Here is a 112,510-nt window from a genome sequence, read left to right on the forward strand (position 1 = left end):
AAATAACTAACCAGTTCCACGATTTCGTAGAATTACACCTTTGACCTAATAATGTGCTTAGGAATTGATCTCCGGATTACCCCTTTTGTTCCACATACTTGCTTTCGGCTATGATTATGATGATATTCAAAAAATTCGTGACGTTTCTCCACGCTATTGACTGAATATATTGTATAATGACCTCCGAGAACAGAATTGAAAATGCGCGGCGTGGCGTTGTGGAGAATGTTTGATAAAATTCGAGGCGTTTATAGACATGATAAAACACTGTCTCGAGTATCTGACACTGGTATCTTCTCAATCAAAACTAAAGTTCGGACCTAAACAGGAAAGCAAAAAAATTAACTACTGCAAATCTTTCTTCGGCTACAGGTCATTACAAAGAATATGAATTGAGAATTTACAATTGGCTTTCAAGTTTCACGCATCCAGAGTGCAAACGGCTTTTATTTTCCGTGTTTATGTATCGTTTTCCATATAATTAACGTGTATTTCGCCGATATTTTAAAACTATCTTTTCCTCTGTGAGCGCTTGATACGAGGGGCTTAAAATAAAGGATAAGAACATGCACTATTACACGAATTGCCTAATGGACAACTAAATGTCATTTCCAGGATATTAATAATTCATTGATGCAAACAAGAATATTAGATGTTACAATGATAATGATAACTTCTGAAACCTTTAGTCACTACTAGAAAATGTTAGAACTAAAACAACCTTAATCACTAAAATGACAGCAAACACGCTAGCCATAATTGTCCCTAATAACAACTTTATCGGCTTCAGATATCCAATCCAATTCACAACTAAGGAATCAGGTCTTTCGGTGTCTCCTGAGCTCATCGCTACTGACCTAGCTGACCAAATAAACCGTGTTTAAGCAGGGCAAAACCTTTTTTCAAAGAGCACACCGTTACTATCATGGTCAAGCGCTTTCTACAGATTCTGCTTAATTTCCTCGAGCTTCGCCAGATTGGCGAGTTTCCTTACGAAATCAACGGCCGACATGACAACCAAGGCAATCTTTGCTATCAGCGCCGCTCCCTCTGTAGCAAGAGCTGCAATGATAATGGCCGTCACCTTAGCTGCTGTCTCAAGCCAGTCGTACCATTTCATCTCTCTGCACAAGCTCTTGATGATGGTCCACACGATTCCAGCTGCGTAACTTTCCTTCAGAAGGATGAAGATGGCTTTAGCTCTTTTCAATGCATTGCCCCCAGCCGCGTGCCAAGAAGAAATGAACTTTGCAATCGCCCTCTGCAACGCCGAAGAATTCTCAATTGCCTTCGCGGTGTCTTCAATTGTGGCTTTCATCGTACTCTGGCTCACAGATGGCTCTAGGCCTACTGCGCTCATGACGAGAAGTATGGCCTCAACTAGAATACTGGCTTCCTGTAGGATGCTTGCCCAATCGATGTCTGCAACTGTTGTGAGCTCTTTCCCAGGTAGGAATTCCTTGCCTTCCCTTGTCATCTGCACCAAATATTTGCCACCTCTCTTCTGGGTTATTTCCATGCGAAATGTTGGGATGCTGAGTGCCTCTTCTATCAGCTTGATCCGGTCTTCAGGCAAGTACTTGGCAAGCCTTTCGCGGATGTCTTGGTCAGGTCGAGAAGCGAACTCATGGGCGAGTTTTACTTCTTCGGTGGCTGCCGCTCTGGCTGCTTCAGTAACAGCGTCTCTCACTTTGGGATCTGCATTCATCTTTGAAAACTCCTCGGGAGCATTTTTTTGGATTTGCTCCAAGGCTCCTTTTACTGCTTGTGAAACAGTTTCGCTTTCAGCCGCCATGTCGAAGATTACCTGTAAACAAGGAAGCAGAAAAACTTTAGTAACCGCGGGTCAACTGTTTGCATTTCGCTACCAATAATTTCACTCTTTTCACGTACCGCTTCTTGTAGTTTGTATTTTTTGATTGATACGCTATATGTAATCAAACTAAATTAATTACCTGGCGGAATAAAGCTGGGAAGAGAATTTATGCTTAGGTAAATTCGAGAAGCTATATTTACATGACACTCTTGTCCTAAATTTTTTGCGCACAACTTAGCTAAGCCTAGGCCTGTTTCATTTAACTAGAGAAATTCGGCGAATTTTCCTAGTTTATATTGATCTATACATTTCAATTTTTCGGCTTGTTTTTGCTTTTCCTGAGAGAAAGAGATTTGAAGTCTCTCGCTTCTCTTGGAGTTGAATAGCGGTATAAAAAGTAGACATCAAGCCGATCAAATGTATTCATGTCTTTGCAATTGTTATTTTGCCCTGTTGGAAAGTATCAGTGTGAACAGACAAGCCTAAGTTTCTATTGTAGTAGGAAAGACTACTTACGAAATTCTGTTCAGCTTGGCACTTAACACTTTGGAGCGAAAGAACCTAATGGAGTATGTTTCTGTTCTGCTAAACCTTCATATGATATCGCGAGGACGTCTCGTCACGCCCAAACTTGATTCCCATTATTTATTTTGGTACGTAGGTGTGCAAATCACCTGATTTTCCTAGAACTGAAAAGATAACTTTGCCAAAAGACTTCCGCAGTAAGTTAATACCCATTGTTGATTTGGTACGTGCACAAGTCACCCGATTTTCTTAGAAGTGGACAGATAAATTTGCACAAAAGAATTGAGTCAATAACCTTGGTTGATTTTGCTATATTTTCAGATCACCGGATTGATATATTTGGAACTGGAAAGATAGAGTCGCCAAATCTCTCAGACACGAAAAGAAGTCTTTTGCCCAATTTTTGATGACGTTGGGGAATATTTAAGAAAGTTTTGGGGGTTGCGAAGAGGCAAAATCGGCGACCTCCCGGGCTTCAACTTCAATTTTAGGATGGCATCTCGTCCATTCGGTTTAGTTTTGTACTTCTTACGTCACACGATTTTCTTGTGACTAAAAATGCATTAAACTTGCCAAAATGGTTCCACAGCTTTTCAAATTACCACGCATTTTTGATTTTGGTAATTGTCAGATCAACTAACTGAATTTCTTGGAACTAAAAAGATAATTCGCCACAGTGTTGCACTGTCAGTTTATATCCATTGTTAACTTTAGTAAATCGCCAGATCACCTGATTTTCTTGGACCTGGAAAGATAACTTCCGCATTCAGTCAATAACTATTGTTTTGATTTTGTTTTTTGTGTCGTCAAATCACCTGATGTTTTTGGAATCCAACTGGAGACAAATATAGAGTAACCAAATCCCCAGTAGGGACGTAGGAACGTAGACGTACGGACTTTGGGCAATGTTGGGGGAATGTTTGGAGCGTTTTTGCGGTTGGGTCGGCAGAGCTCAATTATATGCACTATACGTTTAGTTTAGGGGTGGGGGCGGGGGGGGGGGGGTGAGGTTTCAACTTTAAGTTAAGTTGCCATCTCTTCCATTGTTGATATTTGCCACGTCTTTAGATCACAGATTTTCTTGGAAGTAAAAAGATATTAAACTTGCCAAAAGAGTTCCTAAGCCAGTCGTCAAATAACCATTCATTGATGATTTCTGTGCGTCTTTTAATAGATCAATTGATTTCACTGGAACTGGAAAGATAACTTGACAAAGAGTTCCAGACCAGTTTTTTTTTTTTTTTTTTTTTTTAGGACATCATCAAATCACCTGATTTTATTGGAACTGGAAAGGTACTATAGTCGAAAAAAATCCCCTACTCAGCTGGAAGGAACATTGACTGAGATTTGTTTCTCATCTCCTGTACACCTACTTATGCATCTTCCATCGCTAGGCAATCCGTGGATACTCCTTGTTGCCATTGTTGATAGGCATGTTTAAATAAATTGCCGAGTCACCTGGTTTTTAGATTTCACAACTGCGAGGAACATTTATCAGATATGCTTCTGGCCTCCTGAACTTGTTATTGTTATTACTGAACACATCACCAGATAATCGGCACGTAAAATATATACGCGTTGAGACTTGCACGTATTTGCCATATCACCTGATTCTCTTGTGGCAAGCAAATAATTCAGTGAGCACTTAGATGACCTGACAAACGGATTAGAATACCTCATAACTTGCTGAGTAACACACACACGAACGTTTGGACACTTCATATCATGCCCTTCTCTTACTATTCTGTAGACGGAGTTCTAAGTCGGTGGATCAGCAAGTTGACTGAGACGTCACCAGATGTGCGCCTTTATGAAACGGCCATACCAGGACATGAACGCTCGTAAGAAAATTTGAATAAAACCCTCACCGCAAACCAATCTGGGCTTTGTTCATGGTTAATATGACGTGTAAAAGATACCACTGTACAGCTGACAGCAAAATACCCTCCCCCCTCAAAAAAAAAAAACACACAAAAATAAAACAATTGTAATCAGTATGTTCAGAGACTTTTGAAGATCATTTCACGACTGTAGGACTCGCTGTTTGCTTTGTATCATGATGCTTCATGTAGCCGGTTACACGACATGTGCTATTCTTTATGCACTTTGAACTTTCCTCGTGTGTTTCCCTTCCACTTACATTTACAGAGTGTATGTTCCATCATTGTAAAATTTCTTTCAATAAAACCCCTCACAAATGCACTACCAACAAGCTCAAAGGCCTAGTTTTGAAAAAAAAAAAAAAAAGAAAAGAAAAAAGAAAAAAAAAAAAAGCTGCACAAACCGCAGACAAAGAGTTCTACTTGTAGTCCTGTTCCCGGGGCTTTACTCAAAAGCCCTGTTCACTAGTTTGCTGTACTTGTACCAAGATAGAAAAACATTGAAATTAACTGCAGTCAGCAAAAAAAAAAAAAAAAAGAAAAAAAAAAGAAAATCTTAATATGTAACTTTACCACCACAAACTAAATTTTGTTTGATATTTTATTGCATGTATAACTAAATTCAGATACATGTATGTTGTTATACCAAACCAAAATTTGACATCCAAGAAAGTCATTTATACTGCATGGTTACATGCTTGGAAAACATTGATAAGTTATAAATTTGGTGCAGCCAGTTTGAAGAGGAAATTCTGAACTAACATTCTTCCTCGGGGTGGCGAGATCATCTCTTCCCAACTGCAGGAAGAGCGATATTGTGAAATACATTTTGTTATGCGTAAAAGCAATTGTGAATCCATTTTCTCAGTAAACTGACTTACATTAAGCTGCTTTAAATATCTGCATGATTGGACAACTGTGTTAATGGAAGTCTCGCTAATATTTGAGCAGCCTATCAAATCCAAATAAACCAAATTAGGACAATTCATGGCAATAGCAAGCATTGAGGTGCTGGTGATCTGGGCACAGGACTGTGACCCTCTGAATGAAGCATCAAGATACTGCAACTCGCGGCAGTTCTGTGCAAGACTGCTAACACCTGTGTCAGTGATTCTATGGCAGCCAGCAATGCTAAGATAGGTTAACCTCGGACAGCTCTTGCTTATTACTTTCAAAGTTCTATCTGTGATTTTGGTGCAGTAAGACAGATCAACATGGCAAAGACCAAGGAGTGTGTTTTCATCTGAATTAAAATCCAAGTCATTTACATAAGAGCAAACTTGCATGTCTAGGTGTTCAAGCTTGATGCAGTTTTGCACAATGTCATTGATACTGTCTCTTGTTATACGCAGGCATTCTGACATCTCTAAGCTCTTCAGATCGTTGCAAAATGTTGCTACTAGTTTAACAGACACATCCGAAATTCCCAGGCAACCACAGATGTTTAAATGTGTCAATTTAACACAGTTTGTTGCAATAGCAGAAATCCCTAAATCTGTGACTCCCTGGCAAGATTTAACATTTAACTGGCATAAATCAAAACAATTTTCAGCAATTCTTTGCACTGCGACGTCAGTTATGTTCCCTGCAGGTCTAGGCAACTCACAGCCACATACATTCAAGCACTGAAGCATGTTGCAGTGTTCTGCAATGGCTTCTATTGACACATCGGTAATACAAGGGCAGCCTTTTGCAATAAGCTGCACTAGGTTTGGACAAACCTGGGCAACAACTGAAATGCCTGCATCGTCTATACCAGGACAATAAGAGACGTCTAAAACTTGCAGCTTAGGAGAAGTGTAACACAAATGGCATAACACATCATTGTTCAGTTCCATACAACCAGGCAGTCCTAAGCCGAGTAAATTAACTGTGCAGGGTCTAGACAAGTCTATTTCTTCTCCAATGATTCCTGCATTGATTAAATGCACCCTTTTCAAGCTTTTGCTCGTCTGTATGGAGTCCAAAAAATTGTTGGTTAAGTAGAAGTATGTATCATTGACTTCTTCGTCACATTCACGAGATACACAAACAACGATCAGTTCTTGAAGTGCTTTGCAAGTTCTGATTAAATCCTCTAAAGCCTTGGAAGATACGCTCGCTTTGTACGCCGTGATGCTTAAGTACATGAGCAGGCTGCAATTCCTTGAGATGACTTCCAACCCACAATCGCTCAACAAGTTACAGCCTGATAATTCAAGGACTTCCAAATTGGGGCACTTTTTGGCAACAACCTTCACACATTCATCATTCACCCGAGCACAGTTCGAGAGATTGACATCCTTCACGTTACTACACCAGGACAACATGCGCCTCAGCACGTCCAGAGACAACTCGTCACAGTTCGGAAAGTGTATCTTCCTCCACAAGCTGCAATCTTCTGATAGACGACACCATCTCTTGCAAACAAGACGTATTCTAAACAAGTTAAAAATACGCTGCCCGGCTACAAAGGAAAATATCTTAAGGACAATAGTCTCCGGCAAGTCTTGGACATGAATGTCAGTTTCCATCACGCCGAAATAGTCGTTTTATACGGTTGCTGTACTTGGCATATTAAATATCCGCCATTTTGTTTCGCAAAAACAAGAAAGGCCTGGAACTGAACCCAGTTCTCCACTAAATATTACGAACGTGTGGTTTGTAGAACACTGGGTGAAAGCTTACTCCCTAGCCAAGACAAATAGTAAATATTGCGAGTTACTATTGGTTCAGCCATGAGACAAGAAACGCCAAACAATAGTTTTACCTTTGATCGAACCAGTTTTGCTGAGCTTCAGTCGCGAAGAAAATTAAAAAAAAAAAAAATTTCTTCTCTCTGAGCTTTCCTAAAAAAGCCAGGCGATTGAGAGGGCTTATTTTAAAATAAAAATATGGTAAACTGAACCAAGATCAAAAGGGGAATTTTCATTGGCTGTCTAAGCGGTCCGAATTTCGCAAAACGGACCGCAAAGATGGACCTCTAGCGAATTGGTATCGACCAACTGCTTTTTCAAAACATCGCACTAAAATGAAAATAGTCCAGTTGTTAGGTGTAGAAACCTTTTTCCCGTTCAAATTTGTTGCAAAATATGGATTTAACTTGCACGAAAGTGACCTAAAAAAACGTCGATAATGCTTAATTTTAACAAAACAACAGCAACAACAACAATAACAACCGTGAACATTGCCAAAAACAAAATCGGCTTGCAGTTACAACTAGTGTCAGACAAGCCGAAAAATCGGAGACTTTCTGAAACCCAGGGAACAAGAAACGAAAAATCGCCAGCGAACAATGCGTTGTGTACCATTTTAAATGTGGTCTCAGTGTGATATGGACTGTATGTTGGATACACGAACTGAAACTTACATCAACGTATCGCTGAACACAGAACCCTGAATTTGTCAATTGGAAAGCACATGTTTAACACGCACAGGATCTCAAAAGTGGTTTTAATTAACAAATTTTCAGTATTGAAAAAATGCCGCAACTAATTCGATTGTCTTATCTGCGAAATGTTAGTTAGTCAAGACCTCAAACCAACTCTAAACGTGCAAACTGACTCTATCCGCACGAAACTATATATATACGTGAGATAACAAGCAAATGTCTAGTATTCTAGTTCCACTAATTTATATTCACACCGTGATGAAACTGTCATTTTTACCTTGATAAAAACGTCCGACAACGTACCATAATTTTATTATTTCTGTTGAAGCTTTTCAGTAAACTACTAATCAAACAATTATCTACTGAACAATTTCTGCGGGCCATGCAAACAGTCTGAAATATATCAGTTTGCAAAAGTGACACGAGATCGATTCACGCAGCCATAATTCCAGTGAGTTTCTCCGGCATACAAATTAATCTGAAGAATCTACTACTACTAGAATCTAAAGTTTTGTCTTGAAAAAGTGAATAGCGTGTTTTGTACAGACCACATGTCGAATTCTCATGCAAATGTTTCGTTTCCAGTTATATTCGCCCTTCTTTCAAAATCACGGAAAAGAACTTTCACAAATTATTTAAGTTGGCTACCGTCGCGAGGAGATTTTTATTTTCTCGCGCGGGGACACGTGGAGTAGCGCGTGCGCGTTTTTATCGCGCGTTGATCAACGTTTTGTGATTCCCGTAGCCAGCTGTCAATTCGAAAGCATCTAAGGTGTTTGCTAAAAAAATAATGTTCTCTTTTGTGCAAACAAGTACAATACAAGATTTAGACAATAGAATTTTGTAATGTCTTCATCACACATGCTTTGTGTTTTCTCAAATTTATTCATCGTTTAGTCAGGATTTAAGAGAATTTAATCCAAACAAAAGTAGAAACAATCAAAAACCTTTAAACGCAGCGGCTGGCGGAAAAATATTTCGTTTAAAGGAGTATATGAAGATAAACGAGTTTTTAATGTTGTATACTCCACAGTGACATATCACGAATTTTACAAGCGATTAACAAAACAAACAACTGGTGAACTATTATAATTATGTGGTCACCTATAGATGTGGAAGGTATAATTAACTCTAACAGAATTAGAACGCTATGGCGGTTGTTTTAATTACATCTTTAGTGACGTAGATTTCTTAAGTAAACCAATTTGCATCACAACGAATTAGTTGCCGGTTTTTTGACAATTCGCTTGACAGCGTTTTTCGACAAACTGTTCACTTGGCTTAAGATGCTTGTTGCATTTCTGCGAAGTTAAATCGGCGAACATGTAGGTTCGTACAGGTTTGGGATGGGTTGTAGCGGGTCCGCCCCTATTCAAAAATTCAACGCTGAAGAAAATGAAGCGGGAAACCTCTCAAAAGAAAACAGCGTGAAAGAAATCGCAGATCAACCGTGGCAGGAAAAACCCGATGGGATCGAAACGACAGCAAATTCACTGCAGGACACGAATCCAACAGAAGGAAATCAACTAGGGCCAGACAAGGAAATAAACAACCTCAAGCGATCGAGACCGCAACGGGACGGGCAACAAATTATCGATAACGCCTGGAGTATATCGAAAGTTAAAAACAATGTGAAAAACCTTGAAAGTTCGCAATCAAGACCTAAGCCAGAAGGACTGGTTGATTTGGAGAGCGAATATGGAAAAGACGGTGTTGACTTGGCTTCAAGTCACGTCTACGGAGACCATCAAGATAAAGAGAAATTGATAAACCACTCGTTGGGCGCCCGTATGTCCCCCGATGGAACTTATTCTGTTGATAACAGTGAACGAATGAGCAAGCGACGGAGTATTCACAAGGTAAACACCATGCTGATAAACTAACAGCGATTCTTGTAACACTGTCGGTAGGTAAATAACAGGCTTATTTAACCTGTATGTAGATGCATATGATATATGGTTTTCCAGAGATCGCCTTGGGGCAGGCAAAATAATTTTAATTACATTTAAAATTCACATGAGGTTTTGTTTAAAATTTTATTATTTTTGTTTTGTTTTGCAGGAAGATACGGACGAGGTGTTCGACCCATCTGCTTTAATAGACATTGAGAAATTCAGAGCTGTAAATGCCCCTACAAAACAGGTGGGTTATTATAGAAATGTATTTACCTTAGTTGCTTTCTCTTAAGAAATTCACTGAACTGAACTTTTTCGGATTTTGTGAGCTCAAATGGGCGTAACTTGAATCTATATAACCTATATTTGTTTATCCCATTTTAACAATAATATTTTTTCTTGTATGAAAATTTGCGAGGCATATGGCGCTAGTAGCCTCGACATAACTAAATGATTAGCACAAACTGTAACTTCGTGAATATTATACATGTATTTGTTCAACAGTTGAACAGCGGTTTACTGAGAAACTTCAATAGAAATGATAAAACTACAGTTGTCCGACGTTTCGATGTTGCTAGCATCTTTATCAAGGTAAAAATGACAGTTTTATCGCGGTGTGAATATAAATTAGTGGAACTAGTATAATAGCCGAGATATTGTTACCTTAGTAATGATGTAAGCAACATCGAAACGTCGGACAACAACAGTTGAACAGTTGATGGTATGCGTACAACTAAGATAACAGCGAAAAAACCCTGTTCTTCTGCATAGTTGGATTTGCTGTGGCATGGATAGCTTTAAAGAATGTTAAATCAATCTGCAACAATTCTTTAATTTCTTTCAGATATCAACTTCAAACAGCGATTCAGGTAAGAGTTTTCTCTATCGTTTGTACGTGCCGGCTATGAAATACCACCTGGCATGATCTTAAGCGAAATTTGCAACAACAAAAAAAAAACAACAAAAAAAAAATGGCTGCGATGGGCATCACTGATACATCGGAAAACGTTAATTTGCAAATTCATGTTATCCTTCGTATACACAATGAATAAATTTAATCTCCGTTCATCAGCATTTGAAGCTATTACTATTTTGAAAAGTTTGCCTAAATGATTTCAGATATAAACAAACATGCAATATTATATCGCCACATCAGTTTAGGCTAAGATCATACATTAATTTAAAAGAACACTGTGATACTGAAAAAAAAAAAAAAAAACAGATCGAGATTTTAATAAAAGAAAAAGAAACAATTTTTCGTGTGTTACTTAAAATTCAATTATGAAGTAGGAACCATAGTCGATAGGAACTTAATGGAAATATAAATTAAAATATGTTTTTGAGTATACATTTCAACTGTGACGCATGCAACTTGATAAAGCTTTACTTTTCAATAGTTACTCTCAGTAGTATGCAGTAAAAGTTTTTTCATTTTTTCCCCTTTTTCAGGCCAAAAATAACACGCTAGCTTGAATCGATAGTAAATGAACACAATGATTAAATATTGCTGCACAAAACAATCAAACAACCAAGAATAAACAACAAAAAAATCTAATCAGGCACACTTTAAAAGAGGAAAGCAATGAAGTAACAGGTGGTACCTACACAGAACATGATTCGGATAAAACTTTTCATCGGGTTGATATAAATTCGTTTGTCATTGTGTATCGATAATATTAGTGGCGGTGTGTCTTAGTGCAAAAGAAAATCCCCCTGCGAAAACGACATTTGGGAAAATGAAAGCTCTATCTGTAAAACAATGATGACAGTAAAGACATATATTCTAGGAGACAAATATTCTAGCAGAATTCAATCATGGTCCGCGTCACGGATGCCTTGCTTATGGGATAATCTGAAGCTGGCATGCAGCCACACTCTATTTGACGCTTGGCCGTGGGAGATCTGGGCTTGAGATTAGCTAACATGTATATATGTGTACGTAGAAGTGAGGTGTCGTGCGCAGAGACTTAGAAATAACCACTTGTGATATATAGTAAAAATTATAGAGGTAAAGAATGACATTTACAGGCACATGGTAAAAATTGCCTCCACTGTGAATTGTCATAGTGAGAGCAAGAAATATCCACCTCAAACGTTTGAGCCGGCTCTATGCTGCAAATGAAATGTACCCTAGAAAATACACGAAATTTTTGTGTCATGAAATTTCTTACTTTTTTTGTTGTCTCAAGAAGAGAAAGCGGCTCTGGTTTAGAAAAAGGGAAACGATATACCGATGAGGTTTTATTTTGGGTTTTCGGAATTCGATATTTATTTCGGTAAAAACTTAAAGAGATAGAGGAGTTTTGGGGTTAAACACTAATGGAATATGGGATATTTTGATCAGATAAAACGGGATATCACGCAGTATGAAAATAGTTAACTTTTGCAAATGAAAAAGACACAGGAAATCTAGGCCAAAACCTAACATCGGATGTGGGTTCTCACCCCTGATGGGGTCCTCACAAATCACCGTTCCGAATTCGCGAAGATCGAGAGTGGCGATATTAAAGATCTTTATTCCACAACCACGAAATTAAGTTGCCGTCGACGAAAATTTCGTTTGATAATTTTAATGGTAAACTACTTTGCAAATGGTCTCATAGTAAGTTACAGTACATGCAAGGATTACGTGTGATGTTGTTTCGATAAATTATGACATAAGGTGGTTTCATTTTCAGGAAAACCAAACGTCGGAACAGACAAAAACGACAATGAGCGAGAGGTCACAGCGGATACTATCGAGTAAGAAAAGAAAAACTGTGTAACTAAGTGTAGTGTTTTTCCACGTATGTAAACTTAGTTTAGGATTGAGTGAAAAATTATATTGCAGCTCCATATAATTTCAAAGCCGTAGCCAGCCGAGGTACCTGCCTCAGTCACTTGTTTGTTTTTCTCGCATTCGATTGGCTGAAACACGTCACGTGATGCAAGCATATCTGCAACAGTATAGGCACCTTAGAGTTTTTATACCGGATGTGTCCATATTATACATACAGAACGCTTCGAGCTCTTGTAAATCATCTGAATCTCAAAATAATTGAAACATTGAGTCAAGTGGATGTCTGAAATCTACATGTGTAACATTGGAGGGAATTGCTTACACGGCCCCCAAGAGTTCGAACTGAAATTAAAGGAACGTAAGCAAATAATCAATTGAGGGCCCGATATGTCGCATCTCTGACAAAGAATTTGGTTGATCAGCTTTTATTACTTCGATATCAATTTTCCCGATGTTTCTAAAACATGCGTAGCTTTCCGCTCAGTTTGTGTCATCTACGACGGATATCTTCACATCATTCCTTAGGCCCCGGCCGTCCACTCTAGGCCGAAGAAAGTTGAAAACGCAGCTTTATTTCCACGGCTTGGCCTACCGTCCACACTAATCCGTCACGAAAACGGAGCTTTTCGAAAACGCTCTTCAAACCGGAGGAATTTGAAAACGCCGGCTTTGCGTTTTAATGTGAACGGAAAACGTGCTGAAAACGGAGCTTTTCAAAAACGATTACGTCACCCTAACAATGTGATTTAGCTTGATTTCACTGCCCGAGTTTTCTCAAACACATATCGATATGATCCAAAATGACCGGTGATTGTTGCGTTTTCAGATTTCTCCAGCGTAGTGTGGATGGAAAACATTAAATGCCGTTTCAGAATGAAAACATTGTTTTCAAATATCTCCTGCCTAGTGTAAACGGGGCCTATTGAGTAAGAAACTCATTTCTGCTTTAGTCTTTTCAGTCTGAGTTTCTCCAATGCTCTTTTTTTTTAATTACTTACCTTTCACACAGACATAAAGAGGCCGAGATCGTCGTGATAAAGCCACCAAACTACAGCGAAATGTATGATGATGATGAAAAGCAATTAATTGCAAGCATCGAGAACGATTTCAAAAACATTTCACCTATCGCGCTTCCGGGATCTGTGATGTGACGTAACGCTATGTGCCAGACATACGGAGCCAGGTAATAACATACTTTTCAGAGAGGGCCTTGGAGCATCAGTTCTTCGATCACTCTCAGCCCGAAGTTTCTTCAGCTCCTCCAACCCTTGTTGCGAAGCCGAAGAAATTGTGGGCTCAAGATTGTGTCATGTTGTCTTTCATCTCTTCATGTAAATCGAAGACCTTTGGAAGGATCTGGCGTCGGGGGTGGGGCGCTTGGGGTGGGGCCTAAGTGGAGGGAATCTCATGTTGATTGGGCGTCCCGTTATAGGGTGAAAATCGCGAACTTTGGTCTCACTTGATCTCGAGTCCGTGTTCAGGATAGAACGTTAAAATGTATTTTTTTGTTTTGTTTTGTTTTCACCTATTAAGGTGTCTTTAGGAGTTGAAGGCGAGTTTCAGGTCTTAATTGAGCGTCAGTCACACCCAGTTGGGTCTCCTTTTACATGCTAGATTTATTGATGTAAAGTAAGTGTAAAGTAACGCTTTTACACTTTTTCTCACCTTTCTTCAACCCATGGGTTTCTTCTAATCATTTCAAGCGGGAATTGTCTGCTTTCGTTACCACTTCTAAGTAAATCCTTTAACTCGTATAAGTGTGCATTGGACGTATTAGCCCAATGAACATCTTTATATTTTTCAGCAGTGAAATCTACTGAGAGAAGCAGAGACAGAACCACTCGATGGGACTCGAAGATGCCACCATTGTCACAGACTAAATTTTAAGTTTGTTAATGAACAATCTTAATTTCAAGTTCTCGTATCAAGTCGTCAAGACAATACAATTCCATTTAACAGGTTGAAAACGAGTTATTCTTCACTAAATGCTCATTCTACAGTCGCAAAATATACAGCATTTGGAAGAATGTTTGATTAAACACATAAAGGGATGGAACATCAAGTGGAAAATTTAGGTGGGGGAGGGAATTACCACTTATACATGTAAGTGAAAACATAGAGGGACCATCCAGAAAGTTTTGAATACATCCAGCTCCCAGCCCAGTTGGGACGTGTGTAGTGATTCTGTATTACATTCAACTGAAAATGTACTATACTGGAATTTTATCTTTCTTAACATTGTTGCAACTATCATTGAACATTTGAGCCTCTGAGAATGTGTAAGCAGAACTTGTTAAGTGTGCAATGGTGAGCATATTGAGAGGAAGTAAAAAAGTAAAAAGATAATTTTAAAGATGTTAAGGCGAGATTTCAATAAACAGAAACTGAAAATGCCAGGCTTCTGTCTTGATCACTAATGACCATATTAAAAATGCATATTGTTATATATTTACGATGTAGGTAGAGAGTTTCATGAAAGAATGAAGGCTTTCAAAATCAACAAACATTAAGTTGCATGCGGGACTGAAAACAGGTCATATAATGGACCTTAGCCAGCTCTGAATAATTTGTCATTGTAAATTATTAAAGATTGAAATAAGATTCGAATGCTCTAAGTATCAAGAAATCTTTAGCAACTTTAATGCGTTCTTCAAAATCTGTTTTTCTTGGATTCTTAATTGTAAAGCTAACTCCATATTCAAGGACAGTTGACCATGAAATGGCAAACAGGCATTATCACTCAAGTTGTCAGCTTCCTTGTACAATTCTAAAACTCTTCGAATCAATTGCTGCCTCCATCGTAAAACTGTTCGTTCGATTCCTTCATGTAGATGTTCTCCAGTGAGTGTTCTCTGCCAGTGTTTCCTAAATTCTTCTTCATTCATTGCAAGAATTCTAAGCAAGGTGAACACACTCCATGACAGGCCATTCTCCTCGGAACAACACAAGTCTTTTTCCAGTTGATTAGCTGCAATTATTTCCCTCTTCTTTCTGGAAACACCACTTATCTCTGGCATGACAACTGAGTAAACTAGATCCTGAGAGAAGGTAACAGCATTGTGCAAGTTCTTCGGTAAAATGAAACCATATTCTATCAGCAGTTTTCTGTTGTCATGAGGGCCATAGCTGATGAAAACTTGTTTGCCTTTCTTGTATTCTGTTAAAGTGTGTATTTCATACCTATTGTTTCTTTGGTTGAATCCAGCTCTGACCTACATTATAGAAAATGAGAGAAAAAAAAAAAAAAAAGAAATACAAAATATATATTAATAAATGAAATTGTGAATTCCATTTTTATTGTATCACATGAAGGTGTAGTGGCCTCATAGTTAGTATGCTTGCCACTGGATCAAGGAGTCTGGGTTCAAGACCTGGCTGGGGACATTGTGTTGGGTTCTTGGGCAAGACACTTTACTCTCACAGTCCCTCTCTCCACCCAGGTGTATAAATGGGTACCGGCTAATTTAATGATGGGCGATAACCCTGTGATGGACTAGCATCCCATCAAAGGGGGAGTAGAGCTAATACTACTAGTCACATAAGCTACTGAAACTGGAAATAAGAGCCAGCGTGATGGGCCATTTGGCAAATGACCAAAGGAAAATATAAGGCTCAACTGTTCTTCAACTTAGTCAACTCGAGGAATCCCTATTCTTTTATATACCTCGAGACTATAAAAAAAGAGAGAGTTCTTTCTTACTGGGGTCTCCCTGTCTGTCATAGGGAATACCAATCCAATAACACATCTCACGTTTTGCCCTTGCAGATCAACAAAACCAATTTGCCTTAATAATTCTCACTTAATAAACTATCATGCTCTACCTCTTAAAATATCAAAAGTTCTCCTGATATATACCTCTGCTGTGTCAGTATGATTCAGCAAATCAAGCACTGGGGCAAGTGCATAAGCATTCTCTGTCTCTAATGTTCCCATGGCAACTGTTGATGTCACTACATGTACATGTACCTGGCCAGCTTTATACACGGACCTTGTGTTCACAACAAACCAAGCCCATCTGAACTCATCAAATGTCAGGTTGTCTAGAAATGTTTTCTCCAGTATACCGGTGGAGCTTTCAAGCAATCTTTTAAGCTCTTCATAAGATTCATGTACAGTATTGATCTGGGTTATGCACTGTTCGTGTAAACTTGAAGGCAAAGCGTTAAGTTCTTCCTCATTGAAAAAAGCTGGAGTATTAAAAGACCTAGGCAGTGCACTGATATAAGGATGCCAAAATGAGCTTTTTCCTCGATGCTTTTCATATAAAATAAAAACGCATAGCATCAGCAAAGGTTTGAGTGATAGTTTTGCCAACTGCTTTCCAATGTCACTCTGTCTTACTGTTTTTGCAGTGATCAACATTTCTTCTGGTACAGAAATCACTAAATCACCACTGCTAAGCTTCCTGCAAGTCATCAAGCCTCTTCCTGTTGCTGGAAAATAGGCTGGCCGAAGTTTACCAAGAGAAATTCCGTTTCTTTTTGCCCATTTCAGAAGCGTGATACACTCGGCTTCATTGACTGTTCTACCATGTTCGCTGCAACAGATGCCGTTTCTCTTACGCTTACGTCTCCTACCCGTTCTACCTGATTTTGCCATCGATGAAATTGATGAAGAAGACTTCAAATATCTTACATAAATCGCAAAATTAACTTTTGAAGTGGAACTCACCATTTGTCCACCATGTTGAAATTTTCAGTCCGGAGTCTGGGTACCAAAAAATATCTTCCACGATGCATTGCAAGCCTCATGTTCAAACCAAAATAAATCATGGCGGCTAGTTTCCGCCTCTGTTCTGTTTAGATCTTTTAAAGTTTAATACCAACGAGGGTTTGTAAAGCCAAGTATGTCCATCGATATTCAGAAGTGGAAGGCAGAGGCTCATGAAAATGCTGCAAAGACTGTGGCGAATATGCTTCAGGTAAGTGAAAAGATTCTACAGAGCTGTGACAGTCGATCTTCTACATGCTACAGTACATGCCTTTTTGGCTGCAGTCAGTCATAATTACAATGACAACCAAGAACTTCGAAAAAGAAGAAACATACAAATTGGATCAAATCTACCAATTACAACTCACGTAGGTGAACTTTTTGAACCCACAATTTCCTGAGAGGTCGACTAATTAGTGTATGAAACTGATTGCAGCGAAACACGAAAACACTGATTGAGCAGAGTTTACATGTTATTGAAAGGTGCAGCTGATGGATTGTGGCAGTCACAGCCAGCATGTGTAGCTGGAAATAAGAATGACCATCCTTTGTCATCAATACATGTACAGCTGTACCGTATGGTCAGGATGTACACTGTATAGTTCTTACCGAAGAATAACTTGACACAATGAAAATTCTTGGATTCTCATTCATTTTGTTTGTACTAAAACTATCAGCTGGTAGGTATACTGGGTTTTGTACACTGTAAATCCGTTTAATGGGCTCCTGCAAACAGCTCCACCCCGCTTAAGTTTACAGCTCACTGAAATGATAGGAAAGATAATGCTGAGGAGTGGTGTCATCATGGCTAAATAAATGTACTGTTGACTTTCTCAGCATCCTGACAGTCTGGATAAAGTGGAGCAATGGAGACGAAGATACATGAGGAATAAAGTTAGTTCTAAGTCTGCCTCAATTTCTATGAGTACTTAATCAAATGTAGAGGTGTGGCGGCTTATTGGTTAGCTCGCTGGACTCCATGTCCAGGGCCATTGCACTGTGTCCTGTCCTTCCCCTGCCCTCTCTCCCCCTCGCCCATTTTTTAACCTTACGGCTACTCCCTTGGCAAATTTTCTCTTGTTCCAACCCTCCACTGGTACCAAATCCAAGATGGCGGCTTAATACGAAGATGTGCACTTGCATGGCCAAAATGCACCTGAGTTGCAGGCTAGAGTGTTACTGGAACAGGCTGGTGTAGTATGGATGGGAACTAACTTAGGCATTCTCTCTGTTGTGTTTCCTGTTGGCTATGCTGTAGTAGTACATGTACTTTTGAGCAATACTGTGTTATTGATATTACTTTTAAGTCTAAACTAAAAAGCTAAATCCACTTTGCGCTATTGATAGAAAGAAGTAAATAATGAACAGCAGACAGTGATACTGTATTGTTGATTACAGGCATCAGCTGAAGCAAGGCTAAAGACTGCTGTTCAGTCCCAACTAGATGGTGTGAGGACAGGACTTCATCAGCTCGTTAGGTGAGACACGTGAACTGTACTAACTGTCAACTAAAGATATACAGTATATCTATTTAGTATAAACCTACTAGCGCTCGATCATGAATGCCGTTTTCTGATTGGCTACGTAACTCACTTTCTATTCTGTTGTAGATAGTAAGTAGCCTAGCTAGCAGTGTGCAGTTGTTATCAAAGTGATGGTGGATTCTTTGGGTTTTTGAAGTGTCTATGAAGAGGATTAAGTTTTGAACGACTAGTAGATTTATATGAAAACAATTAGATTATTCGCTCTCGATTTCTATGTGTGATAGTTGTAGTCTTTGGATAATTTTGCAACTAGTGCTTGTTTATTCCAAGTTGCATAAGAATAATCATATTGAAAATTAGTCTCTAAGGCCGGAATCTAAGTGTGTATTCCTTTGGGGTGATCTGGATCAGGATCAGTGATCCAAGATCTGTCTGGATCATGGTGCATCAAAGGAACCGATGAATCCACTTGGGTCATGGATTCATCAGTTCCTTCGATGCACCATGATCCAGACAGATCTTGGATCGCTGATCCTGATCCAGATCACCCCAAAGGAATGCACCCTAAATTGTAAATGCTAAATTGTATTGGTTAAAACATGCTAGACTGCATTTTGTATTATTCATATCTTAGTGTAGATATTTTAGTCTTCTCAATTTGTTGAGTTATTTTTTTGTAAAAAAAATACCTCTTAGTCGGCGCGTCGGGTATGTTATGGACGGGTCAATGGGTGAGTGAGTGAGTGAGTGAGTGAGTGAGTGAGTGAGTGAGTGAGTGAGTGAGAGATGTATGTATGTCACACCAATCAGATTGGATCTACTATGAACAGCCAATCAAATTTCTTGTTGTAAAGGTAAATGGTACGTGAGAAACACAAGGTAAGTATAAACACAAGGACTTTGGTAATTGAAAAATAAAGAGTGACGTGTATGTTGTCGGTTTGTGATTTTTAGTCCGGTTTGGAGGAGAGTGTGACGGTTACATACGTACATTGGGCTGTTTTAGAGTGCATAATTTTCAGTGAAATGGTGGCTAGTTATGAACGAGATGAGTCTTGAGTTTTGAAGCAGTTCATGAGTAGTAGGCAAATGGCACGAGATATTTTTATTTTTAATTACAAAGGGAACTTGATACTTTTGTTTTTCACAAGGAGTTAATTCAATTAGAGGTCACGAATCGTCGCTTTTAGTTCTTAGGACATGTTTTAGAGGGGACGAGACTATTTAGATTTGAAGCAGCTCTAACGTTTACAATAGTAAGTGCAGGTAACGATTGTTTTGTTCTTATTGCATGCAAATATGACGAGATATTTTTATTTTTTAGTTACAATGGGTAATTTGACACTCTTGTTTTTCACAAGGTAGTAAATTCAATTAGAGCTGATGAATCGTCGCCACTTGTTCCCACGAGATGTTTGCTATTTTTAGTTACAAATGGTAACTCGACACTTTTGTTTTTCATATGGGAGTAAATTCAATTAGAGCTTACAAGTTATCGGCTATTGTTCCCAGGATATTAAACAAAAAAGAAGCTTTCCTTTCTAGAGTGTTTTTACGTCTCTGCAGTAGCAGTTTAATATTTTTATTTGATGAGCATTTTATGACATTCTTTTCAGTCCGATATTTTTAAAGGTAAAAAGTATGAAAACTGTTCAAATGTTCTTTGAAGACTGTGTGGCACCAAGTTAAAGTGCAATTTAATTAAATCAGACTTTCAACGTGTCAGAGAGGTCTTTTTCTCTTTCTTTAAATTTTCGGTGAAGTAGTGTTGCGTTGTGTTGTGTAAAAAGAGTAAACTTACTACTCGTATAAAATGCGAAAAGTTCTCTTAACTTGAGTATTTTTGAGCAAAAATTCCTCTTGGGGGCTGGAAGGGCTCCCGAGGGGGTACTCCCAGAAAAATTGGTCGGGGGTGTGCGGCCCGCTTCCCAAAACCCTTACCCTATTTATGACCAAAATCTGCGATATTCCTTACCCTATTTATGACCTGACCAAAAATTCGAAACCCTATTTACGACCTGACCCTCAAATCAAAACCCTGTTTCAGAACTGCGTTATAATTAGCTCCCTAGTTCAAACCAATGTTAAATTACCGTAAACGTATAAATTTGTGAAGGGCTTTTGTTGATTTTCTTTTCGATAATGATGAAAAAGTGGCTTCTTCTTAAAGCATACCCATATCAAGGCTAGAGTGCAAAAACCGTACCCTATTTATGACCAAAATGGCCAAAATCAGCTAAAATCGATACCCTATTTATGACCAAAACGGCTGAAAAACCATACCCTTCGGGGCCGCACAGACCTATATAGCCCATATAAGGGAGTTCCCCCCCCCCCGGGGGGGAAGGGCTACGTGATCGGTGAGTGAGGGAGTTATGCATGTGCGCGTGTCAGACCAATCACAGTGTGGGTTGTATCAAAGAACGAATAAAATTGCCTGTTAGAAAATAAGATGGTCTCTACATTAATCTGGAGACGTGTCAGATTACTGTAGTTTGTTCAGTCAAACATTTTATGGCTTACTATTTAGTTATCTTACCATTATCGATGTAACACCTTATGTACATCATAAACTCCCAGTTTCTTTCTTGCTGTACATTGCAACCAAAAAAACTTGTCAAATCAACCAAATCATTACTGTAAACAGTTCCATGAATGTGCCTATCTCCGAGACTTATAGTTCACAAAAAAAATAACTCTTGCACGCCTTGCGTGCCTATGTTTATTTTGTGTTAGTCTGTGCCCCCTTATTAGTATTGCTTTCTCCCAGGCTACATGGTTCGACACTTAAGTAAAGTTTTAGAATAAAATAATTATAAATTATTATTATTACTATTGTTATTGTTGTTGTTGTTGTTGCTGTTGTTTTTGTTATTGTTATTATTATTATAAAATTATGTGATATCCTGACAATGCTGCAAAAGTCTTCACCAATCTTCGGGTGATCTCCAACAGTTGTCAGATGATCTTCGTGACTCAGTAGGAAATCTTTGAAAAGGTTCATGACTGTCAGAGGTGCTCGACGGGTAACATTTGTGAGCCTTTGGAAGGGTTCAGGCAATTTTCGAAAGTGTTTGGAAACCTTCTGAGGTATCTTCAGCTGTCAGGTGAACTTGGATCACCTTTGAAACATCTTGGATGAGTGGTAGTACTCTTTGTTGTAATTTGCCATGGTGTTACACTTTTTTGCTTGTATTATGTATACTTGAACTGCAAGTTGCTCTTAGCCAATCACAACTGAGTAATTTTGAGTAAAGGGTATTATCAGAATGTAACCTTGGTCAGTTACTTATTCAGTTGGATACTCACTGTCAACTTATTGCGTGAATCATTATATTAAATTTAAAAGCTTTTTCTGTACATCATGATATCATTTATATCTTTTTTATCTATTTATTAGAATTAATATTTATTTAATATTTATTTGTTTGTTTTCATTTTTCTCTTCTAGTGGCCTTCAGGAAATCAAAGAGATTAAACAAAGGTAACAAATTAGCAGTCATTATTATTTGATGTGTACATTAGCCAGACATACATGCATTGTGGTTCAGTTTTACCCTTGGTGTACACATGCAACTTGGTATTTTCTTTTGTTTTGATGTGTGGTACATATAACATATCATAATGTATATGAAACAAAAGAAAATGCTAAATTGTATTGGGTAATATGAAACCTTATAATCCATCAAACATTTTCGCTCACACGTGTTTCGTCGAAACGTGTCATGTGACTGAATATTCCCCAACCAAAACTGGGGAATATGCAAGGATTTAAATTTTCACAATTTTCAAAACTGCCTATGTTGTGAAAAAATGTTTGAAGGATAATAAACACAATAGCCTCCATTTAGCATGAGAATATGCTCCGATAATTGTCCTTGGACATTATCTGTTCCTTAAAGCTCACAGTTTTCCTCAAGCAACACTCTTGCAGGGCTCGAAATTAACTTTTTCGTGCGAGAGCCAGCTGGCGACTAACAGAAAAATTTTGGTCGCCAGATCGTAAATTTTGGTCGCCAACTTATTTTATAAATAACTTACACAAGAACACAATTTTATACGTTACTTTGCATGCAAGAAAAGGCACAATTGAAGAGTGAAAACAATTAGAAACAACATCAGTAACACTTAGTTATAAAGCTACCGTTGTTCTCAGGTGATATATCTCTGGTCTGAAGGTGACGGTTGTCTCCATAGTCATTTTATTTTTAAATGAAGCGAAGCATAAAACGTTTTAAGTCCCTGGTTTTCATTGTGAGACAAACACGGGTCCTTGCGTATTTTCCCTTTGCTACTTCTTCGAAATGCCGTTACGTGTTTTTTTTGGACTTGCTTTCCTCGAAGGATTCAAAGTTTGGATTAACCTTTCAGCTGAATCTTCATTCCCCGCACGTAAAAACTCACGTAATTCCTTCAACTGATTGGTGTCTGCCGCCATTTTCGCGGCAAATGAAAAGCACATGGTGTTGAAGTGCACCTGCGATCGCAGTTTCGGAAGACGCCGCTGAAACAATATGGCGTGCCGTGAACGCAGTGTCGACGTGTCGAAATACATTCAATTTTTTCGATTATCTTGTAATATTCAGACATTATTTTACTGGGAACGGAAAGGTGAGTTGTATACTAGCTACCATATCCAATTGACTTCCTAATATAAAGATTTAAAAACAAAAGTTGTGTCGTGGTTTTCTTTAGTTATCGGACAAAACGCGAGTCGCCAGCTGGCGACCAGTTCTGAAAATTTAGTCGCCAATGCTCAATTTCTGGTCGCAAATTTGGCGACCAGTGAGTCGCAATTTCGAGCCCTGTCTTGGAAAACTGTGCGCTTCTTAGAACAGATAATGTCCGCCGACAAATATCCAAGCATAATCGTTCTCGTGCCAAATGGAGGCTATTGCTTTTATAACATCATATGTAGAACTTACGCTTTGTACTTGTATAATAATATACAAGTTTATCACCCTTCTGGGACTCTCTAATTCTGTTGGTGCCGTGTAACCACATTGAACCAAGCCACTGGATAATAACTGACCAGTCCAAAGGTTTAAGAACAAAGAATACCTGGAAAATTCATTACAACCTTCAAGTGTAAATTTGATGTTAAAATAAATAAATTTCATTCCGTCTTGAAATATTAAAAATAACATAAAAATCACAGGAGGATGTTTTTTTAAATACATTATTCTTAAACCATCAAGATTAGCTGTACAAGTTTTGACTATATTCATTGGTGAAAACATATATTTAGTTTAAAAGGAGGGTTTCATGATTGGGTGCATGTCTCTACATCAGAATACTCTTGTTCGCTTCTTATCAATGTTATCGCTTAATTTTTTTAAGATCAAAATTCTCAGAAGATTTCAGTGGATTTTACCAATGCTGTTGACCGCTGAATTTAGTGTTGACTCATACAATTTGTTTTCTATGGTTGGTGATATTATGGCTATTTGCCTGGGAAATTAGGTAACTACCGGTAGCTTATGATTGGTTCATACTTGTAATGAAAAACTGGGCCTGTGCCAAAAACCATGCCCTGGCTAACAATAATACAAACATGTGCCAAACTGCAAAACCCTCCCTTTAAAATAGAACTATATAAAGTTAAGTTAATTTGAAAGCTTTTTTTTTGTATGCCCCACTGAACCATTTTAATGTTTACTTCTTATTAATTACTTGTACTGAAGAGAATGCCGTGCTTAGTTTTCTTAGTTATTTATCAGTCACTGCATGCTACATGTACTAATAGTGATCACAATTTTTTCTGCTATTAAATTGGTTTTTGACGACCATGATTGTATTACATTGTTTTAAGCATGTACGAGGTTGACTCAATGTGCAAGAATGTGAAATATTTGGCAGACAAATTACAAGAGGTCAGAGCTTGTCAAGGTAACCAAAGCCAGGTATGTTACATGGCCACAATGAGAATAATAATAATTATTGTAATATTTATTTATAATTAAAGAATTAAAAACAAAAATTAAATACTAATGGGGCCAAGCATTAAAAATTGAGAGTCAAATAATTACTGTATAATGAAATGTACAGTTGTAACATAACAAGATTAAACATCCAAACTGGCTGGAGGTGAACCAGTTCTGATCAGTGGTTACAAACATACAGTTGCGGCATAGGAAGTGAACTTAAGTTTACCATAAAAAGAACTCTAGCTACAGTTAGTGGTGGTTAGAACGGGACTTGAACCCTCCAATTCTGGCACCCTGACCACTCGGCAAGGCTGCCTTTTCCAAATCAGGACCATAATTTACCTAATATTATGTTCACCATTATATAGATGATAAAATTTGTTTTCAAGTAACATTAGCACTATGCACTGCACTAGTTGTTATACAATGTATCTTGGAAAGTTGGATAGATAGATGGATAGATAGATGGCTTTACAGATTATTTGAACGCCAGCAGTAATTTTGAGCTATTTGAAAATCAGAAATTATACCAGTGTTACTATACTGACTTTTATGTGACTTACTTGTATATGAGCATCTTTCTAATTGAAATTTTATAAATGTGAGTTGAAAAGAACAAGTAAACAGAAATTTGAATTGATTTACATGTAATTTTTATATTGATAAATTTATAATTATATTATGCTCCCTCATCATAGGCCTGCAATGCGTGCAGAGAGCCTTATTGTCCCTCATCATAGGCCTGCAATGTGTGCAGAGAGCTTTATTATGCTCCCTCATCATTGGCCTGCAATGCGTGCAGAGAGCCTTATGGTCCCTCATCATAGGCCTGCAATGTGTGCAGAGAGCTTTATTATGCTCCCTCATTATAGGCCTGCAATGTGTGCAGAGAGCCTTATGGTCCCTCATCATAGGCCTGCAATGCATGCAGAGAGCTTTATTATGCTCCCTCATCATAGGCCTGCAATGCGTGCAGAGAGCCTTATGGTCCCTCATTATAGGCCTGCAATGCATGCAGAGAGCTTTATTGAAGGGGTGAGTGCAAAACCATGCTAAGTGATGATTTGGGTGAAAAAAAAAAATTTCGCGAAAGGGCTTGAATTTTTGCATGTGGTCTTCAATGTAATAGAAAAACGCGGCCCTGTATTTTTGTCGCTGGTTTTTGCTTCGTTTTTGAGTTATAACATATGCAAAAATACTTGGCTTTTCCTAGCCATGTCTTTAGGAGTTTATTTGTTGAACAGCAAACAGGCAGACTGTTTATAGTGTATGAAGTCAAAATCAAATCTCACAGCATATATAGAACGGAAATCTGGGAACAGATTGTTTATGTCGGGTATTGTGATGTGAGCACAACATGTGAATCGATCGAGAGTCAAACGAAATTCATCGAACAAAAAAGAGATGTGCCGCATTAGAGCTCTGTCAACTAATATCTTAAGCATTGTTTTAAAGTACCTTGTATGTCTGCCTGGTGGTTGAGAGGCATCATAAAGTCTCGATAAACCCGTAAGTCATCAGCACGTTTTAAAGAATCAAAATGTGTTCTGAAACTTCGAAGGCAGCTGATATACCGTAATCGTGTTATCGGCGTTTGAGCCAGGCAGCAAAGTCCAAGAGCAGTTCTTGCCCAAGAAAAATACCCTCTGATGAGTTGTGGCCCATTTGCCAAGCGTTGCTAGCGTCAAAGTTTGGAAAGCGAGAACTGGTTTTAGACTTATAAAATTTGTCTTGTATTGACCGCCATGTTTTCCTGTGCACGGGGTGTAAAGACCCTTCCCGGCATGCATTACGATCGCATTCTGTGGACGTTTCTCGAACTGGTAACTAGATTGTTTAAACATAAGAATGGCCAACAAGTAGCGATCGATTGTAACATAGATCTGCGATCCAGGTTGCGTTGATTTTATTTCAAATTGGCATGATTTGTAGTGTTTTGAGCTTCTGGGATCAGCGGACATGCAGATGTATGGAGACTCGTATGTTGCGGAGAAGGGTTGATCTGTTAATCTGTCAGCCCTATTTATAGCGTGTTTTCACGTGAAATCAACATCATTGAGCTTATAAGTTGCGTGAAATTACCATTTTGCTGTTTTCTAAGTGAAACTAGCATCCTTGCCGTCAAGCGTTAACATGAAATCAACATTTTAACCTATTTAGACCTGAAATTAACATCATTGAGCTTATGCGCTGCATGAAATTGACATTTTGTTGGTTTCTACGTGAAATCAACCTCCTTGCTGTCACGCGTTAACGTCAAATCAACATTTTAACCTATTTAGACCTGAAATCAGCATCATCGAGCTTATGTGCTGCGTGAAATTGACATTTCGTTGGTTTCTAAGAGAAATCAACCTCCTTGCTGTCACGCGTTAACGTCAAATCAACATTTTAACCTATTTAGACCTGAAATCAACATCATTGAGCTTATGCGTTGCGTGAAATTGACATTTTGCTCATTTCTTAGAGAAATCAACCTCCTTGCTGTCATGCGTTAACGTGAAATCAACATTTAAACCTTTTTTGACCTAAAATCAACATTTTTGAGCTTATACGTTGCGTGAAATTGACATTTTGCTGCTTTCTAAGCGAAATCAAAGTCCTTGTGGACGCGGCGGGCCGATCCTTTGTTATGATAAACCGAGGCGAGACTTCGACTTATAACAAAGGCTGGGCTTGGCTATTATAACAAAGGATCGGCTCTGTTTATCATAACAAAGGCCCGGCTTCGTTTATTTGAAGACCTCGGCAGGAAAAGGGCGCTAGGTATTTTAATCAAAAGTGAACTTTGTCGAAAACGCTTCAAATTTCGCATGCAGTTTTGTTTAAGTATGTTTAACAATGTCCCGTAGTTTTTCCGCTAAGCTTTGCTTCGTTTTCGAGATGTTGCGTATGCAGAAAAACCACTCGGTTTTCCTAGCGGCGTCTTTATAAACGAAGCAAAAACCAGCGACAAAAATACAGGACCATGTTTTTCTATTACATTGAAGACCACATGCAAGAATTCAAGCCCTTTTGCGAAAAATTTTTTTTTCACCCAAATCGTCACTTAGCATGGTTTTGCACTCACCCCTTCAATTATTTATTATTATTTTGTGCATATATTTTATGTTGCAGTTATCAAAAGCTTTTGAACATCTAAACCTCATCTTCACGGTTCCTGAAAGTGTGAAGAAAACAGAAGCATTGATCAATGAAGGGAAACTTCTCCTTGCTCACAAATGGTAAGGAAAACCTTGCCCTAAAATAATTTATAGTATGGGGAAAGTAGGATGTTGTCACTTAAAGATATACATGAGTACAGTTGTGTAGGGTAAAGGGAACAAAATGGTTACTGAGTCATACATTGGATTTTTAAGTTATTATTAAAACTTGTCTCAGTGCAAGGAGAGATGTCTTTTGTTTCTCTCTTGCCAGCAGTACCTTGTACTAACTGACTTTTATCAACTGAGATTTAATAAGTTCCTCTTCGAGTTATGGTCCAGGTCACGAAGTGTGCAAACTACATGTAAAATACTTCAAATGGAAAAGTGAGGCCAAGAAGAGAAGAAAAAATATTTTTGGCACTGATATGGTCTGCTAAATTTGACCATTCACAGAGTGCTTTTAAAAAAAATAAGTAATAGCAAACAGCGTTAAGAGCAGAGCTCAGTCTAATGAGAAAGAGTCGAATAACAAATTAAAGTGGCAAATAACAAAATGTCTAAGAACAAAGTGGAGTCTTACACCATGTAACTGATTCTGTTGGTTAGTGTGTCACTTAAAGTCGCTGAAAACTCCTTCCTTAAGCTTGGAATATTATAACATATTTGTACTTCTGAGTTGCCACAATATTACAAATTACTTGTCGTATTACTTAAGTCCAAAGTAAAGCTCAAGGTAATAATTTTACATGATATAACGTACATGCTGATCACTTTCATCCAACAAAGTGGAGAGTTTCTTCAACATACCCCAGTATGTCCTTTCAAGAAAAACATGATAATTTATTATTTTCAGCCAGGCTGAACTAGTTAAAACTATTAATCTTGAGCTTTGTGAAAATATAGTTTATCAGACTTGGAGGCTACTAGAGATGAACTACTGTTTGAAGTTCACAAGATGGCACGGGAAGAGGAAGGCCCCAAACTGGACAAAACAGTTACGTAGTTTATCATTTGTCTCATCACAGATCTATCAAGTTCAAATTATTATTGAGCTTTGTCTCTGGTTGTCTGATGGCTGGATAACATTATCCACTGGATGAATTGCTATCCAGCAGATAAGTATTACACAAACTGCACTAACCACTGGATAGTGATTTATCCAGTGGATAGTGTTATCCGCCTGTTGAAAAACCGAGGCATGATCTACATTCAAAATACTTACTAAATAAATAAAAAAATTTGTTTATTAATAGAACTGTTTTTCTCTTTTCTAGCCATTGTACCAATACTTCGAGCCAGTCAAGAAATTATCAGTGAGTTACTGACATCTCAATAAATAATAATCATTATGATAAAATTAATGTTAATTACTCAGTTTATTGTAATTAACAAACTACTTGGCGGGAATTTTTTTTTCAAGTATAACTATAATTTTTTATACAAGTACATGATTATGTTACTTTGTACTCTTACTTCTTTGTATTTGTTTTGGCTGGGACATTAAATTTTAATTTGTGACCAGGTATGTTACAATCTTTGATATTTAAAATATTGACATGTAGCTTGAACTGCAGACGAGTGTACTCTGTGCAGTGTATTAAAAACAAATGTTTCAATTTATATACGTGATCATTGTAGAGTGGTCACTTCTCTGCCTTAACAGATTCTTTGTCCTACAGGACTCCCTTGGTAAACAGTGTTGGGTGGTGTTAGGGCGAGTGCTCAGTACAGTGCGTAGCGACCCCGCCCAGCTGGTGACGGCTCTCAGAATAGTTGAAAGGGAGACCAGGTGTGTTTGGAAAGATGTTTACTTTAGTTAATTTCTTGTTTTAAGCTATTATTTACAACCATATTTATTTACTATTTTGTTTCTGTAGGTTATTTTAAAACTAGTAAGGTATTTAAAGGTACCAGTTGTACAAATTGTATTATACACAGCGACATTGCGCCATATTGGATCACAATTGAAAATTTGAAATATCAGTTGCCAGTAACTGTCAGTTTTATATAAACATTTTACTTGCAAATGGTTACATGTACTGTACACTGTGGGAGTTCAAACAATAACCTGAAGGTTAATGCACTGATAAATTATGAAACACAGATGAGTACATATAAAATAAATACCACTACCGGTCAGCTGTTAAGGGATAAGAATTCCAGGAAGCACAAGTCATGTAAACTGCAATTACTGGACTAGTGTCCCATGGAGTCGTGGAGTAGATAAGGTCGGATGTAGCAGTATTTCAAATCACGTCAATTTATGTGGCAACCAGGATGGGCTCCACAGTTTCCATGGTTTACGAAAGTGTGACTTAAACTCTATATAATATGTAGTCATGTGATTATTAAGGGTGTCTTGCTCAAGTGTCTCATGATCAAACTGTACAATACACTGACTATTAGTCCATGAACACCCTTATTGTAAGCGGCTCCTTTTGCCAATTTGGATTATACTTTTCTTGTCTATATATTTCCTTGCTAACAAAAAAGGACACGATGGTTAAGTGAAATTGTTAGGTGTAACATTTACGCATGATAGTGAAGGCAAGTTCGTTTTGGCACACCTTTTAAACTGTCTCCTGATTGTGCTGTTGCAGAGCTGACAAAAGGGCACAGGAAAAAGAGGAAAGCATGGGATTTTCTGTTCCAGGGCGACCCAAGAAGTGGAAAGAAAGGACATTCAAAGTTCTTGAGGAGTCAGTCAGTAACAGGTAATATGAAGTTCATGAAAGTTCTTCAAACTTCCTAGACCCTAATACTGTAACGGTATTTGGACAACTCAGTTAACATAAATATTTTCTGATTTTGTTTCTTCTTTTTTCTCTTGAGTTGTAGTTTCGATTGAGATCTATCAGACAATCAAGACAGTGTCTGACTATAATTTTCCAAACATCTCAAAGTTTTTAACCACTCGATAGAAACAGGGTACATGTTTTCTATTTCTTAAGGAATTGTTATATTTTGTGCGTTGATTTTCAGGTTTGAGAGTCTTGACATGGAACTACAGAACAGACTCGATGACAAAATGTGGCTGGTGAAACATCTTGAACGTACAAGACTGTTGGTTCTCGATGACTTGATTGTTGTCAAGGTATCACTAAATAATAATATTATTTGCATGGTGACTATCTTTGGGATCATGAAAAGCTAAACATTGACAGCTACATACAGATCACTGTGTTTTAAATCCTTTTGTCATTCTAGAACCTGTGCCAGGCTTGTTTTCCTCCAAATTACGACATATTTGATCGCTACGTCAAGATGTACCACAAGGCTTTATCAGTTATGGTAAGAAGTACTGTTTTTGTTTGTACGTCTTGTTAACCGAGTTCTCGGTCCGTAACTGTAATCAAGTTACGCACCGAGAAAAAACGAGGATCTGTAACTTACAGTACGGACCAAGAAGACGAGGTTAGTAAGATATTTATTATAATTATCTCTTCTGTGCACATGTCTGTCGATTTCTATTCAGGCGGAACGGCTTCAAATTTCTGACACACATCGAAAGCAAAAGGAGTCAATTTGAAATTGTTGTTAAGTCGTTAGCACATTTTAATGCATACTTACAATAAAAGTTAAGAACACTTGGCTATAAATTACGAAACATTTTGGCAACAAAAACAGCTTTACATTTTAGTGGGCCGTACAGTAGAATACGGCTCGCTAAATTGACCAATCACAGCTGGTGTAGTGCATTTTGTAACTGAGAGATAACTGAAGTATTGAAGAATCGATGGTCAAGTTCTTTTATGCAAGTTATGGACAGAGTTTCCGGCAGGGTCCACAAACTTTTGAAAAAGAAGGAGAGCAATATTTATTATGATAATTAATGATAGCCCTTCAAAACTGAGCTGGCTCCATTCTTGGTAAACACATGCTTAAAAGTTGAGTACCATATAAATTACTAGGTATGTTTACTCTTTTTGCGCACATACAAGCTTTTTGTGTTTTGTTCTAAATTGTAGCTGGAGAAATTTGTTCTTGAAGAGAGACTTGATTCCAATGAGTGTATCAGTCTGTTGACGTGGATCAGGGAGTACAAGTGAGTGGCAACTGACCAGTGCAACACAAACTGATGAAAGAAACTTTTATTAGATTGAATAGTATGGTTACTAGATTTGCCGCATCTCTTTCAATATGATTATGTATATCGATTGTGAGCAGTGTTCTCTTGATTTACATGAACCATTCATTTCAACTCAGTCACGGTATTTTGAGTTATTTTGTCCAGGTACAAACTTGCCTTTAAATTGAAGGAAAACTGAAAATAATTGTTTACTAAGATAGAAAAACATCAAAGAGGTAATAATAAACCGTAAAGGAACAAGAATGGTTGAGGATGGAGAAGATTAACACGGATTACAAACGACGAACTTGAGAAATTTAGGCTAAGCTTTTGAAGATGCAAAAACCACGACGAAGCTCCAGTTCTGAAAGTAGTCTGAAAGCAGTCGGATGATCTCTGCTGATGTCATTGAACTCACATTGTGTCTCATTAGCATACAACCCAAGCAGAAGCTGCTTCCCCATTAAACTGCCTTTGCTTTGTTTTGTCCATCAGGGGTACAGATCTTATGATGCATCCCGACCTTCAGATCGATGTGGGATTCCTGGGTCCTCTACTGTCAACCAAAGTTGAACAGGAGTTACTAGACACGTAATCATACCTTTTGATGTAGTTACTTCTTTAGCTTAATACATAGATCACCTGACTTAACTGGTGAGCTTAGCTGATAGGGTGCCAGTTTACAAACAAGGAGGTCAGAAGTTGCAACACTAGTCAAGTTATGATAATCATGTTTGGAGCTTTTTCATGTGATGTGGATGGTAGTTCTTAAGTAACTATATAAACAATAGCCTCCAGGTGGCGAGAAAATATGCTCGGATATTTGTCCGTGGACATTGTCTGCTCCCAGAAGCGAACAGTTTTCCGAGAGCGTAGCTCGAGGAAATTTGTGAGCTTCGAGGAACAGGTAATGTCCAAGGACAAATATCCGCGCATATTTTCGCCCCAAATGGAGGCCATTGCGTTTATTATTCTTCAAATCTTTTTCGCAACGCGCACAGTTTTGAAAATTGGGGAATATTCTCGGATATTCCCCAGTTTCAGCTGGGGAATATTCAGTCACGTGACGCGTTTAGACCAATCGCGCGCGAGCGAAAATATTTGATGGATTATAAGACACGATATACTACAGTGCAGCCAGTTTGACCCCCCTCTCCTAAAATAAATAATAACAACAACAGCAATAAAAACACACAAACAAACAGATTGAAACAAAATAAGTTGTAAATAGATTGCGTGGATTCTTCAATGGCATTCGTCTGTTTGCAAAAAGGTAACCATTGAGTGTTCTTTAAAATGCTACTTAATGTTTTGGGTAGTTTTGTCAGTATTCTATGTTATTTGCTTTTGTGATGTACAGAATTAATCAAATAATAATCAAAGTAGTTTGTTGAACCAGCCCAAGGTTGAAAAACGAATATGGTTTTGTGATACACCATTCCAAACTGGAGACCGGCTCTTATCACTGAGAAATCCTCTGGCATTGAGTTAGCGAGAAGTCTACATGTACTTTAACCAACTGACATAAGAGACATAAGGTGCATTTTTAAAGGAATAGAACTTAGTACAGTTTGGTTCTGATCCCTGTATGACGCCGTCCTCAAGGAATACTCCTTTGTTTTGTTGGCAGTTACCTAACAACCACTAAAAACAACATGATGGAGTGGATGAGTAAGATAGCAGAAACAGATTTAAAGGTGAGAGTACGTGCAAACCCTTACGCGATCTTCTCTTAGCATCACGGCCAAGACGGCGGTTAGTAAAGAGCCCAGTAGGCCATCCACAGGTGGTAGAGTTGTCCTAGAAAAGTCCTCAAATAGTCCATGGATGAAACAGAACTGATGTCTTTTTGAACTGTGGTTTAACTTTTGGTTTCAAAGTAGAGGATTTCACAAAATGCATCCGGCGACAACAGTTTTAGCAGAAACTCGCCATTTCTGTCATGCGGTTTATTTGCTATTAACAATTACATTTATTTGGAAACTCGAAATTTCTATCGCAAGAAGTCGACAAAGGTGTAGCTCTAGTCAACTATCACGCATAGGAATCGAGAGCGCAATAATCTAATTGTTCTTAACTAGTATAAATCTACAAGTCATTTAAAACTTAAAACAACAATTCTCCCCATGGCTGCTTCGAAAAGAAAACGAAGTGGCCGCCATTTTGTTAACAATCGCACACTGCTAGGTTACTCACTACGTGGAACAGAATAGATAGCTAGTAGCCAATCAGAGAACGGCATTTGTGTTAGAACGACAGTAGATTTATGCCTACTGGAGATAGACTCTGCCCTGATGAAGTGACGGCTTGGCAGCTGATTTGCTAATTCTGTATTGTTTGTGTTTCCTTTACTCAAGCACCTGCTTCGTTTTATTCATTCCATCTCTCATACTCACTATACAATGTCAAAGTGTCTCTCTAACTATCCATAATTATGTAGTTTGTAACCCATTGCGTTGTTTTTGTTATTTTATTTTTCTCAGGACTGGAACAGCGAAGCTCCGCCGGAAACAGACATGGAAGGCTTCTACAATACCTCACTTCCTGTCTTCCTCTTTAAAATGACCGATCAGAATGTAAGATATGATGTTCCGTACGTTTCTCTTGACAAACAAAGATATACTGTGTTAAAAGCTTAATCTTGAAATGATATTCTGCCTATGAGATGGTTGCAGATATACCAGATTGCGCAGTAAGATTGCATTTAGCGAGAACCATGTAATACATTGTACATTCATCTAAAGCTCACATGATAGTGCGTGTCTTGAAATGCAAGCTTGCCTGAACTATCATTTTTGATACAACCAGCTTGTCTTCGTAGTCTTGAGTCATTAGTAGATCAAACACACGTGTAGAATCATTGAAAACGAGTAAATTATAGATGTTAATGCCTCCTCGCTTGTTTGAACGTTTTCTGTTTTCTTCATCGATGTCAAATGACTTTGTTGTTTTCATTTCTCTCAGCTTCAAGTTGCTGCCAAGGCTGGAGAAGAAATCAAACTACAGGTAAGCTTTAAAGCTTAGCTTGAAGCTCAAGTACATCTTGCTTCTGCCTACCTTTGTCGTAAATCTGATATAGAGAAGTCTTCAATGATTTTACTTACTTTGTGACTGAAGCACAATTTATTCGTTTCTCAAGGCCGTCATTCTTAACGTAATTCATCCTAAACTACCCTCATTCAATTATTCCATCCAAGTACACGAGTAGTGCGAGCTTTCGAAATTTTAAAAGGAAGTTTTCAACGTCGCTAAAAAAATGATACAAAATATCTTGTAACCTGTTACCTGCTGTTATGTTGTTTGCAAGTAGACTTCGACATGAATGATATGATCCTTTACTTTTAATGCTATTTCCACACACATAAATGTTAGCATTAATTTTAAGTTGTGTTTAGAAGTAGCCGAAGGGCAAACGCACTGTATAGGTAATCAAACTCACAGTATTGTGCGCTTTTCTCCGTCTCACGATAATCTCACCGTTTGTGTTTGCCTGCTAAACAGATTCTGGATATTTGCCTTGAATCCATGCAGGGATTCCAAAGAGAGTATAGAAGTAAGTTTATGAACAGTAACAACGGACAAATTTGTCGCAAAATTTATGCTGTGGTGCTATTGCGCTATTCCAAAATTAGCGTCTTTCCTCTGCATTGTTGTTGTTGTTGTTGTTGTTGTTGTTTTTTTTTTTGGGGGGGGGAGGGGAGGGGTAAAGTCATCTCTTCATTTAGCGAATAGTAGATACTTCAAATCGTAGTTCATGAATTAAAAGACAAAGGTACTTAAAGGTGGTTTCCACAATTTTTTAACACTCTCCTCGCGGCCTCGTGACTTTCATTAGCGGTTCCACCCTGAAACAAACAGAACAAAGCACTCGCGTGCCTAATCCTGCTAGCTACTTACACAAGCAATTGCTGAGCTCGTGTTATTTTTGTCGTGGAACTTGTTGCACTCACTGTGAATCTCGTTCAGAGGGATATCTTGTGCTAGGTGACAGTGTATCGAATAACAGAGGCGTAAACGGGGAAGGGGGAACGCAACAAAGAAGGGGAGGGAGGTTTTCTCTCTCCCAGTATCCCTCTTTTCATCCGTGCTGTTCTCAGTCTCTACGCAGGTTAGTACTCTTTCGACAGCGATGACAACAAAGAGAAACAATTTTCCAAGTAACTTAATGTTATTCAAGGCTGTGTTGGGCGCTTACCTGTGAAGACAATACGTTGTCTCTACTGATTAAGTTGACAATTCAAAACCAGATAAGTTACAAGATGATTATTTTATTTGTTTAGGTGCCATCAGAGGTTATAAAAGCAAACACTTCGAGGACAGAATGCAGCCGTTCAGATTTGTGGAATACATGGTAGGTTTTGCTAGGCTCAATCCCTCTTCTCTGTCATACAATCGGTAAAGTGGGTCATGGGACTTTGCACTCCGCTCGTACTTCTTACCCGCGGTAGATTACAGCTGGTAATTTCTATCAAGCAGCTAGGGAGATGGTGCAAGTTGCATCTGGTGCGCCTGTCGGAGTGATTGTGCCGTTTGCGATTGAACAATAAGAATCAGCGATTCTTTAGTGAAGTGTCTTGAAATTCCTACAAAAAAAACCCAGGTTTTGAGCCCATTTAATGCTCACTTCTCGTCCTCTTTGTTAGGTGGCAATTGTTAACAACTGCAAGGCATGTATGGACTTTACAGAGCAACTCAAGGTACATGTATCGCACAAGTGATTGCATTTTTTTTTTTTTTTTTTTACAATGAAAAGAGGTTTACTTAAAGCGGTTTTCTGATCACTAACGCGGCAGCCTAATAGTAAGCCTGGTAGTCAAGCTTTTGTCGGGGTCAATATGTTGTGTTTTTGGGCCAGGTCAGTTACCTCTCGCCTTCGACTCAAGCCCCTTCGCGCCTCCCTCCTCTCCCACCCTTCGGGGTGGGGGGGGGGGGCTTCTTGTGGGGAGGGAGGAGCCTCCAATAGACTCCGCGTGTCACGCGTGGAAGACGTCATCACTTCTCTTAAGTTGACTGAATGAGCCAGGTAAATTTGAAGACAGTCCCTTACCAACTTGACATTGGTGTTTGTATTCTGTAGGAGAGACTGTTGGCTGAACTGGGTCGAGCTGCTTTTGGTGAAGATAAACAGCGGTCATTTAAGAGTGTTGTCGACTGCTTTGAAAAGATAGGACAAGAGAGGTTGGTCGAAATTTGCATTTTGATGTACTGAAAGATTTATCGTGTGGCAGTGCTTTATTCTTAGCGATGAGGCTAGGCTAAGCAGGATATATTTTAAGTTTGATCTCAGCCAAACTCTATGATAAATTGATAGGTCAGAGAACTCTGAAAGATATCGCTCATGACACAATCAGTATCTTAGTAACCTCGGGACGAAAGCTGCGGGCTCACGCCTGACTCGTAGACCAGAATTTGCCATGGGTGGTGTTTGTTCCGTCGACTTCTCATCAGCAAAGCTGCTTTTGCCTTTTAGTGCTGGATACCTCTTGGAAGAAGTTTTTATGGATCTGGAGCCATACTTTAGCCAAATCATGACTCCCGCTTGGTAAGCTGTTTTTCTAGACAGTGTATTTTATTTTAAAATAATTTCTAGTGTTTGTTCGTTTTATTTCAACGCCTGTGATAAGCTATCTCTAGGGCTGGTCATGCAATCTGGTCACTTAATAGGTCACACAATCTGGTCACGCAATATTTACTCTGTTACGAACGTTGTCTTAACTGCGTAGCCACTTCCGTTCACCGGCCGTAAGCCTTGTCGGAGAGGATTGCGTGACGAGCCCAAGATTGTGGTTGAAGAACTAGAGGCTAGTCACAAATATGAGCCGAGTGGCTTTGTAGTTGGGCAGAAAATCTACCTATATACAAGCATGTTGTTTAAACGGGACAGCAAATCTCAGAACGAAATTTCGTAACAGGCAGCATGAAACCGTTTTGGCTGTGGCACTAGACAATGCAGTCTTTGTGCAACATGTCACGCAATGAATTTACACCTTTGCAACACAAGTTGCTTGACACATTTCTCAGTGTAACACCGCCTAGGCCAATCCTGATATAGTTTTGCTGTACAGACATTTTCATTTCAGAGTGCTTTATCCTGATACTACTCACGTTTTGGTGCAACTTGCAATGTAGTCAAATTACTATGAAGGTAGCACGAAAAATAATGCTCAGTACATCTGCGCTTTAGCGCTCAAAAAGTCAGCCTTCCTTATCCAGCATCCTTTTAAAATTACCTCCCCATCTTCAAGTTTGTTGTTATAACCTATGTACATATTCTTGCACCGGTTTTCGTACAAGTAACACAACCTCACAAAACTCTTCATTTCGTTGTTAGGGTTCCAAGTCCCGAGGCAGTGGACACAATCATTGTGACGGTAGAGGATTATTACAGTGATTTTCTGCACATGAAAGACAGGTAGAACTATATATGTGTTGTTTTGTTTGTGAAGATCATTTTACGCAGTACCGAGTAAACTACGATTATTATATTCCACCGTTCTTTCCGGTATTTCATCGAGTGAGAAGTGAAAAAGAAATCGCAAGGGAGCAATATATGTGCTGACACTGGAGGATGAGACTTGCTACCATTTTCCTTTCTTTTATTGTTTGTCTTTGTTTGGCACTTCTCGCTTGACGAAGGAAAAGAGCTACTTCTCGTTCTCTACAATGTGGACTGGGGGCAAATTATCTTGGATAGGATCGCTTGCTCGTAGGCTTTCTACAATGCAGATGGTTTGAGAATTTGTGGGTTGGATAATAGATCGAGAAGTCCCAACCCAATTTTCGTTTGGTTTCATTGTTTTCTGGCTTTGTCTAAGGCACTTCTCTCACACAACGCCTTTCTCCACTACCATCCCATCCAGCGAGAGTCTATAATAAATCTCGTTCCCAGACCTCACTCTGCTTGACACTTGGGCGTGGGTGATCTCCGCTCAAGATAAGGGGAAGCTGTTAGTAATGCTCTTTGCTACAAAAACCTGTTTTTAGCACCGTTGCTCGTGAGCAGTCAGGCTGCTTTTATCTACAGGATTTGAACTAACTTTTACCTGTTTATTTTCGAAACGAGAACAAATCCCTCGTTTTCAAAGCCGGTTCTGTTTGTAATTTGGTTTAAGTTGCGAAGGGAGCTAACAAGAAAATCAACTGGCTAATTTAGCCCTCCAGCTCAAACCTTAATTTCAGTATAGGTAGAAACTGATTTGTGTGCCTTTTCAAGAGCTCACCAAAGAATTGTAATAATTGTTAAGTCAACTAGTACAAAGTTTTCATTTTGTTCGTTGTTGTCTTTCAGGTTTTTTGATTTCCTCATGGAACAAGCTTTAAAGAAAGTACTTTTGGAATATGTCCGGGCTATGTTGAACAAGTATGTTCTCAATTTTCAATGATGTTTTTCTTCATGTGATTTTTGATAGACCTTATTTAACGATTAGATTATGAGCTCGAGATTTCTATGAGGTGATAGTTGATGAGGCGGAAGGCCGAATCAACTGTCGCCTCGTAGAAATCGAGAGCGAATAATCTAATTGTTTTCGCAGAATTGTAACTGAAATTTACTTCAAATAACGATTACAATTATTTCTGATCTTAGTATTTAACTTCACACTTTTGAGAATTCGCGCGGACTGAATTGTGAATTTGACAGTTGCAGTTGTGTACGTGAGCTTATCAGTTTCTTTCAAAAAATTTCGAGCATTTTTAATTTAAGAAACCGTTGATGCCCTCCTTTTATTATTTGCAGGAATTTGATTATCCATTTGTTTCTAATGTTCTTTCAAAACTTCGGAGAAACGAGAAAACGTTGCAATTTTGTGGACCACACCAAGCTACTGCACACTAATGGCTGATAGTGTGCAGTAGCTCAGGCAATCAGATTACAACATTTGCATTTAGTACACTAGTAGAATTCTACTAATTGCGGTTATTTTTCATTGTTCGTGAGAACTATACGGGCCTATAGTTATTGCTTGAACAGAGCTTTTTTGGTCGCTGGGATAATCTTTCGAGACTGTGAAGCAAATAAAAAGAGAAAAAAGACAACAACAAGAACATCAACACAGCGAAAACTAGAATGTTCAAAATATCATACACATGCACACACGGAAGAAGTTGATTTGGACGTTTTCTCTTACAATTATTGATGCCACATGTAAGCCGTTTGTCAATGAGTAATTTTACATATTTGTAGCTGAACACAAACGGTCTTTATAGAGCGTTTTCACGGCGGCCTTGTGTGAAATGTTTTCATAAGAAAAGAACTCATTTCCCAAATGAATGAAATTTTATTTTCTGGAAACATTAGCATGGCTTGCCTGGACGTTCCATAGCTGGTTAACTTATATGATTTTTTTTTTTTCTGTTTTCCTTGCCAGACGAATAGCGTTCAAGGATTACGAGGGAAGAAGAGATGCTGCCAAGAAGATCACGGAGGAATCCAAAAAGATCGAGAAACTCTTTAAAAAATTAGCAAAAGCGAGCTTAGAACCTGAAACTCAATGTTCAGTGTTGCCCACACTTGCAGAGGTCATCAAACTCCGTGACACATCCATGATGGCGCTTGAAGTCTCTGTAAGTAGCGAAACTTGTCACAGATTAGCTTCCTTGGCAGACGCTTTTTGGGCTCATCCCGCAATCTTTCTCCCGTATGAACGTAGTTCATGGCCAGGGAGATTGTGTTACGGGCCCAAAGAGCGTTTGCGTGGGAGGTTAGTCACAGATGAGCTTCTGCGAAATGAGAAATGAACTAACCGTGACCAAAAAAATGTTCTCTTTCCGCCTTTTGTTTTGCATGTTGAGCGCCCTTGAATGTTATGTATGTTTTTGTTTCCGGTTTTGTTTGCTTTTTCGTTTTAATTCATTTCAGCTTTCAAAACTTCACTTGCCTTCGCGTGAGCTTGTTTAGAAGACGTGACAGTTTATTTTAGAAATAGTGAGGTGGCGTATTTTCTTAGTAACACACGTACATGACGGTACATTATTTTAAAGTGTATGTATGACCGTGCCTATGATTGTGCCTGTCTGAAAAGTTTGAAGGAGGCTTCGTGTAAGTAATGCCCGAATTGTCACATATCCTCAGGGAATTGCTAACAAGTACCCAGACTTCAAATCGGATCACGCTCTGGCTTTGCTGTTGATGCGGGGAGATATGACAAGGGCGGAAGCCAGACAGGTAATTATCTTTACCTTTACTTAAAGAATTCAGTGATGCAAGGGACCGCAAACGAAAATGCTGCTGGTAGACGTAGGATCTGTGAAAGATCTAATCAGCCAAAAATAGAAACATAATAATGAAGCAAGGCTGATTACTACGGAGAAAGGTTAACGGGACAACGACATGATAGAGTCCAAATTGAAGGCCAAAAATTGCAACCGTGGTACAGCTTTTTCGACCTGGTTGGGTTTCATCGGCACAGTGTAGCAGCAAAAAATAGAACAACAGGCTTGTGATGTGTACTGATTGCCTATCAAATGCACGTGGTAATGACCTCAGATGAAACTCAAATCTAAATGTTTGCGGATTGGTCAATGTCACATGCAAAACGTGTGACCCCGAACAAAAAGCAAAATCCAAAATATAATGTCGTTGTCGTGATAAGGAGACTGCAGACAAACAAAAACTGTCCCGCAGAAAATACATAGCTAAACCATGTTAAACATGAACAGCATATCACCGAATACCACGTTATTTCCTTGAGTCTTTTGTTCTCATTCTCACTTCTTGCAATGCTGGAAGGGTAGTCGTGGTGGTGGGAGTATTGAAAGCACTGAGTTCATCATTGTTACGGCTATGGTTTCCTTTCTTCTACATTATAAATCATTATGAATTATTTCCAAACTAATAATAATGATTTAATTAATGGATTAGCATAATTTTTTGTAACATATCATTAGTGAATAATTATTAATAAATAAGTTATAATTATTAATCTATTAATAACAATAGATAATTACATCAAAACGACGTGTATTGTTTACCCACAATTATGCTTATTATGTACGTTACTGTCAATATTTCCTTATTTTGTTTTCCTGTTAGTTAATCATGGAGACTCCCCTGGAAGGAAGACAAGATCCCCCGGCTGATGAGCCCAGTGCATTTTTCAGTCAGATTATTGTGCCACCATCTCTGCTGGACAAACTGGAGACAGTGATGAAGAAGAAATAATTAAAATTAACTGCAGGAATGTCTTTGTTAGTCCTCTGGTAATTTCCAAAACAACTTCAAGTTGAATAGTCCACTTTTTATGGTTTTGTCATTGAAGTATATTTAGCCTTGTGCCTAAATCTCTTTTCTGTCTGTCTGTCATGTACAGGAAAAACCCACTTTGTTTTAGTTTTAGGTAGTTGTAGTAGTTTAGCTTAGCTTTGTGTCTAAATCTCTCTTGTCTGTCTGTCTGTCTGTCCATCGTCATTAAGAAAGAGCCCAATAATCTAATAAGAATGTTTTAAAATATGTAAACTGTCAATGAAAATAAAATCAAGTAATACTATATTCATGGTAATAGTAAACTGTTATGCTTGCGTGGGTAAGCCGAGAGATGCTCTTCAACAAAAAAAAATAAACAAGCCAAAAAAAAAAAAAATTATAATAACTGAGAGAGCTTTCTATCAAATCTTACAGACTGAAAGTCCAGTCAAGGCATACTGAACTCTGTCATCACACATAAAGCGATTTCTCGTTGTAAAATACTCACAACGCGAAACGACATGCCATCTTTGCCTTCGCGTCTTTTAACCTCGTCTCTACATTTAATGGCCCGAAGACAGGCACTAATTTCTATTGTCCGTCTCCCTCATTTTCTTTCTCGGCCCTTCCTCCTTTGCCTTAGAGATCTTGGTTGCTACTAGTAACTACAGTCGAACCTCCACTAAAGGCCACCTTTCTACAGCCCGTCACTAGTCTATGTTGCTGTTGATAGATGTATTTTGTTTGTTTACGTATTTACATGCTAAAAATAAGCATTTTCTTTCCGGAAAAAATTGTTGCACCGCCGTAGAAAAATAGGTGCCATATTACACCCATACTTCCCCATAACGGCCACCTCTCTGCAACAGTCACTTTCCTCTGTCCCCAAGGTGACCGTTGTGGGGAGGGTCGACTGTATATCACAAGATTCGTGGAGTTAGCATTCTGTAGAGTTAAGGAAACAGAAGTGACTTCACAAAAATAAATAAATAAATAAATAAATAAAAATAAAAATCGTTAAAATCTGTTAAATGCATAGAATTAATTCACAGAGCCTTTGTCCTGTACAAGGTTCTTGTGGTTGACGTCGTTTGTTTTGAGGGTACGACTTCCCCGTTTTGATGCCCCATTAGGGGTGTGGTGGGTGGGCTGAGTATCCCACTTCTTGCCACTTGGTCAACCTGGATGGGCGTGGCTCAAGTGGAAATTTAAAAGCTTGAATTCAGGGTAAAAGCGTGTAGAAGAATAATGGTTCTAATATCTTTGCTTTATACTGATGCTGAAAATGACAAAGCAAATAGGCTATACAGACACTTTAAATTCAACATCATAACATCATATCAAAAGTCTCCAAACATATGACATATGACACTAACACAAAACAAGTGTCAGTAAGTTAGAGTTCACGTACTTTAAATGGTGGTGAATCTTGGGTCTAAGAAACTTTTAATCCAATCTGGAAAAATGACAGACTGACTGATTGTCTGTCTGACTGACTGTATGTCTTTCTGTCTGTCTGTCTGACTGTCTCTCTGACTGTCTGTCTTGCCAGATAGATTGATAATGAAATTATATTGACTAAAAATTAATTACATTTTGTAGTACTCCAAAGAGCCAAAAAAAGTTACGTATACAGGTTGTTGTACATGTAATCTTGATGATTTCTTTTTGTGTGTACATGGAAGCAATGCTTTTTCCGATATTGTAAAACAGGTTGTGGTAATGGCCATCAGTTGCACCTGGCAAAGTTTCTAATGTTCTTCACGTGTTTTCTTTTTTTTTTTTTAATTTGGAGAGAAGAATACAGATCAACAAGGTCTAACAATTGCCTTTGCTGGTTATTCTTCATGGCACCTTCCCCTTTAAGATTCTTCTTTTAAGTTTCATCTCTTGGGGTATACAGTCTTCGACATTTTGAAGGCTGATTTTCTCCCAGGTGGTTGGGCATAGTTCCAGGGATATGTAGCATGTGTTACAGGCGTCAAGTATGTGTGCTTCTTAATTACCACTCTTCCCAGCTGACTGTACAAAAACTGAGCACCTGGGGCCTAAAAAAGAGAGAGTTCAAATTAATATTAATTAGAAATACTTTCAGAAAACAGCCCTAGGGAAATATGAGTGCTGATTGATTAAAAATCGTGTTTCTACAAGTTAAACTCAATAGAAACACGGAACTAGCACGAGCTGTTGACGTAATGAAGGCACTAGCAAAGAGAATTTACATTTTGATGATCAAAGTAAACAAGTTGTTTCCCCTTTTTCTCATCGCAGTGTTTTTCTGTAGACAACATGTTCTCTGCGTTTCTATCGAGTTATAGAAACACTCGTGAGAACTTGACAAAACTGTGGAAACACTCACCAACAGCTGGTGTTCCCACAGCATTTCTTGTTCTCCCAAACTTCCACTTGTGTTTCTACTAAACAATTAGATTATGAGCTTGAAATTTCTATCGTGTGATAGTTGACGAGGGTGCAGCCCGAGTCAACCATCAAGCATAGAAATTGAGAGCAAATAATCTAATTGTTTCAACTATAAATCTACTAGGTAAGAAAACTTAATCTAAATCCTTTTCACAGACAATTCGAAAATGCCAAGAAGTGGTAGCATTCTGCTATGCTACTCACTATCTATCACAGAATAGATAGTGAGTAGCCTAGCCAATCAAAAAAACAGCATTCATGATAGAATGCTAGTAGATTAATTTTATACTAGAACTCGATAGAAACATGGTACATGTTTTCTGTTTCTTAAGTAAATGCTGGTCAGCTAACGGTTACGTCACACCTGGGTCAATCATACAGGACCACACTTCTCAAGCTTATTTTTCTCCCTGGGAAGAGTTGTTGGGGGGGGGGGGGGGTGGTGGTAAACCCATGTGAAAAGGCTGAGGGGATGCCCACATCTCCCTTTGGAGTGTAAATATGGATTTTGGTCTCACTTACATGAGACTGGAATACATGTAGAATGTGCAGGATGAAACCGCACTGTTTTTAGCTGTCAGGATATCTTTAGGGTTACACTCAAAGAAATAATTAAAAAATTATGTCTGTCCATTTCAAGGTGGAATCTTTTAGAGGATGAATAGAGTTTGAGCCACACCCAGATAAGTCTCTTTAGAAGGAAATTCTGAGGCACTGGAGGAACTCTCGAAGGCTTCAACTTTTCAGGGAAAGTATGACTCAAGCTAAACTGGATTTTTCAGAGGGGCTCAGGGGGTGGGTGGTGTCAAACCGAAACACCCTCCATGAGCGATTGAAGCAGGGATAATTGGATAGATATTTTTTTAATTAAACTATATTTTTTGTTAGATCTCATTAATAACAGATTGCTGGTACTCTTTTAAGTTGATATATACATGTAGATCGATTTGAATCAAATAGGACGGTATGCTGGCTGATTATCAGTAATTCACTAATTCCTAATTCAAATACATGTAATTCATCTTAATTAGTATATACCACACAAGTGAATTGTGCTTTCTACGCATTCTGATTGACCAGCTCGGAGGTGAAGAGCAAGTAATATTCACCTCTAAGCAAATGGAGAAAAACAAAATGGCTCCACATTTTGCTTTGGTTACCAAGGAGCAAATTTTATCAATAAACAAGGCTGATTATTCAACTTGATTGGTGTATACTAAAAACAGTTATTCACCTCAGTGTCGGTGAAAGTGTTGGATATTTACCTCACTACCTCATGGCTCAGTAAATATCCACCACCTTTCACCCACTTTGGTTAACATTAATAATTATTGCGAAAAGCCATCTTAAAGTGTAAACATATTGGACAAAAAGATTCTGCAGAGCAGAATAGAGCATCTATTTTGGGGAAGAATTAAGAAATACAAGATTACAAGGAGGGTGTTTTAAAAACACGAAATGGCAAAAATTATGACGAAATGGCCTACGCTACATTGAAAGAGTCCGTGTTGGATAAGGGTGTCTGTAAGGTTAACCATTACAATTATTGAGGAATGAGAGCTAGCCTCTAGCTAGATCTATCAAGTCAGTGATATATATAAGCTAACCTGAGCGCTATTTGGCTATAGGCTAACCGCAGTGCCATTTCGTCATTTCGCTGATTCATGTTTTAAACACGGCCGATTACAAGGAGCGAAGTTGTTCGTCGAATAGGATGTCAATTAAGAAAAGATATTTGCCATTGACTCTGGTTTGAGCGTACATGTATATATTCCTTTATACATGTAACTGTCATTGACAAGAGGCGATAGTATTGATATTTATTCTTAGCTTTCCATTTATTTCGAAATTTAATCATAAATAAAACACGCCGTCTTACTCGTTTTCTAATTGAGAAGTAACGTACTGTACAGCCGAACCTCGATTATCCAGACTCGTTGGGACTAGACAAAATGGTCCGGATAATCGAGGGTCCGGAAAATCGAAAATATCAATATTAATGAAGAACAAAACTGTTTAAATAAAGCAACATTTAATCGTGAAACTTTTACAAATCATTTGGAAAACAATATGGTCTACTGTACATCTTGAACCACTCAACTCTGAGAAAAGAATATTAAAAAGAATATTGCTACGGATCTTGATCATGACTAATAAATATTCGTGAAAAAATTGAGGCTAGAGAAAAAGTCCAGATAATCGAGAAATCCGGATAATCGAGGTACGGATAATCAAGGTTCGACTGTAATAAGCTTACAAGTTACCTACCTTATGGTCTTGCTTTGTATGTCTTGGCAACGAACGCGTTTCTGGTTTATCTGGTTTGCTTTCGTGTCTTTCATGAGCTCGATAAGTTCGATCACACAACGTTTCCTCCTCAGTCATTGTCCCATTTATGTAAGACAGATAAAGCTCAATATTCCAGAAAACGGTCTTCAAAAATACGAGCTCGTCGTTTGCTGTAACCACAACAAAACGAACACTCATGCAAATCGCAAAAAATTGCAAGGCGTCCAGCTCGGTCCCAGTCTCCAGACCGTGCGTTAATATGGCGGGAAGTTCACAAAGCTAAACAAGTCGATGAGCGGAAGATTTTGTTTCCTTTTTTACTTCAGATGGAAAAAAATCGAACTATAATTTGGAGAGCTGCTAATGGAAACATATTGCCTTTTAGACAAGTTAAAGGAGACAATTCAAAGCGATTTTCGAGGTAAGAAACTGAGATTTATAAGCTCATGCAGAAGCATCTCACATCACAGGTACTCTTTACGTAATTTATCTTGAGTTTTGATACCGACAGTTTCCAGCAGTTTCAGTCTTATTTATTTTTGTTGTTACTTCGTTGAAAGGGTTTATTTTGAAATATACTTTAAAGTTTTGATAACAAAGGTGAAGTGTTTAGTTTTAAATTTCCTACGTGGTACATGTAGATCAGGTCGAGAATCTCGACCTGATCTATCACAAAAGCTGCGGTCCTACATGCATGAATTTTATTTCGCAGGTCTTGAAGAGAAGTGTAATGAAGCTAACAGCAAGATTCAGGATTTGGAGATAGAAAACAGTCGGGTTAAGAAGCTCAACAATCACCTTCAAGAAGAAAACGCCGGGTATACATTTTAAGATTTTAATATTAGTCACCTTCTTACAACGTACATGTACACTGTTAGTTTAATAGGTAGGTCTCAGGTGATCACTGCTTCTCTTTAATCTGACCACCTTGAGAATACAACCAGTAAACAACTGTAGACTTTCCACCAGAATCTCATCCAGGGAAACTAACTGCTAATGCTCCTTCTTGTTTAGTTGGTGTGCAAATTGCAGGTACAGCCTGTAAGCACCAGTTTGGCAGTCTGGAGGCATGGTGCTTATGGTTAGTGCACACAGTCCAGATCAAGCAGTCTGGGTTTAAGTCCTGGCCAAGGTCGTGTTGTGTTCTTAGGCAGACACTTTACTCTCACAGTGCCTCTCTCCACCCAGGTGTATAAATGGGTACTGGCAAATTTAAATGCTGGCCCTGCAATGGACTAGCATCACATCTAGGGGTAGGGGGGGGGGGGGGGGACACTCCTTGTCACTTCATGCTACTGAAACCGGGAATAAGCACCAGCCTGATGGACCACTTGGCTTGTATGCTTGGACGGACTCTGTGATCTTATTAGGTTTAGGCATGTAGCATCTCATTCTGTGGAGAAGGGAAGGGAGGGTGGTAAAACTACATGTTTTCCTCAGTTACTTCATGCTGCTGAAGCTAACCTGAAGGTTTTGCACATATTACTGTACACTCAAATGGGTACTTGATTTTCTGTACTAGTTATATAATTTAATAATAATTTAATAATAATAATTATTATATAGTAGACCTACATATTTTTTCTGTACCTAAAATGCTAACAGTGTTCATTTTTTCAATTATGACGATGATGATGATGATGATGATGAATATTTTTATTTTCTTGTGTTCTAAAGTCTTAAAGAAACCGTGGTGAGTTTAAAAAAAGAACTTGCATACAAGGATGAGAAACTCAGGAGGTATGGCCAATTGATAATTTATTATTAATAATGAGAGCTTTTATTGACTACTGCATAGAAAATTGGACCATTTTTACTACATGTACATGTAGGTTCACCATGTTTGAGAATGCTATGCAGGGTTGTCCAAAGCACATGTAGCTAGCTGCCAACGAAAGTCATTAGCTACTTAAAATCGATTTGAAATTAGCTGGCTACTCCGCTGAACTACAGTACAATCAGTATTCAATCACATGATTATGATCCTTTAGAAAAAGATAGCAAAGTAACCAGACCTGCATACATGTATGTACTAAAGGCACCCATGGTCAAGTGTCGATCGACTTAGTTGGTTTTTGGGTGAATATCATGCCAACATCAGCCAAGTTAACCCACAACATCAAGCAGAAGCGCACATTAAACATGCTCTGCTTTCACGCAGCCCTGAGCGTAATCATGAACATATGCCTTTAGAACAGCAAGCTTTCAAAATTTAGTATTAACATGACAGATTTTGAGGTGCAAATAATGTCAGTGGGATTCACATGTGTGGTGATTTTTAAAGTCAATTTCATGATTGTAACTATCCAATGAAGTGAATTACATCACAAAACCTTCATGATTTTGTTGTTCTTGATAGAATGTCTCACAGTGTATTTTGTAAACTAAATTAAAACAGTTACAAATTTGGTACAGTCTCCATTTTCTACTTTTTGGAAATTATTAACTGCACTTGTTACAAAATGAAGTGATCTGATGTACATAAATTTGCATGTGAATGTGTGTAAACTGATTTTTAGTGGAAGACGAGAAATTATAATTTATTTAACGTTGTAGTTCAATGCCATATTTATTTACTACATATACCCCCATTTGGTGCAGTCTCCATTTTCTACTTTTTGGAAATACTTAACTGCACTTGGTATAAAATGAAATGATCTGATTACATAAATTTGCATGTGAATGTAAATAAGCTGATTTTTAGTGGAGGACAAGAACTTATAACTGATTTAACACTGTACATGTAGCTCAATGCCATATTTATTTACTGCATATACGCCATGATATTCTTCCTGAGCCCCGAGTATTAGGCCTATCAAAGAAAGAAGGGGGTGGGAGAGAGAGACACAATGTTAAGACATTATTTTATCTAAGTGTGATTTAAACTCATCAACACCAGATTAGACTTCTGTTCCTCTTATATAACTATTGACCGAGCTACAGCTGTACATTGCATGAGGGTGCAGAAAACATGTACAGTGGAACCCCGTTAATATGACCACCTTCGGGCCATGGAAAATTCGTCATGTTATCGGGGTGGTCGTATCAAAGGTTTTCTTTAAATAATAAAATGACTGTCTGAGCTTTTTTTTCGGACCAGAATAAAGTGGCTGTAATAGCAAGGTGGTCTTATTAACAGGGTGGTTGTAAGGCAGGGTTCCACTGTACATGTAAATCTTGATCGTTTTGAGGATCCTGAACAAGGATCTTCAAAGATATTGCTCAAATATCTTGCCAGGATCTTTAAAGATCCTCAATGAACATTTTAAGGATCTTTGTAAGGTCTTTCAAAGATCTCTTAAAGTGTACATGGCATTAAAAATGATTTCTGCTTATTTGAAAGGCCTTTCAAAATACAGAGGAATGGCATATTTCTTTTTGAAATATCTTTTTTTGTTTTAGAGATATTGACATTTTTCTATCATACAAATTAGAGCAGTGAAGACATCATATTGTTTGCACCCAAAAATGATGAAATACTGAATAAGCAATATCTCTAGAAATATTGAAGCAGTGTTCTGGAAACTTGGCACCACAAATGTACATCACAAAAGAAACAAAATGACACCCTTAGTGCTGTTGCCATAGCAACTCTATCAGCTCCAGTCTCTGTCAGAAAACCACATATCCCCATTTGCAACCTCTAAAGTGAGGCAAAGGATCCTATTTGGAACAGGCATAGTTCCCATATTTTCTTAACTCCCATCATTGGATTGGGTGGGGTAGATGGTTCTTGGTTTAAGACAAAAACTGGGACTTTCAGTTTTTATTAAGACAGTACCAGCAGCAAAACTGTTGTGTAGAACATTGCTTCAATATTTCCAGAGATATCGTTTATTCAGTATTTTACCACTTTCAGTTGCAAACCTTTTGACGTCATCCCTGATCTAATTTACATAATAGAAAAACATCAATATCTCTAAAATGAAAAAAGATATTTCATTAAAAGAAAAATGCATTCTTCTGTATTTTCAAAGGCCTTTCAAATAAGCAGAAATTATTTTTCATGTCATATACGCTTTAAGGATGTTTGCTTCTAGGAAATATGAGGAACTATGTAAGAAAGATCATTGGTGGAGACGCTATCTGGAGGCAGCCCAGAGTAGATTTAAAGGTGTGTTACCTGACTGTTTTTTTAACCAGCCTTGAAATAGCTTAGTAGTAGCCTTGGGAAAATCATGAATGTCTGGGGAACGTCTTGAAAATTAATTCATTAAAAAAAATTGTTAGATCATCCCCATAAAGTGTTTCATTTCCCACTGCCTTCTTTCTTGTAAAAGTGAGTCAGTCAGTTCAAACGAAAGAGAATGAAATAAAAGCAGACAAAAGAAATGTTCATTTGGCAAATTGACATTAATTAATACATGTACATGTAATTATGTCAAGACCTTGATTATGTCTTCCCATGACTGATTTTGCATCAGAGCCAGTTGATCACTCTAGAGGGTATTCGAAGACTTCATTATCAGGGCTGTCATTAAGTTTTTAGTCACCTGTAGCAGTGTGTAGCCTTATTCTCCACACCTGTAGCAAATTTGTTACTTTATGTGTGAATTCTATCAACAACAGGCAATTTCACCCCTAGCATCAAGGGAAAATCAAGCATACTCAGCCGTAGCAGGTGCTATGGGTTACAGCCCTTAATGACCGCCCTAATTATGAGGCCTGGATTGGATGTCATGATCTTTTGGAGATGTATATGAAGCATACAGTATTAAACTTGGGAACACCCAAAAAATAGGAGCACACAATGAATTAATTAAACATTTTTTTTTAAAATTATAATAACTATTACTATCAATGTAAAGAGTGTTGTTGATTTAAATTAATATATAATTGATTATTTATAAGTTATTGAAAAAGAATGGTGAAACCCTTTTTGAATTTTTGAATTGTGATAAGCATGTTCAGATACAACTTTTTGCAAAGTTGAAAAAATTATGTAGGATTTATAGGCAATTTGTTTAAACCTTGCAAAAAGTTGCATCTTAACATGCTGACCACAATTCGATAATAACAAATGAGTTGATGCATGTACTTGTATCAGTATTGCATGTCTAAATTTGGTCATGTTCTAATTCTATTAACTTAAAAAAAAGTATTGGTATTTATTTTTCCAATTATCTTTTCTCATCACAGTAATGAAAGACTTTGGGGCTTTTCCTGCTCATATTCTTGAAAATTATGTCAACAAAGATACCACTGAGCTGATGTAAGTTGCATGAAAGACGATTCACTGACAGCATGATCCATGCTTCCCTGTACAAATGCATGGTTTCACACAATATCCTCACCCGCCCCATGAAAGGTCACTGGAAATTCTGAGGGAGTGGGGTGGAGTGGGGGTGGGGGTCTCAAAACCAGAATTTCTAAAGGAGAGTAAATTTTGTATGAAGCTGAACTTGAATTTCAAGGGGTGGGGGGGGGGGGGGACAATGCAATTTACAGTTCTGCTCAAAAGTAAGTTACCACCCTCTTTTGCCCATTGAGATGAGAATCTCCTTTTTTCCCGAAATTGTTCTAGTGATTGATCAACAAACTTTGTTTAACTTGCCAGGTCTCTAAGCAAGGTCAGCTATATTTTGTTCCACTTATCAAACTACCAATTAACATCTGGTACTTGTGGACATGCATCATTCTTCAAAGAAATATGCCTGTATGTTATTGCATGACAGCTTGGAAGGAAATATCTCGACTTGAAAATGGTCAGCTTTTCTCTTAACTCCTAACTATCCCAGCAGAATGAAATTTTGTTAACTTTCTAAACAATATAGCAACCTCAAAAATAACTTCACTTATAATGATTCCCGTGTAACCCTCATTCCAAAGGTATCATTTTTGTTTTGATCTAATATACGTTATTTTTGATAATATTTATCCTGTTTATCTTCATGCAGAAAATAATTCCTACTTTATTATGGTGGATGAGCAAAACATGCCATCTGAAGGAAGTGGCCCCCCAAAATTATGATCCTTCAAAATAGCAATAGCGAAAGAGCTCTAAATACAAAGGTCTATTCTTTTGGAAATTGTGGTATTTTCGTGAATTCTTCCTTTTTTCCCAGGAGTGATTCTGAGCCTGATGACTGTTCTATTTTGAAAGACTATGAGCTGAGCAAGAAGCACAGAAACCTGTCAACCCTGAAGTGTAAAAAGAAAGTTCGATACAACAAGGTGTCAATGTCGAGATCTGGAGCACAAGAGGAAACAAAATCAAGAGTTTATCATAAAGATAATATGAGTGTCAGCCGAGTGATTGAAGAGGATAAAAAGTTAATGGTGGATGGTGTTGCTAACCTTTTCTCTGATGCCAATGAAAGTACAAAGCTTTACAAGAATTCTTCTCAGCTCCAAGACAGAAAGGTGTCTGTAGATGGAATTTCTGTCCATCCAGAGATTCAGGTGCAAGAAACTGAGGACGTCCATTCAGAAGAGGTTGCTGATGGCTTCCATTGCTCATTGGGAACCCCTTCGGCAGCAAGTACTCCCTTAGCAGCTGCAAACTCACTCTTGTTTAACTATGATGATGATGACAATGATGCAAGCATGGGCATTCTAGACAAGATCTCTGGAAATTCGCCTTGTAAAAACACTATGGATGCTGTAACCGATACCAAGGACCTAACCAAATCCGAATCTCAGTTTCCTGGATTTCCAGTAAAATCCCTTAATGACAGCACTTTTGCTTCTGTAACCAGTAATAAGGATTTACCCAAATCTGATTCCCAGTTTCCTGTTGATTTGTCATACACTCAACCACAGTCGCCGACCATTCCAAGCCGCACCCGATCACTGCAGCAAGACTTGAACCTGACGGCAGACTGTTCTGTGTCGCTGTTACCCCATGGCGTGAAGAGTGACGAAGAACAAGAACCCAGGTCTGATTCCCAGTCCAGAATGATCAAAAACAATGATAATACAGTTTTCATAAGTAGAGAAAATGAAGAACGATCTCATCAACCAGCCGAAAAAGGTCACAACCTCAAAGCAACAAAACAAACAACTCTGGATGCAAAATATGTAAAAACAAAAGTAACTTCGAGTGAAAATGATACCAATGCCGCTAAGAGAAAACGAGAAAGTTCAGATGAACGTGAAGACACCATATGGGCAACAAAAAGTAAAGGTTTGAGGGTTAGTATTGATTTACTTTCTAATACAATTTTTTCTCTGAGGTAATAACCTGACGTTGAACTTTATAATGTTTTCCTGTCATGTGGAAACGCACCGACTAGTGTATAATTATACCAGTCGAGTCGTTTTTATGGATGTCTTTCAGACTTGCATAATAATGCTGAGCTTAGAAACAATTAATAAGCTTGAAGTTAATAATAGTAGCGAATTTGGAAGGTCTACTTGTTGGCCGTTAGCCCTTCATCAGAGCAAAGGTCTAACATCGACTAAAGGGATAATACAGCCAACGTCAGCATACCAAATTTGGTACATATCTATTAGCTCAAGATGATAATTGTCTGATAAGTGTCTCCTTGCCACGCCGATGTACATGTAACGCAACATTATCTTTGGCGGCGCATTGCTTAGTTGGATCTGTAGAAGCTCCGAAAACACCATTACCTTTTCAGATGCATTAACACTTTAATAAAAAGAAAAACTGAACGTTCAATTCTGTACGCAGAAACGTTTTTGTTTTTGCTTACAATGCTGATCTGTCGCAGTAATAAGAATGAGACGCTCCCACTTGCAAATTATCTAGTTATTTAAGTCAGCTAGTAGACTGCTTCCAGTCTCTTTTTCTCTCAAAATGAGGCTGGCATTATCAGGCGAACGATTTCAGAGTGCCATGGAAGGGATTGGGAGTATACCGCCCTTTTGCGTTCGTGTTCATGGATAAACGCCCATATGGCCCAAAGAGAAAAGACCGGCTACCAGCAGTATATTACCAAAGCTATTTATCTCCTTACTATAAAAACCTCCTCGCTATAAAATCCCCTACATCAATTTTCCACTATTGCGTTACTGCAAGTAACATCTTTACAGAACATCGTACTTCAGATAGAAATTGACAGGGAATATGTTTGGAAGTAGGATGCGAGACAAAACATTTGATCAGAGCGAGTTGAACGTTGATTCCAAGCGAGTTTTCATACCCTTTTAGACTGTCCAAAACCTCTTGCGAATAGGTTTTACACATTATGCTCAATTTTTCACCATTATGCTAATGCTCGATGCTCAAAACATCTCACTATTGTGCTCCGAAGGCGTCCCTTATGCCCCATTATGCTCACCGACAACAGCTTATATTTATCCTCAACATTGATTACATTGAAGCATGAGGGACGCCTCGATGTGATCCTTCATTGCTCCGGCTTCGTTATTGCAAAATAAGTTTTTTAGCATAAAAAAATTCCTTCTGATGCAACAGAAGAGTGCTGAATTGGCAAAACCTTTAGGTATGTGATGTGTGTAGAGTGCAGCCAGGTGATTTGTGCCTAGATTTCTGTTGGCCTGCCCAAGGCCCTCAACTATCCGCCACTTTTTGTAACTATTATTCCGGCATAATGCTCAATTATTTTGCCTCACCCTTATGCTGAAAATAATGCATAACGTGTAAAATTATGCCTTGGAAGTCCTATAAACTCAGGGCTTACCTTCTAAACATATTCAAATTACCATTTCGTGCACACTTTAGGAAGAGCAGACAAGAACAGTGTTTAAAGTTCCAATAGTGCCACCGCCCAAAACCCCGGATGTGGTTCTACTGGAAGAATTCCCTTCACGCGGGACAGGAAGAAAGTCTTGTGGCACCCTCCTCAGCTGCAGTGGGGACATGACAGGGCCTTACACAAGTGGTATGGACTTGTTTGACAATAATATGGACGATCACCGGTCACCAGGTAAATATTTTGCTGAGTAAGCAAACCGCGCGCGTCCGTCAGCAGTCCTTGAATAATCCTTGGAAAAAAAAATCTGACGCCCTTTGTGTCTATTTATCAATAGGCCACAGTCGGTATATCAGTATTTTAGCATGGCTCCGAGGCTTTCGGGATAAACGTCTATATTTGGTATTGTTTTCTTTGTATCCAAGTGTCTTGGGAATTGAGGGACATAAGAACCTTAGAAAATTTGCAATTTTGACCTGAATGCTTGGGAGCCATGTTAGAATATTGATATATCCAACGTGGCCTATGAGATTATGTGCACGAGATTTCTATTAGGTCATAGTTGATGAGGCCGAAGGCCGAATCGATTTACATCGAACTTTAGAGAAACTAGAAAACGTTTTCTAGTTTCTTTAATGTTCGATGAAGATTGCACTCCAATGGTTGATAGTATACGAGTAACTCAGCCAATCAGATTGCAGCATTTGCATTAGTATACTACTACAATTCTACTAACGCTTTCCAGTTTCTTTAAGGGATGTGGATCTCTTTCAGTGTGTTCTTGTAGCACTCTTACGCGTTAAATTTGTTTTCTGGTATTTGCAGATTTGCAAGAAGAAAATCAAAAACTTCAAGACGGCTCACTGGAAGGAAGTGATAAGGAAAATGTTTCGAACAAGAGTGATGAGGTAACTAACAGATTTATAGATAGCTCTAACTGATCCGCCTAGATTAGCCTAATGCTACTACCGCTGGGATCTGTTTCAAACTTGCATTAATTTCTAAATGTAATTGAAATAAAGTGTGTGTGTAAACTGTGTCTCTAGAGCTCCTGTCATTTTACATTGAATTACATGCAAATTGGATTGTTTGCTTTTTTCCCCCAAAGAGAGGGATGTAATTGACTTCTTTAGTTCTCTTTCTCGGTCCTTCTTTCCCTCCTCATTTACAATACATCTACCTGGAAGTCGATTGATACATGTAAGAGGTATTCAATCCAGTCAAGAGATTATCAAGGTAAGAGAGTGATTCCCCCATGTAGGCCTTGTAACCAAGGTAATCCCTCTTAAGTTATTTTTAGACACGGTACCCAGTTCTTCCGAGGATGTTGTTACTCGCGAAATGCGTGGACAGCCCAAGCGACTTTCTAGCGATTAACTGAGACAAAGTGGCGGGAAATGTGGTGAAAAGTCATTTTACATACGTTTTGGTGTTCGGAAGACGTTCCATAGCTAAGATGTTTTCTGCACCGCCAGCCGTGCTTTTGTTCGGCTGGGCTTTCGTTTGTTTTGTGTTCGTTTGGCTGTTCATTCTTTTACCGTTTGGTTTCACGGAGTTTAAAAATAGGCAAAGCACAAGGGCAAAGGTAAAGAGTGCAATGACTGCGCGCGCGTGTGTTATAATTCTTTGCTCATTTGTTTGCCATTCGTTACAAAACAACAACATGGAATTAACACTTTCTTCGTATAATACGACGACCAATGTTTAAAATTTCTTTTTCGCATTTTCACGCTGTCGTACATATTCTGTTTAAAATATCTCTGAAAGTTATAGACAAACTGGATGAATGTAAATTCTTGCGAGATTCGTGGGATGCATATGAAATCGTTTAATCGACGTTGTCATGGGCGTTGCTGCTTAAACTCCTTTTTGTTGTTTGGGTGGCGGATGTCTGTCTGCACTTTCGACAAACCGTTTGTTCAGTTGCGTTGTGTTTGGGCGTTCGTTTGCTTTGCACTCGCTTGTCTACTCATTTATCTGCCATTCATTTAGTTGTTGTTTGTCCAGGAGACATCAGTGTCTTATTTAAACCCCTATTACTGTTTGGAAATGTTTTAAACCATGGCTGGGGTAGAAGCTCCTTTGCTTCTTTGATATTTATATAAAAGAAGGCATCCCCACAGCATTGGAGGTTCTTCTTCGCTTTGAAATTAAGCAACACATAAACAAATCCTCCACGAAAACATCCACGCAACGCGCAGCATTACCGTGGGATTACCGTATGTATAAGGCCTATAGAGGGAATTCACTCTCTTACCTTGATAATTCTCTTGATCCAATACATAATGTACTATTGCAGTGACGGGGAAATCCGTGTCGTGTCGTGCCTTGCTGTGCCGTGCCGTGCACTTCCGTGTTGCGCGCGCCACTTCGTGCCTTGTTTTTATTCAATTCTTGTTCTTTGACAAATGATTTTTTGTCTTTCTTTCTTCCTCATAGGAAGATAACAAGACGCAACCAGAAGAAATAGCTACAAACGTGGACAAGAGCCCGCCGATAGAATTGAAGTGCGTATTGTCTACATTTCTGCGGTATCCTTTCTTTTGTCTAAATTTTTAACTACATTCCCACCGCGTCTACAATTAATTACACTTTATACTTCATTAGGAGTTGCGCCTGTGAACCGAACTACAAATACGTGGAAGTTGTTCGGAAAAAAGATGAAAGAGTCAAACTGAATGGCTATAAATGCCGCGACTGTCAAGAGGTATTGTGAACTGTTTTTTGTTTTGTTTTTTTGTTTTTTTTTTTTCTCATCAATTGTTAGCAATATTCATTTAACTATTAAAAGAAATTCACGCATTTGTTTTTCTTTTTAGTACTACCAGGGTCTTGATCTTCCCGAGGACGAGCTTAAAAAGCGCTTGAAGCACTGTTCACGTCACCGAGCGAAGTTCTCCCCTCCACCTTCCACACCTCCAGGATTTTGGAACCTAAGCTTTCCTGACACTCAAGAATACATGGACAAAGGCTACCTCAAGACGGAGGCTCAAGCTCCGGCTAAGAAGAGACTTCGGAAAACACGGCGAAACAAGATCGCAAAGTAGAGACCTGTTCTCCGAAGATTTTACGGTTGGTACCGGAGAAGAAACGATGCTGCTGTCAAATCGCGACGATCATCGAGTAATGATTAACGTTGAGGTCACGATATTTGCCGAGAATTACAGAGGATTAATGAAACAATGGCAGAAAAAAAGGACGCATTAAAAGCTTCTGTTAGATCTACATGAAGAATCTTCAGACCCAGTAAATTTATTTCGTGAATTTCATTAGCTATTTCTTGAAAAGAAAACACAAAGAAAAACAAACAAGCGAAAACAAAAATGAAGTCGATAGCTGTTATTACAGTTTTCAGGAATTTGACACGCAAACGAGGCGAAAGGGTCAATTCTGCTTTGTGTTGACCCGTTCGCCGCGTTTGTATGCCCTTTTAGACAAAAGAATGTTGAACCGCAGGCTCAACTGTAATAAAAGCTATTGGCCGAGTAAACGTTAGTTTCGATACACCCGGCAAAAAACAAAGGCAGATAAAACAATTTTTTTCATTATTGGTTCTGTAGTTGTTATATTGCTCTGGAATTTGGGTACGTGTTTTTGAAGAGTGGGATTGTCCCTTACCAAGAACATTCGCCACTAGCTTCAGAAACGAGAAGAAATCTGGGGCGAGTCTCATCTCGCAGTCGGCCCCACACGCCACTGCGAGATGACACTTGCACCAGGTTTCTTTCCTCTTTAAAGTGGCGAGTGGTGTCACGTGAATCGTTTCAGCATTTTGACACTACATACGTTTATCCTTAGATTCTATGGGATTTTTAATGTTTGAAAAACAAATTTGTAGGATTGCGTTAGTAAATATTTGCTCCAGGGCACGTTGCTTCATACAGAACTGTTTTTGAACATAAGAGTTTCTACGAATCATTGCAATCGAAAGTGAAACCCGAGAAAAAGTTAGACGCATCTGAAAAGTTGCCGTGGAAAGTTTAAACGTGACACAAAATGTTCCTTCAGTGCGCCATCCTGTCGAGGTAATAGCGGAGCCCTGGCCAAGCGGAGCCCCATACTCATATAGGAGGGAAAAGGAAACCCATCAATAGACCAATTTCGATATATTAAAATTCAGCCTTAAACAAAAGACCTCAGTACGAGGCTCTGGGGAATAACTACAGAGTTTGTGTGGTTTATTCCCCAGAACTTCGTGCTGAGGACTATTGTGTTTGGCTGAATTTTAATATATCGAAATTGGTCAATTGACTTTCTCGTGGTTATCATGGCTAGCGGTATTGCTAGTGGCCGCGTACGGACGACGGCAAAGGCGACGACGTGAGTCACGTGACCATATCTCGGGCTCAAGTTTAGAGCTCCTCAAAGTCATGTATTTTTTTTCCTTTAATTGATCACCGACCAAGTGCTGATTTTCTACTGGATCGCGGACTCATGTCAGGTTAACTTGTTGTAATCAGTGCCGGGTTGTTCGGGAGCCAGTTAACGCTAACCCACGATTCTAAAAGTTAACCGAAGTATATTTTTTCTTGTGTACAAATGTTTTTCAGTGCTTTTGCTTTGTGTATTTAATTTTCATGATTAATGAAACTCAAAACAGAGCGCAAAACAGTATATACAGAAAACCTCACCGCAAAGTTGAAAGCCGATATGGCGCGCGGCGCTCGTAGAAAATGGTGCTGACTACTCTAAGAAAGCCGATCCACACACAATTAACAAAGACCTTGCAAAAGAACAGTGGAGCACGTTTGACTGCATACTCTTAAATTACCGATATGCGTTCCTAATCAGCAACGAAACTTATGCTCAGAATGTGTGAATGACCCTTGTTTTCTTCCATTGTATATATCTCTTTTTATAGCGTCGAGGTCAGAACGCCCATTTCCCAATTACATCGGTATGTGGTTCGTCTTAACGAATTACTTGACGCGGTTGAATATAACACAGTTTATCATCTGTCCTATTGTTGAGTTGAGCGTAGAGCATTCAGATTGGTTTTATAGTCGTAAATTGGATTCCTTCACGTAAGTATAAATATCACGCATATTTACGATCGATGTTTCAAACGCTCAAAAGAACTCATACGGTCTTCAACCTTATACAACAGTTCCACTTGTCAGCATAAACACTTGGTGACATCAGTTTAGCTAGTACGTACGTAGACATTGCATTGTCTGCTATTCTGTTCGTTCATATTTACTTGAGAAACCTTCGTTTTTCTCTGAGATTTTAATTCATATTCACTAACATTACCTGTAGTCTTTGGATTAAGCTTAAAACAGACACGCTTGTTGTGCTCGCTTCGATATGCAATCTAACAATAATTTCAAAATGAATTTGAATGAATGCTTTGACGCACCGATAGACATGTCACGATTTACATTTTGAAAGGTAAAATTATGCAGAAAAAATGCCGCTTCATATGCACTTTAAATACAATTGTTACTGCTTAATTTAATTCACAGCGTGGTTGAGGTAAATGTGGTATATTGACTTGTTTAAAAGCGCTGAACACCACTACAACGAACTCAATTTCTTGTCCATATTATTCAAATCAACTTCTAGATCGATCGCTATCAACATGCGTTTGCTGAAGTTCTTCTTTATGTGTGCTTTTCTCCTGTGTTTGATGGAACCTTGTTTCCCGGAAGAAGAGATACCGCCAGGCCCATTTGGTGTCTTTGGGAGAGAATTAGCCCGTCGTATCAGGTTTGTAGATATTTCAGTCCTTTTCTTACACTTTTCTCAAAAAGTTCGTTTCGTGTTATGTAGCTAGCTCTTAATTTTGCCCTGCCTGCATTCAAAGGATTCAGTTAGTGGAGAAGTAGGCGAGAGCCAGCTACAAAATATTTGGGAGACAACCGTCCATTTTGTTTGACACTCGAAAACCTGTTAATTTTTCTCGATTGTGGCAGACGAGAGGTCTCATTATGACGAGCGTCTCCTGGGATCCGGCGGTACTTTAATCTCATGATTTTAATGGTCATCTTTATTCTATAGATTAAAGAGGGGACTGGAAAATAAGGCTGAGTACCCCAACACCAGGAAGAAAAGATGGCTGTTTACGATGCTGTAGAAATGTCCACCTTACCTGGGCTGACCAGCAGGGTACAGATAGGGTGGAATCAAGATTTCAAGATACTGTGATTGGTTATGCTTTATTTATCAACTTGATGTTGTTTCGTGTATGTGAAACAAACTATAGGCGGTGTAACATTATGGATCAATAGACTAGATACCATCTCTCAGTCGAGGGTATCATATTTGTAACCAGTGAACAATGCGAGCACTAAATAAAGGTATATAGAACCAATGATTACGTTCTGTTCGATTAGAAAACCGTCATAGTATGATACCTTCTCGAATGGTTATGCAAATATAATAATTTCTCTTACGGAGACATTCAGTAATTTGCTGACAATTTCAGATATGTCCAAAAGTGACGATTAGATTATCCGTGAAAACCGAAATTACAATTATACTATTCATGAGAATGGGTAATTTTACTCATAGCATGTCAAATAGAGTTGTTGATCCGACAATTGTATCTACTTACTGACAGTGACTCGTCACAAGTTCGTAACTTCCATCGATTCAAGCGGATGAATAACCGCCTTTCATTCACGACCTGACAAGAAGAGTTGTTGATCTTACAATTCCCGACGAAGACAACATGAATATGTTGCGTTTACTCGTTGTTCTGAAGACGCCAAAAATAGCATGAATAGTACTCAGCAATAATTTTTCAAAGCAGACTTAAATGAAGTGCTGCTATGATCAAATTTCTACCCCTTGCAATTTTATGAGCATCACAAAGAATTCCACGAAAGAATAAGAATGGCATGTTCCCTTTTCCGAATATATGTATTACTTCAGGAGTTTTTTAAGTTTAAACAAAATTCTAAAATATGGAAATTAGGGCAGAAACGGAAACCTTAAACGCTTATTGGACTAACAGATTTACTTGCAACACACTGACGGCTTATCACAATTTATTTCCCATGACAACTCATTCTATTCCCGTGACTCCAACTTGTTTTAAATATTTTAGTGATTTTCAGATCTGCAAAATTAAATAGACGATAAAAACAATAAAAAATATATATATATATAAACAAAAACAAAATAGACCGAACACTCAGCCTTCCGTATTTATATGCTTGCTGGTTCATGCAGATTAGGCACATTGGCAAACATCAATGTTTGCCAAAAAAGACATGAACATCGGGGAGGACTGGATCCCAGTATATTGTCATTTTGACAGAATTGCTAAGCTGATTTTATAGAACACGTCTGATAGAGTTTTTAAGACAAAGATTCAAACATTTTTATTACAATTAGTTGAGGTATATTTTTGTTCATTTGATCCAAATTTGGTTGATTTTATAGCGCTATGACTCCGCTAATTTGCATATTTTAAGAAGTTGAATATCTCCGCACCGAAAAGAGATGTTTATAAATAGTAAACTGTATTTCCTTCTACAGACTTCTTGTCAATATTTTAAAACGACTTAGTTAGGACAGTTACGAATTTCATCATAGTAGCACTTGACGGCTGCTTTTTACAAGCTTATGCGCATAAACAACATAGGCATACGCGCTAAAGATACTATTTTAGAGTAGTGCATTTTGTCAGGCCATATTTCTGGCAAAAGGCCCCACGTGCGCTAGCGTATGTTGTTTATGCTTTTCTTATCCTTTAGTGAAAACCAGCGTACATCAAATGTTACCCTGGATTTGACCCCTTACGATAACATTGAACTTCGCATAAGTCTTTATATATTTGCACAATAGAGGAAAAAAGAATCATCTACGCATTCTAAGCAGAAGCTTAAAATGTTTATTATGAACGCTTACACGGTTAACTGCTCAAAATGCATGATTGAAGTTTCTTTTCTCTCCGTGTAAGTTTGTAGTTATAGCCTCGAGGTGAGAGCGGCCATTTCGCAATTACACCGGGGCAGTATATGATTGGCTCGCTCTAACGGATGACGTGGAGCCCAGCAGATGCAAGCCTGTACTGTGTTCTTCATAAGTTCGAAGGGCATTCAAATTGGTATTATTGCCCCATATTGGATCCGCTCACTGTAAGTATAAGTGTTTCAATTTTTTCCTGTTATTTTAAATGATTCGTTGAGATTAATCCACATGGTTTTCTATCACCCCAGTACACCGATTTTACGCCTCAGCATGCATAAGCACTTGGTCACCTGAGAGTAGTTGCAATAGTACTTGCTTCGCAGTTTTATCGTGTTTACCTGAAAAACGCTCTATTCAATTTAAGAGCTCAATTCATATTCACTAACATTACCTTCTTTGGATTAATCAGGAAACGGACTGACGTTTAGCAGACTCCTTGCTCTGAGCAGTTAATAGCACACGAGGGCCGATTTCTTAAAGCAGAAGGGGTCATAAAATGAAACACGACCGATATCCAACTTACATCAGAAAAGGCAACTTAGAAAACGCAGGTTTATTTAACAATAGGGAGTTTCAGAAAGTCACAAAGGCAACGGCAATGGGAACGTAGCTAAACAAAAGGTTTAATGAGGAATACAATGGCTGGGCACACGTGTTTACAGTTCTTGGTACATTTCTTTGCCGTCCTCTGGAAAACAACAATGTGAATCGACCAAATTCGATGTTGTTTGAAGAACGTGAACCACGATGAAAAACGGGTTGGATATGAGATGACAGAAAGCCAAGGAGGCGAGTAGCGTCGAGTTGGATATATCCAACAAGCGCGACTAAAATATTGTTTTATTACAACTTCCCTTAAAATATAGAAAACTAAAATGGCTCCAAGCAATTACGAGTATGCTTACCATATTTGAAGAGCATGGTATAATTGTTCATACCAGGAGCCACAATTGGGGACGGAGACCGTAAGCGCGCACCATTTCTAGTATTGGGGCTGTCCCCACGATATGGGACAATTTTTCTCTTTTTAGAACAAATTGCTTCATCGCGAGCGGCACACGCGCGTACATGCTACGTGGATTTTTGCGAATGTAGCGCGGGGGAAATAGCGTCCAAAATTGCCGAACTTTTTGATATATTTGGCCCACAATTCAATAAGTTTCTGTCTACTTGAATTTTGCATGAATATTTTCATCGTAAGCTGCTCCAAGTTGAGTGAAGTAAGACCGTGTCAGATTTAGATATGTTTCGCTTTATATCACTAACGAAGTTGGGTTCCGCTGCTTCTTTTAAAAGAACTCCACATTACTCAACTCTAAGTTTCACATATAATGAAGATTGACAGCTTTTCCATAACACAGCACGAAAGATTAAGTATGGCATGTTCCCTATTTCGATTATATGTATTACTTCACGAGTTTTTCAAATTTAAAAAATTCTCAAATATGCAAATTAGGGCAGAAACAGAAACCTTTAATACTTAGTGGACTAATAATTTTACCTGCAACACACTGACGGTTTATCATAATTCCGTTCCCATGGCAACTCATTTTATTCCAGTGCCCTCCAACTTGTTTTCAATATTTTAGTGATTTTCAGTTCTGAAAAATTAAACAGAAAATAAAATTAAAAGGTAAATATAAAAATACAAATTAAATAGACCAAAGACTCAGCCTTTCGTGTTTATATGCTTGCTGGTTCATGCGGATTAGGCACATTAGCAGACATCAAGGTAGTCAATGATGGCCAGAAAAGGCATAAACATAGCGGAGATCTGGATCCCAGTATATTGCCATGGTAACAGAACTGGTAAGCTGATTTTGTAGAACACACAAGGATTCAAACATTTTTATTACAAATTAGTCGAGGTATATTTTTCTTCATTTGATCAAAATTTAAGGTGAGTTTATACCGCCATGTCTCCACTAATTTGCATATTTTAAGAACTCGAATATCTCCGTACTGAAAAGAGATGTTGGAAATAACAAACTGTATTTTCTTCTGCAGACTGCTCCTTGACATTTTAAAACGGCTTAGTCAGGACAGATGCAAATTTCATCATAATTGAGTTTATTCCAATTCTTATTTGAAATACACTCTTTTTTTCCAATAATAATAATATTGTTTTTCTGTCCGAGGCTGAATACATTATTTTTCTGCCAGTTTTAGGTTGAAAATATCCTGGTTAATATTCTTAGATTATAGTATAAGACATTTCTGTTGTCAAATGTATTTGGTGTCTGGGTCATGTTAAAGTAATTTTAGAGCCAGCCTGCAGGGATTTAAGACTTATCGACGCAATGTAAATAACTTCTTGCAGAAAAATTATTAGCTTGGAAAATTCGCTTAGTGCTGCTTCTGTTGCTTTTTGGCTAGTTTTACTGCGTAAAGAAATGAAGAATTTTAAAATTATTTATTAAGTTTAACTTAAATCTTCGGATGAAAGGGGGAGGGGGACCACCCCAATTTTTATTTTTAATATAAAGGTGGGTCATTACATATTATGATAAGGTCTTTCCATCAAATCCCACCAGTCTCCACTACCCCATAGAAAGAAGGGTACATATACACCAAAGTTCACTTTGCAGTTAAAATAGCGTTAGGCATTGTCGATCTCGTACTTTCGTGCTTGGGAGGTTCAGATTCCAATTATGGCACAATTCTTTTAAAGCTTGAAAATGTGTCTTCAATTCGGAGCTTTTCGTATTCATGCAATTTATAGCTTATGGTTGACGTTGCTGCTCACGCTAGCAGAAAGCAAATATGGCGCGCGGCGCTTCTAGAAAATGGTGCTGACTAATGTGGGAAAGCCGACCCACACACAATTAACGAGGACCTTGCAAACGGACAGTGGAGCACGTTTCACTGCCTACTCTTAGGTTACCGATATGCGTTCCTAATCAGCAACGAAACTTCTGCTCAGAATGTATGAATGGCCCTTGTTTTCTTCCATTGTATATATCTGTAGTTATAGCGTCGAGGTCAGAACGCCTATTTCGCAATTCAAACGGTATGTGGTTCACCTTAATTAACGAATTACCTGAGGCGGTTGAATATAACACAGTTTGTAATCTGCTCTATTTTTGAGCTGAGCGTATTGCATACAGGTTGATTTATAACTGTAAATTGGATTCCTTCACGTAAGTATAAACGACACGCTTTTTTACAATCGATGTTTCAAACGACTAAAAGAACTCATACGGTCTTCTACCATAATACAACAGTTCCACTCGTCAGCATAAACACTTGGTTACATCAGTATAGCTAGTACGTGTGTAGGCATTGTCTGCTTTTCTGTTCGTTCATATTTACCTGATAAACCTTCGTTTTTGTCTGAGATTTTAATTCATATTCATTAACATTACCTGTAGTCTTTGGATTAAGCTTAAAACAGACACGCTCGTTCTGCTCACTTCGATATGCAATCTAACAATAATTTCAAAATGAATTCGAACAGGAGCCATAATCGGGGATGGAGACCGTAAGCTCGCGCCATTTCTAGTATTGGGGTTGTCCCCATGATATGGGACAAAAATTCTATTTTTAGAACAAATTGCGCCATCGCCTGCAGCACACGCGCGTATATGCTGCGAGGATTTTTGCGGATGTCGCGCGGGGGGAATGGCGTCCGAAACTCCCGAAATTTTTCATTTTTTTGGCCCACAACTCAGCGCGTTTACGTCTGTTGGAATTTGGCTTAAGTATTTTCGTCGTAAGCTGCTCCAGTTTGGGTGAAGTAAGACAGTGTCGAATTTAGGTATGGTCCGCTTTAAGCTTAGATATATATCGCTGACCAAGTTGTGTTCCGACGGATGCTTCTTTTACACGAGCTGTACATTACTCCACTTTAAATTTCACATATGTTGAAGATTAACAGCTTTTCCATTACACAGCAAAAATCTAGCTCGATATATTTAGATATAGCAGAGCTTCAGGACTTCATAGTTTCCTACTCCTCTTGCCACAAGCTTGCGAGGAATTTGCCAGTCTGTCGCGACCGAAAAGTAAAACAAAATAATTGCTAGTTTGAGTTTCGCCTGAATTGTAAGCAACGCTTGATGTTTCATCAAGGCCCAATAACTTTACGTCCGTAGATACTGCTCAGTTTTATTCGTGTAAAAAACCAGTAAATTCTCTGTTGTCGATGAATGAGAGCGCCCGCTGATGCTTGTTTTGTACAGTCAGTAAACATGACAAATTGTACTTCCGCCGCACTTTCGTGTGAAAGCGTACATTGAACTCAAACAATAACTCGGCTATAGTTTTTGAATCTGTTTAAGATTGATAAATGTTTGAGAACATATTAAAAGCTAAGCTGAAAATATGCGAATAAAGCAGAAATAATCAGCAAAGTTACAATGACGCTTTCTTTAATCAACTTCGAATAGCGATTTCGATTTTGTTGATCGAGTTATCAAAACTCCTTGTCTATTTTCATTTTCGCAGTGTAAAACTTCACTATGTTTATGTTGAAGAAACACACATGATGCTAGTAGCCTTTTTTGCGTTCGTGAAATTTGTTGCAGCACCTCAGCACATAACGAAATAAATCGAAAGAAATCTTTGTCAAGATTTGTTGACAATTGAAAACACCGACTCGGACTTGAAAGTGCACGAGCTGCACTATGCAAATGAGCTAATTGTACGTGTCAGACTTTACTTTCAAAAACTTTTGCAAACTCACCAAACAAGCAGAAACAATAAGAAACCATCGAAACAGGTTTTGGTTATGATTAACCATTGTCTGAGAAACTCACAAATTAACTCGATACCAGAGTAGAGTGTTTTCTTGCTATATTCTTAAGTCAGAACAAACGTAAAAACATACGCGTAAGCTTACAACTAGCGCGAGCAGATCTTATTATTCATTCCCAGCGGGAGATTGAAATCTTGTTTTCGACCCTGAGAAACCTATCTTTTCCGTTAGCTTAGAGCATAAAACTACATATAAGCGCCCTGGTTCGTATTCCCTGCCTTATTCCCTGCCATCGCTGTGAAAAATACGCAAGATAATCTCTCAAGGTCTCTCAACTCTCACCATTTGATCACGCAACCTGACAACATCCATGCGAGAGCCCCCGACATGTGCGTGGATCTGTGCGGATATATGACGTCAGGATGGCGCAATTTGTTCTAAAAATAGAAAAATTGTCCCATATCATAGGTGCGCGCGGATCCCAAGAGTTACGGTCTCCGTCCCCGATTATGGTTCCTGATTCGAATGAATGCTTTGACGCACCGATAGACATGTCACGATTTACATTTTGAAGGGTAAAATTATGCAGAAAAAATGCCGCTTCATATGCACTTTAAATACAATTCTTACTACTTAATATATTTCACAGCGTGGTGAAGGAAAATGTGGTATATTGACTTGTTTAAAAGCGCTGAACACCACTACAACGAACTCAATTTCTTGTCCATATTGTTCAAATCAACTTCTAGATCGATCGCTATCAACATGCGTTTGCTGAAGTTCTTCTTTATGTGCTTTTCTCCTGTGTTTGATGGAACCTTGCTTTGCGGAAGCAGAATTACCGCCACCTGGCGCCTTCGGGGAAGGATTAGAACGTCGTATCAGGTTTGTAGACATTTTCTTACACTTTTCTTACACTTTTCCCAAAGAGTTCATTTCGTGTTATGTAGCTAGCTCTTGATTTTGCCCTGCCCGCAGTCAAAGGATTCAGTTAGTGGAGAAGTAGGCGAGAGCCAACTTCAAAATATTTGGGAAACAACCGCCCATTTTGTTTGAAACTCAAAGACCTGTTGAATTTTTTTTTTCAATTGTGGGTGACGAGAGTCTTATTATGACGAGCGTCTGTAAGGATCAAGCGGTAATTTAATGTCATGATTTTAATGGTCATCTTTATTCCATAGATCAAAGAGGGGAATGGAAAATAAGGCTGAGTACCCCAACACCAGGAAGAAAAGATGGCTGTTTACGATGCTGTAGAAACGTCCACCTTTCCCGGGCTGACCAGCAGGGTACAGACGGGGTGGAATCAAGATTTTAAGATACTGTGATCGGTTATGCTTCATTTATCAACTAGATGTTATTTCATGAAGATGAAACAAACTATAGGCGGTATAACATTATGGATCAATAGACTAGATACCATCTCTCAGTCGAGGGTATTATATTTGTAACCAGTGAACAATGTGAGCATCAAATAAAGGTATATAGAAGCAATGATCACGTTCTCCTTGATTAGAAAACCTTAATAGTGTTTTACCTTCTCGAACGTTTTTGCCTTAGGTAGCAAATATAATAATTTCTGTTGCGAAGACATTTAGTAATTTGCTGACAATTTCAGATATGTCCAAAAGTGGCGATTAGATCATCCTGAAAACCGAAATTACAATTATATTATTCATGAGATTGGATAATTTTACTCAAAGCCTGACAAATAGAGTTGTTGATCCGACAATTGCATCTCATTAGTGACAGTGACTCGTTACAAGTTCGCCAATTCCATCGATTCAAGCGGATAAATAACTGCCTTTTATTCACGACCTGACAGGAAGAGTTGTTGATCTTACAATCCCCGACGAATGATAACTAAGCTCTGAATGGACTGGCCCCTGATTACATTAGAGACCTACTGCGATTTAACATTTCTGGTCGGACACTACGATCTTCAAACAACAGGTTGCTTGATGAGCCTAGAGCAAATCTTAAAACGTATGGTGAAAGGGCTTTTTCCGTGGCGGCACCAAGGCTCTGGAATAAACTACCCCTCCAGATCAGACTTTCATCATCAGAGGCAGTTTTTAAGGCTAATCTTAAGACTTATCTTTTTAAGCGTGCATTTGATTTGTAGTTTTTACTTTTTATCTGTAGCCTAATTGTATTATATAGCGTATTTAATTCTTAGGATTTTAACTTTTAGGATTTAGGATTTTAGGTTTTTAAAGAATTAGGATTTTAATTTTAAAGTATTGTAAAGCGCCATGGACAATTAGTGGAAAATGGCGCTATATAAATGTATATTTATTTATTTATTTATTTTATAACAGACAGACAACATGAATATGTCGCGTGTACTCCTTGTTCTGAAAACGCCAAAAATAGCATGAATATTACACAGCAATAATTTTTCAAAGCAGACTTAAACTAAGTGCTGCTATGATCAAATTTCTACCCCTTGCAATTTTACGAGCATCACAAAGAATTCCACGAAAGATTAAGTATGGCATGTTTCCTATTTCGATTATATGTATTACTTCACGAGTTTTTCAAATTTAAAAAATTCTCAAATATGCAAATTAGGGCAGAAACAGAAACCTTTAATACTTAGTGGATTAATAATTTTACCTGCAACACACTGACGGCTTATCATAATTCCGTTCCCATGGCAACTCATTTTATTCCAGTGCCCTCCAACTTGTTTTCAATATTTTAGTGATTTTCAGTTCTGAAATTAAAAGGTAAATATAAAAATACAAATTAAATAGACCAAAGACTCAGCCTTTTGTGTTTATATGCTTGCTGTTTCATACAGATTAGGCACATTGGCAGACATCAATGTTTGCCAAAAAAGACATGAACATAGGGGAGGACTGGATCCCAGTATATTGTCATTTTAACAGAATTGCTAAGCTGATTTTATAGAACACGTCTGATAGAGTTTTTAAGACAAAGATTCAAACATTTTTATTACAATTAGTTGAGGTATATTTTTGTTCATTTGATCCAAAGTTGGTTGATTTTATAGCGTTATGACTTCGCTAATTTGCATATTTTAAGAAGTTGAATATCTCCGCACCGAAAAGAGATGTTTGTAAATAGTAAACTGTATTTCCTTCTACAGACTTCTTGTCAATGTTTTAAAACGACTCAGTTAGGACAGTTACGAATTTCATCATAGTAGCACTTGACGGCTGCTTTTTACAAGCTTATGCGCATAAACAACATAGGCATACGCGCTAAAGATACTATTTTAGAGTAGTGCATTTTGTCAGGCCATATTTCTGGCAAAAGGCCCCACGTGCGCTAGCGTATGTTGTTTATGCTTTTCTTATCCTTTAGTGAAAACCAGCGTACATCAAATGTTACCCTGGATTTGACCACTTGCGATAACATTGAACTTCGCATAAGTCTTTATATATTTGCACAATAGAGGAAAAAAGAATCATCAACGCATTCTAAGCAGAAGCTTAAAATGTTTATTATGAACGCTTACACGGTTAACTGCTCAAAATGCATGATTGACGTTTCTTTTCTCTCCGTGTAAGTTTGTCGTTATAGCCTCGAGGTGAGAGCGGCCATTTCGCAATTACAACGGGGCAGTATATGATTGGCTCGCTCTAACGGATGACGTGGAGCCCAGCAGATGCAAGCCTGTACTGTGTTCTTCATAAGTTCGAAGGGCATTCAAATAGGTATTATTGCCCCATATTGGATCCGCTCACTGTAAGTATAAGTGTTTCAATTTTTTCCTGTTATTTTAAATGATTCGTTGAGATTAATCCACACGGTTTTCTATCAGCCCAGTACACCGATTTTACGCCTCAGCATGCATAAGCACTTGGCTACCTGAGAGTAGTTTCAATAGTACTTGCTTCGCAGTTTTATCGTGTTTACCTGAAAAACGCTCTATTCAATTTAAGAGCTCAATTCATATTCACTAACATTACCTTCTTTGGATTAATCAGGAAACGGACTGACGTTTAGCTGGCTCGCCTATATGTGCCATAGACTAATAGTTTTAGAAAGAATGATAATCATGTCAGGATTAAACAGAATGCTTACTACTTAAATTAATTCACTGTTGAGGCAAATGTGGTATATTGCCTAGTTCAATAGCGCTGATCTTTGTTTCAGATATTCATTGTTCAAATCAACTTCTAGCAGCAAGACCATTCACGATCGCTATCAACATGCACTTGCTGAAGTTCTTCCTTTTGTTCACTTTTCTCCTGTGTTTCATGGAACCGTGCCTGGTGGAGGCGGATAGAAAATCAACATTTGCCGGTTTTTAGGGGAGGATTAAGCCGACGCGTTGGGTTCGTAGGCATTTCATCACTTTTCCTACACATTTCTCAAACAGTTGGGTTTGTGTAGTGTAGCTACAATAGCTCTTCTGCGTATTTTTTCCGTCCGCATTTAAAATTATACAGTGAGTGCAGACATAGGCAAGAGCCAGCTACAAAATATGCAGCAGATAACCGTCCATTTTGTTTGAAATTCAAGGGCCTTTCGCTTTTAAGATTATGCTAATAAGTGATTTTTCTCGTTTAAGGAACAACTAAGGAACGAATACTAAAGCCATGCATCTTTATTGCTTGAGAGTCTGATTATGATTGGTGTCTGTTTGCTTCGGTACTTTAATCCCATCAGTGATTTTGATATATGGCTATCTTTATTCCATAGATCCAAGAGAGGAGTAGAAAATAAGGCTGAGTATATCAATACCAAGGAAGAAAGATCGCCGCCATCTAAATTCTGGCCATGGCGCTGAATATCAGCAGGGAACACATTATGGAAAGCTACATCAAGATTTCAATATATTTTGATCATTTATCCAACATTTATCAACTTGATGTTATTTCTTGTATGAGAAATACACTAAAGACGGTATAATCAAAAAAACAGTACACGAGGATGTCATATTTTAATCAAGGGTGTTTTAAACCAGTAAACAATAAAATTATTAAACAAAGAAGTCGAAGTACTGATATCCTTGTCCTCTTTGGTTATACACCTTCAATTAAAATAACATAACATATTTTCTCAAACGTTTTCGTCTTAGGTGGCAAATATGTTAATTTCTGGCTGTTGCGAGGGCATTCGGTACTTTGCTAACAATTTCATCTATGTCCAACATTGCCGACTAGATCTGATAAAAAAAGAAAAACAAAAAAGAAATTTCGATTGTACTATTCCCGAGAATGGATAGTTTTGTTCATAGCTTGACAAGTAGAGTTGTTGGTCTCACAATTACATCTCGTAAGGGACCGGGGCCCTGTACAAGTTTGTCAATTCCATCGATTCATACTGATAGATAACTGACTTTTATTTCCGAACTGACAAGAAGAGTTGTCTATCTCACAATCCCCGAAGAATGGTATAGGAAATTTTACATTCATAAGTTGTGTTTACTCCTTGTTCTGAAAACTTAATATCGCAGAGAGACCACTTTTCAAAGTATACTTAAGGCTGCCGTTCACCAGCACATGAGCGAAACATACAGAGGCACTAAGGTCCTGTTAAGCAGCCTTTTTCTCAGAAAATTTTCCGAGCAAAATCCACTAGTTATAAACATCTTAGTGCGTTAATAGAATTACAACAGATGCTGGCCAATCTCGAAAAATAATCAACTTTTATCTTCTAAGCGCGAGTCTAGAAAAAACAAACCTCGCATAAACGTTTACCACTTCATAAAAAAGTGCAGCACATTATTGATCACGTAGAATTCGAGCAGAGGTTTAGTGCCCATGCACACGTTAATGTACATCTCTGGAGAAGTTAGCAATCGAGCAACCCTAACCCTAATGTTACGCTGAGGTTTCGAGCCCGAAACCTTCATATTTGGATTGCCGCACAATTTCTTCGTCCTTTAAAGCTTGATCTTCCTTTCATTTCTGTGCTTGTCGTAATCAAGAGTAATCTTCGGGAGAAAGGGGGAGGGGGACCACCCCAATTTTTTATTTTTATGATAAGGTCTTTCCATCAAATCCCACCAGTCTCCACTACCCCATAGAAAGAAGGGTACATATACACCAAAGTTCACTTTGCAGTTAAAATAGCGTTAGGCATTGTCGATCTCGTACTTTCGTGCTTGGGAGGTTCAGATTCCAATTATGGCACAATTCTTTTAAAGCTTGAAAATGTGTCTTCAATTCGGAGCTTTTCGTATTCATGCAATTTATAGCTTGTGGTTGACGTTACTGCTCACGCTAGCAGAAAGCCCATATCGCGCGCGGCGCTTCTAGAAAATGGTGCTGACTAATGTGGGAAAGCCGACCCACACACAATTAACGAGGACCTTGCAAACGGACAGTGGAGCACGTTTCACTGCCTACTCTTAGGTTACCGATATGCGTTCCTAATCAGCAACGAAACTTCTGCTCAGAATGTATGAATGGCCCTTGTTTTCTTCCATTGTATACATCTGTAGTTATAGCGTCGAGGTCAGAACGCCCATTTCGCAATTCAATCGGTATATGGGTCGCCTTAATTAACGCATTACCTGAGGCGGTTGAATATAACACAGTTTGTAATCCGCTCTATTTTTGAGCTGAGCGCATTGCATACAGGTTGATTTATAGCTGTAAATTGGATTCCTTCACGTAAGTATAAATGACACGCTTATTTACGATCGATGTTTCAAACGCCTAAAAGAACTCATACAGTCTTTTACCGTTATAGAAGAGTTCCACTTGTCAGCATAAACACTTGGTCACATTAGTATAGCTAGTACGTACGTAGACATTGTCTGCTTTTCTGTTCGTTCATATTTACTTGGTAAACCTTCGTTTTCGTCCGAGATTTTAATTCATATTCACTAACATTACCTGTAGTCTTTGGATTAAGCTTAAAACAGACACACTTTTTTTGGCTCGCTTCGATATGCAATCTAACAATAATTTCAAAATGAATTTGAATAAATGCTTTGACGCACCGATAGACATGTCACGATTTACATTTTGAAGGTAAAATTATGCAGGAAAAAATGTCGCTTCATGTGCACTTTAAATAGAATTGTTACTTGTCTGTGCTTTTCTCCTGTGTTTGATGGAACCTTGTCTCGCGGAAGCAGAGATACCGCCACCTGGCGTCTTCAGGGAAGGATTACAACGGCGTATCAGGTTTGTAGACGTTTCAGTCCTTTTCTTACACTTTTCTCAAAGAGTTCGTTTCGTGTTATGTAGCCAGCTCTTAATTGTGCCCTGCCTGCATTCAAAGGATTCAGTTAGTGGGGAAGTAGGCGACAGCCAGCTACAAAATACTTGAAAGACAACTGTCGATTTTGTTTGAAACTCGAAGGCCTGTTGCTAGGTACAGGTTTAGTCTTCTTCGTTTTTAAATATCCATGCGGATAAGTGATTTTTCTCAATTGTGGTTGACGAGAGTGTGATTTTGACTAGCGTCTGCTGGGATCCGGCAGTACTTTAATTTCATGATTTTAATGGTCATCTTTATTCCTTAGATCAAAGAGGGGAGTGGAAAATAAGGCTGAGTACCCCAACACCAGGAAGAAAAGATCGCTGTTTACGATGTTGTAGAAACGTCCACCTCCCTCGGGCTGACCAGCAGGGTACAGCTAATAGGGTGGAATCAAGATTTCAAGATACTGTGATCGGTTATGCTTCATTTATCAACTAGATGTTATTTCATGAAGGTGAAACAAACTAAAGGCGGTATAACATTATGGATCAATAGACTAGATACCATCTCTCAGTCGAGGGTATTATATTTGTAACCAGTGAACAATGGGAGCATTAAATAAAGGTATATAGAAGCAATGATCAACTTCTCTTTGATTGAAAACCTTAATAGTCTCTTTTTAGCTAATGCGATCATTTCTGTTGCGGAAACATTCTGTTATTTGCTGACAATTTCAGGTATCTCCAAAACTGGCGACTAGATCACCTTGAAAACCGAAATTACGATTACGCTATTCATGAGAATGGATAATTTTACTCAAAGCCTGACAAATAGAGTTGTTGATCCGACAGTTGCATCTCATTAGTGACAGTGACTCGTTACAAGTTTGTCAATTCCATCGATTCAAACAGATGAATATCTGACTTTCTTCACGACCTGACAAGAGGAGTTGTTGATCTTACATTCCCCGACGAATGATAACAGAAAGACAACATGAATATGTCGGGTTTACTCCTTGTTCTGAAAACGCCAAAAATAGCATGAATATTACACAGCAATAATTTTTCAAAGCAGACTTAAACTAAGTGCTGCTATGATCAAATTTCTACCCCTTGCAATTTTACGAGCGTCACAAAGAATTCCACGAAAGATTAAGTATGGCATGTTTCCTATTTCGATTATATGTATTACTTCACGAGTTTTTCAAATTTAAAAAATTCTCAAATATGCAAATTAGGGCAGAAACAGAAACCTTTAATACTTACTGGACTAATAATTTTACCTGCAACACACTGACGGCTTATCATAATTCCGTTCCCATGGCAACTCATTTTATTCCAGTGCCCTCCAACTTGTTTTCAATATTTTAGTGATTTTCAGTTCAGAAAAATTAAACAGAAAATAAAATTAAAAGGTAAATATGAAAATTCTTATAAGATTAAATTTGGAAATACAGTTAACAATAAAGATTAGCGAAAAAACTGAGCAACGACGTTTTGGTGTCATCCTGGCACCATTTTCAAGTTAAAAAATATTTGTGCGAAAAGTAAACTAATTTATACCAATGGTAGAGGTGCGAAATTGAATAAATTAAGATTAAGATAGCTGTTCAATGTTCATGTTCATTCCAATGAGGTGTCAAACACTGGTAATGAGTTCAGTGTCTGTTCAAAGCCTAAACAAATACTTTTGCGCGAATGGAGTCTGACTGTGTGTTAAGGCTCGGTTTCTTCTTGCGAATCCACAACATTTCGTGGATCAAGCAATCGAACTTTCCCTGACATTTCTTTAGGATCTTAAAGTTGTTAGTCAGGTCACCAACTGTATCAACTCGGTGTTCATTTTGAAGGTGTTTTCCGATGGCGGTAAATCGGTGTTCCTCAATGCGCTTGTAAAGATGACGGCTAGTGTAACCGACGTATTCTGCATCACACAGATCACATATATAGTTATAAACAACGCACTGTTGATTGATCAAAGGTGGTTTTGGCTCTTGTACTTTGAGATCATCGCCAATTTTACGGCTTCTGAACACCGGCTGTAGTTTGTGATCAAGTTTATTACTCAAGTCCGAGAGATGTTTCTTTACTATGTCCGCTGATTTCTGGTCTTTAAAAGGCAGGACAATGCGGTAGATATTCTCTGTTGGAGGCGTCGATCTTGTGTCTGGTGACATCACTGAATTAACGAAACGGGTGATGGTGGAGTTCACAAGAGAATCTGAGTACTTGAGGTTAGAAAAGATCAGTTTAAGGCGTTCGCATTCTGTTGAGAATAGTTCCCATGTTGAGGACAAGCGGTAAGCACGGTTTAACATGGTTTTAACTAAAGATCTTTTATAGCGGTTGTCGACATGACTTTGGTGGTGTAAGAGGAGACCAGTGTTTGTGGGTTTACGGTAAACACTTGTTACCAGCTTGCAGCCCTTCTTGCATATTTCAATGCCGACAAATGGTAGCTTACCGTTAGATGCGATCTCCATGGTGAAGGATATGGATGGATGACAGTTGTTCAAAGTCTTCAGAAAGGCTTCTGCGGTTGGTATGTCTTTCATTGTGGCTAGTGTAAAAAAAACTACAGCCGGTGTTCAGAAGCCGTAAAATTGGCGATGATCTCAAAGTACAAGAGCCAAAACCACCTTTGATCAATCAACAGTGCGTTGTTTATAACTATATATGTGATCTGTGTGATGCAGAATACGTCGGTTACACTAGCCGTCATCTTTACAAGCGCATTGAGGAACACCGATTTACCGCCATCGGAAAACACCTTCAAAATGAACACCGAGTTGATACAGTTGGTGACCTGACTAACAACTTTAAGATCCTAAAGAAATGTCAGGGAAAGTTCGATTGCTTGATCCACGAAATGTTGTGGATTCGCAAGAAGAAACCGAGCCTTAACACACAGTCAGACTCCATTCGCGCAAAAGTATTTGTTTAGGCTTTGAACAGACACTGAACTCATTACCAGTGTTTGACACCTCATTGGAATGAACATGAACATTGAACAGCTATCTTAATCTTAATTTATTCAATTTCGCACCTCTACCATTGGTATAAATTAGTTTACTTTTCGCACAAATATTTTTTAACTTGAAAATGGTGCCAGGATGACACCGAAACGTCGTTGCTCAGTTTTTTCGCTAATCTTTATTGTTAAATATAAAAATACAAATTAAATAGACCAAATACTCAGCCTTCCGTATTTGTATGCTTGCTGGTTCATGCAGATTAGGCACATTGGCAAACATCAATGTTTGCCAAAAAAGACATGAACATAGGGGAGGACTGGATCCCAGTATATTGTCATTTTAACAGAATTGCTAAGCTGATTTTATAGAACACGTCTGATAGAGTTTTTAAGACAACGATTCAAACATTTTTATTACAATTAGTTGAGGTATATTTTTGTTCATTTGATCCAAAGTTGGTTGATTTTATAGCGCTACGACTTCGCTAATTTGCATATTTGAAGAAGTTGAATATCTCCGCACCGAAAAGAGATGTTTGTAAATAGTAAACTGTATTTCCTTCTACAGACTTCTTGTCAATATTTTAAAACGACTTAGTTAGGACAGTTACGAATTTCATCATAGTAGCACTTGACGGCTGCTTTTTACAAGCTTATGCGCATAAACAACATAGGCATACGCGCTAAAGATACTATTTTAGAGTAGTGCATTTTGTCAGGCCATATTTCTGGCAAAAGGCCCCACGTGCGCTAGCGTATGTTGTTTATGCTTTTCTTATCCTTTAGTGAAAACCAGCGTACATCAAATGTTACCCTGGATTTGACCCCTTACGATAACATTGAACTTCGTGTAAGTCTTTATATATTTGCACAATAGAGGAAAAAAGAATCATCAACGCATTCTAAGCAGAAGCTTAAAATGTTTATTATGAACGCTTACACGGTTAACTGCTCAAAATGCATGATTGACGTTTCTTTTCTCTCCGTGTAAGTTTGTCGTTATAGCCTCGAGGTGAGAGCGGCCATTTCGCAATTACAACGGGGCAGTATATGATTGGCTCGCTCTAACGGATGACGTGGAGCCCAGCAGATGCAAGCCTGTACTGTGTTCTTCATAAGTTCGAAGGGCATTCAAATAGGTATTATTGCCCCATATTGGATCCGCTCACTGTAAGTATAAGTGTTTCAATTTTTTCCTGTTATTTTAAATGATTCGTTGAGATTAATCCACACGGTTTTCTATCACCCCAGTACACCGATTTCACGCCTCAGCATGTATAAGCACTTGGCTACCTGAGAGTAGTTCCAATAGTACTTGCTTCGCAGTTTTATCGTGTTTACCTGAAAAACGTTCTATTCAATTTAAGAGCTCAATTCATATTCACTAACATTACCTTCTTTGGATTAATCAGGAAACGGACTGACGTTTAGCTGGCTCGCCTCCATGTGCCATAGACTAATAATTTTAGAAAGAATGATAATCATGTCCGGATTAAACAGAATACTTACTACTTAAAGTAATTCACTGTTGAGGCAAATGTGGTATATTGCCTAGTTCAATAGCGCTGATCTTTGTTTCAGATATTCATTGTTCAAATCAACTTCTAGCAGCAAGACCATTCACGATCGCTATCAACATGCACTTGCTGAAGTTCTTCCTTTTGTTCACTTTTCTCCTGTGTTTCATGGAACCGTGCCTGGTGGAGGCGGATAGAAAATCAACATTTGCCGTTTTTAGGGGAGGATTAAGCCGACGCGTTGGGTTCGTAGGCATTTCATCACTTTTCCTACACATTTCTCAAACAGTTGGGTTTGTGTAGTGTAGCTACAATAGCTCTTCTGCGTATTTTTTCCGTCCGCATTTAAAATTATACAGTGAGTGCAGACATAGGCAAGAGCCAGCTACAAAATATGCAGCAGATAACCGTCCATTTTGTTTGAAATTCAAGGGCCTTTCGCTTTTAAGATTATGCTAATAAGTGATTTTTCTCGTTTAAGGAACAACTAAGGAACGAATACTAAAGCCATGCATCTTTATTGCTTGAGAGTCTGATTATGATTGGTGTCTGTTTGCTTCGGTACTTTAATCCTATCAGTGATTTTGATATATGGTTATCTTTATTCCATAGATCCAAGAGAGGAGTAGAAAATAAGGCTGAGTATATCAATACCAAGGAAGAAAGATCGCCGCCATCTAAATTCTGGCCATGGCGCTGAATATCAGCAGGGAACACATTATGGAAAGCTACATCAAGATTTCAATATATTTTGATCATTTATCCAACATTTATCAACTTGATGTTATTTCTTGTATGAGAAATACACTAAAGACGGTATAATAAAAAAACAGTACACGAGGATGTCATATTTTAATCAAGGGTGTTTTAAACCAGTAAACAATAAAATTATTAAATAAAGAAGTCGAAGTACTGATATCCTTGTCCTCTTTGGTTATACACCTTCAATTAAAATAACATAACATATTTTCTCAAACGTTTTCGTCTTAGGTGGCAAATATGTTAATTTCTGGCTGTTGCGAGGGCATTCGGTACTTTGCTAACAATTTCATCTATGTCCAACATTGCCGACTAAATCTGATAAAAAAAGAAAAACAAAAAAGAAATTTCGATTGTACTATTCCCGAGAATGGATAGTTTTGTTCATAGCTTGACAAGTAGAGTTGTTGGTCTCACAATTAACATCTCGTAAGGGACAGTGACCCGTTACAAGTTTGTCAATTCCATCGATTCATACTGATGGATAACTGACTTTTATTTCCGAACTGACAAGAAGAGTTGTCTATCTCACAATCCCCGAAGAATGGTATAGGAAATTTTACATTCATAAGTTGTGTTTACTCCTTGTTCTGAAAACTTAATATCGCAGAGAGACCACTTTTCAAAGTATACTTAAGGCTGCCGTTCACCAGCACATGAGCGAAACATACAGAGGCACTAAGGTCCTGTTAAGCAGCCTTTTTCTCAGAAAATTTTCCGAGCAAAATCCACTAGTTATAAACATCTTAGTGCGTTAATAGAATTACAACAGATGCTGGCCAATCTCGAAAAATAATCAACTTTTATCTTCTAAGCGCGAGTCTAGAAAAAACAAACCTCGCATAAACGTTTACCACTTCATAAAAAAGTGCAGTACATTATCGATCACGTAGAATTCGAGCAGAGGTTCGGTGCCCATGCACACGTTAATGTACATCTCTGGAGAAGTGAGCAATCGAGCAACCCTAACCCTAATGCAAGGCTGAGGTTTCGAGCCCGAAACCTTCATATTTCGATTGCCGCACAATTTCTTCGTCCTTTAAAGCTTGATTTTCCTTTCATTTCTGTGCTTGTCGTAATCAAGCGTAATCTTCGGGAGAAAGGGGGAGGGGCACCACCCCAATTTTTTATTTTTATGATAAGGTCTTTCCATCAAATCCCACCAGTCTCCACTACCCCATAGAAAGAAGGGTACATATACACCAAAGTTCACTTTGCAGTTAAAATAGCGTTAGGCATTGTCGATCTCGTACTTTCGTGCTTGGGAGGTTCAGATTCCAATTATGGCACAATTCTTTTAAAGCTTGAAAATGTGTCTTCAATTCGGAGCTTTTCGTATTCATGCAATTTATAGCTTATGGTTGACGTTACTGCTCACGCTAGCAGAAAGCCAATATCGCGCGCGGCGCTTCTAGAAAATGGTGCTGACTAATGTGGGAAAGCCGACCCACACACAATTAACGAGGACCTTGCAAACGGACAGTGGAGCACGTTTCACTGCCTACTCTTAGGTTACCGATATGCGTTCCTAATCAGCAACGAAACTTTTGCTCAGAATATATGAATGGCCCTTGTTTTCTTCCATTGTATATATCTGTAGTTATAGCGTCGAGGTCAGAACGCCCATTTCGCAATTCAATCGGTATGTGGTTCGCCTTAATTAACGCATTACCTGAGGCGGTTGAATATAACACAGTTTGTAATCCGCTCTATTTTTGAGCTGAGCGTATTGCATACAGGTTGATTTATAGCTGGAAATTGGATTCCTTCACGTAAGTATAAATGACACGCTTATTTTCGATCGATGTTTCAAACGCCTAAAAGAACTCATACGGTCTTTTACCGTTATACAACAGTTCCACTTGTCAGCATAAACACTTGGTCACATCAGTATAGCTAGGACGTACGTAGCGGTAGACATTGTCTGCTTTTCTGTTCGTTCATATTTACTTAGTAAACCTTCGTTTTTGTCCGAGATTTTAATTCATATTCACTAACATTACCTGTAGTCTTTGGATTAAGCTTAAAACAGACACACTTGTTTGGCTCGCTTCGATATGCAATCTAACAATAATTTCAAAATGAATTTGAATAAATGCTTTGAAGCACCGATAGACATGTCACGATTTACATTTTGAAGGTAAAATTATGCAGGAAAAAATGTCGCTTCATGTGCACTTTAAATAGAATTGTTACTATTTAATTTAATTCACTGCGTTGTTGAGGCAAATGTGGTATATTGACTAGTTTAATAGGGCTGAACACAACTACAGCGAACTCAACTTCTTGTCCATATTGTTCAAATCAGCTTCTAGATCGGTCGCTATCAACATGCGTTTGCTGAAGTTCTTCCTTATGTGTGCTTTTCTCCTGTGTTTGATGGAACCTTGTTTTGTGGAAGCAGAAGTACCGCCGCCACGTGGCGTCTTCAGGGAAGGATTAGAACGTCGTATCAGGTTTGTAGACATCTCAGTCCTTTTCGTACACTTTTCTCAAAGAGTTCATTTCGTGTTATGTAGCCAGCTCTTAATTGTGCCCTGCCTGCATTCAAAGGATTCAGTTAGTGGGGAAGTAGGCGACAGCCAGCTACAAAATACTTGAAAGACAACTGTCCCTTTTGTTTGAAACTCGAAGGCCTGTTGCTAGGTACAGGTTTAGTCTTCTTCGTTTTTAAATGTCCATGCGGATAAGTGATTTTTCTCAATTGTGGTTGACGAGAGTGTGATTTTGACTAGCGTCTGCTGGGATCCGGCAGTACTTTAATTTCATGATTTTAATGGTCATCTTTATTCCGTAGATCAAAGAGGGGAGTGGAAAATAAGGCTGAGTACCCCAACATCAGGAAGAAAAGATCGCTGTTTACGATGCTGTAGAAACGTCCACCTCCCTCGGGCTGACCAGCAGGGTACAGCTAATAGGGTGGAATCAAGATTTCAAGATACTGTGATCGGTTATGCTTCATTTATCAACTAGATGTTATTTCATGAAGGTGAAACAAACTAAAGGCGATATAACATTATGGATCAATAGACTAGATACCATCTCTCAGTCGAGGGTATTATATTTGTAACCAGTGAACAATGGGAGCATTAAATAAAGGTATATAGAAGCAATGATCAACTTCTCTTTGATTGAAAACCTTAATAGTCTCTTTTTAGCTAATGCGATCATTTCTGTTGCGGAAACATTAACTAATTTGCTGACAATTTCAGGTATGTCCAAAACTGGCGACTAGATCACCTTGAAGACCGAAATTACGATTACATTATTCATGAGGATGGATAATTTTACTCAAAGCCTGACAAATAGAGTTGTTGATCCGACAATTGCATCTCATTAGTGACAGTGACTCGTTACAAGTTTGTCAATTCCATCGATTCAAACAGATGAATATCTGACTTTCATTCACGACCTGACAAGAGGAGTTGTTGATCTTACATTCCCCGACGAATGATAACGAAAGACAACATGAATATGTCGCGTGTACTCCTTGTTCTGAAAACGCCAAAAATAGCATGAATATTACACAGCAATAATTTTTCAAAGCAGACTTAAATTAAGTGCTGCTATGATCAAATTTCTACCCCTTGCAATTTTACGAGCATCACAAAGAATTCCACGGAAGATTAAGTATGGCATGTTTCCTATTTCGATTATATGTATTACTTCACGAGTTTTTCAAATTTAAAAAATTCTCAAATATGCAAATTAGGGCAGAAACAGAAACCTTTAATACTTACTGGACTAATAATTTTACCTGCAACACACTGACGGCTTATCATAATTCCGTTCCCATGGCAACTCATTTTATTCCAGTGCCCTCCAACTTGTTTTCAATATTTTAGTGATTTTCAGTTCTGAAAAATTAAAGAGAAAATAAAATTAAAAGGTAAATATAAAAATGCAAATTTAATAGACCAAAGACTCCGTCTTTCGTGTTGATATGCTTGCTGGTTCATGCAGATTAGGCACATTAGCAAACATCAAGGTAGTCAATGATGGCCAGAAAAGGCATAAACATAGGGGAGATCTGGATCCCAGTATATTGCCATGGTAACAGAACTGGGAAGCTGATTTTGTAGAACACACAAGGATTCAAACATTTTTATTACAAATTAGTTGAGGTATAGTTTTCTTCATTTGATCAAAATTTAAGATGAGTTTATACTGCCATGTCTCCACTAATTTGCATATTTTAAGAACTCGCACATCTCCGCACTGAAAAGAGATGTTGAAAAATAGCAAACTGTATTTTCTTCTGCAGACTGCTCTTTGACATTTTAAAACGGCTTAGTCAGGAGAGATGCAAATTTCATCATAGTAGCACTTTTACAAACGCATGCGCATAAATAACATAGGCACACGCGCTGAAAGATAGTATTTTAAAGTAGTGCATTTGGTGAGGCATTTTCCTGGCAAAAGGCGCTACTTAGCAACGCGTGTGCGCCGGCGTATGTTGTTTATGCTCTTCTTATCCTTTAGTGAAAACCAGCGTACATCAACTGTTACCCTGGATTTGACCCCTTACGATAACAATGATTTTCGAATAAGTTCAATAGAGAAAAAGAGGGATCATTCATGCATTCTAAGAAGAAGCTTAACGTGTTTATTATGAACGCTCATGCGGGGAACTACCGCACATTGGCCGATTTCTTGAAGCAGAGGGGATCATGCTTTCAAACGCGACCAATGGCCAAATCACTGACAAAAGAGGTCTTAGAAGGCGCAGGTTTATTCCACAATACGGAAGTTTAGCCTTCAAATGTACAAGTGGGTGGGGGTGGGGGGTAGATGAACCCTCCCCATAGGGTTTTTCCAAACTTTTGAAAGACGATTTACTCTAAAGAGCTGAACCTTCAGTAGTTGTTCATTCATTCTCTGCAGCTGTGCCTTGGATTCGGTACATTTATCTTATGATTATATTGATCATCTTTAATCCATAGATAAAAAGAAAGCAGTAGAAAATAAGGGGATAACTCAGTGAGTTATCCCCTCGGAGAAGACGATCTGAAAGTTGAAGAAGTGGCACTTCTTCAACTTTCTTGCGCAAAATGTATATCGCATTTTTGTCATGCCCTAGTTTGTATGGCTACCTTGTGTTTTTTGCTGGAAATAAAGAGCAAATTTTGTTGTTGGATGTTGTTGTTTTCTAACGAAATAAGTGCGAAAAATATCAAATTCGCATCTTGATTATGCAAACGTACCACACGGAAATTCGCGTTGATTAAATGTATGTGAACATAACTTTTCGAAAATTCGCGTTAATTCTATAACGCATGAATTTTGTTCGCGTTGTTAACATGCTTCGTCTGCTCATAATGCATCGATGACCTTTCATTTCTCCCACTGCAGGTATGTTTGTAGTAATAGTGCCGGGGTCAAAACGCCCATCTCGCAATGACACCGGGGCAGTTTATGATTGGCTCGCTCTAACGGATGACGTGGGGCCCAGCAGTTCCTAACCTTTGCTCTGTTCTTCATGAGTGCAAAGAGCATTCAGGTTGGTATTATTGCCACAAATTGGATTCGCTCTCTGTTATTGTAACAACTTCCAACCAGGAAGACCATTTATGATCGCTATCAACATGCGCTTGTTGAAGTTCTTCCTTGTGTTTGCTTTTCTCCTGTGTTTGATGAAACCTTGCCTGATAGAAGCAGAGATAATTCTACCACCAGGAGGCAACGACGAAAGATTAGGTCGTGGTATCAGGTCTCTAGTTCTTTCAGAGCTGTTATGCAAATATTGCTCAAATGAATCTTGAGTTTTTTGAGATGAGTTTTTTGCTATAGTGTGACTAACTCAAACATGCATGTCGCTCTGACTGTATCTTAAAAGGTCGAGACGTAAGCGACAGCCACTTTGTTTGAAACTCGGGCGGAGCAAGCCTGAAGATTGTTCGTGTCTTACAGTGGTTTCTCCTTCTTCCCTTACAATTGCCAATGTTTATTAATGATTTTTCTCATATCAGGAAAAGAGGTGGCTATAGTTTTGTTTGTTCACATTTTGTTCCAGTGATCGAAATGATAATTTTGATTTTGCAGATTAAAGAGAGGAGTTGAAGAGAAAGCTGAGCACTCCAATACTAGGGATAAAAGATCACATTTCTCAATGCTGGAGAAAAGACGACCTCCAGCAGGCTGAATAGTAACAGGGGTGGATACGACAGCAAGATTTCGCGATATTTTGATCGTTTATGCTTCGTTTATCAACTTGATGTCATTTCTTGTATGCGAGACAAAGTAAAGGCGGTATAATATCATGGAATAATAGACTTGATACCATTTATCAGTCGAGGGTATTATATTTTGAGCCAATCAACCATGGGATTACTAAATAAAGGTATATAGAAGCAATGATCGCTTTCTCTTTGGTTATACACCCTTACTTAAAATAGCATGAATACCTTCTCGAACGTTTTTAGGCTATCTGCAGTCAGATGTTTACACTTGGATTTCACCATCATTATCTACGAATAATAGAATTTTTTGTTTTAAACTGCAAGTCTAACAGTCAGCGGTTAGTGATATGCTGCAAACTTGGTGTTCCTGTTTTTAGTAAAAGTTTTTTCTTCCTTTTTCGAGGATAAACTAAAAATTCATTTTTTACTAGGTGTTGTCCTCGTGGTCGCCGTCGTCATTGCTTAAGCTCTCTATAAATATTCTGCTAACGTGAGCAGCAAGGTCGTCGCCGGTCAACCGTGAGCTATGAATATCAAGGTTTCCAAAAAAAAAAAAACATTGTGCGGTAATCCAAATCTAAAGGTCTCGACCTGGAAAATTGAACGTAAGTTTAATGTTACGCGATTCTTCGACACTTCAGAGATATGCATTAAGATGGGTCATGTGCGCCACGATCTTGTGCTCCAATTCTACGAGATGGACAATGACTTAGTGATTCAAAGGAAGAATCAAACCATGGTGGATATGCGAGACGTGTTATTTCTTGATCATGAGTCGCGCTTGGATAGGATAAGTTAATGATTGTTTGAGATTGGCCAGCAGATAGATATTCGTCACTGTAGCGTCGACGTCAGAACACCCATCATGCAATTACATCGGAGGACTCTTTGATTGGTTCGCTTTAACGGATGACTTGAGGCCGCCGAATAAAAAGTAGTTGCTAGTCTGTTCTGTTGTTAAGTTGTGTAAAGAGCATTTAAGTTGTGGTTTTTAGCCGTAAATTGGATTCGCTCAATGTACTGTAAGTATAAGATATTCTGTGCGATATTTTAAATGCTTCGTTCAAGTGAACCTATATCGTCTACAGCTGCAATAAACCTTTTCCACCTGTCAGTATAACCACATGGTTACCTAAGCATAGCTTGAATGTAAACATTGCCCGCTTCTCTGTTAAGTCATATTTGCCTTAAAAACGTTCGATTAAATTTATGGCGGAGTTCACTTCATATTCACTAACACCTCCCGCGGCTTTGGTCAAGTGATCACAATTCGACACCTATTAACAGAAAACCGCCTTTTAACCTCATGCAGAACAGGTTTTTGTCCTCTTTTGCCCGGGACCCTCATTGCCACTCACCCGATTGCCCTCTTCTACGAGACTAGTCACAGAAAATGTCTTTAAGGAACTAAGAATATTAAAAGTACAAGAGATAAATGAGCTAGAAATTTCATTTTTTTATGTTCAAGTTTTACAATAATCAACTTCCAAAAAATTTGTCAGACATCTTTTCAGCAAATTATCAAATACATAGTTATGGTACTCGACATGCAGATGACTGTCATCTCCCACGTAAATCAACTACACTTGGCCAATACTCCTTGGCCTTTCAAGGTCCAAAAATATGGAATAGTATAGACATCAAAACACGAAAAATCAAATCTTTCAATATGTTTAAGAATAACATAAAAAGATCTATAATAGACAAAGATAGCAGCAGTGGCAAAATACCCCTTTTATAAAATAAGCTTTTGATACTTATTGCTTCGTTGCTTATTTCATAAGATATTTCGAGTCGTTTCAAGTTTGATAATTATTATCAGTTAGTTGTAAATGTCTATAGACTCCCTCGTCACTTGTTTTGTATCAACAAAATAGTAATATTAGGCGATTAATAGTATATATTGTAATAGGTGATGGAAGCAATAAAGTTGAAAGTTGAAAGTTGAAATGTTCGGGTATCCCCTCATCTTTGCTGGGAGCAGTGTCGTGCAGATTTAAACACTGTTCGTTTTTTAAAAGTGAAGAATGATCATCGCAGTAAATTTTCCAATTTAAGCAATTGGAAAGAAGAAGCCTGAAAAAATCAGGGCTTCAACGGGATTCGAACTCGTGACCTCCGCGATACCGGTGCGATGCTCTACCAACTGAGCTATGAAGCCACACATTAGGAGCGAGGTCAATTAATTGAGTTCATATCTTCCCGTGAGGAGTGAAATGATGTGAAGTTTATAGTGTGCATTTTGTTAGGACATTTACCCAACAGAATGTGCTACTTAACATCACTTTATTGCACTTGCGTAAGTTGTTTGTGCTATGTTTATACGCTCGTGAAAACCAGCTTATATCAAATTTTATTTTGGATTTTACGATGGTACATAACAACTTTGTATGAGTCGTTCTGTATTTATAGCGGAACTCCTGCGCGCCGAAGACCCGACCTTTTGTCCCTGGCGTTGGTATTTTCAGCTTTCTCCACAGCTCTTCTCCCATATCTACGGGAGAAGAGAAAATATTTTATTTTAATCAGTTGCTCTTGTTAATCAATAACCGGGATTATGGCTAGTGATAAGCGAATAAATTAAAAACTGTCTATGACAAAGTTATAAGACTTTGGGACAAGACTTAGTCAGAGGAAATAGAATGCACCTTTCTATGTTAATTTTTTAGTCTTGTGCCGGGGTGGCGAAGGAGGGGATGCGGGGGTGGGGGGTGGGGGGGGGATTTGGTAGTTTTGTTTTCATAAATTTAAGAATCACGTATGTCACACATATATGTGTCTCACTAGTCAGACACATTAACTCTTTGCCACTCTTTTTCATTCGTTGAGCGGACGGAGCGAGATGCATAATGAGGACAGAGAGAAGATCCATGCAGCAACGAAATATAGGGCGTAGAATATATGTTGAAACCTTAGAGACATCTGTGACAAAAGAGAAAGAAAAAAGAACAAAGAAAAAATATAAACATTTAAAGGCCTACAAACCTTATGCGGCTTAATCCTTTTTTAGGGCTTAGTGGTCTCTGTCCTTCTACGAAGCAGGGTAATTTTATCAAACACAGAAGCAATGCAAACACAAAGAAGAACTTGAACCAATGCATGGCGATAGCAACCGTTACTGGTCTTGCTTGATAGAAGCTGGTCTGAAATTAAGATATTGATTCCGTTTTACGAGTAGTTAAGCCAGTAAATTCAGGTTAACAAATAGAAAAAAAAAAACGTGATATACTAACTGTGAGCGATTTCAGCCGATTTTATAATCATAAAACCACTCTTAATATATACTCCAATTGCAAACGATACGTGACAACTGAACAATAGGCTTTACGTCAAACCAATCATATAATCTGCCGATGAAATTACTGAGTGAGCGCTTTAGTGAGCACACCACAGCTACATACAGAGATAAAATAAATGGCACGCAATGTTCTAGGGGCGATGACGCTTAAAAGTCGGTTAATAAAGGAGTGGGGTTTTCCAAAGTTTTAAATATTGGCTTCCCAGGGATTTGCGCATCAATCAAAAAATCATACGGTGCGTCGCTTTAAGAGAATCCAAGATTGGATTCTTAAATCCGAAAACGGATTGTGCGTTCCTTTTCTAAACAGATTAATCCAAGATCTCTCTGATCATGGTGCTTCACAGAAACCGAAGAATCCACTCTGGGCAAGGATTCTACGGCTCCTAAGTTGATGCCCCATGATCCGAGTGATCTGAAATTGATCTGTTTAGTAAAGGAACGCACAATCCGTTTTCGGATTTAAGAATCCAATCTTGGATATTCTTAAAGAAACGCACCCTTACTGAGTAAGAGCTTCCGTGACTAGCTATACTACAGCTGCATACATACATACATTGAGTACACGGAATGCACGTAGAGCGATGATGCTTTAAGCCTGTTAATAAAGGGGTGGAGTTTTCCATAGTTAATAGAGGAAAATGGTTAGTAATTAAGACCGGTATATATCAGTGGAGCAAACAAACAAGGTCCTTGACCTTGCACAGCTTTCTAACTGTTCATTAACTATGCACGAAATTGTACAATCACAGTGCTTTTATTGTCACTACTTAAATCAAATCTCTGTATTGTTGAGGCAAATGAACGTGCGCGTATATCATCTAGCTTAGTAGCGTTAACCACGACTCACAACGAACACAATTTCCTTTTTATAGTTCAGATCAACTCGCAGCAAGACCAGTTAAGATCCCTATAAAAATGCATTTCATAAAGTTCTTTTTTGTGTTTGCTTCTCTCCTGTGCACGATGGAACCTTGCCTTGGACCACTGCCACCAATTGCAAGAATGAAGGAGAACAGAATTGATCGTCTTATCAGGTTTGTAGGCATTTCATAGCTGTCACCCAAATCATGATTGCTCAAAGGGGTCTTTTCGAGTTTTTTAATATAGTTTGGCTCACTCGAATATGCATGTCGCTCTGACTGCATCCGAAGAGGACGAGACGTAAGCGGCAGCCATTTTCTTTGAAACTCGGGCGCAAATAGCCGGTCTGATGACTGTCCCTATCAAACACTGGTTTTACCTACTAATTTTTATAACGATAGCAGGGCGTTTCGCCCCAACTCAAAGTCGATTCGTCCCCCAAAAAAGTCGATTCACCCCGACCCGAACGTTAGTTCGGCCGAAGTTTTTTTCATACGAATTAGAAAGCAATGAATGGTTAACTTGAACAAAACAAATAATGTTGACACCCTTTCTCATCTAACCAGCCAGATGATCATAAAATAGTAATTGTCGCTGTGAAAAACAAAGCGAAACATAGTTAGACTCAACTGCTCTTGGCAAATGTTTGAAAAAAAAAAAGGTTTTGCAGACGCTTCAAACTCTACAGGGTAGATTGGGGAAAGTTAAATGAACAATTTCAAACGACACTAACAACCTATAAACAATTATGTCATCTTACAAAGGTGACATTTTATTGCCCTGGCAATTTCCAAATACATTTCCGACCTTTTCCAAACATTATTGCTGGCGAACTGAGACATACGAACTGATCCAGGTCATTGGCGAATCGACTTAATGCGTTGGCGAATTGGTCGTCGCGAACCAGTGATACATGTACGCTGGCGAAACGACTGGTTACCACCTCGACAGGTATATTGAGGAAGGAACTATAGAAACAAAACACATTTGGTCGCCAACTACTGCCTCATTTGCGCTCTAAAACGTCGGGCGAAGTAACTTTTGGTCGAAGCGAGTCAGCTCTTTTTAGGGGCGAAACGACTTTGAGTTGGGGCGAAAAGGTTCGGGGCGAAACAGACCTGGATCGAAAGGACCGCAATTCGATTACAATTACCCGTAATAATTTTTCTTATTTTAGGAACCAGGGTGTCTAGTTTCATACGTACAAACCTTAATCTGATGGTTAAATTGATAATTTTGCTTTCGTAGATTGAAGAGAGCAATGAAAGAGAAAGCTGAAATTCTTAACACCAGGGAGAAAAGATCGCTGAGTAGGATACCGGAAAAACGTGAATCTCCCATGCATGGACTGATTACCACCATGGAACACATCGGATGAAAAACAAGCTCAAGATTTCGAGATATTTTCATCGTTTAGGCTTGATTTATCAACTTGATGTTATTTCATGTATGTGGAACTAACTAAAGACGGTATAACATGTTGGACCTATGGGCCGTCATTCGAGTGTATTATATTTTGAACCAGTGAACAATGGGATTATTCAATAAAGGTGTATGGATCAAAGCAATGATCACGTTCTCTTTGGTTTTAGCGTTTTAAATATTCAAATAACAAAACAATGTTTGTAAACAAATATCTTCCAAAAAAAAAAAAAAAAAAAAAACCTGACAGAACGTACCTCCCTATCATTTTAAATTTTGTCCTTCTTTTTTCGCTTTCTCTTACATTAGTTCCTTTTAATTTTTTGTTAACTGAATTGACAAGTGTTTTATACATGAACCTCTGGCTAGGACTGATGGAAGGCAACCTGATCCCAACTTTGGACATGAATACATTAATTGATTGATTGATTGATTGATCGATCGATCGATTGATTGATTGATTGATTGATTGGAGTTTCAAACCACTTTTTCCATGCTCAACAGATCTCCATGACTGAAAAACTGTTCATTTTAAGTCCCTCGCTAAAAATGACCATTCAACAGCCATTGCTGATCATGTGAAAACCACTGCGAGTGAAAACCACTGCGAGTCACAAAATAAAATGGATCATTTAACTTTTCAACCTCTGGCAAAACTAATGAAGGAGCCTCTGTTCATTCAAGAGCTAAAACCTTCTCTGAATGCTACGTCATTATAGTGAGATGAAGCTGTTGCTTTACCACTGTTACTTCTCATGATGTTTAGACAGGTTAAATTACTGCTGCAGATCATTTTCTTGAGTCTAGATTTCAGACCTCTAATAATTATGATATATTGAAATAGTTTTCTAAAACTTGCAACGGTTACTTTTCAAAAATGTATACATACGAAACGTATATAATAAACATACGTTGGAAAATAATGTTTATTACCCCTGTTTGTGTGATATTTTTAGTCAAGCTACGATGGCCAAAGAACAAGCGTTTTTGAGTTTCTGAGATATCATTTTATTCAGATTTGATTAAACTTTGGTCGAATTCCTTGTCTAATTTGCGTATTTTAAGAACTTGAATATTTCTCGAACCGAAAAGAGATGTTTGGAAACTGTAAACTGTATTTTTCTTGTCCTACGGACATCTTTTTTTAATATTCCAAAACTGCTTCATCATAGTAGCACTCGAAGGCTGGCTCTCAGTAGCATATGAGATGCTGTTAAGGAGTCTTTTGTTAGAAAGTTTTGCCAACAAAAAGCCCAACTTACTAGCATCTGAGTGCGCCAGCGTATGTTGTTTATGCTCTTATCCTTTAGTGAAAATCAGGTTGCATCAACTGTTACCATGGATATAACTCTTGTTGATAACAATGAACTTCGTAACAGTGGTTCCATATTTATACAATGGAAGAAAAAGAAGGGGGTTATTCATGCATTCTAAGCAAATGTTTTTAATTTGCTTATGAACGCACATACCCGGGTCTCTTTGTAAAATTCCTGGTACATGTGAGTCGGCTCTCGGTCCGAGTCTCAAAACACTGCGTTGGACCAAGGTACCGATAATAGTGAGCACCGTTTTCATTAATGGTATTCTGTTACCGTACGTAAGCAGCAAGGTCGTTGCCGGTCAACCATGAGCTATGAATTGCTTCATTACGAAAAGCATAGAAATGAAAGACATATCAAGGTTTAAAAAAATGTGCCATAATGGAAATCAAAAGGTCTCGACCTCGAAAACTGGATGAGCGTAGAGTTAGGGTTACATGAGTATTCGCCGCTCCAGAGATATGCATTAAGATGGGTCATGTGCGCAATGAACTTGAACTCAGTTTCTACGGAGTCAACAATGCCTTACGCATTTCTTGGCGGATATGCGAGGCGTGTTTTTTCCTTGAGTCGTGCTTAGATACGAAAAGATTGATACCATGATAAAATTTGCATCTGTCCTATCTAAGCCGTTTAAAAACGCTATCAAGTAGTCTGTAGGAGAAGAAAAATACGGTTTACTACTCTTTTCAGTTCGGTGCAATTACGTGCACGGAATTGTTAGCAAATAAACCATTTTACAGTTGTCTGCTCGGTGACCTGGCCTTTGAAGGTGGCCTTCCTTTGATACAGACCTCTCTGGTTTTGTCATGTAAATGCACCTAGTTAACATTAAAACAGCTTGATTTGCATAACAATAGCAGTGAGGTCTGCATCAAAACAAGGTCTCCTCCAGCCTCGCTACCATTCAAAGGCCAGGTCACTGAGCTGACAACTTTAAAATGGTCTATAACTGAATGCCACCGCATCGGAAATTAACATAGTTATTTACTACCTATAAGACAATTTTGATCTGTTAAATGCTTCATTTATCGTGCAACTTAATGTTTTTTCGCCATTTAAAACAGACTAGAGGTTACAGTCCAAGAATATCAAGGAACATGTAGGCTAACACCATTATATCTTAAAAACAAGTGTATTTTTAATCGGCAAACGATGTTAGTTCTTGTAGGAGGTAATCAAACAAATCTAGCGTAGAAGTAATGTGGATGTTTTGTTTTGCCATGTACCTTTCCGATCCTATAAAATACTTTCTTCAACGATCGTGAAGGTCCGTTGTTCTGAACTAAACTCTGAACCAAAAGACAACTTCAAACAATGCATGCATAAGCAGGTTTAATACAATTTGAAAAGTCGCGGTAGAGCCAAAGATCACCGGGTCACCAGTGTTGCTATCAACAAGTATTATTTAATAATTTCTTAACATCATTTGCGGGCGGGGTTCACTGATTACAAAAGCACCGTCTTCAAGCCTGCTGGAGAAATAGTTATCTAGTCTACTGAACCATGGGCACAAACACAGGAAAAGATCAACAAAGCATAACGGGTCACTGGTAGCTTAATTAATATGTAGCTTTCCTTCGCCATGAATTCAGTTGATTCGCTTCTTGTCCTCTGCTTTAAAGCCTATGTGAGGAAGACGTTTCTCCAGCAACGAAAACAGCGACCTTTTGTCTCTGTTGGTATATTTAGCTTTTCCCACAGCTCTTTTCTTAAATCTACGGGAGAAAAGAAAATATATTATTTTAATCAGTTGCTGTTGTTTATCAGTAACGATGGCCACTTGCACGCGAAGAAATTGGAAACCATGTAAGAAAATAAAAGTTATGTGACTCCGGGGACAAGCCTTAGTCATACAAAATAGGTTGCTTCTTTCCATACTTTGTAGTTTGGTTCCCGTGTTACGCCTCCACTATTGAGAGGGTAGCAAAGAGTCGAGGGTGGAGTTGTGATCAAAATAACGTTTCACGCACGAATTGCAACATATGTACTTTAATTTAGCTGCTTTTAACAATGCTATGGTCTCACGCATCACGCGCCAACTTTTGCCTTCAGCACGAATTACGAATAAACCTCTTGCCAATCTTTAGTTGCATCATTCGTTGAGCAGGCGGAATGAGATGTAGAAGAGATATATGGCGAAGTATACTGAACCCCTAGATGCAACTGCGAGGAAAAGCTTTTTTTTTTCGTCGAGCACTTTCATGATGAGCCTCAGGCTCGGAAGAATGGGAAACCACTCCCTGTGTTACGAGCTAGAATAAATTTTTACTACTATTATTTAAGAAATAGAAAACATGTACCGTTTTTCTATCGAGTTATAGAAACACGAGTGGAAGTTTGGGAGAACGAGAAATGCTGTGGGAACACGAGCCGTAGGCGCGTGTTCCCACAGTCGTCTTCCCGAAGTTTCCTGGAAGAAAGTTTAGATGTAAATGGATAATTAAATTCCTGAGAAGACTGAAAAAAGAACAATAGCGGTTTCTTGACTTTAAAAACTTGAAATTATTGGAAAACGGGTGCGCGCGCGTAAACAACTGCAAATTAACCAAGGACAATTCAATGCGTGCGATTTTGTTAAAGGCCCAGTTTCACCCATTCGGCATTGCGGACGTTTGCTATTGTTTTCAAATGACGAAATGATTTCTGATTGGCTCTTTGCTTATCGCGGGTTTCCTCTGTTTCTTGTCGGTTCGAAGCGCGCCACTGCAAGATCGTACCTTTCACTTTGTTGGCCGATAACTAGTATTCCAATAGTTCGCCGGATCCGTGGTTCATGGATAGCTTTCCAGAAGATGCCGCAAACACACTTGTACATTTTTATGGCTCAGCATTGGACTCGAATGAAGAGGACAACGAGGAAGATGTAGACGTAACTGCAGAGGTGAGATATTTCAAAATGGCCATTGCACGCGGCCGCTGTATTTACTTTATAATTATTTCGTCACAGCTCCTAAATGGTTTCTTTCTTTTTCAGGGTGTAGAAAATGAAAGAGTAACCTGTATTTGTTCTGGGCAATGTGCACGGAAGAGAGGAAAAGGAGCGTGTCCGTGCAAAGCAGCCGACCTCAATGGTGCAAAAATCAGGTACGAGACCGCCGTATGATACAGAAGCTTACAAATGAATGTTCTATCACAATAATTTAACTATTCTTCTAATGTTTATTTATTTATAATTTCGTCTACGGACAGATATCAACAGCAGAAGTCGCACGAAGAGGCCAGGAAAATATAATTCCTGATGGTGCCGAGCATTTGGAGGCCGAAGTTCAGCAGTCCGCCGCACAAATCCAGGTAAATTTTCATTACACAGCCGATGCTCAGATATTTAATGGTGGCATCAATTCGTAAATTTCAAGTTCGTTTACACGATTGATCACACTGATTACTTTCAATGCACCTGGTTTTGATAGTTATTGTAAAATATTTAACTGCGGGAAAGGAAGAAAAGAAAATGCCTGTTCACATAAACCACTGGGATTTTGAATATTTCCACTTTTCAAAGAACTGTTTGCCCTGATGGGGTCATGATGTGCAAGAGAAAATAACTTGATTGCCTTTGAGTCACAAATGCATCTCAAAACTATCTAAATACGTACTAATAAAAAGTTAAATTGATATAATTATGTACTCATTTCAACCACTGGGCTGGCACTCACTGTATGGTAGATTCAATTATCTTTATTACAATATTTTTAAAATTTCTTGCTAGGAATTCACAGCCCTACAAAGGATGACTTGCTGGTAAAGTTATTGAGTATGGGCAGGGGCAGTTTGGACTTAGCTAAACAGCTAGTTGCAGACAACATACCCGAAGAGCCTACACTTCTAACTGACCTTCCATGGCGCCGGTGTCGCGTTTGCGTACCAATGGAAACAGAGCAAGAAAATGTCTGTTGCAAGAAACGCCAGTCCGTCACTTCTTATAGAACCCTTGATAACATTTGCTTGGATAGAGACATTCTTGAAGTGTGCATAAAGGCACGCTGTGATATCAGGGCTGATGAATTCAATTTTTCCATGGAAAGCTTCCGCAAAGCAGCCTATCGCCAGTTCGCTCTCTGGAAATATGGGAAATTGGGTAGAGGGAACAGACGCGTCCTACCTGCCTGTGCAGTAAGGATGATTCGATAAGCATACCCTTCTCCTGATGGGAGATACATGGGATTTAGAAATAACTGACATGAGAACAGCTGTCACTCATGCGTACTGCATATTATCAGCCTGATCAGCAACACATGCCCAATTTTACCTGGGTCTGGATCATTAATGAGGTAGTCTGGCCAAGCATTACTAAAAATGGACACTGGACACCTGATACCTGTGGTCATCAATATTATTGTTAACGGTTGAAATGGCCATTTTGTTTAGTAGGGAAATTAACACAAAAGTCATGAACAGAAAATGAACTTCATCAAGACATTTTTATTCTGATGTTGCTATTTCTATACATTCAAACAAACCTACTTTTTTTGCACATAACAAGTACTGGATTTATATTTGTTGAAAACTGATGTAATTCAAAACTATTGCCAGCTTTCCTTTATTATTACTAAAATAAATTCAGTCCATCAGCTTGCTGTAGATGTCTAAAATAACAAATCCCATTTGAAATGGGACTTTTTCCCTTCTTGTGCTTCTCCTAGGGCTTAACATGAATATGAAATATTGTTTTGTTCAAACTTTTCCATGTAAAAGGGAAAGGCCTTAGTTCAATTGTACAAAGTTTTAATAAATACATGGACATTTTAGAAACAGTTTCTGATGTAGAAAAATTTAGCATGCTGTGACATAGTCCCAATGCTCTCATTTTACCCTCTTTTCAAAACGAGAAGGTCCTTTCATCAACTCTTCAGTTGGCGGAAGCTCCTTCATTCCAAGAGTGGGGGCAATTGGCTTTGGATCAAATTCATTCATTCTATCAGAAGGCAATGTGAAACTGCCCTCATACATGGAGCGCCTGTAAAGCATTTTTGCTACAAGGAATGGGGAATAACTGAAAGACTTTTCTTCTTTTACAATTTCGGCATGAGATTTTTGAGACCTTTTTGAATATTTTCTATGGCCTTGCTCTTTTCCTGCTTTGGTTAGTTTTGATTTTCTTGACAAGTGCATGTTGTGGTCGATTGCAGCCAACGTCACTCTCATGATGAAGTAAGGATACTTAGTAGAAGGTGATCAGATCATACACAGTTATTACCTGTAACACACAAATTAAATCAATAAATTGGCTTCACTTGAATCTATAGTAGTTTTAAATTGAGTGTTGTAAAACCAAAACCAAACCAAGTACTTAACAATTACCATTAGACTTCTAAGCCATTCTAGTCAAACCAAAACAAAAGTAACTGCAGGATTACTCTCAACACCCAATTGAAAACCACTTCAATGAAGTGAAAAACTCCAATGTTTTTGGTCAATAACCCATACATATTTTATAGTAAACCAATAAGCTGTTAAAAATAATGCTTCAAACAATTTGACTAGTCACTCTAGTCTTCTTTAGTCCATATTTTCACGACAACATTTACACAAAAATGCTTTAGCAAAATGACCTTGAATGTAAAAAGAGATGGACTTATGAGTTTGAGAGGCTTGGAGAATCAAGAGGACGCTGCCGACGAGGCATCACGCGAACAGGGGTCGAACTTAGAGGTGCAATAGAGCCTGAAGAAGACAGAGACACCAAGGCTTTTTTAACATGTTGTAATGTAATAAATCAAGTTATAAAAGAAAAAAAAAACGGGCTGCTAAGAGAACTGCAAGAAAAGAATACCGAAAACAAATTTCAACACTTTTTATAATGCGAGATTGTACGAAGGTAACTCATCCCCACCGGGAGAAGTGTCTCCGTCAGCTCTAAAGCAAAATGTAAACACAAATTCGCATAAGATACCACCTCATTAGGAGCAATATAAGCTTAGGTTCCATCGCCCAAACAACAAGAACGTTTATTTTTATACGCGGTCGAAAGCTTATGTAAAGCAAGCTTACCTTCGATGTAGAAGATATTCTGCAAATTCGCTATCCGTGAACCTCCCCAGAATGTCTTTCCTCTCTCTCCAAAGATTAAATACGGCCTGGCGAAGACGAATAGACTTAGCGGAACCCGGTAAACGGGGCCTTCCAACACGCGCAGTTCTCTCCTTATCCGCCATTATCGATCTCAGTCACGCCACAGCTACATGCTCACACAAAATGATCGAACTGAACGTCTTATTTAAAAACTTTATCCGAAACATCGATGAAAAGGAAGAATATAATAACAAAGAAGCCTATTTACATTAATTACAGAAACTGAAATGGGAAAATAACCACGGATTGAAATGGATTTCGGAGTGATTCACTTCAAGGACAATTTTCGACTGCACAAAATTCATTAGTGAAGTGAGAGGCGCGCAATGCATTAAAGGTGAAACTGGGCCTTTAAAACGTAAAATTCAATAATGCGTAGAAAAATGATTAGAAACCATTATTTGCGTTTATTTCAGTTAGAATTATACTAAAACAATTAGATTATTCGCTCTCGATTTTTATGAGGCGGTATTTGATTCGGCTTTCGGCCTCATCAACTATCACCTCATAGAAAGCTCATAAGCTAACTGTTAAGGTATTTCCCCTAAAATAAAACTGTCAAGATATTTTTGTTCAAACTTTGTTCACTGAATATTCAACATATGAGAACTTTAATTATAAAATAAAAAAAAGGGGAGGGGGGTGTGCCCATGCTCGTTAAGGAGCAGTGAGGCATTGAAAATGTGTCATTTCAGCATTAAAACTGCAAATAGAAAACGCTACAGTGTAGCTGCTATTTTCCTTATTTCTCCAATTTTCAGCAATAGAAATCAGAGCCGTCTTTTCTCACGCAAAGCTAATGATCAGTTGATTAAAACGACTGGAAAAAAAATTGGGTTGCCCGAGCTCGTTAGTGAGCTATAGCCATTTTTCAACTGACAGAACTCAATATTACGGCAAATCTGCCATGTTTTCAATGTGCGCGTGCACGAGCGCGCGCTGGTGATGCCATGAATTATGCGCAGTAAGGATGCGCAATGCAAATGTGAGGAAATAGGGCTGTTTTCTAAATATTATTACTATCAGTATTCAAAAGCCTGCAAACCTCCTGCGGCAGCATGAACCTCTATTAGAGCTTGGTTGACTCAGTGCCTCCACGAAGCAGGGTAATTTCATCAAACACAGAAGCAAAGCAAAAACAAAGAAGAACTTGAACCAATGCATGGCGATACTAATCGTTGTTAGTCTTGCTTGCTAGAAGTCGGTCTGAAAATAAGATATTGATTCCGTTTTACGAGTAGTTATGCCAGTAAATTCAGGTTAATAAATGGATCAAATCGTGACATACTAACTGTGAGCTATTTCAACCGATTCCAACACTATAAAACCACTTCAAATACTCTAAAAGGTACGTGAGCAACTGAACAAAACTAGGATGGGATACGTAACTACTATGCTTCTCAATAAACGGCTTTAGGTCAAACCAGTCATATAATCTGCCGATGAAACTACTGAGTGAGCGCTTCAGTGACCACACCACAGCTACATACATACATAAGATAAATGGCACGTAATGAGCTACAAGCGATGACGGTTAAAAGTCGTTTAATTAAAGAGTAGGGTTTTGCAGCCTTAAAGATTGGCTTCCCAGGAATTTGCAGAAAAATAATAATAAAAAAAACACACGGATGTTTCGCGTAAATAAGAGTAGCTGAAGTCGGTACAACAAGTGCGTGTACTAAGGAATATCGGGCCTATGCACGACCCACTCATATGGGACAAAAAAATTACCTAAGCTAGACAGTGGGACCGATACAAAATAAAGCAATTCAGAAATGCAAAAACCAAGCAATGAGAAAGCGCGTGACAACAGGGCAGTGAGGAAAGTCGTTACTGTCCTTCGATCTATTCCCTCGTTTCATGCCATTGAGTCAAAACTCTTGAATGGCACCAAAAGAAGAACAAAACTTGTGTCTTTACGTCCATTTATAAACTGTTTAGCTGTATTCGCTTCATAAAAACAGCATTCTGAAGTCAGGATCACGTTGGCCAGTCACATTAACAGAATAAGAAACAACAATTAAAAAACTTTTTTTTTTAATTCAACAGTAGCCAAACAGCAGCAACACAAAACTCCGTTTACCTGAGAAACCAGAAGTGGAAACAACTGCTGGCGCTTTCCCTCTGTGAAATACTGACCGTGTGAACAGTTTAATTTCATTGGCTTTTCCATAAAATTCGATTACGTTTGTTGACTCTTGAACCAACATCAAGATAATTCCATCCGTCTCTAGCTAGTCAAAGTTTAAACTATTTAAAATCATTAGAAAACAGTTCTCTAGCCAGAAAGCTTCAACCCAATAAGTCCGAATTTTTTCCAGTTAATAGAGACTCTGTTGGCGATAGGTTACAGCTTTGAACGGTACATCGTACAGTAGGAATCCTTTGGAAGTGTTGGCGGCTGTGATCACGAAAAGACCTGGTTCTTTTTGCCCATTTGTGCACGATAGTTCTATTGTACAAAACATCAAATGTTACGAAGTTTATTTTCGAGGAGTCAACCGAGGGGAGGCATGGTTGCGGTCACCGAAACGAAAAAAAAAAAAAAGAAAAGAAAAAAAAAGAAAAAAGAAAGAAAGAAACCCACAAAAAAAAAATAATATTTATATATATTATTAAAAAATGAGCCACGAACGAAGGAAGCACCGCGCTCGATCAATAGTCGTGATCAGGTTAAAAACGTCCGCTATGTCAGATACCAAACCATACTGCTTTTCACGCAGTCTCGCAGCTCGCGAGAGTCTTGAGCAAAATGGTTTCTTGGTTTCAAACAGTAACAGAAGAAGAAATTTTAGCAGTCTAGGAATCAGATGTTCCTACACGCAAAAAAAAAACAAACAAACAAACAAACAAACAGACAAAAAACAAAACAAAACAAAAACAAAACAAAACAAACAAAATCACGCAAAAAAAAAAAAAAAAAAAAGAAAAAAGAGAAAAAAAATGCAAAATTAGGCTTGGCAGTATCGACAAGTTAGATGAATTATTATTGTATTTAGTTTATGAGTTTATCGGCGACGACCGACACAGAACTATTTTGTTTACAATTGCAATTTACAAAAACTTCGAAAAGGCAACACAAGTGTTGTTTTAGAGACAAAGGCAATTAAAACAATGAAATTTATAAGATATATCACAGGATGGTTTGAAAGTAAGAAGACTTTCAGTACTCCTTTTAAAGATATTTCGCCAAAGCAACTTTGCTAGTGCCTTCAAACGTTTAGAAAACGCGACGACAGTTTCTACAACAACATGTCGCTTACCGCAATTTGGTATTTTACTTCAGTGTGAATCTTCCGAGCTTTCTGCCGTCTTGTTTGGCTATTTTATCTCAGTATGGCATCGGTACATGTATATACTAAAACAGTTATCCCCTTCAGTGTATATGGCTTGTGGTAGAGATAGTATCCACCAATAGCCATCTATAGCCACCTCCACTGCGGGGGACAATAGCCCTTTTCACGGTTAACTTTGCTCATTTGCATTATAATAAAATCTAGCATGTATGTGAGGCAATCTCGGGCTATTTTGTAGTTTTAGCCCGAAATTGCCTCGCATCCACGTTGCATTACATTGTAATGCAAATAAGAAAAATTAACGGTGAAAAGGGCTATCGCAATGTGTAACTTGAATGTTGTTTTTTATTTAATTTTTCTTATTTAATGTTTTTTTTTTTTTTTTAACGGCTTTGCGGTCATTTTTATCGGCCGTAACTTTACCAGTCCTTTAAGAAATCGAATCCAACTTCGAAACAATGATGTATATTACCATTTGTTTTCTGAAGTCCTGAGATCCACATAAAATCGCCGCTCTGTATTCGCTTCTGTATTCTCCAGATATTCTTCATCAAAAAGGTTTTTGAATCTCTATCTCATGATTTTCCTCTTATATGCCTCTTAAACATTTTTTGGTGTTTCTTCTTTCCATTAATATTTTAAGGCCAAATGAGGTAATTTTCTGCGTTATGAACAAAAACAAGACCTAAAAAGCTCGTAAATTTGTACAAGCGTACGTACAGACAGCCACTTGAGAACCACATTTTTTTTAGCTCGATAAATAACTCAATTTTCCTAGCTTTGGGGCTCAGCCTGGGCGCTGATTATCATAACCTATTAGTAGTTCTGTGCAGCAATTAACTCTAAAATTATCATTAGTAAATAGGAAGCTGGATGATGTTTCGCTTCCATTTGCGAGTTTATGTTCTATTCTATAATAGCAGAACTTCTGTCTTCCACGATTTTTGAAATGGTATCATAAATTAAGCCTTATTACGAACCATCGACTTCCTTCCAGCGACACTGATCTTTTCTTTTTACTATTCAGTACCAGTTGGTCCGTGATCTTGATCTAATTCATCCACAGCCGTATCGTAAAGAATAACATTTAGCCATCTTGACCTCACGCGTGGTAAATGACCGGCCATATGTTCAAGCGAATTCATGAGTGCCCAGTGACAGAAATTTCGGTACACAAAAACTTCAAACCATGGATCCGCAACGTGTTTATTTGCGCTTTCTCACACAGCAACGTAGTGTTTGCATAATTAAAATAACAAGAACAAACTTCAAACACAGCTGACCGACCACCGTTCATTTGGTAACCTAATAGCACGTGGGCATTTTGCCACCATGCTATTGTTCCCGGTTCAAACCATGGATGGATTTTTGTAACTTTTGTAGCCACACTCAGATGGGCCCGTTTTTCTGCCAAGTGACACAAGCCACTGAGTGTCAGTTTAATTCTCTGAACTCCAAAGGTTCTTGAGTTCTTGCGGTTTAGATGTGAGTAGGCACAAGGGTCACAGGTTTCGTATTCGGGCTACCCAGGCGGTGTTGGGCACGGTTCACGTGACAGTATTTGACCAATCATATGTCGTCTCAGCCGGAGCAATGGCAGACACATTTTTCGTTGCGAGTAGGTTGAGAGTAGGTTGTCGTTTCTCGACCGATTTCTGCACTCGTCAAGAGAATCAAACGAACCTTTTCTTGGAGCTGCTAGTGTAATATCTAGACCAGTTATTTACCAAGCTTCAAGTGCAGGTAAGCAATTTTTGCATCAGAACTAGTCAATGGAAAACGTTTGTTTACCACACGCACTTGACATGGATATTCTTTTGGTCGTTTGCGGGGTAACAGAGATCAGTATTGTGAATTATTTTTGCGTGAAACTTTAGTTCGAGAGTTCAACTTTAAGAAAAGTCCGGCGGGCCCAGGCGGGCGCCGCCGTTTTAACGGTCAAAATCGGACTTGAAGTTGGGGCATTTTCCTTGATTTGTCAGATGTTAGCGGTATTTCGCAGGAGTGATTGTGTGATTTCTACCCTTGTTTTAAGAGTGTAATTTTGTGGTTCGGCTTGTTCCCTTTATATCTTGATGTTTTCTTGTTATTATTATTCTAATCAACAATGATTTAGATAAACATATACAGGCAAAAACTAACGATAGATAAATCCGACGTTTCGGCGACATCTTGGCGCCATTGTCAAGGGAAACTAATTAAATATGCGATTTCAAGAGTAACTAAGAATTCAGAGTTTCTAATTTGCATAAGTTAGACAAAGACTTTAGCGCGAACTGAGTCTGATTGTACATTTAAACACGGTCGTAATTGTTTAATGAGTAACATCTCATTAATGAGACAATCAAACTTGTTGTGGCATTTTTTCAACACGCTAAAACAATTGCGAAGGTCATCCGGAATCCTGCCTGCGTGTCTATTATTATTATTAGAAACTCTGAACTCTTAGTTACTCTTGAAATCGCATATTTAATTAATTTCCCTTGACAATGGCGCCAAGATGTCGCCGAAACGTCGGATTTATCTATCGTTAGTTTTTGCCTGTATATGTTATTATTATTATTATTATTATTATTATTATTATTTTCTTTTTTTGCGATGCCTATGTCATCCGTTTGTTTGGCCGATGTTCAAGATTTTTGGATCCTGTTTTGGATGCTAGTCCATTAGAGATATCATCTCATTTACAGTGAATTTTCACTATCATGATCACTGCCTGTCTTGAATTGTTATCTCTAACAGAAATTTACTACTCTTGGATCGGATGTTATTGTTCAGTCATCTATGGCTGATTATTTTGATCTCCCACTTCTTTATGTTTGTTTTGCTTTGAATGTTGGTATTAGTGGGAGACTATACATAAGCTTAAATCAATAAATAATAAGTGTTTCATGTGTATAGTTTCGCATAATTGTCAACCCCCCTGGAGCAGAACGAGCCAATATGTTTCAAGCAAATGCTGAATTACCAACTGGTATTTTAAAAGATTATGGGCTTGGAATTAACTTTGCTATATTTCCCAAGAACTAAATTTATCCACTTACACTGTAGTGATCAAATAGGGAAAGCTACAGCATGCTGCTATTTAGGATATCAAATTTAGAATGGAATAGACCAAAACGGAATACATAACGACATAATGCAAGTGACTACTTAGAGAGCTGCATGGCAATCCCAAGTTTAAGAGCTACTACAAGTATTTAATTTAGTGCATCTGCTTTTATTTTAAAATGTTGCTACGATTTAGTTATCTCAGTCAAACCTTTTCACTATAGATGATCTAGGATACAGCTACATGCTAGATCATTCTGAATTCAGTTGGTCACAGTCATTACGAGTAGACACCAGGAAGTGCTGTGGGGACTGTTTTGGGCAAAATTTTTAACAGACAGTGTAGGAAATGTTAATATCAGTACATGGTTACTGCGTTGTTGACCACAAGACTTGCAGTAAATAATAAATTTTAAACTGACAGATATTTCAAATGACCTGCGTAGCACTGTTCCGGGGTAAGAGCTCCGTTTAGTTTACACAAGTTACATTGAGCCTTAAACTTCAGCAGAGGTGTGATATGAGGACATGCAATGAAGGCAAGTCAGGACCATGAGCTATTCATTCATTGTTTCCAGAATGTAGTTTTTGTGCTGTTTTGCTGTTTTTTTGTTGTGCTTGTCAGTACTTTGCAGATATTCAGTTTAAAAAGCATACTAGTAGTATACGACGTTAATAGGGGCCGTAACCAATCAGAAGGCGATGCATATCATTAAAATGGGCTCTCGACCAATCAGATGGCAGTATTTTCGATTTGCATAAACAAGATGGCGACCATTTTTCGCACATACCCAAATAAGGGCAACATGTCCAAATAAGGAGAAATATGAAATCGAGGTTGTGACGCGCATGCCCAAATAAGGCGATAGCCAATCCATGAGATCGAGGTTGTGACGCGCATGTCCAAATAAGGCGATAGCCAATCCATGAGATCGAGGCTGTCACGTGCATGAAATCGAGGTTCGGATGGGAATAAAAGGGTTTGCGTGAGTGTCGAGTGAGTATTGTTGTTTTGAGCTAGGCGACTAGAAGATGTCTTCAGAGGAGAGCGAGACGAAGGTGAATAGTGTTTCTGAAGAGGAGAAGATAGAAGAACTTGCCACGAGGGTGATGGATGCTGTTCATGACGGTATTCTTGGAAAGATAATGAAATGCGCCGTTTCTCACGCTATGGATGTCGTTCTGAGGAAAGAGGTGGTGAAGCTGGCGGATGAGGTGATGAGGTTCAGAAGAATGCTGTCTGAGAAGATGTTTGATGACCAGTCCATCTCGTTTAAAGACCCTGTGTGTTTGGAGAAGTTGTCGGATGGATTTGAGGACGGATGGGAAGCGTGGAAGAGCAGTTGGGACAACAGAGACGAGTTGGCGTACCGTGCATTTGTCAAACAAATTGTAAAAACACCAGAATCAGAGGAGTGAAAAAACATTTTTATTCATGCCTGTAACACTAATAAAGATCCTTTAACGAGAGAATGTACATGGTTTGTTGCGTGATTTTTTCGTCGGGGTGGGGTTCGTCCAAACGGATTTTACAGGCCAGGGGTCTCTAAAAAGAAAAAAGAAAAAATTTAATGCCCCGACCAGGAATCGAACCTGGGTCTTTGAGGCCACAACTCAACGTCTTAACCATTAGACCATCGAAGCGCTTACCTCTTTAGGACTTGGTTTTGGGATTGTCATCGGGAGGCAGTCCGAAATTCACGGCTTTGCAATGAGGGCAGAGTCTTTCGGAGGGTTTCAACCGCTCAGTGTGGAGGGCTTTACAGGTTCCGTGAAAGAATTGGTCGCAACAGGGTGTCAGGAAGTAGTCTCTGATACTGTGTTTGAAAGTGTATCCTTCCTTGCACCATAGACATTGAGGGTTAGGAAATCGAGACATGGAGTCTGAAAATAGAACAAAAACAACTTTTTATTGGTCATTCCACTTATTACAGGGTGGGACGTGTGCACGGTCCTATTGACCGGCGCCCTCTTTTTCTTCGGGATATCAATCAATCAATAAACGATTATTATAGTACTTTCAACCATTGTGATCAAGTAACGATGCGAGCCATGATCGACGCGAACGATAGATTACCAAACGTGTAAAAAGAAATGTGAATTAAAAATGGGCGGGGCGAGGTTTCGATCCTCGGACCTCTGGGTTATGAGCCCAACGCGCTTCCACTGCGCCACCCTGCCTTTATTAGAAATAAAAAAAATCGGAGTGTGTTTTTTACAAAAAAACTGTGTCTGTCTTTTTCTTAGTTTGGGGCCTGTCCATTAATCAGTATGGCTTCGGCGACTCCTCGTCGGTATTCGTCGATCCATTGAAAGAACTTGCAGGTACGCTTGGGACACTTGAGATAGAGCCTGTCTGGGTTGGACTGGGAGTGGGAGGTGGCTAAGACCAGGGACTTGCTGCATAGACATCGGAAACGAGCCGGGTCGATGTTCCTGTAGCAGGGGTGGGTCTGTTCTTCGACGCGTCTCAGGTAAGTGCCCACCTCTTTGACGCCACAGGTCACATAACACTTGGTGTAGAATCTGGAAGAGGGGCATCGGTAATATTCCCAGGTACCACCGTCTGGGGTTCGCACGCTTCCGTATGTCAGGGGTACCATGCAACGTGGGCAGATGGAATCTTGGGGTTTCAGTTGGTTCAGGAGCTGATCGGGGTCGAATTCCTCCAACACTTGGACTTCGGTGAATTCTCCTCGGTCATCCACTTCAGGTGATACTTCTACGAGGTCGTCTTTCTTGAATTTGTCGAGTCCCATGGCTTCCAGGACTTGCACGGTTCGAGGAGGTGAGTCTCTGATCACGGTCATGCATCCGCCTTGAATGGCAGGTAGCTTTGAGTCTGTGAAGATAGAGATTGAGTTAGTATCCCAACAAGGTGTTTTCACGTCGCATGGTTTCTAGGATGTGGGTGGTTTTTCGCACGTTCTTGGGGGTCGGTCTTTGCCTTCGCTTGTCATGGTTACTTTTCATTTGGCTTTTGACTTCTTGGCGTTGGATCGAAAAGGCGCTCCAGGGTCGCGAGAAGCCTTTGAGAGGGACGGTGGTCCAACTGACCGAGTCCGGGGTGATTTCTTTGAAGAGGACGCGTTCGTTGAAACGGAGTCTGGCACGAGGTTTTTTGAATAACCATCTATCTAAAGTCGATTGTAGTTGTTTACCTCCTACTTCTCCTTCCACTCTCTTGGGTAAGAGCAGTTCCAGTTTCTTTTTGGACGATTTTTTCTTTTTCCTGACGGGTTCGACGTGTGAATCCATGACGACTTCTGCTGAAAAGTGACTCGTGATGGAATGCGTGGTTCGACTTTATGGACGTTTTTGACGACCAATCAGTGACGTGTGGTGTGATGGGATCATGTAACGGTCTTCGTTCCGATTGGCGGGATCTGAAGTGGGCACGTGATCCGGGAAAGTACGGAGTGAAAGTGGATCCACGGCGCGGGTATAAAAGGAGCCCGTTGGACGCAGCGAATCATTCTCGACTTGCTGTTGACGCGGTGATGACCTGTAGGATTTTGGATGAGAGAGACGTGCAAGAGATCCTTGAAGATCTGAGACAGCAGTTGAATCGAGCTTCTGACGTTTTGGATACAATCGAAAAAGAAGGCGAAAGACCGTTACACGCGAGGATAATTGAATTGGAGTTACGTCTTGTCTCTCCTTTGTACTATAGGCTCCAGAGGCACTTGATTGACTGGGGTGTGCGTAGTTGCTATCCTCATTTGTCGGGCTTGGAGATCACGAAGCGAGCGGATCGAGAAGGAAAGAAGTTTAACGAGTTTGTCTGAGGGTGTCAAGATGACTTACTATAGCAACTCGAACCAGATTCGGGACCTCGTGGAACAGATCGTGGATCTGAAGGTACACACTTTAAGAGATCTCGACGCCATTCCGGATGCCAAAGTGGACCTGTACATTTTTGACAATCTCTTCGAACCGTCAGGTCGAGTACCCGATAGTCTGTGGTCTTTTCAGCTCTTGATGAGACGTCGTCCTGACTGGGGTGGTACGATTTTGGAGATGATGAAGAAGAACAAACACGTGTTTTTGTTTTTCGGTGAGTGGTGTCGCGTGATGTACCGAAGTGGTAGCGGTCAATTCAAATTCATTCATTGTAGTGATCCCACCCTGGACGCCGAGCGGGCCTGTTTGATCGCCACGGATAACCTCACGTACATGATGACTGATGCCATCCGTGATCTGTTTGAGCCCTTGCGTTTCTCTCGTGACCTATCACGACGGGTGTTGGAGGCAGACGAGAGTCCCATGGTGAAGTCGTTACTGACTTTCAGCAAGGGAGATTACAAGGAAACGTGTCTGAAGTTGGAAGAGTTGATCTACGATATCATGCATCAACGTGATCTGTGGAAGGATCGGTTTTTCTTTCGTGCCATGGACACTGATCGGGAGGACCTTTGTGGTGAGTGTAAAGAGAGTATGCGACAAGCATTCTATGCGAAGGGGGACGAGCAGGAAGCCCTGAAGTGGAGACCCGGTAAAGGGGAATGTTGTTGGAGAAATTGTAAATATTATGCCATGGATACCTACGAGGAAGACTGTGATGATGAGTATGGACGAGATCTTAAGAACATGGAACATGTTGATTACTTTACAGATTCGGACTAAGTCTTTTTCGCCTTCTTTTTTGTTTAGCCAATCAGAGGTGTTGTTTTTCGTAAGAACCAATCAGGCACGACGTTTTTGTACATATAAGAAAGTGTGAATAAAGAATTGGGTTCAAATCATTATGTCTCATGCTTTGAGTTGGTTTATCTCGAGAATGTGTACGACCATAGCCGATCGATGGTGTTGGACGACCTTGTGTTCCAAGTGCACTAGTGTCTACGAGCGATACGGTAAGGGTGAACCCATCCCCGACCATTTCAGCGATTCGCCCTTGGAGGTGTTTGACTATACCGACGTCGAACCCAACGTGATGCGTTTTGTCGTTTATATCTTGTGGTTGAAACGGCAACCCGATTCATTTAAGAAGTATCTCGAGGTACGGGAGCAACGTTTCGAGTTGTGGAGACAGTGCGTGTACAAACTTTATCGACTATGAAGAAAGGTCAAAAGAAGAAGCAAAAGCCGCTTTCGACCGGAACGTTACTGGGACGGTATCGGGATCCTTCCAGACCCGGTAGTCTGGGCGGTCTGACGCGATTCACCCAGGCCAATAAGATCTCGGTACGACGTGCTCGCGAGGTCCTGCAACGGGATTTGGGGTACACGTTGCACAAACCCAGACGTCGTCGTTTTCCCACGGTCCCGGTGGTGGTGTTCGGCATCGACGAGCAGTGGACGGCCGACCTGATCGAGGTGATCAATATTTCGAGGTACAATCGAGGGTATCGTTATCTCTTGACGGTAGTGGACGTGTTTTCCAAACACGCCTGGGTCCAGCCCTTGAAGAGCAAGACGGGTAAAGCGGTGACGGAAGCCATGGCAAAGATCCTGAAAGGAGGTAGAAAACCCATCAATCTCCAGACGGACGACGGGAAGGAATTCTACAACAAGACGTTTCAGGATTTGATGAAGCAGAAAGGCATTCATCATTTTTCGACGCGCGGGGATACGAAATCCAGTGTGGTGGAACGGTTCAATCGGACCCTGAAGGAACGTATGTACCGGTACTTCACCGTGAAGAATACGATTACGTATGTGCCCGTGTTACAAGATCTGGTCCGAGGGTACAATCGATCGTATCATCGCAGTATCAAGATGGCTCCCGATCAAGTGACTTTAGCCAATAGCGAGGACGTGTGGGAGACTCTTTACGGAAAAAAAGAAAAAGGGAAAAACATCGAGACGACCTCCACTCAAAGTCGGGAATCGTGTGAGACTGAACAAGAAGTTCCGTCAGTTCAAGAAAGGGTATTTACCCGGTTGGACCGAAGAGGTGTTTGTGATACGCCGAGTGCGTCCTGGGAAGGTCACCACGTACAAGGTGGAAGAATGGGACGGCACGGCGGTCGAGGGCACGTTTTACGCGCAAGATTTGCAAAAGGTGGACGTGAAAGACGACGATCTGTTCCGCATCGACAAGATCGTCAAACGAAAAGGGGATAAAGTCTTGGTGCGATGGAAAGGTTGGCCAGTCAAGTACGACAGTTGGGTGGATAAAAAAGGCTTGTACGTGACCAAGAAGCCAAAGACGAAAAAATGAAAGACTTTTACGTGCAGTTGTTGAGCAATGCCAGCACGAGCGAGTTCACGGACAACAAGGCCAACAGTTTCAAGAACCGTCTGCCGTATCCGCTCCTGTTTGAATCCGACAAGGAATGGAAAGTGGGCTTGGCGAGCGTGTCTTACCCGATTCCTCCGTCACGACCGCATCAAGTACCGGTCCCTCAAGCGCACGACTTTGACGACGGCGATTATTTGTTCGGTATGGAGTGGACCATTGAAACGTTCATGTTGCAGGACGACGGGATTACGTGGCGTCCATCTCGTTACCCCGTGACATTTGACGTCTACGGGAAGGAACTGAACAGTGTCCGACACAAGGTGACGAGTGGTAAATCTCTCATGCAATACCTCATCAATCGTTTTCACGAACGCCTGTATCATTACATGGATCATGCGGGTGAAAGTCTACGAGCGCCGGACGGGAAAAAATACTACCCCGTGTTCCGATGGGAGGGGAACGATTTGATTATCGACAACACCGACACGTTCCTCGACGAGTCCGGAGACAGACATCGTCCCAGAGTGTATTTTGGTTCTAAACTGGTCAAGAGGTTGGGTTTGATTCGCGAGGAATCGTATTACTCCGTTCACTTGGACGTGAATATGATCAAGATCTTTCCCAACGACACCGTCCCGTCTGATTTCAAGAAAGACTGGACCGACCATAGCGACAATCGATCTCGCGAATTTTGGAGTTTGCTCACC

General features: G+C 38.9%; 7 protein-coding genes, 5 long non-coding RNA genes and 2 other non-coding genes across 17 annotated transcripts; 7 read left to right on the top strand and 7 right to left on the bottom strand.

Annotated features, from left to right (window-relative positions):
* Nucleotides 1-411: 411 nt before the first annotated feature.
* On the bottom strand, nucleotides 412-2,432 carry LOC145495589 (uncharacterized). The gene is made up of 2 exons (XM_081475221.1): nucleotides 2,333-2,432; nucleotides 412-1,807 (listed from the first exon to the last, which is right to left on the bottom strand). The coding sequence occupies exon 2, from the start codon at nucleotides 1,793-1,795 to the stop codon at nucleotides 941-943; it is 855 nt and encodes a 284-aa protein (XP_081331347.1). The 5' UTR covers nucleotides 1,796-1,807; nucleotides 2,333-2,432; the 3' UTR covers nucleotides 412-940.
* A 2,362-nt stretch (nucleotides 2,433-4,794) lies between these two features.
* Nucleotides 4,795-6,797, bottom strand: LOC145494633 (uncharacterized). Its single transcript, XM_081474170.1, has one exon. It carries the CDS (start codon nucleotides 6,732-6,734, stop codon nucleotides 4,938-4,940), a length of 1,797 nt encoding a protein of 598 aa, XP_081330296.1. The 5' UTR covers nucleotides 6,735-6,797; the 3' UTR covers nucleotides 4,795-4,937.
* Nucleotides 6,798-8,519: 1,722 nt separating this feature from the next.
* On the top strand, nucleotides 8,520-14,142 carry LOC145494640 (uncharacterized). The gene is made up of 6 exons (XM_081474177.1): nucleotides 8,520-9,450; nucleotides 9,653-9,733; nucleotides 10,331-10,355; nucleotides 12,165-12,228; nucleotides 13,275-13,448; nucleotides 14,070-14,142. Exons 1-5 carry the CDS (start codon nucleotides 8,938-8,940, stop codon nucleotides 13,414-13,416), a joined length of 825 nt encoding a protein of 274 aa, XP_081330303.1. The 5' UTR covers nucleotides 8,520-8,937; the 3' UTR covers nucleotides 13,417-13,448; nucleotides 14,070-14,142.
* Nucleotides 14,143-14,883: 741 nt separating this feature from the next.
* Nucleotides 14,884-16,993, bottom strand: LOC145494636 (SET domain-containing protein 4-like). The gene is made up of 2 exons (XM_081474172.1): nucleotides 16,122-16,993; nucleotides 14,884-15,477 (listed from the first exon to the last, which is right to left on the bottom strand). The coding sequence occupies exons 1-2, from the start codon at nucleotides 16,938-16,940 to the stop codon at nucleotides 14,884-14,886; spliced, it is 1,413 nt and encodes a 470-aa protein (XP_081330298.1). The 5' UTR covers nucleotides 16,941-16,993.
* Nucleotides 16,994-17,030: 37 nt separating this feature from the next.
* Nucleotides 17,031-42,088, top strand: LOC145494629 (exocyst complex component 3-like). The gene is made up of 27 exons (XM_081474163.1): nucleotides 17,031-17,187; nucleotides 17,814-17,870; nucleotides 18,375-18,454; nucleotides 21,912-21,944; nucleotides 24,273-24,363; nucleotides 27,505-27,611; nucleotides 28,437-28,527; nucleotides 28,808-28,846; nucleotides 29,213-29,322; nucleotides 30,134-30,247; nucleotides 30,516-30,627; nucleotides 30,741-30,824; nucleotides 31,502-31,578; nucleotides 32,098-32,193; nucleotides 33,233-33,299; nucleotides 34,086-34,178; nucleotides 34,567-34,608; nucleotides 35,104-35,155; nucleotides 35,883-35,953; nucleotides 36,246-36,299; nucleotides 36,680-36,780; nucleotides 37,073-37,144; nucleotides 37,934-38,014; nucleotides 38,891-38,962; nucleotides 39,969-40,164; nucleotides 40,673-40,765; nucleotides 41,633-42,088. The coding sequence occupies exons 1-27, from the start codon at nucleotides 17,113-17,115 to the stop codon at nucleotides 41,759-41,761; spliced, it is 2,289 nt and encodes a 762-aa protein (XP_081330289.1). The 5' UTR covers nucleotides 17,031-17,112; the 3' UTR covers nucleotides 41,762-42,088.
* Nucleotides 42,089-43,550: 1,462 nt separating this feature from the next.
* On the bottom strand, nucleotides 43,551-46,751 carry LOC145494646 (uncharacterized). Its single transcript, XM_081474182.1, has 2 exons — nucleotides 46,472-46,751; nucleotides 43,551-43,830 (listed from the first exon to the last, which is right to left on the bottom strand). Exons 1-2 carry the CDS (start codon nucleotides 46,688-46,690, stop codon nucleotides 43,666-43,668), a joined length of 384 nt encoding a protein of 127 aa, XP_081330308.1. The 5' UTR covers nucleotides 46,691-46,751; the 3' UTR covers nucleotides 43,551-43,665.
* A 96-nt stretch (nucleotides 46,752-46,847) lies between these two features.
* Nucleotides 46,848-59,855, top strand: LOC145494276 (uncharacterized). Its single transcript, XM_081473721.1, has 11 exons — nucleotides 46,848-46,913; nucleotides 47,205-47,310; nucleotides 48,170-48,232; nucleotides 50,533-50,606; nucleotides 51,632-51,704; nucleotides 52,441-53,626; nucleotides 55,143-55,347; nucleotides 55,939-56,021; nucleotides 57,553-57,620; nucleotides 57,721-57,820; nucleotides 57,933-59,855. The coding sequence occupies exons 1-11, from the start codon at nucleotides 46,856-46,858 to the stop codon at nucleotides 58,158-58,160; spliced, it is 2,244 nt and encodes a 747-aa protein (XP_081329847.1). The 5' UTR covers nucleotides 46,848-46,855; the 3' UTR covers nucleotides 58,161-59,855.
* Nucleotides 59,856-60,046: 191 nt separating this feature from the next.
* LOC145494647 (uncharacterized) lies at nucleotides 60,047-62,343 on the top strand. The gene is made up of 3 exons (XR_014050277.1): nucleotides 60,047-60,137; nucleotides 60,679-60,822; nucleotides 61,114-62,343. It is a non-coding gene; the product is annotated as an uncharacterized LOC145494647 (long non-coding RNA).
* Nucleotides 62,344-62,387: 44 nt separating this feature from the next.
* LOC145494648 (uncharacterized) lies at nucleotides 62,388-83,228 on the top strand. Of its 4 annotated transcripts, none has more exons than XR_014050281.1 (3): nucleotides 62,388-63,200; nucleotides 82,421-82,568; nucleotides 82,910-83,228. It is a non-coding gene; the product is annotated as an uncharacterized LOC145494648 (long non-coding RNA). The 4 variants fall into 4 exon arrangements; XR_014050280.1 differs by lacking the exon at nucleotides 62,388-63,200 and adding an exon at nucleotides 74,288-74,325; XR_014050278.1 differs by lacking the exon at nucleotides 62,388-63,200 and adding an exon at nucleotides 78,753-79,006.
* On the top strand, nucleotides 71,152-72,741 carry LOC145495961 (uncharacterized). The gene is made up of 3 exons (XR_014050508.1): nucleotides 71,152-71,446; nucleotides 71,858-72,039; nucleotides 72,407-72,741. It is a non-coding gene; the product is annotated as an uncharacterized LOC145495961 (long non-coding RNA).
* LOC145496082 (uncharacterized) lies at nucleotides 74,435-75,504 on the top strand. The gene is made up of 2 exons (XR_014050515.1): nucleotides 74,435-74,844; nucleotides 75,186-75,504. It is a non-coding gene; the product is annotated as an uncharacterized LOC145496082 (long non-coding RNA).
* A 15,511-nt stretch (nucleotides 83,229-98,739) lies between the features above and the next one.
* Nucleotides 98,740-99,604, bottom strand: LOC145496290 (uncharacterized). Its single transcript, XR_014050537.1, has 2 exons — nucleotides 99,189-99,604; nucleotides 98,740-99,053 (listed from the first exon to the last, which is right to left on the bottom strand). It is a non-coding gene; the product is annotated as an uncharacterized LOC145496290 (long non-coding RNA).
* Nucleotides 99,605-107,188: 7,584 nt separating this feature from the next.
* Trnah-gug (transfer RNA histidin (anticodon GUG)) lies at nucleotides 107,189-107,260 on the bottom strand. Its single transcript has one exon. It is a non-coding gene; the product is annotated as a tRNA-His (tRNA).
* A 465-nt stretch (nucleotides 107,261-107,725) lies between these two features.
* Trnam-cau (transfer RNA methionine (anticodon CAU)) lies at nucleotides 107,726-107,797 on the bottom strand. The gene has a single exon. It is a non-coding gene; the product is annotated as a tRNA-Met (tRNA).
* Between the last annotated feature and the right edge of the window lie 4,713 nt (nucleotides 107,798-112,510).

This window comes from Orbicella franksi, chromosome 8 (assembly GCF_964199315.1).
Source record: "Orbicella franksi chromosome 8, jaOrbFran1.1, whole genome shotgun sequence".
In the NCBI taxonomy this organism is placed as follows: domain Eukaryota; kingdom Metazoa; phylum Cnidaria; class Anthozoa; order Scleractinia; family Merulinidae; genus Orbicella; species Orbicella franksi.

Excerpts from the sequence above, each read along its gene's own strand:
- LOC145494636 (XM_081474172.1), bottom strand. The coding sequence starts at position 16,940 with ATGGTGAGTTCCACTTCAAAAGTTAATTTTGCGATTTATGTAAGATAT. Across the intron at positions 15,478-16,121 it reads ATCATACTGACACAGCAGAG|GTCAGAGCTGGATTCAACCA; the intron begins GTATATATCAGG and ends TCTATAATGTAG.
- LOC145494646 (XM_081474182.1), bottom strand. The coding sequence starts at position 46,690 with ATGAGTGTTCGTTTTGTTGTGGTTACAGCAAACGACGAGCTCGTATTT. Across the intron at positions 43,831-46,471 it reads ATACAAAGCAAGACCATAAG|GCCCCAGGTGCTCAGTTTTT; the intron begins GTAGGTAACTTG and ends TCTCTTTTTTAG.
- LOC145494640 (XM_081474177.1), top strand. The coding sequence starts at position 8,938 with ATGGGTTGTAGCGGGTCCGCCCCTATTCAAAAATTCAACGCTGAAGAA. Across the intron at positions 9,451-9,652 it reads AGCGACGGAGTATTCACAAG|GAAGATACGGACGAGGTGTT; the intron begins GTAAACACCATG and ends TTTGTTTTGCAG. Across the intron at positions 10,356-12,164 it reads AACTTCAAACAGCGATTCAG|GAAAACCAAACGTCGGAACA; the intron begins GTAAGAGTTTTC and ends TTTCATTTTCAG.
- LOC145495589 (XM_081475221.1), bottom strand. The coding sequence starts at position 1,795 with ATGGCGGCTGAAAGCGAAACTGTTTCACAAGCAGTAAAAGGAGCCTTG.
- LOC145494276 (XM_081473721.1), top strand. The coding sequence starts at position 46,856 with ATGGAAACATATTGCCTTTTAGACAAGTTAAAGGAGACAATTCAAAGC. Across the intron at positions 51,705-52,440 it reads AAAGATACCACTGAGCTGAT|GAAGTGGCCCCCCAAAATTA; the intron begins GTAAGTTGCATG and ends TGCCATCTGAAG. Across the intron at positions 53,627-55,142 it reads CAAAAAGTAAAGGTTTGAGG|GAAGAGCAGACAAGAACAGT; the intron begins GTTAGTATTGAT and ends TGCACACTTTAG.
- LOC145494633 (XM_081474170.1), bottom strand. The coding sequence starts at position 6,734 with ATGGAAACTGACATTCATGTCCAAGACTTGCCGGAGACTATTGTCCTT.
- LOC145494629 (XM_081474163.1), top strand. The coding sequence starts at position 17,113 with ATGTCCATCGATATTCAGAAGTGGAAGGCAGAGGCTCATGAAAATGCT. Across the intron at positions 30,628-30,740 it reads ATGACTTGATTGTTGTCAAG|AACCTGTGCCAGGCTTGTTT; the intron begins GTATCACTAAAT and ends TTGTCATTCTAG. Across the intron at positions 40,766-41,632 it reads CAAGGGCGGAAGCCAGACAG|TTAATCATGGAGACTCCCCT; the intron begins GTAATTATCTTT and ends TTTTCCTGTTAG.